Source organism: Coregonus clupeaformis, chromosome 34 (assembly GCF_020615455.1).
Source record: "Coregonus clupeaformis isolate EN_2021a chromosome 34, ASM2061545v1, whole genome shotgun sequence".
Taxonomy (NCBI): Eukaryota; Metazoa; Chordata; class Actinopteri; order Salmoniformes; family Salmonidae; genus Coregonus; species Coregonus clupeaformis.
In genome coordinates this window covers 22,930,929-23,075,107 of record NC_059225.1, presented here as the reverse complement: position 1 = coordinate 23,075,107, position 144,179 = coordinate 22,930,929, and the positions used below count along the sequence as shown (strand labels likewise).

At 42.2% G+C, this 144,179-nt stretch overlaps 3 protein-coding genes across 6 annotated transcripts; 2 read left to right on the top strand and 1 right to left on the bottom strand.

Moving 5' to 3' along the window:
* Positions 1-32,583: 32,583 nt before the first annotated feature.
* On the top strand, positions 32,584-72,752 carry LOC121549545 (serine/threonine-protein kinase H1-like). The gene is made up of 5 exons (XM_045210325.1): positions 32,584-32,867; positions 33,104-33,203; positions 33,408-34,100; positions 71,003-71,468; positions 72,736-72,752. The coding sequence occupies exons 1-5, from the start codon at positions 32,584-32,586 to the stop codon at positions 72,750-72,752; spliced, it is 1,560 nt and encodes a 519-aa protein (XP_045066260.1).
* An 82-nt stretch (positions 72,753-72,834) lies between these two features.
* LOC121549546 (integrin beta-1-like) lies at positions 72,835-98,756 on the bottom strand. Its single transcript, XM_041861345.2, has 11 exons — positions 98,691-98,756; positions 97,271-97,325; positions 80,975-81,069; positions 80,611-80,739; positions 80,013-80,166; positions 79,233-79,330; positions 78,963-79,052; positions 78,617-78,766; positions 78,322-78,530; positions 76,241-76,363; positions 72,835-72,850 (listed from the first exon to the last, which is right to left on the bottom strand). Exons 1-11 carry the CDS (start codon positions 98,754-98,756, stop codon positions 72,835-72,837), a joined length of 1,185 nt encoding a protein of 394 aa, XP_041717279.2.
* Positions 89,061-142,720, top strand: LOC121549973 (enhancer of polycomb homolog 1). 4 transcript variants are annotated; one of them, XM_041862009.2, is made up of 17 exons: positions 89,061-89,380; positions 91,440-91,526; positions 95,245-95,336; positions 95,572-95,728; positions 116,318-116,477; positions 117,269-117,414; positions 117,676-117,882; positions 118,101-118,249; positions 121,141-121,297; positions 121,750-121,908; positions 122,231-122,320; positions 122,626-122,774; positions 124,236-124,666; positions 138,350-138,507; positions 139,671-139,812; positions 140,068-140,500; positions 140,784-142,720. In XM_041862009.2, exons 5-17 carry the CDS (start codon positions 116,378-116,380, stop codon positions 140,854-140,856), a joined length of 2,394 nt encoding a protein of 797 aa, XP_041717943.2. In that variant the 5' UTR covers positions 89,061-89,380; positions 91,440-91,526; positions 95,245-95,336; positions 95,572-95,728; positions 116,318-116,377; the 3' UTR covers positions 140,857-142,720. The 4 variants fall into 4 exon arrangements, with proteins under 4 accessions (XP_041717943.2, XP_041717941.2, XP_041717944.2 ...); XM_041862007.2 differs by lacking the exon at positions 91,440-91,526; XM_041862010.2 differs by lacking the exons at positions 91,440-91,526; positions 95,245-95,336; positions 95,572-95,728.
* Positions 142,721-144,179: the final 1,459 nt, after the last annotated feature.

Genomic DNA, 144,179 nt, shown 5'->3' with positions numbered 1-144,179 from the left:
CACGGGAGGATCTTGTCAATGATCTCAAGGCAGCTGGGACCATAGTCACCAAGAAAACAATTGGTAACACACTACGCCGTGAAGGACTGAAATCCTGCAGCGCCCGCAAGGTCCCCCCTGCTCAAGAAAGCACATATACAGGCCCGTCTGAAGTTTGCCAATGAACATCTGAATGATTCAGAGGAGAACTGGGTGAAAGTGTTGTGGTCAGATGAGACCAAATTCGAGCTCTTTGGCATCAACTCAACTCGCCGTGTTTGGAGGAGGAGGAATGCTGCCTATGACCCCAAGAACACCATCCCCACCGTCAAACATGGAGGTGGAAACATTATGCTTTGTGGGTGTTTTTCTGCTAAGGGGACAGGACAACTTCACCGCATCAAAGGGACGATGGACGGGACCATGTACCGTCAAATCTTGGGTGAGAACCTCCTTCCCTCAGCCAGGGCATTAAAAATGGGTCATGGGTGGGTATTCCAGCATGACAATGACCCAAAACACACGGCCAAGGCAACAAAGGAGTGGCTCAAGAAGAAGCACATTAAGGTCCTGGAGTGGCCAAGCCAGTCTCCAGACCTTAATCCCATAGAAAATCTGTGGAGGGAGCTGAAGGTTCGAGTTGCCAAACGTCAGCCTCGAAACCTTAATGACTTGGAGAAGATCTGCAAAGAGGAGTGGAACAAAATCCCTCCTGAGATGTGTGCAAACCTGGTGGCCAACTACAAGAAACGTCTGACCTCTGTGATTGCCAACAAGGGTTTTGCCACCAAGTACTAAGTCATGTTTTGCAGCGGGGTCAAATACTTATTTCCCTCATTAAAATGCAAATCAATTTATAATGTTTTTGACATGCATTTTTTATTTTTTTATTCTGTCTCTCACTGTTCAAATAAACCTACCATTAAAATTATAGACTGATCATGTCTTTGTCAGTGGGCAAACGTACAAAATCAGCAGGGGATCAAATACTTTTTTCCCTCACTGTACATAGTAGTGCACTACTTTTGACCAGAACCCTATGTGCCGTAGTCAAAGGTAGTGCACTACAGATGTAGGATTTTAATTTGATCCCCCTGTTGCAGTAGAACTTTCCTGCAATGCAGGAAATGTAAAACATGTAGTGTATTTGAGGTTTAAACAGGTTTCTGAAGTTTGTAATTTCCTCGAAAAATCTATCAACCCCTAATTCACATAATAATTCACATTTCCTGTTGTGAAAGATTATTTTCCTGCTGTATCAAACTGGCTCAAATTAAGATCCTGCATATATATGTAGGGAATAGGGTGTCATTTTCGAAAAATACTTTCCAGTTTGTTGCGAAGGATGAGAACCGCTTTGTTGCTAATGACAATAAAACATATACTTCTAACTGCAGCAAAATACAAAGAGACATGCTTCATTCCATCTCGAAAAATCCCAACCTTATCTTCAAGAGTTGTGATAAAGGAGGTGGATTGGCATGCATGAATAGATCTGATTATGATGGAGAAATCATTAGAGAATTGTCTGACACTGACTCTTACTGCAAACTCAAAGGTGACCTACCTGTGTGTATAAAACCAAAATGTATTATTTTCTCAGCAGAGCTCATGAGGCAGGCTATCTGACTGACAAGGAGCGGGGCTACCTCATCAACAAGCAGCCTACCACGGCCATTATGTACATTTTACCAAAAACACACAAGGATTACCAGGAGTTTCCCCCCTGGATGTCCAATTGTGGCAAGGAATGACTCTCTAACCGAGCCTTTGTCTAATTTCATTGATTTCCACATCAGACCTCTTGTTACTAAGCTACCTTCCTACCTAAGAGACACAGGCGATTTCATCAATCAGTTATCTGAACTTAAGCTGAACAAGGATGATAGGCCTACTTTTCTTGTAAATATGGACTTGTATACCAACATTCCCCTAGCTTGTATACCAACATTCCCCTAGCTTGTATACCAACATTCCCCTAGCTTGTATACCAACATTCCCCACAACATTGGACTGGAGGCTTTATGTTACTTTTTAGACTCCAGAGCTGACCCTACTCCTCCCACACAGTTTCTGGTTGAAATGGCTGAGCTGGTATTGACTAAGTTTTGTTTGGAGAGGATTTTTATCTTCAATTTCGAGGTACTTCAATGGGCGCTACCTCCGCCCCTGATTATGCCAACCTTTTTATGGGTCTCATTGAGGATAAATATATCCATTCTAATAATCATTTTTCAGATAATATTGTGTTCTACAAATGCTATATTGATGATGTTTCTATCTTATGGAAAGGCACCAAAACGGAACTGGACTCATTCCATCAGTATGCCAATGGCTTAGTGTCACGGTTTCGGCCGAGGCTGCTCCTCCTCCTGGTTCGGGCAGGCTTCGGCGGTCGTCGTCCCCGGAGTACTAGCTGCCACCGATCTATGTTTCATGTTCGTTTGGTTTTGTCTTGATGTTGTACACCTGTGTCTTGTTAGTCCTCGTTAGTGTCCTATTTAGTTCTCGTTGTGTGTGTTTGTCTTTGTGTGTGATTGCTCTTCTGTTTTGTGTTGGAGCTACGTACTTCCCTCCAGTGTTTTGGGGAGGTTTTTCGCACATGTTAGTGCGCCGTTTGTTTGACGCCTGTGTGCGCCGTTATTTCGCCTTCGGGCTTATTGTGCTTATTTTCTACGTGAATATTGCACTAAAGTCTTTTGGACTGAGCTTCTGCGTCCTGCGCTTGATTATAATAATAATAATAATTGGTCATTTAGCAGACGCTCTTATCCAGAGCGACTTACAGGAGCAATTAGGGTTAAGTGCCTTGCTCAAGGGCACATCGACAGATTTTTCACCTAGTCGGCTCTGGGATTAGAACCAGCGACCTTTCGGTTACTGGCACAACACTCCTTACAGCTCCGACATTAAGAGCATTATTAGACAACACTCCTTACAGTTCTGACATTAAGAACATTATTAGACAACACTCCTTACAGCTCTGACATTAAGAACATTATTAGACAACACTCCTTACAGCTTTGACATTAAGAACATTATTAGACAACACTCCTTACAGCTCTGACATTAAGAACATTATTAGACAACACTCATTACAGCTCTGACATTAAGAACATTATTAGACAACACTCCTTACAGCTTTGACATTAAGAACATTATTAGACAACACTCCTTACAGCTCTGACATTAAGAACATTATTAGACAACACTGGCATGTATTGCAAACTGTGGGCTCTGATGTGGTTCATGATCTCTCCCTGTTCACTCATTCTAGGTCCCGCAGCCTAAGGGACAAGCTGGTGCGCGCAGACACTTATGATGCATCAAAATCTCCTAAGTAACGTCAATAGATTCATTACCTGTGGATCTAACAATGCAGTGTATCTACTGTCTTGTCCATGCGGCTTGCAATACACTGGCATTACGCGCAGACAACTACGGTTACACATCAACCAGCATCGCAGTGCCATCCAAAGAAATCACCTAAAATCACCAGTGGCCAGACATTTTCATTAAGCTAATCATGCTGTGACTGATTTTGTGCCATTGACCGTGTTTGCTCAAGCCGCAGATGCCGCAATACAGATGAGCGCCTTCTCCAGTGCGAAGCCCGATGGATCTTCTACTTCAAAACTTTACACCCCTAAGGGCTTAATGAGGAATTGGACCTTGTAAGTTTCATGTAGTGTTGTGTACACGCACCACGCACTGGCCGCCTTTCGTTCTAGCCTGAACGCAAACCCTCATACTGGCTTTCTACATTAATTACAATCCACATAATAATTCACATTTCCTGTTGCTGCATGATTATTTTCCTGCTCTAGCAAACTGGCTCAAATTAAGACCCTACATCTGTATGTAGGGAATAGGGTGTCATTTGCGACACAGACTTTTTAATTTGTTGCAGAGGATGAGGACCGCTCCCGGCAGAATAACCTGATTATTGGCCGGCAGCTGTCACAAGGAGACAGTGGTGGGGGGTGGAGATCTCATTAAAGGATAATTGAGTAATTTAGAAGGCTAATGTTTACCATGACAACAACTGAAGACCTTCCTGCCTCCAGCGGTGTGTTTAAGCAGCTCAGAAAATTAATATTTTCTCGCCACCTGAGGTGACTGACAGTCAATGGATGAGAGAAAATCACAAACAATAAAAGGCAGGCACTTAGTTCTCTCTCTCTCTCTCTCTCTCTCTCTCTCTCTCTCTCTCTCTCTCTCTCTCTCTCTCTCTCTCTCTCTCTCTCTCTCTCTCTCTCTCTCTATCTCTCTGTGTGTGTAGACAAGAGGCTGCCTGTGGTGTGTAGGGCTGTTTAGGGCTGTAGTGTAGTGACAGTTGGGGACGCAGCCTTGGTCTCTGGTTTGAAACCTATTGTCAGGACACACCGGGCACTTCATCAAGTTGATGGACAGCCCAAAGGTGATAATGCACATTATTTATTGTTGAGAATAAATCTCATTTGCATAAGTAATCCATTGATAGCAGAAAGCCTGTCCTTGTAGAGAGAAATTGATAATATACTGTCCTACATTTCCTGCCCGTCCAAAACATTTTACTGAATGTATCCATTCAATTTCCTCACCCTGTTGAATCAATTTATTTTGTCTGCTGGGTGCTCTGGCACAATGATTTAACCAGCTGCACCAACTGAACGGCAATAATGATATAAATGACCACAGAAATTAATCTAGATTTCTCCACTGTATGTCAACAAAGGTAACCTTATACTAAAGCAGTTTTCTTTTCTTTTTTATCTGGTCTCGTGTCATGGCAGATTTTCAGCCTGTGACGCATTGAGCGCCCCACAGGAATGGGTTGTGAAATACTTGGTTACGCTGTTTATTGATTCAAAAGAAAGGTATTCCTAGCCCTGTGCTTCCTCCTGTGAAGATTAACCTTTCAGAGGAAGCTCTGGCTGTGTCCCAAATGGAACCCTATTCCTCTATTTTGTGCAATACTTTTGACCAGGGCCCATTGGGGAGCACACCATTGTAGATCACTACATGTACAGTATACAGGGAATAGTGTGCCATTTGGGACACAGATTCTGTCTGTATTGCCGGTCAGTACCGATAAGACATCAGATATCCATCGACCAAAAAAGGTGGACACACACACGCACACACACCTCAGCACTCCACCAACACACCATACAGGATTGCATGTCATACTGATATGTTCACTTCAATGTAGACATGCAACCAGACATCCATGTGCAAAGTTCTACAGATAGACCCATAACCTCAGGAAGTAGGGGTGCTGAATGTGCTGCAGCACCCCCTGATAAATTGAAATAATATTTCCAAAATGATATAATTACTTCCGTCTGAACACTGACTGAATTTGGGCAGCACACATGCCAAATATCGAACAGCTTGTTGCGTTGTAGCCATAGAAATATAATCCATAGAACCCAGCTAGCACATAACGTTCTGAAAACGATATGTTTCTTAGAGCTTGGGGAGAGCATGGTTGTCCTATGGTTATTTTGCATACAACCTTCCCATAACGTTTCCTACAGGTTTTCTCATGGTTCTATTTAAACTAATGTTCTCAAATTGTTCAGAGAATGTCAAGAAACAACGTTCTTCTGTGGGAATTTCAGTACTTCAGCATAATGTTTTGTACATGTTTCCTCATGGTTCTATTTAAAGTAATGTTCTCAAAACGTTAAGGAACAACGTTCTTCTGTTGGAATTTCAGCAGTGGCGGCTCCTGAAAAAATTCTCAGGAGGGGCAATTTTTCTGATGATTTAGGTGACCTACACACATTTAAAAAAAGATATGTCCAGCAACAACATGAAGACAGGGGCAGCATATAAGTCAATACCAGAAGCATTTATTGACTGATCTCAAAAGTGTTGGCTTACCAGGGTTGGTGGAGCCCTCAGTTTCATCTTTGCCTCGCAAAGCTAACTCAAACACTCCGCAAAACTTCACACACTGGATTAGCCGGCTGAGGATGTGGCGGTTCTTGCTAATGTCGTAGTAAATATATTTGTTATAGTGAATATGGAATATGATATGTTGAGTAAAATGTTGTGCTAAGATCTATTTAGGTCAGGAGCTGGTTATAAGTTCTGTTCCTATCCAATAACAATGGACAAAAGGGTCCTATCTTGTCAGCCTTGTCAGCAGGTGGCCAAGGACAACACCCACGCCATAGGCCTCTCAGTTCTTCCAACTCACGAGTTCTTGCTCTGAGGACACACACACACACAAACACACACACACACACATCATCACTGTTAAACACACACACACACACACACAAAAATCCCCTCTCTTAGGCTGAACATTTGAAGACAGAGAACCCGACTCAGAGCCAATGCAACAGTGACAGTAGCCTGAGGGGACCTCGCCCAACTCATCAGGACCAATCAGAAGATCAGAACTACTAGATTGAACCTACTTCATTTATTGCATAAAATGTCTGCACACAATGTTTCGGGGCTCTCTTCAGATAATAATAATAATAATAATATGCCATTTAGCAGACGCTTTTATCCAAAGCGACTTACAGTCATGCGTGCATACATTTTTGTGTATGGGTGGTCCCGGGGATCGAACCCACTACCTTGGCGTTACAAGCACCATGCTCTACCAGCTGAGCTACAGAAAGTGGATACTCATGGATGCGCATTGCAATTGTAAAATGTCAACACAATTGGAGACACCACGTCATTTTTGGAGACATGTTATTGACAGTAAACTATTGTAGATGCGACTGCTAACTAAATAAAACATTTTAGCTGGCTAGCTAATCATCTTAGCTAAATGTGGGGCAAACAATTCAGTTATTTACCGTTAATTTGAGGGATTGGGGTGAAAGAAATCGAGTTACATAGTGATACTTTACGATATACTGTATTGACAATATCGCAATATTTTAGCGCTAGTTGGCTGTACCTGCACCAAAACACCATTATTGTTCCTTCATAGCTTGTTCTCAATCTTTTCACATTGGGAGCCAATTTGTTTTCAGCACTTTTATTTCCATGACTGATCAAAACTCGTTCTCATGGCTTTCTGATCCCTCTGCAACAGACATATGGTGCGCAATAAAATCACAGTATCGAATCGCAATACGTATAGAATCATGAGACTCGCAATGCTGATGCATATATCTTATCGTGAGGTTCCTGGCAATTCCCAGCCCAAGTTCATTTGCCACAACAAATCTCTTCGCTAGCAAACGCGATGTCTTCTCCAAAACGGCAATGTGTCTCCAGCAATGTTTACTTTTTTGACGTTCTATGGCATCTCCACTTTCCAAGCATATATGACCACATGTAATATTTTGGTAAGTGATGCAAATAGTGAACTATGTAGGGCCAGGATGTAAAATATATGTAGCTGCAGCAATTTCTCTTATCTGATATGGTAAGTAATGGGGCTTGATTTATAGCTCCCTAAGAGTTTGACGAACGGGTCCGTGAACGCGATTGCAGATATCTTTACCTCTGAATAAACTGCCTTATATTATACAATTATCCACCTTGTCCAAAAGTCTCTACTTTTTCTCCGTTCTCCAGTAAACTTGTTTTATCAACAATAGTAAGGTTCAATGACACAGAAAGCAGTTCAATGTCGGGTACAGAGTCGCTCTCTTACCAGGATCGCGGTCCGCTCTGACCAGGGTGAAGGTGACCGGCTCCACCTCTCTGTCCGGGACTCTGTCATCCAGTCAAGTCTCCCAGCTGTATTGGGATTACAGCTGCCTGCAGCGTTTTCATTATTTAGTCCGTTCGTAGCGGGTATGTACACGATCAACAAGATCAGTCCAAAACCGAAGATCAGTCCAAAGCAGAATGTTTGCAGAATGTTTGTAAACTAAGTCTACAAATTAAAAACATAAAATAACGCCACACTGCAGGTCGCAACATAGACGCTGATAGCCGCCATTGTCTTAGTTACGTTCAACGTTACGTCACGTATGACGAAAGCGCGTAAGTGCATGCACACAGACACCCATAGAGAATGTATTGAAAGCTTTGAAATGTGAAAAAAATAGATTTTACATGACAGGCTATGAGAGACTTCTGGGCGATTTTCAACCTGACTGAAATCGCCCAAAAAACGGGCGGGGCCATTTGAAGCACGACTTTAGCCTGATTTGACATTTAGTGGCTGGCAGATCAGACGTGAACACTGATAACTGCTGTTGCCGTGATATAATTTTTTATAAATTTATAAAAAAAAATATATATTTTTTATTTTTTATTTTTTTTATAATTGATTAGAAAAAAAATCCCTTCCTTTTCCCGTTTGGCAGTGCGTCGCCCATATCGCCCTATTGAACAAGCCGTCCCTGAATTTCAGTACTCGGGTACAGGTACAGGTGGATCCATGAAGACCTCTAATTCACACCCCTTTACTTTTTCCACCTTTTGTTGTGTTACGAAGTGGGATTAAAATGGATTTCATTGTAATTCTTTGTCAACGATCTACACAAAATACTCTGTAATGTCAAAGTGGAAGAAAAATTCTAACATTTGTCAAAAAATAAATAAATCATAAAACACTTAATATATCTTGATTATTGTGATGAGTGTGATAGAAGGAGTCAGGCGCAGGAGGGTAATCACCGAATGCAGAGTTTATTCCATCGTACACAAATAGCGCTGGATAGCGACAAACCAAACAGGCACAGGGGAAAATCTATCCTGGCAATACAAGGTAACAGTAGCTCCAACAATAACAGGCACAGGGGAAATATCTACCCTGGCAATAACAAGGTATGAGTAACTCCACCGAGCTACATTACTCTCACAATTAAACAATCACCCACAAGGACAAGGCGGGCAGAGGAAACACTTATACACGGACTAATGAGGGGATAAGAACCAGGTGTGTGTGATTGACAAGACGAGACAAATGGAATGATGATATATGGAGCGGCAGTGGCTAGTAAGCCGGTGACGACGAATACCGAAGCCTTCCCGAACAAGGAGGGGAGGCAGCCTCGGCGGAAGTCGTGACAATTATATCTTGATTAGAATCACCTTTGGCAGCGATTACAGCTGTGAGTCTTTCTGGGTAAGTCTCTAAGAGCTTTGCACACATGGATTGTACAATATTTTCACATAATTCTTTTAAAAATTATTCAAGCTCTGTCAAGTTGGTTGGTGATCATTGTTAGATAGCCATTTTCAAGTCTTGCCATAGATTTTCATGTTGATTTACAGTACCAGTCAAAAGTTTGGACACACCTACTCATTCAAGGGTTTTTCTTTATTTTTACTATTTTCTACATTGTAGAATATTAGTGAAGACATCAAACCTATGAAATAACACATATGGAATCATGTAGTAACCAAAAAAGTGTTAAACAAATCAAAATATATTTTATATTTGAGATTCTTCAAATAGTCACCCTTTGCCTTGATGACAGCTTTGCACACTCTTGGCATTCTCTCAACCAACTTTTGACTGGTAGTGTAAGTCAAAACTGTAATTAGGCCACTCAGGAACATTCAATGTCGTCTTGGTAAGCAACTCCAGTGTATATTTGGCCTTGTGTTTTAGGTTATTGACCTGCTGAAAGGTGAATTTGTCTCCCAGAGTCTGTTGGAAAGCAGACTGAACCAGGTTTTCCTCTAGGATTTTGCCTGTACTTACTGTAGCTCTATTCCGTTTATTTTTATCTTTAAAAACTCCCTAGTCCTTGCCTTTGACAAGCATACCTATAACATGATGCAGCCACCACAATGCTTGAAAATATGAAGAGTGGTACTCAGTCATGTGTTGTGTTGGATTTGCCCAAAACATAACACTTTGTATTCAGGACATAAAGTTAATTTCTTTCCCACATTTTTGTATTTTTTATTTTATTTCTTTACCCCTTTTTCTCCCCAATTTCGTGATATCCAATTGGTAGTTACAGTCTTGTCCCATTGCTGCAACTCTCGTACAGACTCGGGAGAGGTGAAGGTCGAGAGCCATGCGTCCTCCGAAATCGACCCCTGCTTCTTGACACACTGATTGCTTAAACCGGAAGCCAGCCGCACCAATGTGTCAGAGGAAACACCGTACAGCTGGCGACAGAAGTCAGTGTGCATGCGCCCGGCCGCCACAAGGAGTCGCTAGAGTGCGATGGGACAAGGACATCCCAGCCGGCAAAAACCCTCCCCTAACCTGGACGACGCTGGGCCAGTTGTGCGCTGCCTCATGGGTCTCCCGGTCGAGGCCGGCTGCGACACAGCCCGGGATCGAACCCGTATCTGTAGTGACGCCTCTAGCACTGCGATGCATCTTTGCCACATTTTTTGCAGTTTTATTTTAGTGCCTTATTGCAAACAAGATGCATGTTTTGGAATATTTTCATTCTGTACAGACTTCCTTCTTTTCACTCTTTCATATAGGTTAGTATTTTGGCGTAACTACAATGTTTTCTCCTAACACAACCATTAAACTCTGTAACTGTTTTAAAGTCACCATTGGCCTCATGGTGAAATCCCTAAGCGGTTTCCTTCCTCTATGGCAACTGAGTTAGGAAGGACACCTATATCTTTGTAGTGACTGGGTGTATTGATACACCACCCAAAGGGTAATTAATAACTTAACCATGCTCAAAGGGATATTCAATTTCTGCATTTTATTTTATTTTTACCCATCTACCAATAGGTGCCCTTCTTTGCGAGTCATTGGAAAACCTCCCTTGTCTTTGTGGTTGAATCTGTGGTTGTAATTCACTGCTCCACTGAGGGACCTTACCTTACAGATAATTGTATGTGTGGGGTACAGAGATGAGGTAGTCATTCAAAAAAATCATGTTAACCTCTAAAAGTCTAATTTGGCCTTTACTACTATAGCCCATAGAAACGCATTGAATAATAATACTTTTTATTTATTTATTTTATTAATGGCAAAAAAAGACAGTAGAAAAATTTATCATAAGGAATAAGGTTTTGAAGTGTCTGTCCTATATCTAGGAGATATATGGAATTGTTTTAAGATGGTCATACCATGGATCATTTTGAATTGTAGGACCTCTTTAGGTATAATTTGTATTTTATTTACAAATTATTTGATAAAATATTGAATATGGCCATTACTACTATATCCCATAGAAACTCATTGAATAACACATTCATTAATGGCAAAAAAATAAATTGGAAAAATGTATCATAAGGAATAAGGTTTTGAAGTGTCTGTCCTATATCTATGAGAAATAAGAAAGCTCAGGAAATACTGTATATATACAGTACTAGTCAAAAGTTTGGACACACCTACTCATTCAGGGTTTTTCTTTATTTTTACTATTTTCTACATTGTAGAATAATAGTGAAGATATCAAAACTATGGCATAACACATATGGAATCATGTAGCAACCAAACAAGTGTTAAACAAATCAAAATATATTTTAGATTTGAGATTCTTCAAACAGCCACCCTTTGCCTTGATGACAGCTTTGCACACTCTTGGCATTCTCTCAACCAGCTTTATGAGGTAGTCACCTAGAATGCATTTCAATTAACAGGTGTGCCTTCTTAAAAGTTATTTGGTGGAATTTCTTTCCTTCTTAATGCGTTTGAGCCAATCAGTTGTGTTATGTCAAGGTAGTGGGGGTACACAGAAGATAGCCCTATTTGGTAAAAGACCAAGTCCACATTATGGCAAGAAAAGCTCAAATAAGAAAAGAGAAACGACAGTCCATCATTACTTTAAGACATGAAGGTCAGTCAATACGGAAAATGTCAAAAACTTTGAACGTTTCTTCTTCGCTTGACGTAAAAACCATCAAGTGCTATGATGAAACTGGCTCTCATGAGGACCGCCACAGGAATGGAAGACCCAGAGTTACCACTGCTGCAGAGGATAAGTTAATTAGAGTTACCAGCCTCAGAAATTGCAACCCAAATAAATGCTTCACAGAGTTCAAGTAACAGACACATCTCAACATCAACTGTTCAGAGGAGACTGTGTGAATCAGGCCTTCATGGTCGAATTGCTGCAAAGAAACCACTACTAAAGGACACCAATAATAAGAAGAGACTTGCTTGGGCCAAGAAACATGAGCAATGGACATTAGACCGGTGGAAATTTGTCCTTTGGGCTGGAGTCCAAATTGGAGATTTTTGGTTCCAACCGCCGTGGCTTTGTGAGATGCGGTGTGGGTGAACGGATGATCTCCGCATGTGTATTTCCCACCGTGAAGCATGGAGGAGGAGGTGTTATGGTGTGGGGTTGCTTTGCTGGTGACACTGTCTGTGATTTATTTAGAATTCAAGGCACACTTAACCAGCATGGCTACCACAGCATTCTGCAGCAATACGCCATCCCATCTGGTTTGGGCTTAGTGGGACTATCATTTGTTTTTCAACAGGACAATGACCCAACACACCTCCAGGCTGTGTAAGGGCTATTTTACCAAGACAGAGAGTGATGGAGTGCTGCATCAGATGACCTGGCCTCCACAATCCCCCGACCTCAACCCAATTGAGATGGTTTGGGATGAGTCGGACCGCAGAGTGAAGGAAAAGCAGCCAACAAGTGCTCAGCATATGTGGGAACTCCTTCAAGACTGTTGGAAAAGCATTCCTGGTGAAGCTGGTTGAGAGAATGACAAGAGTGTGCAAAGCTGTCATCAAGGCAAAGGGTGGCTATTTGAAGAATCTCAACACTTTTTTGGTTACTACATGATTCCATATGTGTCATTTCATAGTTTTGATGTCTTCACTATAATAATAATAATATGCCATTTAGCAGACGCTTTTATCCAAAGCGACTTACAGTCATGCGTGCATACATTTATTTGTGTATGGTACAATGTAGAAAATAGTAAAAATAAAGAAAAACCCTTGAATGAGTAGGTGTGTCCAAACTTTTGACTGATACTGTATATATAATTTTACACATATGTAACCCCTTATTTTTGGGGGCGCAAAACTACCTCCATACTTCGATTTGTTTGTATGGGTTACCTTCAGACGAGACCCGTGGTCATAATAGTTTGTAGGCCAAACATTCGGATGCTACTGACGTTTTCATGAAAAGACAGATTTTCGGGATGTCTTATGGTTTGACAAACACCGCTGTAGCTCGGCCACCTTCCACCGCCGATGCGGAAGGCCGCCACAGTCAGATGCGGTGGATTGAGATGCTGATACTGTATCTCTAACTTAAATTGACGGATTTTGATGGGGATTTTTTTATTATGTTACTTAGATTGACGCACCAGTGCGTCAATGGACTCTTAAGGAATAAACACTTTTACTGCAAATAGAGTGAGTCCATGCAACTTATTATGTGACTTGTTAAGCATATTTTTACTCCTGAACTTATTTAGGCTTGCCATAACAAAGGGGTTAAATACTTATTGACTCAAGACATTTCAGCTTTTCATTTTTATGTAATTTATAAAAAATATTTTTTCTAAACATAATTCCACTTTGACATGATGGGGTATTGTGTGTAGGCCAGTGACACAAAATCAACACTTAATCCATTTTAAATTCAGGCTGTAACACAATAAAATGTAGAAAAAGTCAAGGGGTGTGAATACTTTCTGAAGGCACTGTAGCTCATTGTCTCATATCCTTATAAAGACATGTACAGACATTAATAGACACCACAGAGATCCTATAAATCCCTAGTTCTCTATTTAATTCTATGAGACACACGTTCAATCACCAACTGTAAGAATATACTCACATGCATCAAAATGTCACCATTATTTCCCATGAAAACATGAACAGTAATGTCAAACTAAAGGGTAAACACTTTCTATGGATCATAATGAATGGTTGAATAGCAGATCATACATTAGGAGCATAAATACCTGCAACGTTTGTCAACGATTATTTTCTATAATTATTTGAGGTGCAGATGACAGTGGGAGGACTGTGCAGCCATGAATTATTGATCGATTAATGCTGTTGGATCAAACTAAACCAAGAAGTAGACACTGTATGTGTCTCAAATAACACCCTATTCCCTATATAGTGCACTGGGTCCTGGTCAAAAATAGTGCACTATATAGAGAATAGGGTGCCATTTGGGACACAGAAAATCTCAGTGGTGTAATAAGATAAACTTACTCCTCCCACTTAGCCAAGGTCAGAGAAATGTCTATTCAGTTCCCTGGGATAAAAATGTCATTTTTTTTAGCTGTCCAGGGCATTGCCTGAGTAGATGTAAGACCCCTTCTATGCAAATCCAAGGCTCCAGTTGTCTTATCTCCCCATGTAAACCATTAATTAATTGATGGTAATCAGTATGGAGAATTAGTGTGTGCCTCCCTTTTGACATAATTAATTACCTAAGCTCAGGCACTTGGGGAGGTACCTTAATTAAATATGTACACTCTTAGTTTTAAATATGTGTCTTAACCCAAGTGTGAGTGAGTGTGTGTGTGTGTGTGTGTGTGTGTGTGTGTGTGTGTGTGTGTGTGTGTGTGTGTGTGTGTGTGTGTGTGTGTGTGTGTGTGTGTGTGTGTGTGTGTGTGTAGGGGGAGAGGGAGAGGGCGAGGGAGAGGGAGAGGGAGAGGACGAGGGAGAGGGAGAGGGAGAGGACGAGGGAGAGGGAGAGGACGAGGGAGAGGGAGAGGGGATAATAGAGGTGCTGTAGGGAAGCAAAAGACTGCAGGTGCATTGGGTCCTCTATCGGGTAGTCTGTAAATTAGTTTTTCTCTCCAGCAAGGTTGATTCTATTGGCCTTTAGTGTCAACAATCACCCACTGGTTTTATCTATTTGAACTGTGTAGGCTCCTGACCTATAGGTAGATCATGCTCATTGCTCAGCTGACCCAAAGCCCAGCTGCCTTTTTAATTGATGTATGTGTATAGGAAACAGTTTGAGGATGCGACATGGCATTTCCATGTAGGCTAGTTTGCAGTCTGTTCCTGCGGTGCCTAGCTCTGTCTAACTCCTCCTATGTAGACTAGAGCCCCCAGCCACATTCTCTCTCTCTTTCTCTCTTCTCCCTCTCTCCCCCCTCTCTCTCCTCCATATCTCTCCCTGCTATCTGTCACAGCGCTGAAGCTCTCTTCTCTTCCACTTCTATTAGTGTAATCACACTCTATTGAGCCGCACTTGTCATACTGATACCAAACTAATCAAGACTAATGCATTCATTTAACAGATGATAATAATGTTATTAAAATGCAAATAGTTAATTTCTGTTAATTGCTCTACATCAAATGTAATCAATCACAACAACTTGTATCATGGCATCAAATCTTCTACACTCCTATTTATATCAAAGATTCCTGTTTTTCCCCTTTCTTATGAAATTAATGTTATGGTCCGGTTAAGATGATCTGTAGTTGAGTCACTCACATCCCTTCTTCTTAATCTTGTTTTTCATCCGTGCACCACTGGTTGTGAAAGAATTGGGAACAGTATCTTAATTGGAAATAGTACAATTGATCGGTTGAATGAGGAATATGTGGGTGTTTGCTAGCTACAGTATCCATATCCAATGTTACTAGATATCTAGATAACTAAATAATCTTCAATTGAAGACATTAGACACACCGGATTGCAATTCCCATAGCAGGTATTGTACATAATACATAGTGCAAGGTATCACAACAACAACAAAAATACTTTGTCCAATATTGCACCCTATTCACTATATATAGGGAGCCATTTGAGACAGTCTTTGAGTAGATTGTCTGGCGGCGCTGAGGGCATTAGGAGCGTGAGACAATGCACAACGAGAGAACTGTCTCGAAAGGGCTTAACACAAATCAATAAAGACCTTGCACAAAATGTGAACACTACACCATTTCTCACTGGCGTCTGCATTTTCAAAAAATGTTACTTAAACATGAGCAGCAGTAGTATCATTCTCATCTGAGACTACTAAATCCTAATACTGAAAAATGAAATTACATTTAACATTGTCCAGAGCGACTTATAGTCCTCAATTAAGTAGCTATCTGCAAAGGCAGCGCTAGTAAGAGGGAAAAGAGTCAAGTGTGTGTGTGTGTGAGGGGGGGGTGATTATACTGTATACAGGGAGGGAAAACAGTATTTGATCCCCTGCTGATTTTGTACGTTTGCCCACTGACAAAGACATGATCAGTCTATAATTTTAATGGTAGGTTTATTTGAACAGTGAGAGACAGAATAACAACAACAAAATCCAGAAAAACGCATGTAAAAAATGTTTATACATTGATTTGCATTTTAATGAGGGAAATAAGTATTTGACCCCTCTGCAAAACATGACTTAGTACTTGGTGGCAAAACCCTTGTTGGCAATCACAGAGGTCAGACGTTTCTTGTAGTTGGCCACCAGGTTTGCACACATCTCAGGAGGGATTTTGTCCCACTCCTCTTTGCAGATCTTCTCCAAGTCATTAAGTTTTCGAGGCTGACATTTGGCAACTCGAACCTTCAGCTCCCTCCACAGATTTTCTATGGGATTAAGGTCTGGAGACTGGCTAGGCCACTCCAGGAACTTAATGTGCTTCTTCTTGAGCCACTCCTTTGTTGCGTTGGCCGTGTGTTTTGGGTCATTGTCATGCTGGAATACCCATCCATGACACATTTTCAATGCCCTGGCTGAGGGAAGGAGGTTCTCACCCAATATTTGACAGTACATGGCGCCGTCCATCGTCCCTTTGATGCGGTGAAGTTGTCCTGTCCCCTTAGCAGAAAAACACCCCCAAAGCATAATATTTCCACCTCCATGTTTGACGGTGAGGATGGTGTTCTTGGGGTCATAGGCAGCAATCCTCCTCCTCCAAACATGGCGAGTTGAGTTGATGGCAAAGAGCTCGATTTTGGTCTCATCTGACCACAACACTTTCACCCAGTTCTCCTCTGAATCATTCAGATGTTCATTGGCAAACTTCAGACGGGCCTGTATATGTGCTTTCTTGAGCAGGGGGACCTTGCGGGCGCTGCAGGATTTCAGTCCTTCACGGCGTAGTGTGTTACCAATTGTTTTCTTGGTGACTATGGTCCCAGCTGCCTTGAGATCATTGACAAGATCCTCCCGTGTAGTTCTGGGCTGATTCCTCACCATTCTCATGATCATTGCAACTCCACGAGGTGAGATCTTGCATGGAGCCCCAGGCCGAGGGAGATTGACAGTTATTTTGTGTTTCTTCCATTTGCGAATAATCGCACCAACTGTTGTCACTTTCTCACCAAGCTGCTTGGCGATGGTCTTGTAGCCCATTCCAGCCTTGTGTAGGTCTACAATCTTGTCCCTGACATCCTTGGAGAGCTCTTTGGTCTTGGCCATGGTGGAGAGTTTGGAATCTGATTGATTGATTGCTTCTGTGGACAGGTGTCTTTTATACAGGTAACAAGCTGAGATTAGGAGCACTCCCTTTAAGAGTGTGCTCCTAATCTCAGCTCGTTACCTGTATAAAAGACACCTGGGAGCCAGAAATCTTTCTGATTGAGAGGGGGTCAAATACTTATTTCCCTCATTAAAATGCAAATCAATTTATAACATTTTTGACATGCGTTTTTCTGGATTTTGTTGTTGTTATTCTGTCTCTCACTGTTCAAATAAACCTACCATTAAAATTATAGACTGATCATTTCTTTGTCAGTGGGCAAACGTACAAAATCAGCAGGGGATCAAATACTTTTTTCCCTCACTGTATATACTCTTTGAAGAAGTAGGGTTTCAGATGTTTTCGGAAGATGGGCAGGGACTCTGCTGTCCTAGATTCAGGGGGAAGCTGGTTCCACCATTGGGGTGCCAGTACAGAGAAGAGCTTGGACTGGGCTGAGCAGGAGCTGCCCTCCCGTATGTGGGGGGAGGCCCAAGAGACCAGAGGTGGCAGAACAGAGTACTCGGGTTGGGGTGTAGGGTTTGAGCAGAGCCTGAATGTAGGGGGGGGGGCAGTTCCTCTTGCTGCTCCGTAGGCAAGTACTATGGTCTTGTAGTGGATGCGAGCTTCGAATGGAAGCCAGTGTGCAGATGAGCGGGGTGACATGGGAGAATTTGGGAAGGTTGAACACCAGGCAGGCTGCAGCATTCTGGATAAGTTGCAGAGGTTTGATGGCACAAGTGGGGAGCCCATCCAACAGCGAGTTGCAGTAGTCCAGACGGGAGATGACAAGTGCCTAACCATCCCACTAAGCACGGACCGACGGCAACGTATTTTGGAGTTCTTTTTTTTTCGTATTTTTTTGGTGCGGTCCGGACTGGCCTTGATTTCAACATCCACGGAAATAGATTTTTGGTCCGATCCGGACCGGCCTTGATTTGGGCCAAATATAGATGTCTATGTTTGGTTCAGATTTGGTCCAGTATGGATTGGCCTTGATTTGGCCCAAACATAGACATCTATGTTTCACAAGTTTGGACAGCACGGTACAGTATAGTAGAGCACAGCAGAGTACATTACAGTACAGAACAGTAAAGAAAAGTACAGTATAGCACAGCACAGTAGAGTATAGTACAGTATAATGTACTGTATTGTACCCTACTTTACTATTATCTACTCTACTCTACGGAACTAAACTGTACTGTACTCTACTGAATTAAACTACTGTACTGTTCTATACTCTACTAAATTAAACTGTACTGTACTGTACTCTACTGAATAAAACTCGAGTGTCCTGTACCATACCGTACATTTTACATTTTAGTCATTTAGCAGATGCTCTTATCCAGAGTGACTTACAGTTAGTGAGTGCATACATTATTTTAAAAAATTCATACTGGCTCCCCGTGGGAATCGAACCCACAACCCTGGCGTTGCAAGCGCCATGCTCTACCAACTGAGCTACACGGGGCCCCCCCTGTACTGTCCTGTACTGTATTTTACTCTACTGTACTCTATTGTGCTCTACAGTACTGAACTGTTCCGTACTGTGCAGTTCAAACTTGTGAAACATAGCCTAGACGTCTATGATTTGTTCAGATTTGGTCTGGTCCGGACCGACCAAACATGTACTTGTTTGGTGGCGAAGCTCATTCAAATAATACCCAGCATGCTTTGCAAGTGTTTGTTTTTATATTTACATTTTGGTCAATCAGCAGACACATCCTGAGCTGGCGGTCACAAGTCATGGAGGCAGTCAAATTCCATGTGACCATTTAGTCACGGTAATTAGGTTTCTCTAAGCTCTGATGCTGCTGACGGTCATTAGTAGCCTACCAAACTTACTAACTTCCTGGTACTCAGCACTCTATGGTCCCTCTAATTACTCTGACATTAATGCAAATGTAACCGAAAATCTAATCAAACACTTCATGAGAGCCCATGAGCTCATGTTGCACAACATTTCTATAGGCCATGCAATTGCGTGAGAAAACAGAGTGATGGCCTCTATTAAAAAGAGGAGGATCCCATCAGCTTTCTATAGGCTAGACCTACTATATTTATTTCTCAACTTTCCTAATATTAAGCACATTGCTTCTCTTTACAACAGGAGTATAGCCTACCTGGCTGGCATGAAAATGAACCACAGGAAAAGCATCCTCCATTCGCTATTTAAGTGCATAGATTACATGTATTTTTTACCCCTTCTCCTGTTTCGAGACAGGTGCATGACAATGGTCCATTCTAAATCAAAACAAACTTCACACATATTATTTAGTATATGTAAAGACAAGATGAAATCAAGAATAATCTGATGGCTGACAATATTAGCCTATCACTTATATATTATCACTTGTGAATGATGCCGAGCGTAAGGCAAGAAACAATGCGTAGCTTTTTTTTGCGGCTTTTTCAAATCATAGTCCCACACTTCATATAGCCTAGCCCATAGGCATATATGTTTTGATAAGGTTTGTATCACAACTAAAGTGGCCAAATAACGTCTTAACATTAAGCACATTCATCCGCTTTACGGATTAAAATGGGTGTAGAGCCTAACTGGCATACATACGCAGCTCGTGAGTTTCAAGTTTGGGGAAGATAATTTTCACCATAAAAATGCACCTTTATAATAAAAGCATTACATGCATAATCACATGTAAGTGAGAGGTGCTTCGGAGCATACAGCATGCAGGGAGAAGGGATTTATAATTATTATATTCAGCCCAAGGGCACAACGGCCACTGGCTGCAAAAGGCATGGATTCTTTAGGGGGCATTACGGCCACACAAAGGGGATGCTATCAAGTGCTTGTCAAATTATGAATGAGAGACTGATGAAGTGTGTACAGCCTGCACAAAAAAACTAAGCAGAGCTCATTCCTTTCATGCAACTTTTTTCAAATCATAACACAGTGCCACCGACGCGGCCCGCTACCAAGGACTGTGGGCTCTCTTTCTCCGTGGCCGACGTGAGTAAGACATTTAAGCGTGTTAACCCTTGCAAAGGCTGCCAGCCCAGACAGCATTCCTAGCTGCATCCTCAGAGCATGCGCAGACCAGCTGGCTGGAGTGTTTACGGACATATTCAATCTCTCCCTATCCCAGTCTGCTGTCCCCACTTGCTTCATGATGTCCACCATTGTTCCTGTACCCAAGAAAGCAAAGGTAACTGAATTAAATGCCTATCGCCCCGTAGCACTCACTTCTGTCATCATGAAGTGCTTTGAGAGGCTAGTTAAGATCATATCACCTCTACCTTACCTGACACCCTAGACCCACTTCAATTTGCTTACCGCCCCAATAGATCCACAGACGATGCAATCGCCATCACACTGCACACTACTCTATCCCATCTGGACAAGAGGAATACCTATGTAATAATGCTGTTCATTGACTATAGATCAACATTCAACACCATAGTACCCTCCAAGCTCATCATTAAGCTTGGGGCCCTGGGTCTGAACCCCGCCCTGTGCAACTGGGTCCTGGACTTCCTGACGTGCTGCCCCCAGGTGGTGAAGGTAGGAAACAACACCTCCACTTTGCTGATCCTCAACACAGGGGTGGGTACTCAGCCCCATCCTGTACTCTCTGTTCAACCATGACTGCGTGGCCTCCAACTCAATCATCAAGTTTGCAGACGACACAACAGTAGTAGGCCTGATTACCAACAATGACGAGACAGCCTACAGGGAGGAGGTGAGGGCCCTGGGAGTGTGGTGCCAGGAAAATAACCTCTCACTCAACATCAACAAAACAAAGGAGCTGATCGTGGACTGCAGGAAACAGCAGAGCGAGCACGCCCCTATCCACATCGACGGGACCGCAGCGGAGAAGGTGGAAAGCTTCAAGTTTCTCGGCGTACACATCACTGACGATCTGAAATGGTCCACCCACACAGACAGTGTGGTGAAGAAGGCGCAACAGCGCCTCTTCAACCTCAGGAGGCTGAAAAAATTTGGCCTGTCACCTAAAACCCTCACAAACTTTTACAGATGCACAATTGAGAGCATCCTGTCGGGCTGTATCATCGCCTGGTATGGCAACTGCACCGCCCGCAACCGCAGGGCTCTCCAGAGGGTGGTGCGATCTGCCCAACGGATCACCGGGGGCAAACTACCTGCCCTCCAGGACACCTACAGCACCCGATGTCACAGGAAGGCCAAAAAGATAATCAAGGACATCAACCACCCGAGCCACTGCCTGTTCACCCCGCTATCATCCAGAAGACGAGGTCAGTACAGGTGCATCAAAGCTGGGACCGACAGACTGAAAAACAGCTTCTATCTCAAGACCATCAGACTGTTAAATAGTTACTAGCCGGCTACCACCCGGTTACGTAACCCTGCACCTTAGAGGCTGATGCCCTATATACATAGACTTGGAATCACTGGCCACTTTAATAATGGAACACTAGTCACTTTAATAATGTTTACATACTGCTTTACTCATCTCATATGTATATACTGTATTCTATTCTACTGTATTTTTGTATTTTAGTCAATGCCACTCCGACATTGCTCGATCTAATATTTATATATTTATTTTACTTTTACTTTTAGATTTGTGTGTATTGTTGTGAATTGTTAGATACTACTGCACTGTTGGAGCTAGGAGCACAAGCATTTTGCTACACCCGCAATAACACCTCCAAAAATATGTGTATTTGACCAATACAATTTGATTTTATTTGATCATGCAGCCTTAGAATGTATAAAAAATCTAAACATATAGCCCAACGTTTGTATCACAAATAAAGTTACATAAATATCTCCAAATTAAGCATATAGGAGTACCTGTTTCTTTGTTAACACAGAATAGCCGCATGTGTGCACTCCCTCAAATCGTTTGGAGAAAATATCCTTTCTATTTTATTCAGCTTTGTTCAATTGTATTCTTCATACTATAAAATACTATAAAATAATGCCACGGAATTCTAAGCAAATCTTGTCTGCTAAATTAACTAGTGTAGTCCACACCCATATGGCATAGCCATATCAGGACCAAACATAATGACAACTCAGAGTATGCTATTCTGTTCTTCTGAAATACACTACATTTTCTTCATATCATGTTTCTTTAGACCTGTCTAAAATTTATTGTTGTGAAGGTGTAGACTAATATTACATGGATTTATTAGACTTTTTAAAATGTAGATGTTCTAAAGGTCTGCATATTGTGCACATACAATAAAATTCTGTCTTCATATGGTCCCTGTTGATAGTAGTAACCCTTGATAGTTCAGCACTGCAGCATCCATCCATTTATTCAAAACCACAGGGTAGATTGATGTTGACCCAAAAAGATAAATTCCCACAATATTCTCTGTTGCAGCCTGTAGGGATGAGTTGGCTAGCCCTGTTGGGCATGCCCCAAATGGCTCCCTATTCCCTATATAGCGCACTACTTTTGACCAGGGCCCATAGGCCTCTGTGTGCCATAGGGCGCAATATGGGACACAGCCATTGTCTCTGGCTCTAACCCGAGGCCACGTCAAGAGATTATCCTCTATCTATGTCATGATTCCCCCTATGGTCCTGTCATTGTGAAAGGTTAGCATTCACACTTTGACACATGGAACCACAGATCAAATGAATTTTGCTGTGGCTTTAGAAAGGTCTCGGCCTCTGTTGGTGCAGTGCAAAGGGGATATTATTGTGTGAGAGGGGGCGAGGGGAGTTGTGTGTGTGGGAAGGGTGTGTGTGTGTGTGTGTGTGTGTGTGTGTGTGTGTGTGTGTGTGTGTGTGTGTGTGTGTGTGTGTGTGTGTGTGTGTGTGTGTGTGTGTGTGTGTGTGTGTGTGTGTGTGTGTGTGTGTGTGTGTGTGTGTGTGTGTGTGTGTGTGTGTGTGTGTGTGTGTGTGTGTGTGTGTGTGTGTGTGTGTGTGTGTGTGTGTGTGTGTGTGTGTGTGTGTGTGTTTCTATAGACTCAGAATTTTTTTAAATCTGTCTGTCATGTCAATCTCCTGTCGTCTACCCTGAATATCAATGTCAGCTGTGATGTCAGAAAAAAGACTATAGTAATCACTCCATTAACTTGACAAACTCAATCATGGATTGATTAAACAAGTGCCAATTAATTATCTATAAATTAGTCAAGTATTGAATGGAAGTGTCTAACAAGATGTGGGGCTGGCTTTCTGTTTGACAGTGTGGATACATGCACAGTAAACCTCAGTAACGGTATCTTAGTCAGACTGAATAACACATGAATAGAAGAGAGTAGCTGAGCAACCCCAGGCTACAGGGTGATGTATTATAATGATCCCATGAACACTAACACTAACAGAGACAGAGAGGGAGCCATCCACCACCCCAGTCTCCATAGTCATGTCTCAGTGCCACCGTATCATCATATTCCCCCTGGACTGATTATCCTTGACGCTAACTGCATCCCAAATGGTACCTTATTCCCTATATAATGCACTACTTTTGATCAGGGCCCATAGGGCTTTGGTCAAAAGTAGTGCACTATGTAAGGAACCGGGTGCCATTTGGAACTGAGACAGTATATGCATTAAGAACTCACACACCTCACCCATTGAGTCAATAGGAATGGGTTCCAATTGAAAATGAAACTCAATGGCAGCAGTAGACAAGTATATTTCTTGGAAGACGTACTGTAGGTATATTTCTTATGGAAGAGATGTTCTGTGATGATACGACCTGCAACAGTGAAATATCCTCCCTCTATGTGGTGTTTGTAGTTATTTGTTCGTGTAATATATTATTTGTGCCTCCCGATGTGTGCATCCCGCATTTGTGTGTGCGGGGTCCTAATCCCTTCCTGGAAGCATGACTCTCCAAGATTGTATTGCATTTAGCATCACGAGAAACTGACGATCTTGCTATGGTCATTTCCATGTAAAAGAACCCATGATCACCAACATGTGAAGATCATAGGAACATGTCAAATTGGGTGTCAAATGAAAGCTAAGAGTCTATTTATTAATTTTTTATTGAGGCATATATACATTTTCTAATACCATTTTCCATCCTAAAAATGTGGAATAAGCAAAGGCTTTGATTTCTTGTCAAACAGGTGGAAAAGGGGTCTTAGAAAACATCTACCAGAAAAAGTCTTAAAAGGTATTAGAAATACATCAAAACCGCCTCCCGAGTGGCGCAGCAGTCTAAGGCACTGCATCGCTACAGACCCGGGTTCGATCCCAGGCTGTGTCACAACCGGCCGTGACCAGGAGTCCCATAGGGTGGCGCACAATTGGCCCAGCGTCGTCCGGGTCTGTTACCAAATCGGTAACAGAATTTCTGAAAAATCTGTAATGGAATTTCTGCAATGGAATTGGCTACAACAGGAAATCCTAGTAGTCACAAACCACAGCTGGGACACCTGCTACAGTCCTCCTTTCCACTGGCATACTGTTATGTTCAGCTGATGGTCAAAGCAAGAGTGTGAACAGTCTGGACAACCCTTCCCTCTCCCTCTCTCTTTCCAATTAATGTCACTTCTCCCAGCTCTTACTGACACCTACCCATGAGCCCCCTCTCTTTCCATTTACTGTAACAAGCACCCTCACCCACTGAGCACTGACCGACACCAGACGTCCATAGACGTTGAAAAGTAGTTGACATTTGATCAGTCCGCCCTGGCCTTGATTTCAACTTCCACAGACATCATGTTTTGGTTCGGTCCGGACCAGCCTTGATTTCAACGTCCACAGACATCTGGACCGGCCTTCATTTGGCCCAAACATAGATATCCATGATTGGTTCGGACCAAATCTGAACCAGTCATAGACGTCTATGTTTCACAAATTTGAACAGCACAGTGCAGTACAGTACATTACAATACAGTAGAGCACAGTACAGTACAGTAGAAAATAATAGAGTTCAGTACAGTGCACAGTAGAGTACACTATAATGTACTGTACTGAACTATACTCTGCTTTACTGTACTGTACTGAACTATACTCTACCTTACTATAATGTACTGTACTGAACTCTGCTGTACTCTACTGAGCTCCAATGTGCTGTACTTTGATGTCCAAACTTGAAACATAGACGTTCATCACGGGTCCCTGATATGTTCTACACAGAAATGCACAATTATGGATATGAATGTCATTCTCTTCATGGGGATGTATCCTAAATAGGTACACAAAGGTAGAAATATGCAATATCCTGCTTTGTATATTTGGGTATTATTCTACACACTGGCTATTATTTTAATGAGCTCCTCCACTAAACAAGACCAAATTTGGTTGGTCAGGACCGAACTCATATCCATAATGATGTATTTCTGTGTTGTACAGATCAGATACCCATGGTGAAATTCCGTTACCGCAATTTTATTACCAGGTGTAAATCTACTTCACTTACTGTGGTTCAATAACCAAAATATATGTTTTTAAACTCAAGGCTGACACCCCATTCTTTCTGTAGACATCTTGAATCTTAATTCGGAGCAGATATTTAATATAATTTTTGGGAAATAATGTTACTAAACTTTGCATCTGCACAGTTCTTCCAGTAAATGTGTTTTTGTAAAATGTTCAGTGTACATTGTTAAAAGTAGTCCTTGTGCATTGAGTTGTATGGCTTGTTAAAATTTGAAATCAAATGGTTTTTGTTTGGAAACATTTTAGTCTCAGCGCAATTCTGCTACCATGGAATTGACCCTATCTTGTTTCCATGGTTGGTATAGTAACCCTACTACCACTCTCTGTATGTAATAACCAACATCATAATATAAAAAATATATGCCAGTATATTTCAAAAGGCACCGGTAAAAGGTGTTCATTTGTTATGATTAAATCAAACCTGTCCATTCTGCTAAGTGCTCAATTAAAAAAAAAAAAGAACCAACAAGCCATGTTGACACTAGCTAGAGACATCAAGTCCTCTTTTCACAACATGTCCCATAAATATGGCCACCATTATCATTTTATCTGTCATTTAGAGATGATTCATGGCACAGCAACTTAATGAGTAGTTCAACAGACCCCATTTTCCAATTAAACATGGTCTTTTTAAGAAGTGAAATGTCCTGATCTTTCAGAAGAAAACCCCACACTTTAAATAAGTTTGTCCCTGGCTTGATGGATGTGTGATACAGACATTAGATTAGCAGGAGTTCAATCACCAGGCGCGCTATCACTTACTGTATTCAAATTGAATATTCTCAGCAGACTATTTTGTGCCATAGAATTGGAAGACAGAGTTCGAGCAATGTCAGCCTCCTTCCTTGATTTACTTTGCAACGTCTTGATAATGTTTCGATTATTTGGAGCATGGCTCTACAGTACATGTTGTTGGGCTATGGGAATGAATGTGGACAATTTCAAAAGTTGTTTCACTTGTCTTTTTTAAACAATTAGACATCTTGTGTTTTCAGTGTGAGCACTGTAATTGTGCAGGTAACATATAAGAAGATAACTTATCATTTGCAGAGAAAATAGCAGGGAAATGTGACCAACGTTTTTTTTTAGCAGCTGTGCATGTTTTGCACTGTTGTAATGGTAGAGTTTTGTCTGATATTTCCATCTGAGCCCACACATTAAAGGTAATGTTATAAACAGAGCAGTTTAATGGCAGAACAATGAGGGAACATCAAATTATTCACATGGATGGCTCTTTTGAGGGGGAAATGTTTTCAGGGGTGATTAATTTTGGGAGGCCTTTCAGAGTCAGGTATTATCCTAGCTCTGGTCCGGAGTTTACGTGTGGTTTACTGATGCTGAGCCTTCTTCAACAGCAAGCTGCACCTAACGCCCTGGACCAGAGCTAGTGTTATCCCTGACCAGAAGTACATTATAAACAACTCACACTTGTCTTGCGACTCCAGTCCAACATTGTTTTACCAGGAATAGAGTAATGATGTCTTCACATACAGTTCAAATACAAAATCGGAGTAATTATAAACTCTGATTAATGACCTTACTCCATCACTTGCTTTTTAACTCTAGCCTCATGTAAAAGCAATTAAGAAACCATGTTCATTATGTGAGTCTATAGACCATTAGTAACACACCATGGCGAACCAACAACAGAATCCGTCACCAGCATCCAATTTTGCCAACTTGCACAGTGTTTTGCCAACTTGTTCAATCAAGTCGTCACGGCCAATTTGTTTGCTGTCCTTTCTACTGCTCTTTGGCTGGGACAGTAGTAGCAGCGGGCGGTATGTGTACGCATGCATGTGTGTGTGTGTGTGTGTGTGTGTGTGCGTGTGCGTGTGGCAGCACTAGTCTAAAGAAAATTGGAGTATCCGTCAGCCGTCCCTTAGGATCCTGCCTTTAGAAGACACAAAATGTGTCCCAAATGGCACCCTATTCCCTATATAGTGCACTACTTTTGACCAGGACGCATTGTGTACTATATAGGGAATAGGGTGCCATTTGGGATCCTTCTCCGCTCTCTGCCTCTGACAAACCCAGCGCTCGCCTCACTAGTCAATGTAATTAGTTTTGTTTCTCTGCTATTGTTTGCATCCCAATGGCACCATATTCCCTATATAGTGCAATACTTTTGACCTGAGCCCTATTGGCTTTGGTGAAAAGTAGTGCACTATAAAGGGAATAGGGTGTCATTTGGGACACTTCCATTGTGTTTCTCCACAGCACCTTTTTTATTGCTCCCTGCATAGCTTCTGGATGAAGATGGAAGAAGTATAACGTTACCATTACACCATTCCCAAGGATTGTATTAAAGGCTTTGGGTCAAGTTTCACTAATGTGAAAAATAAGTGTTATCCAAAACATTGATCTCTACCTCTCTTCCTTCACTGCTCTGAACGGCTCATAATAAGCAAACATGCACCGTGTATACTTCCATGCTCTCTCGCCGCTAATTTCTTTGCTGCAAAACAACAATTACAGAGTGGTGTTCCAGTGATTAATCAAGGACAGGTTTAATTAATCAGCGAGATAATACAACTAAACTGTAAATCGTTAGTTATTGATGAAGGGGGTTATGAGGGACTTGACACGCCATGGATGGTAGAACAAATCTAAGAGATTGATAAATACAATTTATTTGATCTGCCCAAGTGTGGCCCTCTCGGAAAATACCTCTTATCTAATGTGAACAGGAGGCTACTGTGTTTAGGGAGTAGAAAAAGACTGAAAAAGAGTGTGTGTGTGTGTGTGTGTGGTGTCACAAGGGCACAACAGCGGGCTCTGAATGCGGGTTCTGCAGTCGCAGGGAGTGCAATGTGGACACTGTACATACTGATATGAAATACCATTAACTTCTTATCACAAACCAGGGCATCTTTTGACTTTATTCTATACTTTTTGTTTTCTTTGTGAAATTCACACTCTGGAAGTTTGTATGATTTATTTTGGTCAGTTGAAAGTGGTATCTACTCTAACAGCCTCAACAATTTGGAGAACACATTTCTAAACGAAAATATTGCCATGTATCTCAATAGCTTGGATTGCCTCAAGCTTCAATCAATGTACTGTAGCATCCTGTCCAGGGCGTGTAGTTATACATCAAGCTTACTTACTTTTCAATCAATGTCAAACTGAACGTATTTCATTTTCAAAGCAAAAATCACATCCGTCATGATTTTGAATACATTCACAAAAGGGTCCTGTGGGCACTTCAATTCCCTATTGTCACAAAATAAACTCTGTGCTCTTTCCAGAAGGTGTGTTGTGTCTATTACTGTGCATTCTGAGAGTGATTGCTACTGAGAGCTGAGCAAAAAACGAATTTCCTTTACAAGATGGACAAACAAATTGCTATTCAATTCTACATCATCCAACCATAATAAGAGCAATTAAGTGACTGACTGAACTGAAGGCAGAACAAAAGTGCTCTGACCACTACTCCTCTCCACTAATGATTCCCATCCCACCAGTCCATAATATGTGCATGTGTATGTGTGTGTACGTGGGTGTGTGTGTTTCCCATCCCATCTACTCTATAATGACGTTACTTTCCCAAGGACTCAACGGCATACGGCAGGCAGCGAACAGCATTACCAACACACACATACAGCCAACTGCATTAACAACACCACACACACACATTGTGGTTAATCTGTAACAGGGGACAGCCTTTTAGTAATCAGATAGTGGTTCGATAAGACTGAACTGCTGACTCCCTGAGGAGGCCTTCTGAAGGACGATTTACCGCCTCGCTGCTGATCTGATGTATATCCTCTGTTGGGTTGAGACTATAATCTGTGTGTGTGTGTGTGTATGCGAGCGTGTGACACAGAAGAAACACTGAAACAAACCTCCATTGTTGTCACCTCCTCTAAGGTTCCAATGCCATGTACAGCAGCAGTCATAGTAGATTTGCAGATGTTGCCATATCTGTCTTCAGGTTGTGACAATTTTTATCTGAAAAAGAGAGTGAAGAGAATGGCATAAATGGGGTTGATCATCAGCTGTGCATCTGAAGGCAGTTGAATTGGTATACTATACTAGCTAAAGAACCTGTCATAAATCTTGACACGAGTGACCCTAGAATGAGGGAATACATTAATTCCAACTCAATAATCACTACTACTCAATTAATTACTCAGTTGTTATTATTATTCAGAACTTAGACTGACTGAATGGGTCTGAAACAGCAGGTTGGAGGACGGAACGATCACACAAGGAATAACATCACACCCTGGTGTCTGAATGTGGAAACAGAAATGGTGACGACGTTGCAGTCATATCTGTCTATGTAAGGGTTCCCCAACTGGGGGCCCGCGGCCCAAATTTGCCCACTGTGATTTTATTCGTTACATTTTTATGATCAAAAACATTCGAATTGTTGGACATAAGACTGCAAAAACACCAGCAAATCAGCTCCAAGTGATTTTAATTTTGGAAATCTGTTCCAAAGTATTACCATGCATAATAAAGCGATATATGTAGGCCCCGTGTAGCTCAGTTGGTAGAGCATGGCGCTTGCAACGCCAGGGTTGTGGGATCGATTCTCACGGGGGGCCAGTATGAAGAAAAAAAAAGAAGAAATGTATGCACTCACTAACTGTAAGTTGCTCTGGATAAGAGCGTCTGCTAAATGACTAATATGTGATTGTATACAAAGTTTGAAGTGATAATGTTTTATTCATCTGTTTGGGCTTCTTGTGGTTTATTTGCAGTCTATAAAGTATTTGTAATTCTGTTCCGGCCCCCTGACCATCCGCTCAAGAAAAAAATTGTCCCGCAGCTGAATCTAGTTGATTATCCCTTGTCTATGTGCTATGGACGTGCTAGACAGACAGACAGCGGCGTGTATTCATGGATGAAAAATTGACCAAGAAAATAGAAAAAAACATATAAAATAATGTATATTTTTTCCATCACTTTGCAAGAGGCTGAATGTGCTGTATCTCACCGAAACAGCGCCCTCTGTCTCTGTATGTGTAGGCCATCTATCTGATGCTGTCTGGTCATAAAGAGTATGACATTGTTGCTGCCTGTAGCATTGAATGCAAGGGATGCCAGCGAGCATTTGGCCTACCTTGATAAAAAAAGTATTAAATAATAGCCAATCAGCGTTCAGCTAAACTGAGTGAGCCCAACTGTGAATGGTGCTGGTGCACCAAAACAAAGTGTCAAGGGAAGTCAGTTTGGATTTTGCTTCACTCCTATCACAGAGAAATATGATATTGACAGAAACAACTTGAATTGTTGCATCTCATTGTGTTGTTGCCCTGTGGTGGCTAGCTAGGTAGCTAAAATTGGCCCTTTCCTAAATTAGCCATGGATGGAGATAGGGGTTTGGACTTGTGGTTTTACTTAATTCTCCTTACTGGCCAATGATTATAATGGCGATACTGATCCAACCATAAAATACATTGTGCCCCTGGAATGAGAGGACGGAAGTTCAATATGTAGCTAGATGTAGAAGGTTAACTAGCTAACATTGCCCATGATAGGAAGTTAGGCTAGCTAGCAAGCATTTTAGCCAGGTAGCCTAGGACAATAAAAAATAAAAGCATGTACTGTATGACAGAGTCATATACAATTTGTCAACATGAAAGAGAGGAGGATGACGTTGGCATTTCTAGGGTGAATCAGCATGTTTTTTCTACTTGCATGAACGCACACACGCACGCACACACACACACATCATAACCATGGACAGCCACATCATATTTTGCTTACATTGATTGGACTAAATGACTCCCGAGTGGCGCAGTGGTCTAAGAGATCCTGGTTCGAGTCCAGGCTCTGTCGCAGCCGGCCACGACCGGGAGACCCATGGGCGGCGCACAATTGGTCCAAGATAGGGGAGGGTTTGGCCGGCAGGTATGTGTGTTCGTTTCCCACGGAGGGCCAGTATAAAAAAATACATGTATGCATCCACTAACTGTAAGTTGCTCTGGATAAGAGCGTCTGCTAAATGACTAAATTGTTTTCGGTATCTTTTAGTTGTCACTGTATTAGACTTAGCATAGGTGATTTGATGATGTTGAAATGTTGAAGTTGTAATGGTGCTGGAATAGTGGAGGCAGCTCCTGTTTTCTTTGCGACTTGCAGTTACTCTCTGTGGTTCTAAATCAATAGTTGTTTAGTAGTCCGAAAATGTCAGAAACATTAACTTGCTAGACCATGCTGTAGGTCATGTAACCGTTACATGCAATAAGGCCTATGCTTTATGGACTTCACCAGACAGAGGTTGCTCTCCGGTTTTGTGATGAAACAAAGGTGTGGTAGAATAGTGCTCTGTTCTTTATTCTGCCACTGTGCCTTCTTATTGTCTCGGCCTTAGGTATATATCAGGGTCGCAAGGCATATGAACTAACAGGTTATAGAGCAAACAACGCAATTATCACAACACATACAGTAGGTTGTAATATGGCATTTTTTCTGGTTTGGCTTCCCCAGTGATTTTACCCACGCACCGCTACTGCAGACAGACACCACACACTGAAAACTATTGAAGATGAAAGCTATTATAGGCCTACGCTAGGTTACTCTGTCATCAACAAGCATCATGCGCCAGGGTGGGTGGCAATACTACCAGAAATAGCCTAGTTCTAGCTGATTTCACTCTTTCGACAAACGGAGATGATTATTATTTAACGAGCTCAGTGAAAGAATGTCAAAAGCTTCAAAACAACTCATACTGACGTGTTATCTTTGGCACCTGACTGATGTAGAAGAGCATCCTCACCTTATGCACCTGCGTGACAGAAAGGCGAGAAAATCCCTTTCAGTGAATCCATCCATTCACACATTCTAAGCATCAGTCACCCGTCTGTCTTGCCTTCACCAATGTAGCCATTTATGTGTACTATAGTATAGGCTAAAGTTGACGTTGCTGCTGACCGAGTCTGGTAAGGTTGTGAACGTTTTTGTTAGCGCACGCAATTACGCAAGCAACAACTGTCACTTTTCTCTTGAAAGCGGCAGCGATTCCTTCTTTAGTTGCGCTTTAGTAATGGGCTGCGGAAGCAGCAAGGTGCTGCCAGAGCCCTCGGTTAAAAACGGTTATGTGAGCTTCGTGAAGTCGGTAGTTTGCTACAGTCACAAAAGAAAAGAGTTAGATAATGAGCTACAGAAGTGTAAAGGGAAGCAGAAAGACCTTTGGAGTGTTGTTCAGAGCAGTGGAGGTACGGGTACACAGGCGCCGTCAAGCATTCAACTGCCGACAGGCCAGGATGGGCAGGGGCACAACAAAGTGGCCAAGTACAAGGCAAAGTTTGATCCCAGAGTCACAGCAAGGTAACTGTATAAAAATCGTTAACATTTGAAGATCAGTAGTAGCTATATAAATCAGTGCCAATTCATTGTGGGTACTTAGACTAATTAATTTGCTGATGTTGTTGTTGATGATGATGATAGTGATGATGAGGACTCCATATTCTATCACATTTCATGTTTATCTACCATAGAAGACCTCACCTCACTAGATTAGAATACAGTAGAACAGAACACTATTCTCTTCCCTCTCTGTCCAGGTATGATATCAAAGCCCTGATCGGTAGGGGGAGTTTCAGCCGGGTGGTACGTGTCGAGCACCGAGCCACCCGCCAACCCTTCGCCATCAAGATGATGGAGGTCTGTAACCTATCACTTCCAGTAGACCTAGGGAAGAGGTATGGGGGCAGGGAATGTTCATGAGGGGAGAAACAGAAGGAGAAGGAAGTGTGCAACATTAGTAAGGGCATTTACACCAACAAATTAAAAGTGCAGTAATATCAGTTGTCAAACTATTCAGGATTGTGTGTCATTATATAAAATGAAATTCAACACCTGTTGCAGGTGGAGGCCAGGGAGGGGCGAGAGGTGTGTGACTCTGAGCTGGGGGTGCTACGCAGGGTCAGCCACCTCAACGTGGTGCAGCTGGTGGAGGTGTTCCAGTCACCCCAGAGGGTCTACATGGTTCTGGAATTGGCCACGGGCGGGGAGCTGTTCGACCGTGTCATCGCTAAGGGCCACTTCACCGAACGCGATGCCACCAGAGCCCTGCAGATGACGTTAGCCGGGGTGGGGTATCTTCACTCTCTGGGCATCACACACAGGGACCTGAAACCTGAGAATCTGTTGTACTACCACCCTGGAGCCGACTCACGCCTGCTGGTGACTGACTTTGGGCTGGCCAGCTTTGGGAATAGGGATCCTGGAGGGGGTGAGGGTGGAGGTGGAGATGGAGTGGGCGGTGGAAATGGAGATGGTGGAAGTGGAGATGGCGGCGGTGGAGTTGGAGATAGTGGAGTTGGAAGGGATGGAGGAGGTGGCGGTAGAAGAGACTGGTCCATGAGGACCACATGTGGGACGCCAGAGTACATGGCCCCAGAGGTGGTCTTGAGGAGGCCCTACTCCTGCCAGGTGGACATGTGGGCCCTGGGGGTCATAGCCTACATCCTACTCAGCGGCTCCATGCCCTTCGAGGACGACAGCCGGCCCAGACTCTACAGAGATATCCTCAGGGGAAGGTACAGCTTCCACGGAGAGGTGAGTTGTTGTTGAGTTCCATCATGCATTTCTTAAAGGGGCAATCTGGGATTCAAACAACAACAAAGCTGTCAACTAACCATCGCTTTTTTGGTAAACAGCAGAGGGATGGGACTGGAGCAATGTAACCACTCTCAATTCATAGACTGAGCTATCTGTGCAAGGACTGACCATCCGTGAGATCAAAATCCTAGATTGCCTTCTTTAAATGTTGTTTACTTTGAATGCTTCACCTGTCTTTTTGGTTGTTTGTTTGGTTGGCTATGTAGTCCTACTGCGCACATCAGGCCAATGATCTGAGTGAAGTCCTTCCACATCCATCCACTGCCTGCCACGCATACACTCACTTTCACACACTGTCTTTCACTCATGCAGAAGACACACACACACACTGTCACACAATTTCTCTCAACAACAAAACACAAACACACACACACACAGTTACACACATCATATCCTCGTCATTATTTCACCAGATCAGTTGTAATAGTCAATCACTGAACTGAATGTCTCACTGAACATCTCAGAACCATCATGTGAAGTGTTTCTCCATTGATCCCCTTCAGCAGATCAGCATGGTAACACACTTGAATGGATACGTATGTTTGTTGTGGTGTCTCCATTTGATTTAGCTCTTTGAAAACGCTTAGAGGGTAAATAGGGCCTTGTTGTTCATGTCCTCTCTGCTCCTTTCTGCTCCGTGCTGTAACTGAACTGAGTGCTCTCTCTCTCTCTCTCTCTCTCTCTCTCTCTCTCTCTCTCTCTCTCTCTCTCTCTCTCTCTCTCTCTCTCTCTCTCTCTCTCTCTCTCTCTCTCTCTCTCTCTCTCACACACACACACACACACACACACACACACACACACACACACACACAAACACAAGCTCAGTCTCTGTGGTGGTGTGTTTGTGGGGAGGTTTGGGTCTGTTCTTTCACGCTGATTACACCCCAGTCTGGGATTATTCAGTGGGCTTTAAAGCATGGCCCCATTCTGTTGTATGCAGCGGCTTGACATTTCAGTCCGCTCTATTATTCCAATGTTTACTGCTGCTACACTGACCAGACAGACCACCAAAGGAATAATGGATATGGCTGAAACCCTGGGTGGGATTTACAAAAAACGTATTTCACATATTTATGGATTTATATAAATATTTATTCTATAACATGGAGAAAATCTATTTGTGTTGCAGCTGTATAATAACCTTGTCTGCAACTGCTACGAAACGAATAACTAGCCTACTGATTTTGCTGCACTCGTTATGTCTAGGGGTCTTAGGCCTAGCTACATGGTATGTAACCTGATTTGATGTGTGCATAAATGTAAGAAGTAAGCGTGTGCGACTAGGTGTTGAATATACACGTAACTGCCAAAGTAAAGGAAACACTTGAGTAAATGAGGGAAACAAAGTATATTGAAAGCAGGTGCTTCCACACAAGTGTGGTTCCTGAGTTAATTAAGCAATTAACATCCCGTGCTTAGGGTCATGTATAAAAATGCTGGGCAGGCCATTATTTTGGCTACCATGGCTATGCCGCCATAGGATGACAGTGCCCCCATCTACAGGGCACAGAGTATGTGAGCAGAGTTGAGAGGTCGGAAATACCGCTCATCGCTTATGGAGTGGTGCTTGCGCACTGCTCCGGCGCTCCACGTCCTTTCCAACCACTCCGCTAAAAACCGCTTCTTTGCTTAAAGGCAAAAAAACTGCTGCTCCAAATTCGCTCCATTCATTAAAATCACAATTTAACCAACACCCATCTATTTTTGTGACTATCTGGACCTACCATTTGGTTTTGAAGCATTGAAACCAACCCATATGATTTGAATGAAAAGTATTTTAATAAACAACAGGAGAAGATGACTGTAAGAAGCACTCATCATTTTAAATAGGCTACATGTTGTATTAAACATCATATAAACACTCTGAATAGGTCAGGAGCAAGACAGGTAGGTAATTATTTAGGCTATATTATTTCAATTATGTCAAGGCTTAGCCTACAAATAACACAATTATGAAGCATTTGCGAATGCGATACACTAGGCTGGCAGGGACATTAACCACTCAGCATTTAAACAACATTTTGTTGTATTAAATCATTATAGTCAATAAATTGCACATACAGGCTGTGACTTATTAAGCTCCATCTACAGTGCCTTTGAATTCATTTTTAGAAACATGAGTTTGGCCAGAGTCTGTGGCTTCAGGCTCATGTGATGGTGCCTGGAGAGCAGGCCAGCAAAGGAGAATACCCTCTCAGCGCTTGCATAGCCACTGGGGATGCTAAACACCCTTCGGGCCACTCTTGCCAGGCTGGGCAGGGATGTGTATTTTTTTGTATTTCTTTTGTAGGTAGGCCTAAAGGATTTTAGGTAAAATAACCCTATCAAAACAGGAAGCTCCTTGAAAGAGGTAATATGCCAGGCCTATTGGGCCAAAATCAATGATGGCCTATTGTATAGATAATAGAACGAAAATGAACAAAACTTTGAAGAGATCTGATTTTTAGTTTACCCACCTCGTTCCTTTCTTTTAGCATGTGCACGTAGTAAGTACACCATCATGCTTTCGGGATACCTGTCTTTTCAGATTCTTTAGTTGTGGACACTACATCACCGCACTCCCTCTCTTGCTCTTGGTCCTCCTCATCTTTGTAAGTTACCTTGATTTTTCACCCGTCTGTTTTTATCAATTTAGCAAACTAGATGACAGTAGCTAAAGCAAGGGGCTATAGCAGCACACAAGTAGACTACAAATGCATGCTGGGCCGGGCATGTCCTGAGCTCGTGAAGTGAGCGCTACTGGAACAAAATTGGAGTGGGCGAGAAGACCGACACTCCAGCCTTTGGGAAACTCGCTCCACGCTCCGGTCAAATTGGGCGCGCTCCACTCCTCGCTCCGCTCCAGCTCCACTCCGCTCACATACTCTGACAGGGCACGAGTGGTCGCTGAATGGTTTGATGAGCATGAAAACGATGTAAACCATATGCCACGGCCGACTCAGTCACCAGATCTCAACCCAATTGAACACTTAAGGGAGATTCTAGAGTGGCGCCTGAGACAGCATTTTCCACCACCATCAACAAAACACCAAATGATGGAATTTCTTGTGGAATAATGGTATTGCATTGCTCCAATAGAGTTCCAGGAACTTGTAGAATCTATGCCAAGGTGCATTGAAGCTGTTCTGGCTCGTGGTGGCCCAACGCCCTATTAAGACACTTTATGTGGGTGTTTCCTTTATTGTGGCAGTTACATGTATGTACGCAGGATACAGCTACCTTAATTTAGGTTCAGGGCCAGTTCCTTGACCTCTTGATCGGCCAGTCCAAGCAGATTATTATTTGTTCAGATGGTGAAAAAACATAAATTTGATCTAAATAGAAAAAGGCATACCCAAACTAAAGACAAAAACAAAACCAGCAGCCCTCACGGTTCTGCCAGCTGGGACACTGACTGACGAATCACCTTAATTGGTAGCACCTGTCTGCAAATAAAAGCTTGGCATCTATACCCGGTTGCTGCTGTTACCTGGGGATTGAGTGTGGAAGTGTATCATGGTAGTGTGTTTGTCTATGTCCTAACATTAACCTTCCTCCCATATCATAATCCAAGTTTTATTTCACATATTTATGAAATTAGGGAAAATATATACTGTATATGTTGCATTAAACAGCTGTAGAAGCCCAACATCACATGTTGACAGGCGTGTGGTTTACACCCGTTCACTGTAGTGTGCAACTTGACTGTCTGTCGCTCATACCATCCACACACACATACGTCCATGAACGCGCCCACACTAGTGATGTGTCGGTCAGCTGTTTGTTCACCCACACCTGCCTGCAATTGCTAATAACACATCTGTGATAAAGTGAAAATTTGAGCTCCGCACACGACCCTAACTCGCAAATAGACCGATAGCAAATGTGCTATACAGTCAGAGACAGCGGAACTATTTTTTGACAGGGGGTGCAGGATTTCTTTTTAAAGCATAATTTAGATATGTTTCTGCTTATAATTTCCGACATTTTGGTAGGCTGTTTGTTAGTAAACTTCTTTATAATGCAGCTTCTCTTCTGCCATTACTGCCCTAGAAGACTGAATAAACCCTTGCTCACCAGAATATTGTCATAAATCGATGAACGCTACAATCTACACTGAACAAAAATATAAATGCAACATGTGTTGGTCCCATGTTTCGTGAGCTGAAATAAAAGATCCCAGAAATGTTCCATACGCACAAAAAGCTTATTTCTCTCAAATGGTGTGCACAAATTTGTTTACATCCCTGTTATTGAGCATTTCTCCTTTGCCAAGATAATCCATCCACCTGACAGGTGTGGAATATCAAGAAGCTGATTAAACAGCATGATCATATACTTCTCCCATGGGCAAAGAAACTCAAAAGGGGTGATGATATTAATTAACAGTAATTTCGATCCGAATGTGCAAATTGTCCAAACAGATACGCAAGGTAGATGGATTATTTTAAATATGTTATTGGACCATAAAAAGATATGGCTCATTAACCTTTACGGACCAAATAATGATGATCCACACTTCTTTGACAATATATATAATAAATTATCAACCCTGCAAGCAATACAAGACTCTATTACTATGGTGGGAGATTATAATACCGTTTTAAATAGCTCAATGGACCGTAAAGGAAATCACACTACAAACAATCACCCTCTTAAGGAAATCATGAATGTCATGGATACATTAGAACTAGTAGATATATGGAGGCTTAAATATCCTGATCTAGTGAGATCTACATGGCGGAGACTCAATCAAGCTAGTCGTCTTAACTTCTTATGTCATTCTCGTTGGCACCAAAAGTTGAAAAAGTGTTGATAGGGGACAGAATGCAGTCGGACCATCATATAATTGGCATATACATTACTCATACTGAATTTCCACGTGGGCGAGGATATTGGAAATTTAATCAAAGCCTATTGGATGATAACTTGTTTTTAACTAGGACAGAGGAATTTATAACTGATATTTTCCGACATAATATAGGTACAGCAAATCCCCTTATTGTACCATACTAGCAAAGGAAATAGAAGGTCTAACAGAACAGATAGATAGCAATAAAAACTGTAACATAGAGGCTCAGAATAAATTAGAGGAAAAACAAAAAGAAATTGAGAAACTTATTCAAGAAAGATAAAGTATAATATATTATAAAAAATAAAGCAAACTGGATGGAATATGGGGAAAAATGCACCAAATTATTTTTGAATCTTCAACATAGAAATGCTACCAAAAATAATGTACTGAAACTGGTTACAAATGACAGAGTCACCCATGATTCACCAAATAATATTTTGAAGGAGGAAACAAAGTACTTTAAGCATATGTTTTCGTTTCAGTCGCCTCCAACTCCTCTAACTGAAGCTTATGGATGCAATTAAAGATTTTAAGTCCGGGAAAACTCCAGGGTTGGATGGCACACCAGTCGAGGTATACCAAACCTTTTTTTGATATACTCATAGGACCGTTATTAGCATGTTTTAACCACTCCTATGTAAATGGTAGATTATCAGACACTCAAGAAGAAGGTCTGATTTCATATTACTGAAACAGCATACAAGCGGAAAATATAAAGATCCAGTCCATTAAAAAAATTGGAGGCCCCTTACACTTAAGTGTTGTGATGCAAAAATTCTAGCAAAATTTATATCGCATAGAATTAAAAAGGTATTGTCGGACATTATTCATTCTAATCAGACAGGTTTTTTACATGGACGATACATTGGAGATAATATAAGGCAAGTACTGGAAACAATAGAACACTATGAAGTATCTGGGAAACCAGGCCTGCTATTCATAGCAGACTTTGAAAAGGCATTTGATAAAGTACGACTGGGGTTTATATATAAATGCCTGGAGCATTTCAATTTTGGAGAATCTCTTATAAAAATGGGTTAAAATCATGTATAGTAACCCTAGGTGTAAAATAGTCAATAATGGCTATTTCTCAGAAAGTTTAAACTGTCCAGAGGAGTGAAACAAGGTTGTCCACTATCGGCATATCTATTTATTATGGCCATCGAAATGTTAGATGTTAAAATCAGATCCAACAATAATATCAAGGGATTAGAAATCCAGGGCTTAAAAACAAAGGTGTCATAGTACGCTGATTATTCATGTTTTCTTTTAAATCCACAACATGAATCCCTCCACAGCCTCATAGAGGATCTAGATACATTTTCTGGATTACAACCAAATTATGATAAATGTACTATATTACGTATTGGATCACTAAAAATTACAATTTTTACATTACCATGTAGTTTACCAATAAAATGGTCTGATGGTGATGTGGATATACTCGGAATACATATCCCAAATGAAATAAATGATCTCACTCCAATAAATTGTAATAGAAAGTTAGCAAAAACATATTACCTCAACTACCTCAACTAGCCGGTGCCCCTGCACATTGACTCTGCAACGGTACCCCCCTGTATATATAGCCTCCCTACTGTCACTTTATTTTACTTCTGCTCTTTTTTTTTCTCAACACTTTTTTTTGTTGTTGTTTTATTTTTACTTTTTTGTTTAAAATAAATGCACTGTTGGTTAAGGGCTGTAAGTAAGCATTTCACTGTAATGTCTGCACCTGTTGTATTCGGCGCATGTGACCAATAAAATTTGATTTGATTTGATTTGATTTGAAGATCTTGCTACCATGGAAAGGTAAATACCTGTCAATTTGTGGAAAAATCACCCTGATTAACTCTTTAGTATTATCCCAGTTTACCTATTTGCTTATGGTCTTGCCTACGCCTAGCAAACAGTTTTTGAAATTATATGAGAAAACAATTTTCCATTTTATTTGGAACGGCAAGCCAGACAAAATTAAATGGGCCTATTTATATAATTAATATGAATTCGGAGGACATAAATTATTAAATATTAAAGCATAATTTTTTTTTTTTTTCACCTTTTATTTAACCAGGTAGGCCAGTTGAGAACAAGTTCTCATTTACAACTCCGACCTGGCCAAGATAAAGTAAAGCAGTGCGATAAAAACAACAACAACACAGAATTACACATGGGATAAACAAAACATACAGTCAATAACACAATAGAAAATCTATATACAGTGTGTGCAAATGTAGTAAGTTATGGAGGTAAGGCAATAAATAGGCCATAGTGCAAAATAATTACAATTTAGTATTAACACTGGAGTGATAGATGTGCAGAAGATGATGTGCAAATAGTGATACTGGGGTGCAAATGAGCAAAATAAATAACAATATGGGGATGAGGTAGTTGGGTAGGCTAATTACAGATGGGCTGTGTACAGGTTCAGTGATCGGTAAGCTGCTCTGACAACTGATGCTTAAAGTTAGTGAGGGAGATAAGAGCTTCAGAGATTTTTGCAGTTCGTTCCAGTCATTAGCAGCAGAGAACTGGAAGGAATGGCGGCCAAAGGAGGTGTTGGCATTGGGGATGACCAGTGAGATATACCTGCTGGAACGCATACTACGGGTGGGTGTTGCTATGGTGACCAATGAGCTAAGATAAGGCGGGGATTTGCCTAGCAGAGATTTATAGATGACCTGGAGCCAGTGGGATTGGAGACAAATATGTAGTGAGGGCCAGCCAACGAGAGCGTACAGGTCACAATGGTGGGTAGTATATGGGGCTTTGGTGACAAAACGGATGGCACTGTGATAGACTACATCCAATTTGCTGAGTATAGTGTTGGAGGCTATTTTGTAAATGACATCGCCGAAATCAAGGATCGGTAGGATAGTCAGTTTTACGAGGGCATGTTTGGCAGCAGGAGTGAAGGAGGCTTTGTTGCGAAATAGGAAGCAGATTCTAGATTTAACTTTGGATTGGAGATGCTTAATGTGAGTCTGGAACGAGAGTTTACGGTCTAACCAGACACCTAGGAATTTGTAGTTGTCCACATATTCTAAGTCAGACCTGCCGAGAGTAGTGATTCTAGTCGGGTGGGCGGGTGCAAGCATCGTTCGATTGAAGAGCATGCATTTAGTTTTACTAGCGTTTAAGAGCAGTTGGAGGCTACAGAAGGAGTGTTGTAGGGCATTGACGCTCGTTTGGAGGTTTGTTAACACAGTGTCCAATGAAGGGCCAGATGTATACAAAATGGTGTCGTCTGCGTAGAGGTGGTTCTGAGAGTCACCAGCAGCAAGAGCGACATCATTGATATACACAGAGAATAGAGTCGGCCCGAGAATTGAACCCTGTGGCACCCCCATAGAGACTGCCAGAGGTCCAGACAACAGGCTGTCCGATTTGACACATTGAACTCTATCTGAAGTAGTTGGTGAACCAGGCGAGGCAGTCATTTGAGAAACCAAGTCTATTTAGTCTGCCAATAAGAATGCGGTGATTGACAGAGTTGAAAGCCTTGGCCAGGTCAATGAAGAAGGGTGCACAGTACTGTCTTTTATCGATCACGGTTATAATATCGTTTAGGACCTTGAGCGTGGCTGAGGTGCACCCATGACCAGCTCGGAAAAAAGATTGCATAGCGGAGAAGGTACGGTGGGATTCGAAATGGTCGGTGATCTGTTTGTTAACTTAGCTTTCAAATACTTTTGAAAGGCATGGCAGGATGGATATAGGTCTGTAACAGTTTGGATCTAGAGTGTCACCCACTTTGAAGAGGGGGATGACCGCGACAGCTTTCCAATCTCTGGGGATCTCAGATGATACGAAAGAGAGGTTGAACAGGCTAGTAACAGGGGTTGCTACAATTTCGGCTGCTAATTTTAAAAATAAAGGGTCCAGATTGTCTAGCCCAGCTGATTTGTAGGGGTCCAGAATTTGTAGCTCTTTCAGAACATCAGCTATCTGAATTTGGGTGAAGGAGAAGCAGGAGGGGGGGCATGGGCAAGTTGCAGCGGAGGGTGCAGAGCTGGTGGCCGGGGTAGGGTTAGCCAGGTGGAAAGCATGGCCAGCCGTAGCAAAATGGTTATTGAAATTCTCGATTATCGTAGATTTATCGGTGGTGACAGTGTTTCCTAGCCTCAGTACAGTGGGCAGCTGGAAGGAGGTGCTCTTATTCTCCATGGACTTTACAGTGTCCCAAAACGTTTTGTAGTTAGTGCTACAGGATGCAAATTTCTGTTTGTAAAAGCTAGCCTTTGCTAAATCCGATATGTTCTGGGTTGATACTGCGCTGTGCAGACTGGCCGATAATTGTCCAGGCTAGAGCTGGCTGGTAGGTAGTGCAGGCCACGGACAATGGTGAAAACCGCTAACGGTGGCTAATAGCGAGTAGCTAGCAAGTAGCTAGTTAGCTGGCTAGCTGGCTAGTTTCAGCCGGTTCTAGATAAAAAGGTATAAGAAATAATAGAATCCGTTCCACATTGGGTGAGGCGGGTTGCAGGAAAGTATATTTAGTTGAAGGATGAAAAGTGAGATTGAGAAATATATATGAAAAAGACAGGCTATTGTGATGAGTGTGATAGAAGGAGTCAGGCGCAGGAGGGTAAATCACCAAATACAGAGTTTATTCCGTCGTACACAATTGTGCTGGATAGCGACACACGAAAACAGGCACAGGGGAAACTATCTACCCTGGCAATACACGGTACAGGATACTCCAACAATATACAGGCACATGGGGAAATATCTACCCCGGCAATACAAAGTGCTAGTAGCTCCACCGAGCTACACTACTCTCACAAATAACAATCACCCACAAGGACAAGGGGGGCAGAGGGAACACTTATACACAGACTAATGAGGGGATAAGAACCAGGTGTGTGTAATTAATAAGACAAGACAAATGGAATTATGATATATGGAGCGGCAGTGGCTAGTTAGCCGGTGACGACGAATGCCGAAGCCTGCCCAAACAAGGAGGGGAGGCAGCCTCGGCGGAAGTCGTGACAGCTATTTACACGCGCACACTACAGAATACACGACCGCACTGCTACGCCATCTTGGATATGCCTATCACTAAAAGCTTCAGTCATACAAAAGTTATACTTAAATCCGAACTGGTTCTCTAGCAAATTAGTAAGATTGTCTCACCCAATGTTCAAGAATGGCCTTTTTCCCTTTATTCAGATTACAACCTCTCACTTTCAGTTGTTTGAAAAGGATATAATCTCCCAAATATCACTATTTCTAAAACAAGCCATAGAAAGTTGGTTGCAATTTCAATGTAATCCTCCAGAAATGACAGAACAAATAATGCAACAAATATTGTGGTTAAACTCAAATATACTAATTGATTTTTAAAAAATTTAAAAAAATTGGAGAAAGAAAATTAAAAAGGTATAATCTTCGTAAATGATATCATAGGTAGGACTGGTGGAGTTATGTCGCACATGCCGCTAACAAAAACATATGGAAATGTCTGCTCTACCCAAAATTACAACCAAATAATTGAAGCATTACCGCAAAAATGGAAGAGGAAAGTGGAAGGGGGAAAAAGTAAGGAACTTGTCTGTCGGCCCTGCATTAAAGAACACAATTGGTTAAAGAAAAAAATTGTGATAAAGACAAAAGTATACCAGTTTCATTTAAGGACCAAACGATTGACAGCCATCCCATATAGATTGCAAAATAGTTGGGAAGAGATTTTTGACGTACAGATTCCATGGCATAGTGTTTATGAACTGATGCGCAAAACAACGCCGGATTCAGAACTTAGATTTTTTAATTTTAATTATTATATAAAATTCTTGCTACCAATAGAATGTTATTTATATCCCCCATATACAGTGCCCTCCACTATTATTGGCACCCCTGTTTAAGATGTGGTCGAGGACTTCCAAAAATTCTCTTTTTTTTAAACAACATAGAACCCAAATGCAAAAAAATAAAAAAATCCAACCTTTTATTTAAGTACATTACTTTGGTGGTAAAAAAAAAAATCACACATTTAGAAAAACAACAACTTGAAATCATGTGTCCCACAACTATTGGCACCCCTAACAATTCCGCTGAAAATTTTAATTGATTTTTTTAAAAATATATTTTTCTGTAGTTGCTAAAGTTGGTCAGGGTATCTAGGAACTTTTAATTAGTAATTCATGACTTCCTGTTTCCCTGGGGTATAAATATGACGTGACACAGAGGCCTAATTCTCTTACCCATTTGTCAACGTATGGCAAAGACAAGAGAACACACCATTCAAGTAAGGCAGATTTGTGTCGACCTTCATAAGTCAGGCAATGACTACAAGAAAATAGCCACTCGCCTTAACTTGCCCGTATCTACAGTCAGAGGAATCATTAAGAAGTTTAAAACAACTGGAACAGTGACAAACAAGGCTGGAAGAGGTCCCAAGTTTATCTTGTCACAACGCACAGTGAGGAGGATGGTAAGAGAAGTAAAAAAAAGTCCTAAGCTCACTGTCACAGAATTGCATCAAAGAGTGGCAAGTCTCCAAAACAACCATCAGACGCTCTCTACATGCCAACAAGCTGTTTGGGAGGCATGCAAGGAAAAAGCCTTTTCTCACTAACACTCAAAAACATAAACGTCTGGAGTTTGCTAAGCGGCACTGGGACTTCAACTGGGATTGTGTGCTTTGGTCAGATGAGACTAAGATTGAGCTTTTTGGCAACAAACACTCTAAGTGGGTCTGGCGTAAAACAAAAGATTAGTATGCCGAAAAGCACCTCATGCCCACCGTGAAGTATGGTGGAGGATCTGTGATGCTGTGGGCCTGTTTCTCTTCCAAAGGCCCTGGGAACCTTGTTAGGGTGCATGGCATTATGAACGCTTTGAACTACCAGGACATTTTAAATAAAAACCTGATGGCCTCTGCCAGAAAGCTGAAGATGGGTCGTCATTGGGTCTTTCAGCAGGATAATGATCCAAAACATGTGGCAAAATCTACACAAAAATGGTTCATTAGTCACAAACTCAAGGTCCTCCCATGGCCATCTCAGTCCCCAGACCTCAACCCAATCGAAAACCTGTGGCGCGAGCTAAAGAGGAGAGTGCATAAGAGAGGACCCAGGACACTGGATGATCTAGAAAGATTGTGCAAAGAAGAATGGTCAAAGATCCCTCTCTCTGTGTTCTCCAATCTTGTGAAATGTTATAGGAGGAGATTAAGTGCTGTCTTGTTGGCAAAAGGGGGTTGTACAAAGTATTAACATCAGGGGTGCCAATAATTGTGGGACACATGATTTCAATTTTTTTTTTTTCTAAATGTGTGATTTTTTTTTTTTTACACCAAAGTAATGCACTTAAATAAAAGGTTGGATTTTTCTCTTTTTTTGCATTTGGGATCTATGTTGTTTAAAAAAAAAGGAGAATTTTTGGAAGTCCTCGACCACATCTTAAACAGGGGTGCCAATAATTGTTGAGGGCACTGTACAATCTTCCCAGCTCTGCAGATTTTACTGCCAAGAGACAGAATCATTAGATCATTTGTTTTGGTACTGTCCATTTGTAGCTTGTTTTTGGACACAGGTCCAGGAATGGCTAAAGGATTGCAATATTTACCTGGAGCGAACCCTGCAGATAGCACTACTGGGTGATCAGAAAAGTCATAGTCAATCGATCAATAATATAATAATACTTTTAGCAAAAATGTTTATTTTCAATTTACAATCTGTAGAAACAATGAGAATAGAAGGGTTCAGAACTTTTCTAAAACATCACAGTACAGTTAAAAAATATATGGCAAATAGAAATCCAATATGGATGGTGTTAAGAGATAGATGGGTGGTGTTGAATGGAGTTGAAGGATGGGACTAATAACAACTAACAACAACTAATAACAACAAGATAACTAATGTAAAGCATACTGTGTCCATAATAAGTATATAGGTTATAAGTTGAGAGCTTTTGTGAAAGAGCACAGTTAGAAAAATATGGCATATAGAAGCAAACCGGATGGACATCATGAAAATGATCGGAGATGTTAAGGGAAGAGGAAGTTCATGAGTAAAAACAAACAAAATAGAATTATTGTCAAATTGACTGTGTCCATACAATGTATATAGTATTTATAAGATGGAAGTAGAGGCCTAAGCATTGTTCTTCACTAGTTTACTCCAATTAGGGAAGGGGTGGTGGGGTTGGAAAGTAATAAAGGGAAAAATATATTTTTTAAAGGATATGTATATATACAGTGGGGAGAACTAGTATTTGATACACAGCCGATTTTGCAGGTTTTCCTACTTACAAAGCATGTAGAGGTCTGTAATTTTTTATCATAGGTACACTTCAACTGTGAGAGATCGAATCTAAAACAAAAATCCAGAAAATCACATTGTATGATTTTTAAGTAATTAATTTGCATTTTATTGCATGACATAAGTATTTGATCACCTACCAACCAGTAAGAATTCCGGCTCTCACAGACCTGTTAGTTTTTCTTTAAGAAGCCCTCCTGTTCTCCACTCATTACCTGTATTAACTGCACCTGTTTGAACTCGTTACCTCTATAAAAGACACCTGTCCACACACTCAATCAAACAGACTCCAACCTCTCCACAATGGCCAAGACCAGAGAGCTGTGTAAGGACATCAGGGGATAAAATTGTAGACCTGCACAAGGCTGGGATGGGCTACAGGACATTAGGCAAGCAGCTTGGTGAGAAGGCAACAACTGTTGGCGCAATTATTAGAAAATGGAAGAAGTTCAAGATGACGGTCAATCACCCTCGGTCTGGGGCTCCATGCAAGATCTCACCTCGTGGGGCATCAATGATCATGAGGAAGGTGAGGATCAGCCCAGAACTACACGGCAGGACCTGGTCAATGACCCGAAGAGAGCTGGGACCACAGTCTCAAAGAAAACCATTAGTAACACACTACGCCGTCATGGATTAAAATCCTGCAGCGCACGCAAGGTCCCCCTGCTCAAGCCAGCGCATGTCCAGGCCCGTCTGAAGTTTGCCAATGACCATCTGGATGATCCAGAGGAGGAATGGGAGAATATCATGTGGTCTGATGAGACAAAAATAGAGCTTTTTGGTCTAAACTCCACTCGCGTGTTTGGAGGAAGAAGAAGGATGAGTACAACCCCAAGAACACCATCCCAACCGTGAAGCATGAAGGTGGAAACATCATTCTTTGGGGATGCTTTTCTGCAAAGAGGACAGGACGACTGCACCGTATTGAGGGGAGGATGGATGGGGCCATGTATCGCGAGATCTTGGCCAACAACCTCCTTCCCTCAGTAAGAGCATTGAAGATGGGTCGTGGCTGGGTCGTCCAGCATGACAACGACCCGAAACACACAGCCAGGGCAACTAAGGAGTGGCTCCGTGAGAAGCATCTCAAGGTCCTGGAGTGGCCTAGCCAGTCTCCAGACCTGAACCCAATAGAAAATTGTCATGAGAATTTCTATCTCTAATTCAACCTAAGCTTGAATCATTACCAGGGGTTGTAAGGCTCTGGTTTTAATCATAAATGATTCAAGGTCCACAACCAGCAAGAATGATCTGTATTTTTAATCATGGAGAGCTCTGGCGCCAAAAAATACATACACAGCCTTTATACCCCCTGACACACAAAGGCACTTTGCTCCGCCCACCTTTACACAGCTTCTCAGTCCCCTTCACCCTGGAATGCTTTCTCAGCAGTTTCTAACTCCTCCCCCTCTGTTAGTGGGTTCACACTACATTATAACTCTAACACCGTTCACACATTTATACTGTATTTGGGGTGAAATCCTTTAGTCATTATTCTTAAAATACAAATTAATCTATCAAAAATCTTTGGAGGGAGCTGAAAGTCCGTATTGCCCAGCGACAGCCCCGAAACCTGAAGGTTCTGGAGAAGGTCTGTATGGAGGAGTGGGCCAAATTCCCTGCTGCAGTGTGTGCAAACCTGGTCAAGACCTACAGGAAACGTATGATCTCTGTAATTGCAAACAAAGGTTTCTGTACCAAATATTAAGTTCTGCTTTTCTGATGTATCAAATACTTATGTCATGCAATAAAATGAAAATTAATTACTTAAAAATCATACAATGTGATTTTCTGGATTTTTGTTTTAGATTCCGTCTCTCACAGTTGAAGTGTACCTATGATAAAAATTGCAGACCTCTACATGCTTTGTAAGTAGGAAAACCTGCAAAATCGGCAGTGTATCAAATACTTGTTCTCCCCACTGTGTATATATATATATATTTGTGAGGGGGAAAAAACATATTGGGGATTGGAAGTGATGCAGACTATTACATTGATGGAAGTTCCAATCTATCTGCAATATTAAAGCTGATCTACACCCTAAAAAATACAAAATAAATACAAAATAAAATGAATGAAAAAAATTACAATTAAAGTAGAATCTTTGAAATTGTTGCATATTGCGTTTATATTTTTGTTCAGTATAGTTGACATCAGTAAAGTTCTCTTTCATCTCTGCTTCTCTCGCTCAGCAGACGTTTAGGGACCGGGGAGAAAATGCAATAACAAAAAAGAACTGGTTTTAAGGAAATTAAAAGCAGTGGAAACTACCCAACATGTTTCTGATAAGATTTCAGTTAGGCTTGGATGTATATTTTATATGGTTGAAATACTATTAGCCTTTATGATGCTGATAGAGATAGAACCTTTACAGATGGTCCCTAACCACGCATTCATTCTCTCAAGATGCTGAAAGAAAGAAATTATATTTCTCCACTCCTGTTCCCAAGTCAAAATGTACATTTGGTGTATCATTTTACTGCAAGAAATACTTAATTCTGCAGGAGTTCGTATTATATTGGTTATGTGAGAGGTTATAGGCTTACACTCAGTGTCCAGATTTCAGTTAGGCTACTATTCCATTTAACCCTTCTGAACAGTAGGCTACAGTTCCCTTGACTTGCCATATTTGAAGTCCCCGTCTTGTGACTCTCGAATGTGTATAATCACACTGCTATCATCCTCTTTTACCACTTCACAAAATCGTTCCAAAACATTACTTTTTTGGCCCTCCCTTCTCTTTATTTTCAACTCTCCATTTGACAGCTTTTCTCTTATTGAATTCAACTTCGACATTGTCCTTTTTGCCACAGTAGATCGGCGTTAACTTTTTCTGGCCAAGTTCCCAAAAGCATTTGGTGATTGGCGGGTATTTGGCACATACAGTTAGGCCCTAAATATTAGGCTTACACACTCCACTCAAAGCATTTAAGGAGCCCTACAGTACAGTAAATTGTGAGGAGACAGCCAGAGATGGAGAGAGAGAGAGGGAGAGAGAAGGGAAGATAGAGAGCGAGACAGTGAAAGAGAGAAAGAAATGGAGGCAGAGCGAGAAAGAGAATGGGAGAGAGACAGAGCGAGAGAAAAAGAGAGAAAGAAAGAGAGAGAAGGAGGGTGACAGAGAGGAGAGCGAAAGAGCGGGGGAGGAAATGGCAGAGGAATGATAGCCCAGGTGTCATCCAACAGTGAGTGAGAGGTGAGACCTGCTGGGTCTGTGTAAACAGCCTACAGGCACCTGGCTAACCCTAAAAATCTGAGGCGGCACAAAGTATGTTAGAATGGCAGGGGGGATGGTCCGGAGTGTGGCTAGCCCCCCCCCATCCAGAAGTTGGAGAATGTAGCATTTTTCAAACACCTGAAAAAGCTTTTTCCTGCAATCTAGAGCAGTGGCGTAGGCAGAATTTTGTTGATGACAGGGCTAGCAAAAATTTAGGTGGGCCAGAATTGAGGCACTCAAATCATCATTAAATTATCATAAAAGCATAGACCACCCTATACCCAACTGTAATCGATCACACACAACAAACCATCTAACATGTGACTTCACAATACAGACCAAATAGTCTTGTAGGCCTACGTAAATCCATGACTCTTGCATTTAACATGAGACTCACATAGACCTAAACATAATAAACCATAGGAGACTAGAACAGAATGCCCTGTTATGACAGTAATAATCACAATGGGCTTGGCAACCTCTCAGATCACTGGCTTAGCTACCAGGAGATAGTAGGCTAGGCTAGGCGACCACAAGGAGAGCCGAGAGCTTCATATTAACTCAACCAATTTACTTTTAGAATTACATTTTTTAAAGTCATAACCATCAAATCATATGTAAGCTTAATGATTATATCGAAATCACCTTTAGAATTGTCTCTGAATGTACTGAAATTGATTAGATCGATGCAATGATTGACATAGAGGGGGACTGGAGGCCCTTCATGGCGAAATCACTGATATCAAATAACTTGGCAAATGCTCCAACATCCTCTTCTACAGTGGCTTCACCCCCCTTGGCATTTTTCCTATTTTGTTGCCTTACAACCTGGAATTAAAATGATTTTGGGGGGTTTGTATCATTTGATTTACACAACATGCCTACCACTTTGAAGATGCAAAATATTTTTTATTGTGGTACAAACAAGAAATAAGACAAAAAAAAACAGAAAACATGAGCGTGCATAACTATTCACCCCCCCAAAGTCAATACTTTGTAGAGCCACCTTTTGCAGCAATTACAGCTGCAAGTCTCTTGGGGTATGTCTCTATAAGCTTGGCACATCTAGCCACTGGGATTTTTGCCCTTTCTTCAAGGCAAAACTGCTCCAGCTCCTTCAAGTTGGATGGCTTCCGCTAGTGTACAGCAATCTTTAAGTCATACCACAGATTCTCAATTGGATTGAGGTCTGGGCTTTGACTAGGCCATTCCAAGACATTTAAATGTTTCCCCTTAAACCACTTGAGTGTTGCTTTAGCAGTATACTTAGGGTCAATGTCCTGCTGGAAGGTAAACCTCCGTCCCAGTCTCAAATCTCTGGAAGACTGAAAAAGGTTTCCCTCAATAATTTCCCTGTATTTAGCGCCATCCATCATTCCTTCAATTCTGACCAGTTTCCCAGTCCCTGCCGATGAAAAACATCCCCACAGCATGATGCTGCCACCACCATGCTTGGGGATGGTGTTCTCGGGGTGATGAGAGGTGTTGGGTTTGCGCCAGACAGTGTTTTCCTTTATGGCCAAAAAGCTCAATTTTAGTCTCATCTGACCAGAGTACCTGCTTTCATATGTTTGGGGAGTCTCCCAATGCCAAACCAAACGTGTTTGCTTATTTTTTTCTTTAAGCAATGGATTTTTTCTGGCCACTCTTCCATAAAGCCCAGCTCTGTGGATTGTACGGCTTAAAGTGATCCTATGGACAGATACTCCAATCTCCGCTGTGGAGCTTTGCAGCTCCTTCAGGGTTATATTTGGTCTCTTTGTTGCCTCTCTGATTAATGCCCTCCTTGCCTGGTCTGTGAGTTTTGGTGGGCGTTCCTCTCTTGGCAGGTTTGTTGTGGTGCCATATTCTTTCCATTTTTTAATAATAGATTTAATGGTGCTCCGTGGGATGTTCAAAGTTTCTGATATTTTTTTTATAACCCAACCCTGATCTGTACTTCTCCACAACTTTGTCCCTGACCTGTTTGGAGAGCTCCTTGGTCTTCATGGTGCTGCTTGCTTGGTGGTGCCCCTTGCTCAGTGGTGTTGCAGACTCTGGGGCCTTTCATAACAGGTGTATATATACTGAGATCATGTGACAGATCATGTGACACTTAGATTGCACACAGGTGGACACAGGAGCGTGAAAAACCCAGCAGCATTGCAGTTCTTGACACATTCAAACCAGTGCGCCTGGCACCTACTACCATACCCCGTTCAAAGGCACTTCAATATTTTTTCTTGTCCATTCACCCTCTGAATTGCACACATACACAATCCACGTCTCAATTGTCTCAAGGCTTAAAAATCCTTCTTTAACCTGTCTCCTCCCCTTCATCTACACGGATTAAAGTGGATTTAACAAGTGACATCAATATGGGATTATAGCTTTCATCTGGATTCACCTGGTCAGTCTATGTCATGGAAAGAGCATGTTTTGTACACTCAGTGTATATCCCTTTCCCACCCCCTCCCTACTGCTTGCTATGAATTCTATCTGATGGTGTATGCAAGTTTAGGCCAGTGCTTTACTTGGACTGAAATATGTGCCGGTACTCATTTTGGGTGCTGGTACCTTTCATATTTAGTTGCAAGGATTTCTCAATACTTTGGAGCTAGTTTTCTATGGGAGGTTCAAGAACTCAAGCAGAAGAAAATTTGAGGTGCCGGTACTCAGTTCTGGTCAAGTACTGTGTTTAGGTAAAAATACAAATAGGGTCCTGTTTGGAACATTGACAAATAGAGAATTTTTGCTCAATCTGATTGGGTGGGCCTACACCCCTGATCTAGAGCCATACTCATTATGCTTAATTCTATGTCAAAATATGTTTATTTTTCTGCATATCTAATCATACCTCTTGAGCTGTCTGTATCCTCCTGACTGGTGGTTATTTTGTTAAACTAACTAAATATGCTTCTCTGCATCTCTGCTAAATCTGGGTAAAGGATTTAAAGGAATGTGAGTCTTGTTCAGTACATTTAGTAATTGTTTGCTTTTCTAAAGTCTACCAACCTTGCCAGCAGGCATGCCAGCTAAGATAATTAGACAAGCTAGCTACTCTAGCTTGATTGATAGCCTGAAATGGCTTCTTGGTAGCTAGTTATGAGGTTTGGAGATTGAGAATCTATCTGGGCTAGCTAAAGCCAACTTTATAAAATTGCTAGGTGGATAGTAGTATTACAGAGAAACAACAACAAAAAATTTTACAAAAATGTTTTAACAGGACAAATCTGAGGGGCATGTGCCCCTGTGCCCCCTATGGGCATGATGCACACACACACACACACACACACACACACAACCTCTCCTTCCCCCACTGCAGTACAGCTCTACAGGTGTCACAACCCTGGCCTTAGGCTGTGTTGTAGAAACTCATGTGCTTTTTACCCTACTGAACTGTAGAGGGGGATGGGGGTTAGGGATAGCGGGATGGGGAGGAAGTTGCCACTGGGCTTTTTTGCGCCTTATCGCTCAACCTGTTCACCGCCCGCATGAGTTCATTGTGAACTTGCAGTTGCCTTAGCATGGTGATTTTTCTGCATTTGAACAACGCATTACAAAAGCCACACAAAAATGACCTAAGCATCTGCATGGTAGATTTACAGCAAGAGCTATGCACGATTCTAATAGCTAGCCCAGTCCGCCACCTAGTGAGGGGACTGTGAATTAACTCAGCAGTCCATATAGAAAAACTATCTCCCATGACATTTAAATTTGTTTGCCACCTGGATTTGATATTTCGATTTTTAATGGTCATTTATGTTTGGTATTACAGTATACATGCAGGCCAGTTATTTGGTTGATTTAAAACACCAGGCTACATTCTTCCATTGGCCTTAATAGCTGTGCTATTAAGCTGGTATATACTGTATGTACTAATGTTATATAAGGTTGTCTTTGTTGCTATAGAAAATCCTTGCTTGGGTTCCACTTCCCATAACAGGAGCTAATAAATCTTTAGCAGTGACTGTCTGAGAGGCTTGCGTGCAGTTTTACATTATTCAGAGTGCATTATCCACACGATCACATTAGAGCTGTAATCCTAGCCTCTAGCGTTTCCTTTATTTGTTGTAATTATATGTTTGTCAGGTGAGGATGGATCCTGGCGCTAACAGAGCCGGAGCGAAGTGAGCCACTGACGCCTCACATCTTCCTCGCTCTCTAACAGCTAACAAGATGTTGCTCAATAAACCAGGCCCTGTAGTGTTTTCTCTTCTAAGGTTGCGTCCCAAATGGCACTCTATTCCCTATATAGTGCACTACTTCTGACCAGGGCCCTATAAGTAGTGCACTATGTAGGTAGGGAATAGGGTGCCATTTGGGACGTAGTGTTATTCTCCATCTTCCTCTGCCCAATACCTTTCCCTTTCTCTCCTAATCTGACTTTCTCCTCAGCAATGATATATGGTTCAGGCTCTTGTCCCTTTCCACCAAACCTAATAAAGCCACAGTTGTTTTGACGTGAAAAATGTACAAAATAAAACAAGAAAATATACTTGTACTTCAGGTGGCGGTGAACTACCAAAGACAACAGAGTTGCCACAACTCTTCTCTCTTCTCCAGTGTATTGATATAGAAGGAGAATACTTGGGGAAAGTATAAAGATCCATCATATTATTGTATATAGACCAGTGGAGGCTGCTGGGGGGAGGACGGTTCATAATAATGGCCGGAATAGGTTGAATGGAATGGTATCAAACACATTTTTTTTGTTTTCATGTGTTTGATACCATTCCATTCTCTCCATTCCAGTCATTACACTCCATTCCAACAATTATTATTAGCCGTCCTCCTCTCAGCAGCCTCCACTGATATAGACGCTCTCTCATATTCAGTTGGTTCATGTTGTTTTAGCTTTAAACCCATGCGTGAGTTACTGAGGTTGTAGGCGCTGATATATGTAGCTATAACACCTCCATTTTAGGTTATAACTCCTAGGTAAGTCTTGACCAAGATATATTCGATTTATTTAAAATACATACAGTGCCTTCAGGAAGTATTCACACCCCTTGACTTTTTCCACATTTTGTTGTGTTACAGCCTGAATTTAAAATTGCTTTTTTTTATGTCACTGGCCTACACACAATAACCCATAATGTCAAAGTGGAATTATGTTTTTAGACATTTTTACAAATTAATAAAAAATAGAAAGCTGAAATGTCTTGAGTGAAGAAGTATTCAACCCCTATGTTATGCCAAGCCTAAATAAGTTCAAGAGTAAACATTTGCTTAACAAGTAACATAATAATTTGCATGGACTCACTCTGTGTGCAATAATAGTGCTTAACATGATTTTTGAATGACTACCTCATCTCTGTACCCCACACATACAATTATCTGTAAGGTCCCTCAGTAGAGCAGTGAATGTCAAACACAGATTCAACAATAAAGACCAGGGAGGTTTTCCAATGCCTCGGAAAGAAGGTCAACTATTGGTAGATGGTTAGAAAAATAAGCAGATATTGAATATCCCTTTGAGCATGGCAAAGTTATTAATTACGCTTTGGATGGTGTATCAATACACCCAGTCACTACAAAGATGCAGGCATCCTTCCTAAATCAGTTGCCGGAGTGGAAGGAAACAGCTCAGGGATTTCACCATGAGGCCAATGGTGACTTTAAAACAGTTACAGAGTTTAATGGCTGTGATAGGAGAAAACTGAGGATGGATCAACAACATTGTAGTTACTCCACAATACTAACCTAATTGACAGAATGAAAATAAGGAAGCTTGTACAGAATAACAAATATTCCAAAACATGGATCCTTTTTGCAACAATGCACTAAAGCTATACTGCAAAAAATGTGGCAAAGCAGTTAACTCTTTGACCTGAATACAAAGTGTTATGTTTGGGGCAAATCCAATAAAACACATTACTGAGTACCACTCTCCATATTTTCAAGCATAGTGGTGGCTGCATCATGTTATGGGTATGCTTGTAATCGTTAAGGACTGGGGAGTTTTTCAGTATAAAAAATAAACAGAATGGAGTTAAACACAGGCAAAATCTTAGAGGAAAACCTAGTTCAGTCTGCTTTCCACCAGACACTGGGAGATGAATTCACCTTTCAGCAGGACAATAACCTAATACACAAGGCCAAATAAACACTGGAGTTGCTTACCAAGAAGTCAGTGAATGAGTGGCCGAGTTAAAGTTTTGACTTAAATCTACCTGAAAAGGGTTGTCTAGCAATGATCAACAACCAATATGACAGAGCTTGAAGTATTTTGAAAATAATAAATGGGCAAATGTTGTACAATCCAGGTGTGCAAAGCTCTTAGAGACTTACTCAGAAAGACTCACAGCTGTAATCGCAGCCAAAGGTGCTTCTACAAGTATTGACTCAGGGGTGTGAATACTTATGTAAATGAGATAATTCTGTGTTTCATTTTCAATAAATGTGCAAAAACTTGTGTGTAAATGGGTGAGAGAGAAAAAAAGCAATTTAAGCTATTTAGAATTCAGGCTGTAACACAACAAAATGTGTAATAAGTCAAGTGGTATGAATACTTTCTGAAAGCACTGTAAGCAATAATCAGTCAGAACATTATGAATGGGAAGGACAGACAAACACTGGTATGTAGTTGTGGAGCTCAATCAAATACTGCTTCTCCCTCCAGAGAAAGTGAGTATGACTGACTCCTTTGCTCTGTTTCTCAGGTGTGAAATAACACAATGAAGGGAGTCTGTGAGGAGCATGTTTATGGTGCTTTGTGTGCAATACTCTCTGCTCAGCTACAGACAGACAGTTGACTTCTCCCTCGCTCTTCATCTCTTTCAGCTCTCTCTAGTGTAGTACACTGTGTCTGTGAGTGAGACCAGCTTCTCTTTAAATTCATCTCCCTGGCAACAGTTTTGCAATTGTCAATTTCATGGTTGATTAATTGTCATTACTGGATGAGAGACAAAAAAAGGAGAAATGCATTTCTGGATTAAAATGGAAAGGAGTGAGACCTTCCCCGAAGAGTGAGGTTTAGCTGCTTTTGCGAGGTTGAATTAAGAATAAGAGAGAAACATTCATTCATCCACTGTTTTCCTTGGGTTGTTGTTGTAGCCCTTATTGTACAGAGGAACATTTTAAAGTGAGATGGTTGATATATTTTGATTAAAGGTATCATTCTCTACTTAGCAGTAAAGTGAGAGAAGCTTATCATGCATTGCATACATTGACAGTAATAAAACAGGTAAATGGCACTTAGCCTGAACGAACTAATAATTACACTATTACAAATAATCAAAGCCTCAAAAGTGTATATATAGAGAGAGCTTAGTACTCAAGCTTTGAATAATTCCCAGAGGTTGTAAGACTCTAGTTAATTAGGAATTAAATAAATTCTCCAGTCTGCAATGGATCAGCAATTTTATTCAGAGAGCGCTCTGGCGCTAAAAACACACAAAGCCTTTTTATATGCCTTCACACAAAGGAACTTTGCTCCGCCCACCTTTAGGCGGCCTGTGACTTTCCACAGTATGGAATGTTTTAGTTCAGCAGTTCCTAGGTCCCCTTACTATGGAATGCTTCGTCTACAAGTGGTTCTATTTTCTTATAACTCTAACACAGTTTACACATTTATACAGTATTGGGGTGAAATCCTTTAGTCATTACCTTAAAAATACAAATTCATCTATCAAGCCACCCTTTGACTACATTTTTTCACCCTCAGGATAAATGTATTTACAAGCATGATTAACCTCAGAGATTAGTTCTATTAACTACTTTCCAATCATAGGTCTTCTTTTTGAGATTTTCCCTATGACTTTCACACAAAGTTTTATCTAATTGCAGGTTATCAGGGTCAAATTCCTCATTATCCACCAAGCCTGGAGGATCGTTTTTCACATTCCACTGGTCAGAGTCCGGAGTCCGTCCATATCGCACCATCTATTGAGACACTGCATTCTCCACCGCCTTACTCACCAACCCTCGGACACAGGGAATAAGACAACCACCACATAATACAAGCATACCTATACACGTGATGGCAGGCCCCAAGATGGTGGCTGCTATGGTTTTCCATTTACCAAACATTTCATCAAACCTGTAAGATCTTGCAGTCAATCCTGCAAGAGCTCTGGTGACCGTCCCATCCGGTGCGGTGTTGTTAGGGATAAATGTGCAAAAATGCCTACAGTCTGCCCTTCTCTGACTCTTATTTTGTAGGTCACTCGTCCTTGACTGTTGGTATGTCGGGTCGTTTCTCTCTTCCTTCTTAACAATGGTGGGGGCATAGTATAATTGGTACCGGGAGTTGGTGGATCTTGATGTATCAGGAAGATTGTTAGGACTATGATGCAGCTCAGGGTCCCCCATATTTCCCAAGAACCACCACCCCTCTCCTGCCCTTAGTCTTTCTGCTTGGTATCACCCCATACTCACACCCCTAAGAACACACTAAAGTGATGATAGGTCGGGGTAGGAGATCTTCGTTATCAGAGGTGATCCCCGGACCCTATTGGTCCAGTTCTTCTCTCTAACTCTGCGTCTGTTCAGTGGTGCTTGTATGTGTTCTTACCTTTTTGCAGTGGGTAACGTAGACCCAGGTTGCTCTTTCTGCTATTCTAATGGCAAAGGCGGTGACCAATATACAGTGGGGGAAAAAAGTATTTAGTCAGCCACCAATTGTGCAAGTTCTCCCACTTAAGAAGATGAGAGAGGCCTGTAATTTTCATCATAGGTACACGTCAACTATGACAGACAAAATTATATTTTTTTTCCCAGAAAATCACATTGTAGGATTTTTAATGAATTTATTTGCAAATTATGGTGGAAAATAAGTATTTGGTCAATAACAAAAGTTTCTCAATACTTTGTTATATAACCTTTGTTGGCAATGACACAGGTCAAACGTTTTCTGTAAGTCTTCACAAGGTTTTCACACACTGTTGCTGGTATTTTGGCCCATTCCTCCATGCAGATCTCCTCTAGAGCAGTGATGTTTTGGGGCTGTCGCTGGGCAACACAGACTTTCAACCCTCCCAAAGATTTTCTATGGGGTTGAGATCTGGAGACTGGCTAAGCCACTCCAGGACCTTGAAATGCTTCTTACAAAGCCACTCCTTCGTTGCCCAGGCAGTGTGTTTGGGATCATTGTCATGCTGAAAGACCCAGCCACGTTTCATCTTCAATGCCCTTGCTGATGGAAGGAGGTTTTCCTCAAAATCTCACGATACATGGCCCCATTCATTCTTTCCTTTACACGGATCAGTCGTCCTGGTCCCTTTGCAGAAAAAACAGCCCCAAAGCATGATGTTTCCACCCCCATGCTTCACAGTAGGTATGGTGTTCTTTGGATGCAACTCAGCATTCTTTGTCCTCCAAACACGACAGTTGAGTTTTTACCAAAAAGTTATATTTTGGTTTCATCTGACCATAATGACATTCTCCCAATCCTCTTCTGGATCATCCAAATGCACTCTAGCAAACTTCAGACGGGCCTGGACATGTACTGGCTTAAGCAGGGGACACGTCTGGCACTGCAGGATTTGAGTCCCTGGCGGCGTAGTGTGTTACTGATGGTAGGCTTTGTTACTTTGGTCCCAGCTCTCTGCAGGTCATTCACTAGGTCCCCCCGTGTGGTTCTTGGATTTTTGCTCACCGTTCTTGTGATCATTTTGACCCCACGGGGTGAGATCTTGCGTGGAGCCCCAGATCGAGGGAGATTATCAGTAGTCTTGTATGTCTTCCATTTCCTAATAATTGCTCCCACAGTTGATTTCTTCAAACCAAGCTGCTTACCTATTGCAGATTCAGTCTTCCCAGCCTGGTGCAGGTCTACAATTGTGTTTCAGGTGTCCTTTGACAGCTCTTTGGTCTTGGCCATAGTGGAGTTTGGAGTGTGACTGTTTGAGGTTGTGGACAGGTGTCTTTTATACTGATAACAAGTTCAAACAGGTGCCATTAATACAGGTAACGAGTGGAGGACAGAGGAGCCTCTTAAAGAAGAAGTTACAGGTCTGTGAGAGCCAGAAATCTTGCTTGTTTGTAGGTGACCAAATACTTATTTTCCACCATAATTTGAAAATAAATTCATTAAAAATCCTACAATGTGATTTTCTGGATTTTTTTTCTCATTTTGTCTGTCATAGTTGACGTGTACCTATGATGAAAATTACAGGCCTCTCTCATCTTTTTAAGTGGGAGAACTTGCACAATTGGTGGCTGACTAAATACTTTTTTCCCCCACTGTAACCTGATAGGGCCCTTCCCAACAGGGCTGCTTCCAGTCTTTCTTCTTTAGGGACTGGATCCACACCAGTCACCTAGTTGGATAGAGTGGGTCACCTTCTCCTTTAGTTCACCTGTGGGGCACAAAACCTTTGACATACGGGTGTGGTTAATAAACAACCTTCTCATGTGTTCGACTAGGATGTTCTCAGTTTCTATCTCCGCCTGCTCTGGTCCTCCTAACTCGGGCATTCTGTATGGTCTACCAAATACTTTCTCAAATGGCAATAACCCTTCTTTATCTGGAGTTATCCTGATCGTCATTAATACTATCGGTAGACATTGTACCCAATTTCTTCCTGCTCCTGTGTGTTTTCCTTAACCCCTCTCTAATTGGGCCATGGCGAGGAAAACAGGTACTCCAGCTGATTGGCTGTTTTTTAGGCAATTGAGAAATAAATGTACTGCAGCTGTCAAAAAGGCAAAATCAAATTACTTCCTTAATGCTATGACAGATTCTGCAGGAGATCCTGCAAAATTCTGGAAAACCGTTAATTCACTGAAACGGGGGAATTCTGCTGTTTCTCTTCCTAAGTAAATTATCTCAGACTCCTGTATTCTAAGTGAAAAAAATGATATTTGTGATGCTTTTAATAAGCATTTCATCTCTGCTGGTTTTTTATTTGAAAAGAAAAGTGGCCATTGTGGTACTGGCCAGTTAGTTGATTTTTCGTCTTGCTTTTCAACCGTTACTCTGAAAAATGGTAACTCTGTTTTTAGTTTCCAGAAAATAACTGAAGCAGAGGTTCTAGCTGCCCTGTGTGCCATTGATACTAAGAAATCCTTAGGCGCTGACAATTTAGACCCGTACTTACTTAAGTGTGCTGCACCTATCATTGCTGGTTCAGGTGACACACATTTTTTAATCTAACATTAAGCACAGGAAATATCCCTAAGGTGTGGAAAGCAGCTTTTGTTCTGCCATTACATAAGGGAGGTGACGGTAGTGATTTGGATAACTATCGACCCATCTCTAGGCTCCCTTGTCTGGCAAAGATCCTAGAATCTATAGTCAACAAACAGTTACAATCTTTTCTTACTGTTAACAGTATTTTTAGCCCCAATCAATCTGGTTTTAGATCTAAACACAGTACCACATCGGCCACTATGCTTGTTGTAAATTATATTGCAAATGCCTTAGATGATAGAAAGCACTGTGCTGCGTTGTTTGTAGATTTGTCAAAAGCTTTTGACACTGTAGACCATGCTATCCTTTTGAGTAAGCTGTCATCTATAGGACTGGGCACTGATGCCTGTCGATGGTTTTATGACTATCTTAAAGATAGAACTCAGGCCGTCATGGTCGACGGGGTCAAGTCTGACCCCTTACAGTTACCTAAAGGGGTCCCTCAGGGTTCAGTAATTGGCCCACTATTGTTATCACTTTATATAAACAACATTGGTGATGATGTCAGATATTGTAAATTCCATTTATATGCAGATGACAGAGTGATGTACTCTATTGCTCCAACAGCGGACCAAGCTTTAATGCAGTTGGAGTCTGATTTTAGGATACTACAGGGGTCTCTTTTACAGCTTAAACTTGTTTTAAACGCTAAGAAAACAAATGTCATGTTTTTTTCTAGGTCTAAACTCTCAATTAGAAACACTTTTGTAATCACTAGCTTGGATGGTACTCAAATTAAACAGGTCTCTGCATAAAAATAATTAGGGTTATGGTTAGATGATAGGCTTTCTTTTAAAAAACATGTTACTGAATTGGGAAAAAAGCTCAAATTCAAGATAGGGTTCCTTTACAGAAACAGGGCTTGTCTGTCCTCCGTAAATAGAGAACAAATTGTGCAGGCTACTTTTATGTCCGTTTTAGATTATGGTGATATTATCTATATGCATGCATCGGCAAACACATTAAAACCACTGGATGCTATTTACCATTGTGCACTCAGGTTTATCACGGGTGATAGTTACAAAACTCATCACTGTATCCTATATCAACATGTGGGTTGGGCCTCTCTATCTGTGAGGCGAGAGCAACATGCTCTCTTGTTTATTTATAAAGCACTTATTTTAAAACTACCTCCATATATATCATCATTAATTCCCACTAGATATACTAATTTTAAAACCAGATCACAGATGTGGATTACATTAGAGACTTCTGTGGTCTCCACAGAGTTGGGTAGGACTGCCTTCAGTTCCTTTGCACCTTATTTATGGAACAAACTGCAGATCCAACTTAAGTTAGACACTCTGGTGTCCCTTGCCCATTTAAAAAATGTTATGGAGGATCAATATGATGTTGTCTGTGATTGTTTCTGTTGAATTGTGTTTTTGTTTTGTATGTTTGAAATGTTCTTGTCTGTATGTCTAAAACTGTACATGTCAACATGTTTACACAGGGCACAGCCGTAAAAGAGATCCAGGTCTCAGTCTGTTTTTCCCTGTTAAAATAAAGATAAAAAAAATAAAAATCATACCGTTCATATTAGCATTTTCTTTCTAGACTGTATCCAAATACATTTTTATTTATTTAAATATTTAGTCCTCTCCTCCGTCTAGTTATCTTTAATCCTACCATCTACCATCATCCCCCCTGTTGACACATGGCTCTGCCCATGTGTCAATATTGCCACATCTCTAAACAATCACTTAGGTAATATTGTTAAATTATTCTTATGCCATATCCTTTCTTTAGAGACTGCCCCTTGCTTCTTTATCGCTCCGCCTACTTCTTTTGTCCATTATGGCGGCTAAATTTGACTTTCATTCAGTTCAGAATCATCTGGATGAGTTTAACGTTTGCCCCTCCTGAGTTATGGTATGTCCTACGTAAATTACCTCGCTCTGCCAGAGAAGTTTCCTTTTGCTAACTTTGTGTCCCTGTTCTGCCATAAAGGTTAACAATTGGAGTGTATTTTTCTTACATCCCTCTTGAGTGGGATTAGCCAATAGAATATGATCTACATAAATTAAAATGTGGCTTCCTTCCTGATGTTCAAACTTTCCCAAATTCCTGGTTATAGCCTGGCTCTCCCTCCCCGCTCACTACCATGTTATCCCGTACCACATATGCCTTCATACCCCTCTCAGTCTGTGTTTCAGCTACGTTCAACTGAGTCATAGCATCTCTTCCTAGTAGATTAACTGGACATAGGCTTGATATCAGTACGGATATGCATACTTCTCCTCTTGAATTTTCATGTTGTAAAGTCACAGGAGCTGATAATCACTCTATAAATTGATGGCCTGAGGCAGAGCGTACTAGGAATTTTTCCCCCCTTTAAATGTAATATTTCATTCATTAGCCAATATAATCCCTTACTCCGCATAAGTAAGCCTTGCTATTTTATCCCATGCATCTATTAAAAACATTTGTTTGAAACTTTGTCTCCTACTCTCCCCTTAACATAATACTATAGGAGACTTCCATCAATCTGGAGAAAAAAAAATCCCACTCAGAAGACACTAGATAATACCATGTTTCATTAAGTTCACTACACCTTCTACTATAAACCTATAACCCCTTTCTAGTACTTTAATCATCACAACCTGTTGCATTGATGTTTTAAAATATAAACCTATTGTTTAATAACTTCATAACATACAAAAAATGTTTACTTCTTCATAAGCCTAATAGTAACAACTATCTCCCATTGTTCAACATTTCATAAACAGATTATCGTTTTTAGAACTAATGAACTGTCTGCATAACTCACTGTTGTTTAAACAAACGATATACTGTAATAATAATAATTACGAATTATCAAATAACGTTCCATATTCAACTATCTAGACATGTTCTTCATATCATCCCAATGCTTCCTACATATGTCAATATAGCCCACTTATCACTACTTCCTTTCACCCTCTTACGTAATCATGTCATTAGTACATTGTCTCCACAAAGCACTACTACCTAATAATATATTTTCATTCCCCTAAATATAAATAATTGTTTTAATACCAGTCTTATTAAACAATCCAATTCAACATTAATTCAACATGTCTCATCACCCACTTAACTTACTTACTTTGTAACACAGAAAAACCCTCTACAATATCTATTATTCTCTATTGCTAACTTTCCATATAACGGTACTTTAACAGATGACAAATTATTTTAAAATTATAGTCAAAATAAACAAAACATCTATTCACATCAATGCAACTTTAATTACTATGTTCTACCATCCGCTATGTGTTGGAAAGAAAATCTCTCCCGTATCATGTTATCAATTTACCTAGTGATCTAGGTCAATAGCATCAATGTAAAAGTTTTGCTTTCTGTCCCTACCTGTGTTTGATCCAGGAACCCTCTACACACATCCACAACATTCACCATCGAAACACCGTTACCCGTTGCTCCACAAAATCTGCGATCCTTGCAAAGCAAGGTAAACAACTACTTCCATGTCGCATAGCAAGTTACGTCACCACTCTAAACGTCACTAGTTCGCAACACTAACTAGCTAGCCCTTTCATACCAAACATTCAACCCCCTATGACTTCCTTCTCCACAACAACCATTGATCCTCGTACACCTAACGTAACCCATAATAGCCCTCTCCACTATTAAATGTATGTAACTGTCCCTTCTGATTAGGCTCTAATTAATAAATAAATACTTGCTATAGTTGACAAGCATACATTTAATTAATATCAATTTTTCAATTCAATAGTCCACATTATAACTGTATTCTCAGTAGTTTTTAAACTATCAACTCATTCGGCAACACAAAAATAATTATTTTACTCCCCCCACTATTCTTGTTGAATAAGTGAGTTGTTACTAAAATTCCCTTACTATATTACCTCTGCTCCGAAATGATAGATAGAAATAGGATTAAGAATTATAAAAACTATCACATGATTTATGTGCTGTCTCCCACCCCCCCTCCGTACGTCTACGTGGTTGGGCGCGCAAGCCAGCACTTATCACTTTACTACCTAGACCCCTCCCCTCAGTCATAGAATCTCCCAGAATCCTATAGACTGGTCACTATTCACTGTTCTTACACTATTCTATGCCAGGCAGTGTTGTACACCCCCCAATATATCATTATCTCAACAGCTTATTCTCCAAACTTTCGATAACCTTATTCTCATTTTCACACGACTCTCATATCACATTCACACACCGCTATTTCCCAACACACAATCAATATTCGTATAACCTACAGGAATATTTTCTTCTATAAAAGTGGCCAGATTTGGAATGTTCACCCTAGCACGTTTGATATCTCACTATGGTCAATTTTACCATAATCCTATATTACTTCTACATTTCCCAAATGTAATAACCCCTAAGAGCTTGTCCAAAATACAATGTGTTGACGTCATATGATTAACCCCGTACACGTGACCTGTTCCTCCAACAGGATTTCTCATACCCCTCCTGATAACAACTCCATTAGTAAATGAATGTCCACATACTATTAATTCTCCTTCTCCTAATGCAAGATTGGGCTTGCCCTTTCTCCATTTGGATACTCCATATACCTCTCATCCCCAGTTAATTCCAGGACCTCCTTTGAGGATTTAATTCCCATGGTAGCTAAACTCCTCTGCTATTCTCTACTGAGTATTTTGTACAATTATTTTATGCCTATTAACAAATTACTAGGTCTCACACGTATTCGAATTAGATAACTTATATTTAGAATCTTGAATAATTATTTTATCACTTTTAATTACTTATTAGGTGTCAAATGATTTTATGACTTTTAATGAATTATTAGGTCTCAAATTAGTTGATGACTGTTATGTGTTATACATTTTATCGTATATTCCTTCCTTGAAACAATTAATTATCGCGATTTTCGATGGATCATTAGGTCTCACACGTATACAACCTAATGATTATTAGTTAACACTATCGGTAACCCGGAGTTTGTAAGGCTCCAGTTTCATGAAACGGATAGAGTTACGGCAAATAATCCTTGACTTGTTTAATGTATCTCACACGATGATAATTATCTCCCTTCCTGTTTAATAAAAATTACTGACCTTATCCTTGCAGATGGGATATCCATTTTTGTGATCTCGTCACCATTTCTGTCATCTAACAGTTTTGCCACCGGCCTGTAAAGAACCCCCAATATCAGAGGCCAGGTCTTTGTCTATACGGATGTATCATCCGTCCGTGCATGGTTTTCGGTGTCCCCCGGAACGACAGAAAACGGGTATTGAGATCCGGCTCGAAGGACCAATTGTCACGAGAATTTCTATCTCTAATACTCAAGCTTTGAATAATTCCCAGAGGTTGTAAGACTCTAGTTAATTAGGAATTAAACAAATTCTCCAGTCTGCAATGGATCAGCAATTTTATTCAGAGAGCGCTCTGGCGCTAAAAACACACACATCCTTTTTATATGCCTTCACACAAAGGAACTTTATTCCGCCCACCTTTAGGCGGCCTGTGACTTTCCACAGTATGGAATGTTTTAGTTCAGCAGTTCCTAGGTCCCCTTTTAATTTTTTTAAAAAATATTTCACCTTTATTTAACCAGGTAAGCCAGTTGAGAACAAGTTCTCATTTACAACTGCGACCTGGCCAAGATAAAGCAAAGCAGTGCGATAAAAACAACAACACAGAGTTACATATGGGGTAAACAAAACATAAAGTCAAAAATACAACAGAAAATATATATACAGTGTGTGCGAATGTAGTAAGTTATGGAGGTAAGGTAATAAATAGGCCATAGTGCAAAATAGTTACAATTTTGTATAATACTGGAATGATAGATGTGCAAAAAATGATGTGCAAATAGAGATACTGGGGTGCAAATTAGCAAAATAAATAACAATATGGGGATGAGGTAGTTGGGTGGGCTAATTTCAGAAAGGCTGTGTACAGGTGCAGTGATCGGTAAGCTGCTCTGACAACTGACGCTTAAAGTTAGTGATGGAGATAAGAGTCTCCAGCTTCAGAGATTTTTGCAGTTTGTTCCAGTCATTGGCAGCAGAGAACTGGAAGGAATGGCGGCCAAAGGAGGTGTTGGCTTTGGGGATGACCAGTGAGATATACCTGCTGGAGCGCAGACTACGGGTGGGTGTTGCTATGGTGACCAATGAGCTAAGATAAGACTGGGATTTGCCTAGCAGTGATTTATAGATGGCCTGGAGCCAGTGGGTTTGACAACGAACATGTAATGAGGACCAGCCAACAAGAGCGTACAGGTCACAGTGGTGGGTAGTGTATGGGGCTTTGGAGACAAAACGGATGGCACTGTGATAGACTACATCCAATTTGTTGAGTAGAGTGTTGGAGGCTATTTTGTAAATGACATCGCCGAAGTCAAGGATCGGTAGGATAGTCTTACTATGGAATGCTCATCTCCAACAGTTTCTAACATCTTCCCTGTTAGTGGTTCTATTTTCTTATAACTCTAACACAGTTTACACATTTATACAGTATTGGGGTGAAATCCTTTAGTCATTACCTTAAAAATACAAATTCATCTATCAGAAGTAAATTAGTTCTTATTTTTTGGTTTATGACATTATTTTCTTTGTTGAATGACATTGATATGAGTTTGTCTGTCTTGCTTGTTAAGGCAACAGGTAGATCTTGTACTTGAGGGAAAAAAGTATTTGATCCCCTGCTGATTTTGTACGTTTGCCCACTGACAAAGAAATGATCAGTGTATAATTTTATTTGAACAGTGAGAGACAGAATAACAACAAAAAAATCAAGAAAAACGCATGTCAAAAATGTTATACATTGATTTGCATTTTAATGAGGGAAATAAGTATTTGACCCCTCTGCAAAACATGACTTAGTACTTGGTGGCAAAACCCTTGTTGGCAATCACAGAGGTCAGACGTTTCTTGTAGTTGGCCACCAGGTTTGCATACATCTCAGGAGGGATTTTGTCCCACTCCTCTTTGCAGATCTTCTCCAAGTCATTAAGGTTTCGAGGCTGACGTTTGGCAACTCGAACCTTCAGCTCCCTCCACAGATTTTCTATGGGATTAAGGTCTGGAGACTGGCTAGGCCACTCCAGGACCTTAATGTGCTTCTTCTTGAGCCACTCCTTTGTTGCCTTGGCCGTGTGTTTTGGGTCGTTGTCATGCTGGAATACCCATCCACGACCCATTTTCAATGCCCTGGCTGAGGGAAGGAGATTCTCACCCAAGATTTGACGGTACATGGCCCCGTCCATCGTCCCTTTGATGCGGTGAAGTTGTCCTGTCCCCTTAGCAGAAAAACACCCCCAAAGCATAATGTTTCCACCTCCATGTTTGACGGTGGGGATGGTGTTCTTGGAGTCATAGGCAGCATTCCTCCTCCTCCAAACACGGCGAGTTGAGTTGATGCCAAAGAGCTACATTTTGGTCTCATCTGACCACAACACTTTCACCCAGTTCTCCTCTGAATCATTCAGATGTTCATTGGCAAACTTCAGACGGGCATGTATATGTGTTTTCTTGAGCAGGGGGACCTTGCGGGCACTGCAGGATTTCAGTCCTTCACGGCGTAGTGTGTTACCAATTGTTTTCTTGGTGACTATGGTCCCAGCTGCCTTGAGATCATTGACAAGATCCTCCCGTGTAGTTCTGGGCTGATTCCTCACCGTTCTCATGATCATTGCAACTCCACGAGGTGAGATCTTGCATGGAGCCCCAGGCTGAAGGAGATTGACAGTTATTTTGTGTTTCTTCCATTTGCAAATAATCGCACCAACTGTTGTCAACTTCTCACCAAGCTGCTTGGCGATGGTCTTGTAGCCCATTCCAGCCTTGTGTAGGTCTACACTCTTGGCCCTGACATCCTTGGAGAGCTCTTTGGTCTTGGCCATGGTGGAGAGTTTGGAATCTGATTGATTGATTGCTTCTGTGGACAGGTGTCTTTTATACAGGTAACAAGCTGAGATTAGGACCACTCCCTTTAAGAGTGTGCTCCTAATCTCAGCTCGTTACCTGAATAAAAGACACCTGGGAGCCAGAAATCTTTCTGATTGAGAGGGGGTCAAATACTTATTTCCCTCATTAAAATGCAAATCAATTTATAAAAAATGTTACATGCGTTTTTCTGGATCTTGTTGTTGTTATTCTGTCTCTCACTGTTCAAATAAACCTACCATTAACATTATACACTGATCATTTCTTTGTAAGTGGGCAAATGTACAAAATCAGCAGGGGATCAAATACTTTTTTCCCTCACTGTATGTATTATTAATATTGATTTAACCTGTCACTGTTGTCAAGCCGATGCTAAGCATACTATATGGTCTAATACCAAAACAATTGCATTAGTGCCAGCTGCACCTGTGAATGTGGAGAAGTGACACAAAGGTCACAAAGTCACAGTACACATCAAGCTTTTTTAGCACAATTTGGGTTACTGTTAAGAACAACTTGATTACGAGGATCATTGTCTTTATGACAGAATAATAAAAGGATTATGATTTATTAAAGGGATTATACATTCTTTATTGAAAGACACTGCATGTTGATGACAGTCTATTCATGAGTGTCATTTTATTCAATACAAAGGGGAATAATTCGATATTTGAATTAACAATGAACTGAAAGACCCCATAGATGTGGTGTGAAGCAGGGTTGTTTTGTGAAGCTAATGTACATTAAAAAAATGTCCTAGGACCCATTCCCACATAGACCTAAATCCAGTTCTGTCATATTCAGGTTTCAAAGTCATTCAGCGAAGACCGGTCCATTTAGCCAGTGACATTTAGCTGTGCTTTCTATTTCTTCCTGGGTATTGGGCAGCAGAGGTCAGGGAACACAGTCTTAGAGGCCTATTTAATTAAATATTGGTCTGTGTGTCCCATATGTAGTGCACTATAAAGGGAATAAGGGTAGTTTAGGATATATACCTGGAAGTTGGGGTCAATTTTGATTGAACAGGACTTTGAATATATTCTGTCGTCTTCCAATCTAGTATTTAGATACTAGATTCACCGATTCAAGGGGCTGTTAGACTTTAAGGGAATCTAGGGGATAGTGAGAATGGACTCTGCTATTTTAGAAATGCAGTACAATATACCATCTGGTATTTTAAAGGGGATTCCCATTAGCTGTTGCGAAAGCAGCAGCTACTCTTCCTCAGGTCCACACAAAACAGGAAGCATTACATAATATAGAACATTAATTGACAAGAACAGCTCAAGGACAGAACTACATCAATTTATGTGAGCAGTGGAGTTTATAGTAAATTAGTTGAGGTAAGTCCTACTTACAGTAATAAGAGCATTCAGACAGATAGCTAACTATTATGATAGCTAACTATTCGTTTCTAGCCTGTATAACAGGTCTAAGCCTGTACTGCAAGTCATATTACTGTATACATAGTGTGAATGATTACCTCTCTCTCCTCTTCCCATCAAAGCCCTGGCCCTCTGTGTCCAACCTGGCTAAGGACTTCATCGAGCGCCTCCTAGGGGTGGACCCTTCATCTCGCCTCACCGCCATCCAGGCCCTCCACCACCCCTGGGTGGTCACTATGTCGGCAAGCTCCTCCTCCATGACCAACCTGCACCGCTCCATCTCCCAGAACCTCCGGCGACGGGTGTCTCGGGCCTCCGTACCCTCCTCCTCGTCATCCTCCCGATGCCCCAGCAGCACAGGCTCCGGGGCCAGCCACAGTCGATCTACGCACCAGTGGGAGAAAGAGCTGCTGGAGAGGAAGCAGACCCAGAGACCCTCCACCCAGAACCAGAGACGACAGCCAGGGAACCAGGACACGACCCAGTCTCTGAGGCCCACCAAGCCCCAGAAGCCCCCTGAGCAGGTTCAGCCAGCGGGCTCCACCACCACCACCCAGCCAGGGTCGCCCTGCCAAAAACCCAGTCACAGTCAGGCTAACATCAGCAGCACAACAGCTGTTCAGGCTAAGCCTGCTGTCTTACGGCTGCAGACATCAGAGCGTCTCCCAAATGACACCCTATTCCCTATTTAGTGCACTACTTTTGACCAGTGGTGACTGTGGGTCAGGCTGAGACTTTAACCTGTTCTGTTGCTGCCACTATGTCTTAGTTACAGACCCATGCTCAGCTATAACGCTCTGATCCCTCTCAGGCTCCCTCAACACTTGGTTACTCACAAACACACCACACAGACTGATATGAGGGTCAGAGTCTACCATCTCCAACCCCAACAGAGATGATCAGTCTTTGCCTTAAAGAATAGGCAAAACATCAGATCGTTTTTAAGGTGTAGTATAAGTGAAACTCTAGTACAGGCCCTATTTTCTTTCAGGAACGAAAAGGGTTAAGTAAATAAGTATGAGTGAAACTCTGGGGGATGAGGCTTGACAGGCAGTGGTACACTATCTCTTGAAACACCCTGCCATGTAACAGTGTAATAAACCATCATCAATATTTACATTGAGTACCTGAAAACTTTATTTCAAATCAAAAACGTTCTAGGAGTAGCCTATGCGGAGAGGAAAACAAAAATCTAATCAAAGTTTGAAAGTGCATTAAAATGCAAATAGGATGGGAAGAATAATTGCTCCATTTCATCTGGCATCATCACAAATTATATGAATGATTTTTTGTGTTTTGTATTAATCTTGGTGATTCATGTTCTCAGTTGAAGATGACTTGACTGCGTGCAAAATGGCACTCTATTCCCTAAATTGTGCACTACTTTTGACCAGACCCCTATAGGCCCTGGTCAAAAGCAGTGCACTATAAAGGGAATAGGGTGCCATTAGGGACTCAACTTACTTGGCTAGTTTCCACTTTGGAGAGGAGAGGTGATAGTAAAACCTATAGAGGACAATGGGTCCTTATCACTGATGCGGGTCCAAGGATGGAGTCAGATGTAACATATAGCCTATTTGTGTGGAAAGGCCTCACTACATCACCACTTTACACCAGTGAATGGTTGTAAATATGAAAACTAATCTGCCTGACACCTGGATGTTTGTTTTCGTAGTTTCTACATCCTTTCTCGCCCCCCACCTCCTCCCTCTCCCCTTCCTCCAATTCTGACCTAAGGTGAAATACACTGTATGTTAATCCAACAAGTTAATGCAACAAAAGTGTTTAATCAAATGAACATTTTTCATCACCATGTTTTGATGATATATAATGTTCTGTATTATTTGTCCACAAGGTGAGCACCCTGGGTGAATGAATGCATCCTTAATAGAAATGATGAGAGGAACTAATGTGTATCCTTCTATTGTCCCTTGGTGTTGAATTATCTTTCCCATCACAGGCTCAAGGGTCTGAGAGTGAGTAGACTTGAGTTGGTTTAAACACATCTATCATTGGGTTGACAATAGATGTGATGGCACTCTTGTAGATTGGTTCACACACTGTAATGGAACAGAGGAACACTATCAGTACATATGATCCCCAATGATTTCTCCCACCACAATCCTAATTCACAGACAGTGAAGAGACAATACAGCTAATGTACTGTATATTCGTGTGAGTCTGGTGAAACACTTGCCCTGATATGTCTGTACTGTAGCTTCCAACCCTCCATGGTGTCTACAGCCACCTCAGGGCAAGCCAGACACTGAGAATAGGGCTACGTCCCAAATGGCACTCTATTCTCTATATAGTGCTAGGGGGCCTGGTCAAAAGTAGTGCACGCTATAGGGAATAGGGTGCCATTTGGGACGGAGCCTAGGCCTGAGGTCAGAGGGTATAGCAAGGCTGACAGGACTCGCCATGTCCCAGGTCATCCCTCCCAGTTCTTTCTGGAAGCGGGTGAACTCTCTCTGGTCGTGGATGGAGGTGAGTAGTTTCCAGAGCAGTACAAAGACCAAACCCAGGACCACCATGGAGCCAGACACCACGGCTCTATCTCTACAGTAGATTGCAACTCCACCCCCTTTGGCAGTTCTATCTAGATGGAAAATGTTATAGTTGGGGATGGAAATTTCAGAATTTTTGGTGACCTTCCTAAGCCAGGATTCAGACACTGCTAGAACATCAGGGTTGGCGGAGTGTGCTAACGCAGTGAATAACTCAAACTTAGGAAGGAGACTTCTGAAATTAACATGCAAGAAACCAAGGCTTTTACGGTTACAGAAGTCAACAAATGATAGCGCCTGGGGAGTAGGAGTGATACTGGGGGCTACAGGGCCTGGGTTAGCCTCTACATCACCAGAGGAACAGAGGAGGACTAGAATAAGGATACGGCTAAAGGCTTTAAGAACTGGTCTTCTAGTGCGTTGGGTACAGAGAATAAAGGGGGCAGATTTCCGGGCGTTGTAGAAAAGATTCAGGGCATTATGTACAGACAAGGATATGGAAGGATATGAGTAAAGTGGAGGTAAACCTAAGCGTTGGGTAACAATGTAAGAGATAGCATCACTGGAGGCCCCGATTGAGTCGGTCTCCGCGTGTATGGGGGGTGGGACAAAGGAGCTATCTAAGGCAGGTTTAGCTGGGCTGGGGGATCTACAGTGAAATAGTACAATAAGAAAAAACCGAAACAGCAATAAGCAAACCATATTGACATGGAAGAGAGGCATAAAGCAATCACAGGTGTAATTTGAGAGAGCTAAGACAACAGCTGGTAATGGCGACACAGTTTGGGCTGAGGCTAAACATAAACAGGATGTGGTACCGTAAAAAGGAATAGTCCAGCAGGCATCAGCTGTATAGCTGAGTTATCATAAGGTCCGGTGAACAGCAATAGGATAGTTCGGAGGTAGTTCGGGGGCTGCTAAAGCACTAGCGAGCAAGAGGGCACGGCTAGCGTGTGCTAGCGGGCCGGGGCTAGCAGATGGAATCTTCGTGGTCGACGTCGTAACGGGAAGCCTGTTGTAACCACATCAGACGATTTCGTCGGCAGACCAGTCGTGTTGGATCGGCGGGGCTCCGTGTCAACACTAGGTGGTCCCGTCCGGTTGACAGAGAGGTAGATAGCCGGGAGATGGGTCTGGCTCATCTCATGGGCCTGCCTCAAAGCTAGCTCAGGCTGATTAGCCAAACCACAACGGCAATTTTGTTGCAGCTAGCTGGTAGCGATGAATCCGGTGTTATAGGTCAAGTGAAAACCGATATGTTCTGGGTCGATAACGCGCTGTGCAGACAGTGCAGACTGGCCGAATAATAGTCCAGGCTAGAGCTGGCTGGTAGGTGGTGCAGGCCACGGACAATGGTGAAAAACCGCTAACGGTAGCTAATAGCAAGTAGCTAGTTAGCTGGCTACTCCCGTCCGGTAGACCGAGAGGTAGATAGCCGGGATATGGGCCTGGCTCTAGGCTAGCTCGAGGCTAACTGGTGCTTGCATCGGGGGCAGTGGTGATTAGCCAAACAGCAACATCCATTCGGTTGCGGCTAGCTAGTTGCGATCCAGTGATTAATGTCCAGTGATTAAATTATTCCGGCAGAAAAAATCCAATGTTCTGGGTGAAATACCGCTAACTGTGGCTAATAGCAAGTAGCTAGTTAGCTGGCTAGCTAGTTTCAACTGGAGATTCTAGATAAAAGGTAAGTCAATAATAGAATCCGTTCCACATTGAGTGAGGCGGGTTGCAGGAAAGTATATTTTGTAGAAGGATGAAAAGTCTGATAGGGAAATATGTACGAAAAATACAAAAAAACAGGGTATTTACAGGCTATTTACAGACACACGACAAAAACACGACTGCACTGCTACGCCATCTTGGATTTTTCTATGCTATGTGATTATCTGTATAATGTTTGATGTGTCTCTCTTTAATGAACACTTGTATGTATACATTTGACATTTTTGTAATTTAGCAGACGCTCTTATCCAGAGCGACTTACAGTTTGTGCATTCATCTTAAGATAGCTAGGTGAGACAACCAAATATCTCAGTCGGTAAAATGAATTATGCAAGAAATGTCTGTGTAATCGCTTTTATGCGCAAATATTGATATAATAACCATCATAACGAAGTAAACTTGGAGTCACGCAATTACATGTTGTGTGGTCCTCCCACTACGACTTGTCTGGAAAGCATGCAGTTTATTATGCTACAGATCAAGTAAATGATGATGAACTTCACAAGGTGGTGAAAGTGCGAGGTGATGAGCTTGATGCTCCTTTCCAATAAATTTCGAGGGTCTTATTCTGGTGACATGATCATCTATGCTTGGCTGCCGTTTGGCAAATAATGATCTCGTCATGTAGGCTATACCCACACTGTATCTGCAAGCTGTTGGCTTGCACATGCCAATACCAGAGTGGGCACACTCGCTATATGACGCAACATTTATTGTGAGAAAACCATCAGTAGAGTGGAAAATGTGATGGAACCCCATTTCACTTGTATTTTTTATTCAGTACATGGGAATATAACCGCAAAATGAATTTTTATGTGCACTATGTCATCACACACAGCCTTTTATCCGCAACAAGTCCATTTGATGGAAACACATCTCTTCTGGGAAAATGCCCATATTGTCTATATGCAGATTTTAGAATATTCACATGAAAATCTGTCGCCAATTGGATGGAAACCTAGCTATTGTAAGTAACATTTTCCTCAATAAAATAGCTATCAGCAATGTCAGTGCTAGTAGGAGAAAGTAAAGTGTGAGTGTAGAGCTCTCGTTGCAGTCAAATTCCAATGTATGTACTTGTTCTTGCAAATGTCAGTTATGAATGTTAACTTGGCTGCCACTCCGTACCTGTGCAAGGTGCATGCGCTAGTGCAGGTGGGGCAGAGGTCACATGTAGGGCCCTGGTAGCGTCCGTCCTGGCAAAGACAGGCACCACAGCTGCAGACGCCCCTCCCAGCACTGACCAGGCCGCTGTGGGACAAACATGTGTCCGTGCTGAGCGGGCACTCACACACACTGCCACTGAACCCTGGAAGACACTGGCACACACCACACACACACCTGCCCCACCGTGAATCACACAGAGACGAACGAACACGCACACACACACTGAGCATTACAAAGACAATGTTACACTTGACCTGCCTATGTAAAGCAGTAGAAAACAACTGTATGTCAGATGTGAGAGAGAGCACACGCCTACCTCTACATGGTAAGCCCCGGTACTGGTCACAGCGGAAGTCACTGCACTCACAGAACTGCCCATATAGTAAGCATGCAGGGTGGGATTTTTGTGCCTTTTATGGCACAAACACTTTCTGCAAACACACTCCCCATACCCATGGCACTCTTCTGAGGCATTGTCATGGCAACACAGGTGTCTCCCATGATCCCCCTTGCCCGGCTTTACTTTCTCACACTCACACAACGTTCCGACACGCCCCTCCCTACACCTGTAAGAGACATGATGACCTCGTCATTCATAATGAATGGGGTGGGATTTGCAACTAGCACTATATAGGGAATACAGTGAGGGAAAAAAGTATTTGATCCCCTGCTGATTTTGTATGTTTGCCCACTGACAAAGAAATGATCAGTCTATAATTGTAATGGTAGGTTTATTTGAACAGTGAGAGACAGAATAACAACAACAAAATCCAAGAAAACGCATGTCAAAAATGTTATGAATTGATTTGCATTTTAATGAGGGAAATAAGTATTTGAAGTAAACTTCGACAACCATCGCCAAGCAGCTTGGTGAGAAGGTGACAACAGTTGGTGCGATTATTCGCAAATGGAAGAAACACAAAAGAACTGTCAATCTCCCTCGGCCTGGGGCTCCATGCAAGATCTCACCTCGTGGAGTTGCAATGATCATGAGAACGGTGAGGAATCAGCCCAGAACTACACGGGAGGATCTTGTCAATGATCTCAAGGCAGCTGGGACCATAGTCACCAAGAAAACAATTGGTAACACACTACGCCGTGAAGGACTGAAATCCTGCAGCGCCCGCAAGGTCCCCCTGCTCAAGAAAGCACATATACAGGGCCGTCTGAAGTTTGCCAATGAACATCTGAATGATTCAGAGGAGAACTGGGTGAAAGTGTTGTGGTCAGATGAGACCAAAATCAAGCTCTTTGGCATCAACTCAACTCGCCGTGTTTGGAGGAGGAGGAATGCTGCCTATGACCCCAAGAACACCATCCCCACTGTCAATCATGGAGGTGGAAACATTATGCTTTGCGGGTGTTTTTCTGCTAAGGGGACAGGACAACTTCACCGCATCAAAGGGACGATGGACGGGGCCATGTACCGTCAAATCTTGGGTGAGAATCTCCTTCCCTCAGCCAGGGCATTGAAAGTGGGTCGTGGATGGGTATTCCAGCATGACAATGACCCAAAACACACGGCCAAGGCAACAAAGGAGTGGCTCAAGAAGAAGCACATTAAGGTCCTGGAGTGGCCTAGCCAGTCTCCAGACCTTAATCCCATAGAAAATCTGTGGAGGGAGCTGAAGGTTCGAGTTGCCAAACGTCAGCCTCGAAACCTTAATGACTTGGAGAAGATCTGCAAAGAGGAGTGGAACAAAATGCCTCCTGAGATGTGTGCAAACCTGGTGGCCAACTACAAGAAACGTCTGACCTCTGTGATTGCCAACAAGGGTTTTGCCACCAAGTACTAAGTCATGTTTTGCAGAGGGGTCAAATACTTATTTCCCTCATTAAAATGCAAATCAATTAATAACATTTTTGACATGCGTTTTTCTGGATTTTTTTGTTATTATTCTGTCTCTCACTGTTCAAATAAACCTACCATTAAAATTATAGACTGATCATGTCTTTGTCAGTGGGCAAATGTACAAAATCAGCAGGGGATCAAATACTTTTTTCCCTCACTGTATGATGCCATTTGGGACGCAGAACCTTACCTGCACACTCCACACTCAAGGGTCCCGTTGCTGTGGCTACAGCCTGGGCTGTGTGGGACCCTGTCCCTCTGACATGGACAGTCATGTATCGGCTTCAGTAGAACCTCCAGCTCCTCACCGTACTCCTGGGGCTTGATGACCACACGGGACTGTCCCATACTGGTACCAGACAGACATGGAGGGACAGAGATGGTCCCATTAAACTTCAACTAGACGGGAGATGTGAAAAGAGCCTGAATATAGTTATATAGCCCTGATATATTTATCTCACTCTCATACACATACACACACACACCTCATCACCAATGGAGATATTGGAGCACCTCCTTCCCTGGTCCTCTCTCTCCAGCAGCTCTTCATCATTGTTCTTACAGTGGGAGATATATGATATCTGGAAGTCTGCAGGCAGCTCACTCTTCTCCATAACAACATCAGAGGTCAGGGCCTGCGGTCATTAACAGAGTTAACTTTTTAGCTGAGGAGGAGTGTTTGTGTGTGTGTGTGTGTGTGTGTGTGTGTGTGTGTGTGCGTGTGTGTGATAGTTAACCTCTGTAGCTAAGGAGGTTACAGCAGTCTGTCAGCAGTCTCATACACACAGAACTAATTACCTGTGTAGGAAGGGAGTATTCTGCTGCACTTACGTTATATGCCTCCACTATTATACGCAGGATGTTTTGGAAGTTGTTGGAGAGCGTTCCGACTGCACTTTTAGGGAAGGTGCTCTTCAGGCCCTGCCAGAATAATAAAAATAACACCACATCCATCTTGATAAAATACAGAGGAGATGCTGTTAAACTATATATACTGTATTGTGCTGACAAAGAGATTTTGTGTAATGTTGTGGTTGGAGGGAGGGAGGAATGGATGAGGAAGAGGAGGAGGACGAGGAGGAGACAAAGATGGGTTTCTACCTCGTACAGGTACGTGACGTCTTCGGTCACAGCAAAGATGATCTGGATGTTTTTCTCTCTCAGCTTCTCAGCAAGGTGAGTCACAGAGGGATAGTCCTAACAGGAAGACAGACAGACAGACATTACACTCTCTCTATTTCTATCTCTACCCCCACTCACTCAGACAAACATTCAATTTCCTTCTCTGAAGAGGGATAAATAAATCAAATTTAGATGGAGTGAGGGTGTCCACATTTCACACGTCCATTCCCCACCCTGGGTGGGCACTTATCCAAACAGAAATAGTCTGTAACACACTCAGTAGCACAGTGTGGATGGAGGCTCAATAAAACACACGCATGTCACACACACACACACACACACACAGAGACATAAACACACAGACTTAGCTTAAGAGATAAAAGGCTCTGTCAGGATTATTCCATGGTAGCCCCAGCTGTTTCAAATCAGGAAGTGCCTGTCAGTATCCTCTTTATTGACCTTTAATTCACTGCCTTTGACTTCGGTCTGTCTGCTACTTCTGCAGTCTGTACTGTGTGGATTTACTGGCACTCCCTAATATCCTCTCACACCAGCTACTGTAAGAGTATAAAGGAAGATACTACTATTAAGTCTTTTGTTAGAGACATGCTTATGTGACCAATTGGATTCAAACCAGGGTTTCCTGCATGCACACTACAAGGCTGTGTTATCCCGCTGAGTTTAAGCCTAGGAACTCTGTTATACTTGCAAATCCTATTGTGTTTATTGAGGGGTTCTGGATAGAGCATAGATGTTCCTGGAGGTGACATCTGGCGTACACATTGTTTTCCAGGTGACATTTCCCATCGTTGGGCAGAACGATCCCTCTCAGTTTGCCATCTCCAGCGAAGTGGAAGCCTGCATCAGTGGAGAACATAAGCAGATGGGTGACGTTCCTCCAGTCAATATCCTCCTGGGAGAGAAGAGAGCGAGAGACAGATAGATAGAGAGAGAGAGAGAGAGAGAGAGAGAGAGAGAGAGAGCGAGAAGGACAAAGAGGGAGGCCCATTAATACGCACAGCCGATTGGTCTAAAAATTATCCCAAAAGGAGTTAAGGTAACACAATTCCTTTCATCTAATAGCTTTCATCTATTGTCTATGGGACTTCCACTTCCTACAGACACTAACCCAGACAAAACAACATAACAATCCAACACTGCAGCTCTACCCCCTACTGGGTGTGTATCCAACCTCACTTTACCTCACACAGGCCCCCCTCTGGTGAGTCAAGGTTTCTGGGGAGATCCGCTGCCTACCAGGGCACAGGTGCAGCAGGACTCTCTGGGGCTATAGCTGGGTAATGTGGTGGGGGTCCAGCCTGGGCTGGTGTTTCTGATCCTGGGGTCTGGAGGTGACCTTTTGGTTCTCCAGGAGGACTGTGGAACCTCTGGGATTCTCGAGGTGCTCCACCAGGCAGCCTCTCTCCAGCAGAGCCCTGGCAGTGTCACAATGCTCCCACGTGTGCTGACCTGGTTCTATGAAACTCTACACATCATGGAAGAACAGTAGAACAAAGTATCATGCTATTTGGACATCATATGAAAAAAGTAATATTTTCTAAGACTAACATACTGCAATAATTTAAGTAGCAAAGGTCATTCAAGTAGTAAACTGGAAGCTTGTGTTAGTCCGCTGACCTAAAGCATAGGCATTAGATTAGCACAAATCTTCAGGTCACAGGCCAGATGACTGAACCTTCTGTTACAAGAGCTTACAGTACCTCCTCCTTACACCAGGCACAGTGTGGTCCAGAGGCCAGACACTCTCCACAGCTCTTGACTCCCTGACCATAGCACTCCTCCTGTCTCCTCTGGCCTAGGGCGAGGACAACATGTAGAACAACCTTTCACTGCCACCCACTGCAATGTGCTTTATCATTCTCTAGACTCTCAATAGAACTATCCTCCTGTATTTAATGTAATAGGAAATTGTGAAAGGGGAGAGAATTATGTTTATTTTTTTATTTAGACCTCTATTATGAGAAAGGTATTGATTTACCTTGATTTCCCTTAGTGTAGTCCTGGCAGCAAAATAATAGCACAGCAGCATCTGACCATAAACACAAAAACTGTTTGCTGACTAGAATTTGATATCCTTTCCTTTGTTGAGGAGAGAGTGGAGAATGATTGAGCAATTCTTTAAAGTAAGCTTCCTAATTACCTGAAAGGGCAGAAATCAGAGAGGAGGGGGTGTGAGCAGACATTGGTTTTAAAATTAGAACTGATTTAAACCATGATCACATGGAAGCAGTTTGACTGAATATATTATTACCTAAGAGCAAACCAATCTTTGTAGGGGCTCTGTATAGACCTCCAGACCAGAGTGACTTTTAAGAGATTGTCACGCCCTGGCCTATAGAACTCTAGCTAGTTTGGTCAGGGTGTGAATATTCTAGGTTTGTATTTCTATGTTTGGCCGGGTGTGGTTCCCAATCAGAGGCAGCTGTCGCTCGTTGTCTCTGATTGGGGATCATACTTAGGCAGCCAGTTTTCCTGCCTGTGTTGTGGGATCTTGTTGTGTTCCTGTTTAGGCTTGTGTGTGTTAGCCCTTTGGACCGTCACGGTTAAGTTTGTTATTTTGGTTACTGTGTCGTGTTTATTAGTTAAATAAACATGTACGCCTTTCACGCTGCACCTTGGTCCGACCCGTCTCTTAACATACGTGACAGAGATCCTTTAAAATGTGTGTTCTGCCAACTGTGACTTTCTAAACTCTGAAGTGATTCTACTGGGTGATGTAAATACTGATGTACTGAACATGAACTGCCCCCTGTATAAGGCCTTGTCTAACTTTTGCTAAACTTTCTGTTTGACTCAGTTGATAAATGAGCCTACAAGAATCACTGACACCAGTCAGACTGCCATTGATCTCAATATGGTATCAGATAATCACAAGATATCCCAAAGTAGTGTAATTGCATATGGAATTAGTGACCATTTCTTAATACATTGCACTAGGAAAGTGAAAAGAACCTGGTAAATTGGCACAATACCATCAGGACCAGATCCCTCAAAAATTATGACAAAGAACAATTTAATGAACTGCTAGGACAGGTAGACTGGTCTAATGTTATGGAAAGTGAGGTGGTTGATAGAGCATAGGAACTGTTCAAAGGTAGATTTCTCAGTACTGTGGACAAGTTGGCACCCCTAAAAGGGATGAGGCTCAAACAAAGGACAGAACCCTGGATCAGTAGAGAAATCCTTCATTCCATCACCATGAGAAACAATGCTCTAAAATACTTTAAGAGGTCAAAATTGCCAGAGTCCTTCACTCAATACAAACACCTAAGGAATACAGTTCAATAAAAACGACCCCAGGGAGCTCTGGAAGACTTTCAAGGACCTAGGCACTAGCACAAAACAAAGACAAAAACAAAGTCAAACAGCATTGGACTGAACATTAATGGTACTGTAACCTTTGGCAGAGCACAGGTGGCTGATAATTTTAATGAGTTTTTCACCACTATTGCCAGCAACCTTGTTGACCAACTCCCAGAATGCTCTGGCACCTTTGGAAACCATCATATTCAAACCTATTATTCAGCCAAGGGCATCTCCGAAGGGCAGTTTGCATTTTCCCAGGTTTCAACTTCAGATGCTACAAAGATGCTTAAAGATCTAGACAAACAGAAAGCCACAGGACTGGATAACATCCCAGCTAGAATCCTGAGTGATGCTGCTGATCGTATTGGACCTTCTGTAACACACATCATCAATCTTTCCATTCAACATGGAAAGGTACCACAAGAGCTGAAACATGCAAGAGTTGTTCCTTTATACAAGAAAGGAAGCAAAGTTGAACAAGGGAACTACAGACCAGTGTCAATCTAGAGTGTGTTGTCAAAAGTTTTAGAAGGAGCACTCCATGCACAGATCACAAAGTACATTGATGACCATAACATTTTATATGACCTTCAGTCCAGTTTTAGACAATCCTATTCTACTGACACTTGTTAACTATAATTGACAGATTTTATCAAGCAAGAAATTGACAAGGGAAACTTCTGTGGTAAGGTCATGCTTGACCTACAAAAAGCATTTGATACTGTGAACCATAATATTTTGTTGTACAAACTGAAAGCAATTGGTTTTGCACCAACTCCTTATTATGGGTGGTCATACCTTACTGATAGGGTCCAAAGGGTGGATGTGGGCTGGACACTGTCTGATACTAAGGAGATAAACGGTGGTGTCCCCCAGGGGAGCATTTTGAGGCCTTTGCTTTTTTTGCTCTACAGTCGTGGTCAAAAGTTTTGAGAATGACACAAGTATTGGTCTTCACAAAGTTCACTGCTTCAGTGTTATGAGATATTTTTGTCAGATGTTACTATGGTATGCTGAAGTATAATTACAAGCATTCCATAAGTGTCAAAGGCTTTTATTGACAATTACATTAAGTTTATGCAAAGAGTCAATATTTGCAGTGTTGACCCTTCTTTGTCAAGACCTCTGCAATCCGCCCTGGCATGCTGTCAATTAACTTCTGGGCCACATCCTGACTGATGGCAGCCCATTCTTGCATAATCAATGCTTGGAGTTTGTCAGAATTTGTGGGTTTTTGTTGGTCCACCCGCCTCTTGAGGATCGACCACAAGTTCTCAATGGGATTAAGGTCTGGGGAGTTTCCTGGCCATGGACCCAAAATGTCGATGTTTTGTTCCCGGAGCCACTTAGTTATCACTTTTGCCTTATGGCAAGGTGCTCCATCATCCTGCAAAAGGCATTGGTCGTCACCAAACTGTTCTTGGATGGTTGGGAGAAGTTGCTATCGGAGGATGTGTTGGTACCATTCTTTATTCATGGCTGTGTTCTTAGGCAAAATTGTGAGTGAGCCCACTCCCTTGGCTGAGAAGCAACCCCACACATGAATGGTCTCAGGATGCTTTACTGTTGGCATGACACAGGACTGATGGTAGCGCTCACCTTGTCTTCTCTGGACAAGGTGTTTTCCGGATGCCCCAAACAATCAGAAAGGGGATTCATCAGAGAAAATGACTTTACCCCAGTCCTCAGCAGTCCAATCCCTGTACCTTTTGCAGAATATCAGTCGGTCCCCTGATGTTTTTCCTGGAGAGAAGTGGCTTCTTTGCTGCCCTTCTTGACACCAGGCCATCCTCCAAAAGTCTTCGCCTCACTGTGCGTGCAGATGCACTCACACCTGCCTGCTGCCATTCCTGAGCAAGCTCTGCACTGGTGGTGCCCCAATTCCGCAGCTGAATCAACTTTAGGAGACGGTCTGGTGCTTGCTGGACTTTCCTGGGCGCCCTGACGCCTTCTTCACAACAATTGAACCTCTCTCCTTGAAGTTCATGATGATCCGATAAATGGTTGATTTAGGTGCAATCTTACTAGCAGCAATATCCTTGCCTGTGAAGGCCTTTTTGTGCAAAGCAATGATGATGGCACGTGTTTCCTTGCAGGTAACCATGGTTAACAGAGGAAGAACAATGATTTCAAGCACCACCCTCCTTTTAAAGCTTACAGTCTGTTATTCTAACTCAATCAGCATGACAGCGTGATCTCCAGCCTTGTCCTCGTCAACACTCTCACCTGTGTTAACGAGAGAATCACTGACATGATGGCCGCTGGTCCTTTTGTGGCAGGGCTGAAATGCAGTGGAAATGTTTTTGGGGGATGAAGTTCATTTTCATGGCAAAGAGGGACTTTGCAATTAATTGCAATTCATCTGATCACTCTTCATAACATTCTGGAGTATATGCAAATTGCCATCATCAGAACTGAGGCAGCAGACTTTGTGAAAATTAGTATTTGTGTCATTCTCAAAACTTTTGACCACGACTGTACATAAATGATATGGACTCTGCCTGTTCATGCCCTCTGTTCCTTTATTTGGATGATTCTGCCCTCTTGGTTTCACATAAGAAAAAGGATATCGTTGAAAAGACCCTATGCAGCAAACTGACTAAAGTCAGTAAGTTGTTATCCAACAGCAAACTGTCTCTGCATTTAGGCAAGACAGAATGTATCCTGTTTGGTTCCAAACACAAAGTGAGAAACTCCTCCAACTTCTCGGTCAAGTGTAATGGTGTAGAGGTGAAGGAAAAATGCTCTGTTACATACTTTGGATGTGAACTGGACCAACACATGAACGGTGAACTCATGGCTCTGAAGGTCATTGGGAAAGTTCACTCCAGGACAAAGTTCCTGGCAAGGGTAGCCAAGTTCCTGGATATAGAGACTATGAGGACCCTGTCAACATCTCTGATACAGGCCACTATGGCCATGCTTGTATCTAATGGTTCAGTGGCATAACAAAAAATCTTAAGTACAAACTTTAAACGGCCCTAAACAAACAAATGAGAATTTATACTCAAGCTCAGCCCTAGGACGGCCAATGGTCCTAATCATTTCAAGGAACTGAACTGGCTTCCAGTTGATCTCCGGGTGGTGCAGATCAAACTGTTGATGTTTTTAAAAAAGTTATACATGACCTTGGCCCCAGTTACCTGTCTGGTTATTTTAATTTCATTTGAGACTCTCATAGCCATCACACCAGAGCCAGTGTTGCCACTATCAAATCAAATCAAATCAAATTTTATTGGTCACATGCGCCGAATACAACAGGTGCAGACATTACAGTGAAATGCTTACTTACAGCCCTTAACCAACAGTGCATTTATTTTAAACAAAAAAAGTAAGAATAAAACAACAACAAAAAAAGTGTTGAGAAAAAAAGAGCAGAAGTAAAATAAAGTGACAGTAGGGAGGCTATATATACAAGGGGGTACCGTTGCAGAGTCAATGTGCGGGGGCACCGGCTAGTTGAGGTAGTTGAGGTAATATGTACATGTGGGTAGAGTTAAAGTGACTATGCATAAATACTTAACAGAGTAGCAGCAGCGTAAAAAGGATGGGGTGGGGGGGCAGTGCAAATAGTCCGGGTAGCCATGATTAGCTGTTCAGGAGTCTTATGGCTTGTGGGTAGAAGCTGTTGAGAAGTCTTTTGGACCTAGACTTGGCACTCCGGTACCGCTTGCCGTGCGGTAGCAGAGAGAACAGTCTATGACTAGGGTGGCTGGAGTCTTTGACAATTTTGAGGGCCTTCCTCTGACACCGCCTGGTATAGAGGTCCTGGATGGCAGGAAGCTTTGCCCCAGTGATGTACTAGGCCGTACGCACTACCCTCTGTAGTGCCTTGCGGTCGGAGGCCAAGCAGTTGCCATACCAGGCGGTGATGCAACCAGTCAGGATGCTCTCGATGGTGCAGCTGTAGAATTTTTTGAGGATCTGAGGACCCATGCCAAATCTTTTTAGTCTCCTGAGGGGAATAGGCTTTGTCGTGCCCTCTTCACGACTGTCTTGGTGTGTTTGGACCATGATAGTTCGTTGGTGATGTGGACACCAAGGAACTTGAAGCTCTCAACCTGTTCCACTACAGCCCCGTCGATGAGAATGGGGGCGTGCTCAGTCCTCTTTTTTTTCCTGTAGTCCACAATCATCTCCTTTGTCTTGGTCACGTTGAGGGAGAGGTTGTTGTCCTGGCACCACACGGCCAGATCTCTGACCTCCTCCCTATAGGCTGTCTCATCGTTGTCGGTGATCAGGCCTACCACTGTTGTGTCATCGGCAAACTTAATGATGGTGTTGGAGTCGTGCCTGGCCATGCAGTCATGGGTGAACAGAGAGTACAGGAGGGGACTGAGCACGCACCCCTGAGGGGGCCCCCGTGTTGAGGATCAGTGTGGCAGATGTGTTGTTACCTACCCTTACCACCTGGGGGCGGCCCGTCAGGAAGTCCAGGATCCAGTTGCAGAGGGAGGTGTTTAGTCCCAGGATCCTTAGCTTAGTGATGAGCTTAGAGGGCACTATGGTGTTGAATGCTGAGCTGTAGTCAATGAATAGCATTCTCACGTAGGTGTTCCTCTTGTCCAGGTGGGAAAGGGCAGTGTGGAGTGCGATAGAGATTGCATCATCTGTGGATCTGTTGGGGCGGTATGCAAATTGGAGTGGGTCTAGGGTTTCTGGGATTATGCTGTTGATGTGAGCCATGACCAGTCTTTCAAAGCACTTCATGGCTACAGACGTCAGTGCTATGGGTCGGTAGTCATTTAGGCAGGTTATCTTAGAGTTCTTGGGCACGGGGACTATGGTGGTCTGCTTGAAACATGTTGGTATTACAGACTCAGTCAGGGACATGTTGAAAATGTCAGTGAAGACACTTGCCAGTTGGTCAGCACATGCTCGGAGTACACGTCCTGGTAATCCGTCTGGCCCTGCGGCCTTGTGAATGTTGACCTGCTTAAAAGTCTTACTCACATCGGCTACGGAGAGCGTGATCACATAGTCATCCGGAACAGCTGGTGCTCTCATGCATGCTTCAGTGTTGCTTGCCTCGAGGCGAGCATAGAAGTGGTTTAGCTCGTCTGGTAGGCTTGTGTCACTGGGCAGCTCGCGGCTGTGCTTCCCTTTGTAGTCTGTAATAGTTTTCAAGCCCTGCCACATCCGACGAGCGTCAGAGCCAGTGTAGTATGATTCAATCTTAGACCTGTATTGACTCTTTGCCTGTTTGATGGTTCGTCGGAGGTCATAGCGGGATTTCTTATAAGCGTCCGGGTTAGAGTCCCGTTCCTTGAAAGCGGCAGCTCTACCCTTTAGCTCAGTGCGGATGTTTCCTGTAATCCATGGCTTCTGGTTGGGGTATGTACGTACGGTCACTGTGGGGACGACATCATCGATGCACTTATTGATGAAGCCAGTGACTGATGTGGTGTACTCCTCAATGCTGTCTGAAGAATCCCGGAACATGTTCCAGTCTGTGCTAGCAAAACAGTCCTGTAGCTTATCAGACCGCTGCGCTATAGGAGCATGGCTGGAAAAAGTGGTGCAGAGGAATGGAATGGTGTACTAAACCATATAAAATCCATCCCCACGCTAGGGAGTTTTAAGATAAACCTCAAGAAATGGTTTATGGGCAAAATGCTTTAAAACTGCACAGGCTTAAAGAAAGTATAATTGTTTCAATGAACGTTACTTGGTAATCTATTTTATTTGTTTTATGGTTTCCTCCCTATTGACGAGATGTATTTTGTTTTCATGTTATAATCTTGTGTATATTTTCTCTTCATGTATTTACATGAGGACCACAATGGAAATATGTATTTTTTTATTGTTTGTGTCATCATCGATTATTTTAATGGCATTGTGCTATATCCACATGTGTAGTTGTATTGTTTTAAAATGGTCAAATAAATATAATCAAAACTCTCTCATCTGTGTCTGATGGGCATTAGCCCATCCAAAGCGTGGCAGGCAGAAGCAGCTTAAAGCAGGACAGATCTCTTCATGCATGTGAAGGGAGAGGCAAACCAGCTCTCCTCCCCCTCCTTTCCCTTGCATCACACTGCAACAATGTATTTCAGAAGGAATGTTGTCACTGTGTATGTCTGGTACATGATCAATGTGTCTACACTACACTACTTCTCCAATAATACTCTTCCACACTAAATTCATATTATCGGGTCAGATTTAATGGTCAGATGATCCATGTGCATAGTCTAGCACCATTGAAGGGAATTTACATCAGATGAGCCATAAATGTTTAAAATGTAAATGTATTACAATTCATTCGGTAATTTCACAGTCTTACTATTGACTTTAATTTGAATATGAAATTAATCTAATATCCGTCCCTTTTTACTAGTTATATATATATATATATATATATATATATATAATTATTTTTACTAGGTCCTCTGAAGTAAAGTAACCAGTGAGCTCATCGTCCCCTAGCTCTCTACAGGTGATTGGTGCCACTCGCTGTCCAATCACAAACCGTCTGTTTGCCAATGCAAAGTTATGGCTTGGTCAACTGTAAGTAACCTTTTGGATGAACTGATTTTTCGCAACAGCTAGCTATCCCTTCCGAGTACTCGTCGTTGACAGCAAACTATTGAAACAACACACATAAAATGTAGCTACATTCTAAGTACTGCGTAGTGTTTGTGGATTGCTTGCTAGCCAGCAAGATAGCTGTACCAACCACTGAGGTATGGCTACCAACCCAGCAAGAACTATGCGCGGTTTGTAATGGATAACGTTCGCTAGCTAAGTATGCTATTGCTAGCTGGAATATTCGTCATGTCGACTAGTTATCATCCTCCCTGGTAAGTTTCCTTGTTGTGTCCTTCTTAGACCTTGTAACTATTCTAGCTACATTGAATAACATATTTAATAATTTACACGTTTTTGAATGTAGTTGGCCAATAAAATTAGACGTTGGCTATGTTGTTTTAAATCACAACCCTTGTTTTAAATAAAACAATGTTGGTATAAAATAATCAAATGTCCTTCCCCATAATCTAGCCAGCTACGTAAATGTATCATTTAACGTTAGCTAGTTAACGTTATCTATATACGTTAAAATTGTAGCTATAACGTTACATACTTAACGATAGCTACCTGCTAGCAACCGCTCTCGTTCTTGAGGAAAACTATTTGATAATAATTTCAATAACTAACATTAACGTTGCCCCAACATCTGCCTGGACTGTGTGACCATATTCGCTGAGGTCAAGTATTGAAAAACAGTTCGTAAATGCAGATTTTATTTTATCGTGGGCGGAACTCGAAAATAAGTTGGCTGGCTACTGTTAACTAGTCAACTCATGCTATCTACTTTTTGATGACCGCTAGTTACAAATTAGCCAACCTTTCGTAACCAAGTCAAGCGACCAAATCTCACTAGCTAACTTTAGCTAGCTAGTGTATGTTGTAGCTACCATTTTGTGTCCGTATCTAACTAACGTTAGCTGAAACGTTTGGTACATTTGATTCCCATTTGTGTCTGGAATCTGGTTGCAGCCAGCTCATTTCCTCAAATGGTCTTCTCTCTGTCCGCAGTTTTATTATCGACAGCAAAGTAACATTCGTTTAGTTTACATTTTCTTGGCCATCATTGAGGTTTCGTGGACTATTTGTGGTGGCGCTGTTGCCTAAGATTTTTTTTTAACTAACCCAAGGTAGACCACAGCCTGTCGTTACCAATTCAAATGGGAGGAAATTATTCATAGTGGGCAAAACAAGCAAGGAGGTGGGCAGAGCCGATCTAGCAAGATCCTATTGGCGCGTTCTAGCATGTATTTGCATATTTCCGTTAGAAAACGGCTACTCTGAAATGCGCATTTGCAATAACTCCATTCGGCCTTGCGCTCCTAAACGCAATTTACTTAGGCAAAGGGTAAAGTCTACAAAACGTAGTCCACTCTGTTCATAACAGAATTATATAGAGATCAAATGTTTCACAGATGAGAACATTTGCAGAATGTCGGCCAAAATCCATCTTGCCCAATCTTCTCCCACTGCCGGCCACCTGGGCTTCTTCTCATCACCATATTTGGATGCTTCAGATTTATACATAGTGAAACATCTGGGTCATTGTTCTATATGTGCTGTTGCTGTCTCATTGACTGGCTAGTGGAGACTCATGCACTGATGCTCATGGCCTGGCTACATGAAATCTATCCCATTGAAGTTGAAGTTTTAAAAGGTTATGTTAGGGTTTAGGGTAGGGACGTCCCAAGGATTCCGGATAGTACGGACCGTGACTGTAGTGACTACTACAGGACTACTCCGAACATGGGTATGTTCCTGGGACATCTCTTAACATTTACATTTACGTCATTTAGCAGACGCTCTTATCCAGAGCGACTTACAGTTAGTGCATACATTATTCTTTTTTTATTTTCATACTGGCCCCCGTGGGAATCGAACCCACAACCCTGGCATTGCAAACGCCATGCTCTACCAACTGAGCTACCTCCTTGCCGGCCATTCCCTCCCCTACCCTGGACGACGCTGGGCCAATTGTGCGCCGCCCCATTGGTCTCCCGGTTGCGGCCGGCTACAGCAGAGCCTGGATTCGAACCAGGATCTCTAGTGGCACAGCTAGCACTGCGATGCAGTGCCTTAGACCACTGCGCCACTCGGGAGGTGGCCTACGAGGTCAGAAATACTGCTGTTTGTCTGTTCTACCTAATTAATTACACCCACCTGGTGTCCCTGGTCTAAATCCGGCCCTGATTAGAGGGGAATACTGGGGGAAAAAGCAGTGGAACTTGCTTCGAGGTCCAGATTTGAGGGTATAGGTTTGAGGTCCTTGGGACAACATATACACAATGACATCAAAACAACTACTACACCTTATTTTCGGTCTCTGTTTCCCAGGCCACTATAGAGTTATTCCCATTCCCAAATGGATGATAAGCATCGGGTACGTTCTCAGCATGAGATCACACCCTCCCATCTGTACAGGTGAGATTTATCTGGAAACCCAACGTCGAATTGCATTGAATCCTACGTTGGGCAGAAATGAGCGTTTGAATCAGGAAAGTTCTCTCACAACCTCTAAGCCAGAATGTTGAATAAAATGATATTTTAACGTACTTTACCGGTAAGCCATGTAAACACGTGCACGAGCTCGGCAAGTATGAATGTGTCTCGTGCATGTATTTTTATCTTGTGCGCATGCTTCAGGTGATAGAAATCTGAACGCAGTATATATTGTCTCATTCCTACCGCCAAAAGGACCAACCGCACAGCCGGTAAAGTACGTTAAAATATAATTTTATTCAACATTCTGGCTTGTAGAGGACGTGAGAGGAAACTTTCCTGATTCAAACACTCATTTAGCCCTACGTTGAATTAAATGCAATTCAACGTAGGGCTAAATGAGTGTTTGAATCAGGAAAGTTTCCTCTCACGTCCTCTACAAGCCAGAATGTTGAATAAAATTATATATTTTTTATTTCCAGGCAAAGGTATGATATACAGTGCCTTCTGAAAGTATTCACACCCCTTTTTCCACATTTTATTGTTACAGCCTGAGTTTAAAATGGATCAAATTTGAGATTTTGTCACTGGCCTACACACAATATCCCATAATGTCAAAGTTTAATGGTGTTTATAGAGATTTAAAAAAAAAAAATGAAAAGCTGAAATGTCTTGAATCAATAAGTATTCAACCCGTTAATGGTAAGCCTAAATAAGTTCAAGTCACGTAATAATTTGCATGGACTGTGTGTGCAATAAGTGTTTAACATGATTTTTGAATGACTAACTCATTTCGGTTACACACACATACAATTATCTGTAAGATCCCTCAGTCGAGCAGTGAATTTCAAACTGATTCCACCACAAAGACCAATGCCTCGCAAAGAAGGGCACCTATTGGTAGATGGGTAAAAAAAAAAAAGCAGACATCCCTTTGAGCATGGTGAAGTTATTAATTATACTTTGGATGGTGTATCAATACACCCAGTCACTACAAAGATACAGGTGTCCTTCCTAACTCAGTTGCCGGAGAGGAGGGAAACCGCACAGGGATTTCACCATGAAGCCAATGGTGACTTTTAAACAGTTAGAGTTTAATGGCGGTGATAGGAGAGAATTGAGGATGGATCAACAATATTGTAGTTACTCCACAATACTAACCTAATTGACAGAGTGAAAAGAAGGAAGCCTGTACAGAATACAAATATTCCAAAACATGCATCCTGTTTGCAATAAGGCACTAAAGTAAAACTGCCAAAAAATGTGGCAAATTAATTAACTTCATGTCCTGAATACAAAGCGTTATGTTTGGGGCAAATCCAACACATCACTGAGTACCACTATTCATATTTTCATGCACAGTGGTGGCTGCATCATGTTATGGGAATGCTTGTCATCGGCAAGGACTAGGGAGTTTTTTTGGGAGGGGGATAAAAATAAACAGAATAGAGCTACACACAGGCAAAATCCTAGATGAAAAACTGTCTGCTTTCCAACTTTTTTTATTTGTATTTGACAACTGGTCAAAATAACAAAAAAGATGCAGTGGTGTTGTCAGACCTCAAATAATGCAAAGAAAATAAGTTCACGTTCATTTTTAAACAACACAATACTAATGTTTTAACTAAGGAAGAGTTCAGAAATCAATATTTGGTGGAATAACCCTGATTTTCAATCACAGCTTTCATGCGTCTTGGCATGCTCTCCACCAGTCTTTCACATTGATGTTGGGTGACTTTATGCCACTCCTGGTGCAAAAATTCAAGCAGCTCAGCTTTGTTTGATGGCTTGTGACCATCCATCTTCCTCTTGATCACATTCCAGAAGTTTTCAATGGGGTTCTGGTCTGGAGATTGGGCTGGCCATGACAGGGTCTTGATCTGGTGGTCCTCCATCCGCACCTTGATTGACCTGGCTGTGTGGCATGGTGCATTGTAATGCTGGAAAATCCAATCCTCAGAGTTGGGGAACAATGTCAGAGCAAAAGGAAGCAGGTTTTCTTCCAGGACAACCTTGTACGTGGCTTGATTCATGCGTCCTTCACAAAGACAACTCTGCCCGATTCCAGCCTTGCTGAAGCACCCCCAGATTCTCACTGATCCTCCACCAAATTTCACAGTGCGTGCGAGACACTGTGGCTTGTAGGCCTCTCCAGGTCTCTGTCTAACCATTAGACAACCAGGTGTTGGGCAAAGCTGAAAATTGGACTCATGATGACCTTACTCCAGTCCTCTACGGTCCAATCCTTATGGTCTTTTGCAAACCTCAGCCTGGCTCTTATTTGCTTCTCATTGATGAAGGGCTTTTTTCTAGCTTTGCACAACTTCAGCCCTGCCCCTAGGAGCCTGTTTCGAACCGTCCTCGCCATGCACTTCACGCCAGCTGCCGTTTGCCATTCTTTTTGTAGGTCACTTGATGTCATCCTACGGTTGTTGAGTGACATTCGAATGAGTTGGCGGTCATCCCGGTCAGTAGAGAGTCGTTTTCGTCCTCTGCCGGTCTGTAGCTTTGTTGTCCCCAATGTCTGCTGCTTGAACTTGTTCTTATGAACCGCCGTCTTTGAAATGTTAAGGATGAAAGCAACCTGACGCTCATTGTAGCCCTCTGCCAGTAAAGCCAGAATTGAACCCTTCCTTTCCTCACTTTTGGAGGATGGCCTCACTATTCCGCCCCTCAAACTAGGCTCTATGCTGTGCGCGTGATTAAAAAAAATGCATGACGACTAACGAAAATACACACGCACCAATTTAATTCCACAAAATTATGCAAATTAACATATAGACCAATTTAAATGTATTTTCGGCTGCTAACTAATTAATGGTTAACCGTTAACATCCCTATTCAATATGTTTTGACCATGACTGTTTACAATCCAAAGTAACACCAAGTAATTTAGTCTCCTCAACAGCCACATTTATTATCAGATTCAGCTGAAGTCTAGAACTTACAGAATGATTGGCCACCCATTCTAAAACTGATGCAACTCTTTTTAGGGTTGCAGTGATTTCACTAGCTGTGGTTGCTGACGCGTATCGGGTTGAATCATCAGCATACATAGACACACAGGCTTTGTTTAATGCCAGTGGCAGGTCATTAGTAAAAATATAAAATAGTAGAGGGCCAAGAGAGCTGCCCTGCGGTACACCACACTTTACATTAGAGAAGCTATCATTAAAGAAAACCCTATGTTCTATTAGATTGCCATATGAATTCAGAGCTGAGGTTGAAAAGCCATAACACATGTTTTTTCAACAACACGTTATGGTCAATAATATGAAAGGCTGCACTGAAATCTAACAGGACAGCTCCCATGATGTTCTTATCAATTTCTTTCAACCAATCAGTCATTTGTGTCAATGCAGTACATGTTGAGTGCCGTTCTCTATAAGCATGCTGAAAAGTATATTGTTAATTTGTTTATAGAGCAATAGCATTGTATCTGGTCAAACACCATTTTTTCCTAAAGTTTGCTAAGCGTCGGCAGAAAGCTGATTGGTCGGCTGTTAGAACCAGTAAAGGGTGCTTTACCATTTACCACTCTTGTGTGGGTTGTTGTCTTACAGTTGATGTAGTTTGTGTCATTGGGTCTAATCATTATGATTTTGGGGGGGGTGTATTTGACTTTCCAGCTCCTTGTCTTTCCACTATCATCAAACTAATTAAATACATTTTCTATTCAATATCTACTGTGTCTGCACAGCTTACCAGGCAACCACAGCAGAAATGCAGCAATACAAAAACAGCTTTCCCAAGGCAAAGAAGGAGGATATGCTGTGAAGTCTGAAGACCGAAGTCAGTTATTCATTTCAAATCTGCATTAATTGATCATTTTCAGGCACACAAAAATACGAACATTGAAAAGTTTCACAAAAAAGTGCCCAAACAAATATTGCATATTTCAAATTGAGTACTTCAAAAACACATTGTAGAATGAGTAGAACACTACATTAACAAATTGATAGTATAAATCAGAAAAGGAAATTAAATTCACTACATATTTAACAAACGTTTATCTTTTCAAAAACAGGCTACGCAGACATGCTCCTGGATCTCCTCTTCAACAAGGTCACCCTTGATCCAAGAGGCCTGACGAGGAGGAGGCCATAGCTGGATTTGTCTCCCGCTTCAGTCTTGGGGGTGACTGAAGCCAAGTGGGTGACTGAAGCCTGCTTGATTGAAGCGGGGTACATTTTTATTTTATTTTTTATTTCACCTTTATTTAACCAGGTAAGCCAGTTGAGAACAAGTTCTCATTTACAACTGTGACCTGGCCAAGATAAAGCAAAGCAGTGCGATTAAAAACAACAACACAGAGTTACATATGGGGTAAAAAAAACAAAGTAAGAAAATATACAACAGAAAATATATATACAGTGTGTGCAAATGTAGCAAGTTATGGAGGTAAGGCAATAAATAGGCTATAGTGCAAAATAATTACAATTAGTATTAACACTGGAATGCTAGATGTGCAAGAGTTATGTGCAAATAGAGATACTGGGATGCAAAAGAGCAAAATAAATAACAATATAGGGATGAGTTAGTTGGGTGGGCTAATTTCAGGTGGGCTGTGTACAGGTGCAGTGATCGGTAAGGTGCTCTGACAACTGATGCTTAAAGTTAGTGAAGGTCCCCCTCCTCTCCCACTCCCCTCCCCATCAATCTCTGTAGTTGGTTATATTTCCAAAAGCCTTAGTAATTAATTTAAGCATTCGGACTGGAGATATGAGTTACAAATTGTTCGAATCAATGGGTCCTGCACACCATTATTTCTCACCGTTTTCTCATGAGTGTTCATGTTGATCAATATTTCGGCTATGCTGGCCTATTGTAAATGATCAAATAAATGTTTGATCAATACATACAATTCTGAATATAGTCATTTATAATGTTAATGGAGAGGCACCAATAAATTGTCCAGTAGACTTATTGTATGCTGTTTTCATGTACATTCTCTTATGTCTAAGCTTCTAAGGTGACTCTGGCTTTACAAATTATTGTGTGTATCAGTGAACTGTTCTGTAATTTAGTTACAAAACAATAGAAATGCAATTGTGTATTGCTGCTGTTTGTCTGATATCCAACAGTCAATGATCAACTCTGCTGACCATGAGAGCATTTTGTAGAGAAAAGGCATACATACCATTTAGGCTCGGAATGACATGTGGCCTATTATTTACCTTGTTACCTGGCAACGACCACAAGAGTGTTTCAAAGAGCTGTCAATCAAGGTGAGCTCATGAATATAAGCTCCCCACACACTCAGCCTGTTCTTTCAGGCTTCCTGATAGGTAGAGATGAGAGAAGATTCTTATTCTGAGGATTTTAATAGCGTACAAATATTATGGGTGATATTTTGGTCATAGGCTATTTTTACTTGGGAAATAGGATGACTGCAGGAGCTTTAACACTAACAATACTTTACTACTTTATTACATTAGCAAGAGCCATTTGCTGTTGGGAATGTTTGATGGTGCAATTTTAAAATAAATTGGAGCGTAGAAAAAAAACCTGTGAATCGTGCAGGAAAATGCCTACAGGAAAATCCCATAGCATTTTTGTAGCCACTTTCCTGTGGGACAACAAGGTAGTCTTTCAGAAGTTAAATCAGATAATTATTTAAGGAACAAATATCCGCACCTGATTTTTATATCAATTGTTATCAGGATTAGGTGAATTGGGTGTGTTACAGCAGGGTTGGCGCTAACCCATTCATAGATGCTAACTACCTTTAGCGCCTATTGATGAAGGTATCTTCTTCCCGTTAAGTGCCCCGACGTTGCTCTAAACCGGGGGCACATTCGTTCTTCAACAAGGTCCGGAGGGCCACATTGAAAATTGGTTACGTTTCCTCGCAGTCAACTATCAAAAAAATAGTCCTATCCATCATTTTTAACATTTTAAATTCTCCCTGACTGTCTAGCTTTCATTTGTGATTTATTAGCAAGCTGGACACAGTCAAGAAACTGTATAAATGTAGGTCCATTATCATTTCTACACAGTTTCCATTTGGTTTTAGTAATTTAAGTATATTGAGTTCATATTGATTTCATATATTTGTTTTTATTACTCAAACCACCTGCGGACGGATTGGTCCCCCTTGCGGGCTGGATCTGTCCCGCATGTTTTACACCCCTGCTCTAAACGTTACCATGCATCACTTGTGGTATGGTTTTGGAAACATAAGGAATGTATCTTTCAAATCAGCAAGATATCATTTTCAAAATAACGAAATGTTAAATTACTACACACCTTTTAGAAAATATTATTTCTCGCTGATATTAAAGATAAGGGACATATGTTTCAAAAACCGTTTCGCAAGCAATGATTGACGTTTCTAAACGTTAAAACGCAGGGTCGGAATTGTAGTTCACACTGAGCCAGCCATCGGCGAAGGTAACCGCTGAAAACCCTATGGAGAGAAGGGTTTGAGAGCTAGGTTGGAGCGTGTGCTTGCATGCCAAGTAGCTCTCTAGGAGGTTTGGGCCTACATCCTATCTTCTGATCGCCAAGTGAACTCTAACCTTAGCGGCATAGGTTTCTAAAGCTTGTGTTTAAGGTAGAGCATAATACTGCTAGCAATAATCAGGATATTTTAGATTAACCATTACTTGCCGATACTTTCTTTGTTCTCAATTCGGATGGCACCGGTGTCTTAACGTATGTGTCCAGTTGCAGATGGAACTCCGATAACGAGGAAATATTCCAAAAGATTAAATCCACTTTTTGTACTGAGTGAGAAATGGCATCTTGTGTGTGTAAATCTTTGTTTGTGTTTGGGTCACACTGTGACGCGCTGTCATACCTCTTCTACATGTGGCCGTGGGGCTTATAAGTGACTAGTTCCTGCAAAGATGTTGGGAAATGCGAGATCTCAGACAGCTAAAATGGCGAGGAACCTCCATGCAGTGCAAAAAGGGAATTTTAATATTTTTTGAAAATTATGTTTTTGGTAATACCACCAGCAACTGGACACACGTTTGACACAGGTGCCTTCCAAATCGAGAAAGAGGTATCAGCAAGTAAAGGTTGGTCGAAAATGTTCTGATTACAGCTCAACAGCAGCATGATGATAGTCGTTTGATTTGATATTGGCTACTCTTCTGAAAGAAGTGCCTTGAGGCTTCATAATGCATTGTGGTAAAGTACCTGTGTGCCACCGCCTTTCTCCAGCCGGTTGATCATCTCCTCAAACTGCAGAGAGCTGATCTCCATCTTTATGCTTATTCACAAACGCCTCATCCTCTGAATCCAGGTGGTAGTCTGGTTGATCTGTATCCAAACTGAAAGCTGTGATAGAGAACACAGGTTGAAGTAGGAAATAACCAACAGTGCAGTACTTTTAGGTTATGCCACAAGAGGGCGACATTGACTAACACATGGGTCCCATATAATTACAGTACACTCATCTTTGGGACACTGAATCGTGATCGTGAATCGTGATTTTCTTTTCATATTTAGTTTGCAAATTATTTTCACAACAGTCTTCTGCACTTGGTATACAACTATCTAACATACAACTTATTCAAGTATCCCATCTAGAGTTCGTGCATAGTTGCTTTAGTTTTTTTTACAGTTCAAATTAAGTTATTGTATTCCAGTTTTTTTTTTATTGTCTGCGTTTTGTGCAAACTATTAATCATCGCGCCAGGGCTGTCTGTCGCCCTGTGCTGTGGAATAAAAAAAAACATTACAGCAAGTGATTTCGTTCGCCGCTAGCGCGCACTGGTTTGCAGCTGATTCTCCTAGTATATGAATATTCATTCCAGGCAGTTTCTACCGAGGGAACGTGTGAGTACTCCGCTTCCCCCAGTTCCCCCTCCCCTCGGGGCTCCGCGAGCGCGCACGCGTGCAAAACCGTGTGGGAATGGCTGTTGTGTGACTGGGGGTTGGCCCGCTATGAGCGAACGGGGAGCTGCAAGAGTTTGTAATGTCCGCCATGTTGGCCATGGCGTATTGAACCAGGGAGAGCGGAGCCTCGGAAAAAAGAGACCGACAGAGAGCGATCAAAATCCGGGCCTTCCCGGCTCCGTTCGCATCTCCATATACCAGTCCTACTACCAATCGAACGGTTGACTTCTGGCGAACATCACAGATCCATCCATGAGAACTCAAAGCAGTATTGTTGTGAACCTTAGGATATCGGTTAGATTAATGCTGCATCTTACATTATAAAAAAAAACATGAGTAAATTGTCGTTTCGGGCACGGGCGCTGGACGCTACCAAGCCTCTACCCGTCTTCCGCTGCGAGGACTTGCCAGACCTGCACGAATATGCCTCTATCAATCGGGCAGTACCGCAAATGCCAACTGGGATGGAGAAAGAGGAAGAATCGGTATGTTTTTATCGCTGTCAGATTCATATTTGAGATGTTTTCCACATTTTCACAATATGGGGGGCGTCGCTATCTTGCCTGCGCAACTTTGCACAAAATGGCGGCCATGTCTATTTTCCGTGAACACGGTAGATAGCTACGAAATTGGCGTGTTACACCTACATTTTCCCGTTAATGTAATCCTAACCGTGTATTGTTTCGATTTTGGCTTCGTTAGCCGTGTTCTGTCCACTTATTTCAATTGGAATTGCATTGTAAAACACAAAGGGGTCACGTGATTAGTTTCGCATCCGCCATTTTGTTGACTTTCACTTTGCCAAAGACTGTTGGGGATGGGCTTTGAAGTGGTGCCCTTACGATGAACAAATACCAGGGGGAGACATTGAGTCGACATGTCTTTTCTCAGTATGTTTTGAATGGGCAACACATTTGGATAGATCGGTGAAATCGACCATGCACGCCTCTGCCTGTGCCACTACTGGTAGTGTTGTCACGACACCAGAATTGACTTCGATACCAGGTTTAGTATCATACTCTGTACCGAAAGGATACCACGGCAAAAAAAAGAGAGGGTATTAGCAGAAGTCACAGAATAACCACTGGGCTTTTATTTTTTTTACACATTGAACTATGTTTAACTGGTAAAACAACTAAAATAACACATCTTATATTCTATTTAATTTATTTCAAAAATAAAACTTCATTTTACCTTTACAAAAAATAGTGCAGTTTTGAAACTGCAGTAAAAGTGTAGTAACTGCAGTCAACTGGTGTGTTGATGCAGAATAACTGCATTTACACCGCAAAATTACTGCAGTAAAAAAAACTTATTTTGGACACAGTATTTGCCGCATTATGCAGGGAAATAACAGAAGAATATCTTACATTTTCCTTATGCAAAACCCTATCTGAGACTCGGAGAATACAAAATAATTTTACAATTTAAATCTAAACTGTTTTAAAATGTAATTTGATACATATCCGGGTTAATTTGCGAATCTATGGCCATATTGGGTCAAATGGTATTCATTAGACCTATGATTCATTATTCATTACAGCTAAATAATGTAATGTATTATATTAATAGTTTAGTTCCAAAATGACAAACACATTGAAGCTAATTTCTGAAGCTTTTATATTGCAGTAGTCTACACACCATATGATGGATTTTACACAGCATAATGATTCCCAGGGTGCAATGCTCCACCCAGGGCTGCTGGCTGGCTAGTGGCTACTGCTAGCAAGCAGAATTGGGGGGGGTCAAGTTCTAGAGTCAAGTAGGGGTCAGGTCAGGATCGACGGTCCACATGAACGGGCAGTGTAGGAATAGTTATACACTGATTTTTTTTTTGTGTGGAGCATTTCATAAAAAATATTTACAAAAAGCTGTGTATGTCTAATAGTTTACTTAAAGCTGCAATATGAAACTTTTTGGGCGACCTGACCAAATTCATATAAAAATATGAGTTATAGATCTGTCATTCTCATTGAAAGCAAGTCTAAGAAGCATTAGCTCTGCTCTATTTGTGCTATTTCAATGCTTCCCGTCTTAATTACAAGCCCTTATCCAACAATGCAGTTTTAAGAAAAACAAGTTATGTAAAAAATAGATATGTAAAAAAATTAAAACAAATAAAGAGTAGCAGTAAAATTACAGTAGTGAGCCTATATACAGGGGGTACCGGTACAGAGTCAATGTGCGGGGGCACAGGTTAATTGAGGTAATATGTACATGTAGGTAGAGTTAAAGTGACTATGCATAGATAAGTAGCAGCAGTGTAAAAGAGGAGGAGGAGGGGGGGGGGGGGGCAATGCAAATAGTCCGGTTAGCCATTTGATTAGCTGTTCAGGAGTCTTATGGCTTGGGGGTAGAAGCTGTTAAGTTACTGTTTTGCTTTTGTAAACCAGCTTCAACCAGCTGAAAATACAATGTTTTTGGTTATGGAAAAGGGTACAATGATTCTCTACACTATACTTGCTTGTTATGTCACACAAACTGAAATTAGGCGAACTAATTTAACAACCAGGAAATGGCAGGGCGATTTCTGCATAGTGCACCGTTTAATAAAAAATAAATGGTAATTTCCCCCCTTCCGTCGGCTCGCACCTCGGTCCTTGCTCCAGTTGTAGTCATTCACTACTTTACCTCAGACGCACATGGAAATGTACACAATTACACATGTCCAATATCCATGAGTTCATCCAACTCTTGAGTAAGTACAAGGGCTGCCTTCATTGCCAAAATCTTGTAATGTGGTTATCAGCAGTGTACAGGCAACTGTCTCGTGAGCGCTGAGCAGCCAAACGGAGCAGTTGCTATGACTACTAATGCTGTATTGCATTAGTGGAAACATTTACATTTTAGTCATTTAGCAGACGCTCTTATCCAGAGCGACTTTACAGTTAGTGAGTGCATACATATTTTTTTTCTCATACTGTCTCCCCGTGGGAAACGAACCCACAACCCTGTCGTTGCAAGCACCATGCTCTACCAACTGAGCTACACAGGGCCCGAGACTGTTCTCAGGGCATTTCTGCCGGTTTTGACTAGGTTAGGAGAATTAGGGTTAGCTAAAATGCTAAAATTGTCCCAGTCGCAACTCAAACATATCTAGCTACAACCAGGCTTGCCTTGAGAACAGTCTTGGTTTCCACTTATGCAATGCTGCAGAGGAGCAGCTAATGGAGGAAGCTATTTCTGCGTGTAAAAATGGGGACCAGAATTTTTATCGGGATAGGACAGGAAAGTTCCAGGGTTATAGAACTGTTGCAGGATCAGGACAGTATGGGATGTTTGTTTTTACAAGACAGGACAGGAATGAATTTTCACTCCTGTGTTAACCTCTAATGCAGATATCATGGGTTAAAATAGTTTGCCGTTTTGCAACTAAACCTTGCGCTGCACTGCTTTGTAACACCTTTTGCATAGTTGTTTCGGTGGACTGGTTCTCATCTGTTCTGTAAGCAAAGTTCCATAGTTTGCTTCTGGAGTCAGTTTTGTCAGCAAGCTGCGGGCGTGGAGGTATGATGTTTTCGTTAGAAGCCATGCTGTCAGCATTTTCTCTCTTGCTTCTCAAAAGTGGCTTGCGCTGTCAGCTGCTTGCGAAAGCACAAGTAGCTAGCTTACTACTGCCCCCTTGAGAAGATTCAGACAAATTTCTAGACTCTATCCTCTCAATCTGTTTGACGTGAGACACATTTGACAGAAGTACCCAAAGTAACACAAATTCTAGTACCAAACTGTTTCTCATGTTATAGTATTGAAAAAGTACCGACGTTTTGGTATACCATGCAACACAAACTACTAGTCAATCATTTTGATTGTGAACAGAAAAACAAGCATGTCTGTCTTTTCTGATACAGAGGCGTGCACATAAGCTTTTCTTAGCCATGTGTCTCAAAGTGACAGGAGTAAGGAGAGATGGGGTCTGTTGTTGGAAGTTTGACCATAGTCTAATTCTTAATTCACGCTAACTACCGCTGACAAAAAACAAGCATTTTAGAAGCCAGTGCCAGTATTCATAAAGCACCTCAGAGTAGGAGTGTTGCTACTTATTAGCTAGGTAGCTATGGAAGCAAGTAGCAACAATCTATGGGTAAAATGAAGCCAGACTCCGGAATGTACCGTAATTTAGCTAGATCTGAGTGTTCAGGCCAGGGGTTGGAACCGACATGATTTTCCAGCGTTTCGTTCTGAACAAAACCACTAACGTTTTATGTTCCGTTCCACAGTTCCGACCAGCAAAATACATTTCTGAACCAGTTCGAAACCCCCAAAAAGTACCAGTTTATATCGTTATTTTCTGTTCCTTTTTTAACTTGTGTAATCAATCAAGTTTTTTTTACATTTAGCTCATTTAAATTACTTCACCAATCAGTGCGGATAGAGCAGGCAAGCTAGTTCTTTACATGCGTGATGGACAGACAAGTGCCGCCTATGGTGCAAGATGCAACTGACATTTTGCGGGTGGGGGGAGAGTGAGAGCGGGTTGAGGAGGAGGCTTGAAGCGCGGTGCATCTTGTTAAGACATGCATTATCTGAATTAGGTCAACAGAATTATACCTAGGAGGAGCGGCTTCTATGGAGGAATTTTGAACCAGAATTAAAAACACATCTTTCCTTTTGGAGTTAATAAATCTAACGTGAAATGTGAACTATACCTAAAGTATCCTTAACTAGCATTGAACAAGTTAATCCATTCTTCTCTAGCTAATAAAAAAGTGCATTCTGAATCACGCTTGAAAAGTCAGTACAGTAGCCTATGCTACGGAGGGGGGAGGTGCAAGTTTAGCATGAACACACACTGGTAAATATTTTCAGCTTGCAGGCAGACACTGGAATACGTTTGAGTGACAGTGGTGGCTTTGCATATGCGCTTTGTTTAGCGTTTTGCCTGGAACGTTATTACCCGGTTTCCATGCTTTTAAAATAACAGTTCTGTAACGGAACTGTATGGATCACTTTTGTTCCCGGTTACATTTCTGTTCCTTGAAAAACATTGGTTCTGTTCCCTGAACCGGTTCCAACCCCTGGTTCAGGCTAATGCTGTGTGTGCACATTTTTAGACTGTCAGGGAGTGTGATGCAAAACAACTTTGACCCAGTTTTGGGTTATAATCCAAAACAAACCCATTGGCCAATTTTGAGCATTCTGTTATGGTCAGAGAGACAGTGGGTTATTGCCTCTTCATGACCTCACCAGAGCATCAGAGGGGGGCCAATGCCTCAGTGAATGCAAACAGAGGAAGGGACTGGGGGTGCAGTTAATTTAACTATCAGAAGAATCCCACCAGCCACCTCTCCCTCCTGTGCTCTCTGTTATGTAACTTCCTGGAGTGACAGAGACTTAGGAGATAGAGGCTGTTTTACTACAGGGGCTCAAGTGATATGCAGCTTGGCTGCTTTGCTGTATGTTTGACCCACATTTACACCAGTGGGAACTGGATGGGAAACCCTGGAGCTGCATCCTAAATGGCACCCTATTCCCATTTATAGTGCACTACTTGTGAACAGGGCACACAGTGTTAGTGGTCAAAAGTAATGCATTATGTAGGGAATATGGTGGTATTTGGGACACACTCTGGGAGCTGGTTGGCTGGGCCAGACTGGGTGGACTGCTAGCTAGCTTCCCCTGACCAGGCACTGGTCTGGTGGTTTTAAATCTGGAATGCAAAGCTCTCTGGCTGGCGGCCTATTGTGAAACCATACAGGCATCAACAGCATGCATATTTTATACACGTCAATGTTTTTATGTTTTATGCATTGTTTGTGGAATATTGAAATAGTTTCCCTCACTTTTCTCTATGAAATCGAAAAAGACTTTGGCTGAATCTAATGACTTTTCCTTTACTGACCTCTACCAAATTGATTGTCATTGTCTTGTGGTGGATTTATCTTTGTACAATTAGGCTACTTGGTTAGTAAATGGACTGGGTCAGTAACCGAAAGATCACTGGTTCGCTGGTTGAGCAAGGCAGTTAACCCCCATCAACTGCCCCCCTGTCGCAGATGACGTGGACATCGATTAAGGCAGCCCCCGCACCTCTCTGATTCAGAGGGGTTGGGTTAAATGCGGAAGACACATTTTGGTTGAATGCTTTGTTGCGCAACTGACTAGGTATCCCCTTTGAGCTCTAGGCTGTTATGTCCCATGTAGTGAACCATTTCCAACCCCTGCCTGCCTCGCACAGTTTGACTTTTGGAATCTGTCAAGTGGAACATGTGAGCCAGTGTTTCATAATCCTCCACATAGTTATTACACCTAGCTAGCTAACATCACAGTACACATAGCCTTACACATCCCTGCTTAAATGTTGAGATGCTGCATGATTGAAGTGCAGTGCCAGTGCACCTGCTACTTTACTAGAATTGACTATTAGGCTACTATAATCTGTACAGAGATCTACTCTAATACAAAACTATGCCTTGATCAGGACTGTGTGGACTGTTTCAATTGAATTTAATGTAAGAAATTAATTAAGGGCTGTCGTCGATTTTAAAAACAAAGAGAAAAAAATATTTCAAAGTATTTCTCCATATAGACACACCCTATGTGTTTTAATAAAATCAACTAGCCTGTATGTAGGCTACTGAGCTTGTCTGATGCTTTAAGCACACTGTGATTCAGTAGTTCAAACACAAATGACTCAAGAGGGAGCCAGAGATCAAGATAGCCTAACCAGAAGAAAACAACCTGTTCTCGAACACCATCTCCCGCTGCTGCTGGCCTTTGCAGATTCTGCCATTATGTTCCCGAAGTTGCCAGTAATACGCTACACCAGGGGTCGGCAACCTTTTCCATTTGGAGTGCCAATCTGAGTGACAGTTATGATTTTCATATGCACATTTTCGTGGAACAGTTTCATTTATTTTATAATAGTCTTCGTATCTCAAAATCATTCATGTGATTAATACAAATTCTATCTAAATGAAAATGATACAAATCTAAAAGTAACTTCCATTGTCAACTATGTAAAAAATAGCCTACATAAAGCCAACAAATAGAAACAAAGCAGCCTGCAGGTAGAAAATATACTAATCAAAATATATCACATTGGCTATGCATGACCCGTCTGCAAGGAACTTGAAACATTGTATCAACTATCAACTGTGTCCAGCCCAAAGCGCTAACAAACTTGCAACATTGTATAAAATATTCTGGACCCTCAGTTTCCAATGCCAGTGAGCTCCGGACAGACGGCTGTATTTGCGCAAGGATAAGAAGTAATCAGGTAGGCCTATTTTAAGATGTTTCCACCGGATCAGAGCATTTTATTTTTTATTTTCTTCACACAGTGGTTATTGAAAGGGAGAGAGCTGGAAATATTTTTCAAATAGCTTACATTGAGGAACTGTTGTCATTCTCAATGGATGTAAAAACAGAGTTCATTTACTTAATGTTTGAGGTGAATCATTTTTTTAGTTGTGAAGCTCCACAGCGCATTAGTGGTGGTGAGTTGAGACAATCAGAAATACTATCAGGGCACATTTATAAGCCTACATTTGCGCGCAGGCCAGGTAGCCTAGGCCTACTTCAATGCGTAATCAGGTGCGCGTCCTTACTCAACATTGACAGGAGCGCTCCAAACAAAACACAATTAATAAATTGACCACTCGTAAATGGAATGAAATAAACCAAGTGTAGCCTAGGTTGTGCGCTCTTGCAAACGTGTCCACTCTGACAATGAGAACTGTAAAAGACTGTAATAATAATATATTGAATGCATTAACAGAAATTACGGTAACCAAACAAACATTGTAGATTGGAAATTATGACGTGCCATAATTATATATATATATTTTTGCAACTGCTCGAATAAAGAATTCATCCAACAGCCTATCAACCAAACAATCGACCAGTCGACTAAATGGGGTCAGTCCTAATTTAATTGAATGTATGCCTACATCTACCTTTGATTACACCACTCTTAGCTCTGACTGAGAAGACTCTTTGAGTCATTGGTTGTGTCCCAAATGGCACCCTTATTCCCTATATAATCCACTAATTTGGACCAGGACCCATCTAATCAGCTTGAGTCTGAACACCTACTGGAGGCCACAGTTTGGTTGTCACAGCAACTTTTATTGGAGTCATCACCTGTGCATCCAGGTATCATTAAATCGATGGAATGAATCAGCTGTGAAAATAGGCTACATTGCATTCCGTTTTTTTTCTGTTTTAGCCTGTGTGGCCTAGCTGTGTCTCAGGTAGTCTAATGGCAGTAGGGTTGTATGGTGCTAGCCTTGTTCCAGATGTTTCTACTCTTGTCAATGCCATCTCTGTTCTGCATGACCCAAGATTCACAAGAAGTTGGCATGATGGCACAGACTGGCACTGAGGTAAGCATGCTGCTTCTTGTAGCAATGTTTCTGTATCATAGCTATCATGGACTTTCCTAACATCAGGGGCCTTTTCTCTTTCTTACCATCCACACTACAGATTGTACCTGCCTTAGCTAATACTGCTAGATCAGGGGGTCTTCAAGCTCTTCTTGCCCAGGGATCCTTGCCCAGGCAAATCAGCGACCCAGGGGCCCCACATTATAATTAGAAGAGAAAGTGTAAACTCTTATCAGCTGTTTACCTGGTTAAACAAAGGTTGGCAATACTCCGGTGAGTGTAATTAGCGCCAATGAGTAATTTGCTCAATTATAGGAGTGGCGTAATAAAGTTGGCATCATTAGAAATAAGATTATTCTCTTTTCGTCTGTAGGTATGTACTGTAATACAAATTTATTTTGTTGCTAGCAAAATTTTCTCACTTAAAAATATATATATTTTCACAGACCCCAGGTCGAATACCCCGTGCTGGAAAGAGGAGAGTGTTAGCTTTCTAATGAGACCAACATGATCTCTCTACTCCAAATATCAAGACCGTTACTTGCCATTACATGCAGTGTCACCAAATCATGTTTTTGAGAAAAACACAGTCAAAGTTTTGCAGTTACTTTTTACAAATGTATTCAAATATGCCTGTGTTCTTCTTTCTCTCTCACACACATAGGCTACATGTATAAATTATACATATATAAATTACATGGTGTCTGTCTGCATCGTTGTCGCGCACACGTGCATACATGTGCACGTGTATACGTTTGTACACATACAAACTACAGAATGTATTGGCTACATTCACTTATTTTCACACATGCCCAGTCATGTGAAATCCATAGATTAGGGCGTAATGAATGTATTTCAATTGACTGATTTCCTTCTATGAACTGTAAGTCAGTAAAATCTTTGAAAGTGTTGCATGTTGCCTTTATATTTTTGTTCAGTATAAATACCTCATGAACTTTATAATACTGTTGTAGCCCCAATAATAACAGAAAACATTAACTTGTATTACTCATGTAGGAACTTTAATATTTGTCTGCAGATTTGCTGGCTATCAAGGAAATAGGATGTCCTCCATTTATTTTTGTTTGCTCCTTTTCGAAATGACCGTTTCCTTGCAGAGGTTCATGGAACCAGCGATCTTACCAATGAGCACTAGATGTTTTTCATCAGAAAAATATTATATATTCTAGCCAATACATTTTCAAGTAATATCAACACAGTTTTAATAACACCAACTACACATGACCTGCATTCATTGAAATGCAAGCTTGAACACACACACACATTTATGTAACCTGTCTTTAGGGCAAATATGAGCACCTAACACACACACAGGTCCCATAAGTTACTTCAAATGTTTTATGGGCTACACATTCCCAACTTTGTGCGTGCTCTCTCTCTCTCTAATGTGCCCACACACAGGTCCCATAAATTACTAGCTACATAGCTAGCTAAGGTTGCATGGGCTACATATACCTGACTTCGCTCTCTCCTCACTCACACACACTTGGCTTTAATACGCTTGCTAGCTAGTCAGTCTACTAGTGCCTCATCTCACACACTGACAGACACAGAAACACGCAAAATGTACACATTACTCACAGCCCACTAAACTTGACTAATGGTACTTATCATTGGTGAGTTAATTTAACTGGTCAAGTCTCTTGACCATCTCCTCGGGGGTTCGTTGGACTTGCAAGTGCAACTGAACTCACAAGCTTAAAAATAAATAAATAGCCCAGCATCACTGACGTATATTCCCCCTCGAGAAGCACCGTAATTGACGGATCCACCATTAACGGATGGTCTTTCTCGGTTGCCTGCTCAAGGGGCTCGGCCTCTACTTCGGTGAGCTCGATTGAGTCTGTGGTGTCTGCGGAGTCACTGGAGACGCTCTCTGGCTCAGGTGTCAAAAAGTAGTCAACAATAAGTTGACACCACTGATCGTCTGAACCAGTTCTCAGCATAACATTAGTATTTAAAAATTGAGCATTTTTCTTTTATTTTAGTCTTTTTTTCTTCTTCTCTCCTCTCTCCCGGGAATCCATTGATGCAGTAGAAAGCTAGCTAGCTAAGGTGTAGGCAGTAGTGACAATGTGACTATGTATGATGGGTTTTTGACATCTGAAGAACGAGAGAGACAGTGTAGCCTGAGGTAAACTTGTTTTGTTTTCCTGCGGATGATACTCTACAGTAGTTTTGATTGGGCAAACCGGAAAATCATCTGATTGAATACCCTATTGCATCTAGATTCAGTGTAGATGAGGGGGAGGAGAGTGGTTAACCTCTAAAAGTCTAAGTGGGGTACTATGCTTAACATATGGAATTGTTTTAAGATGGTCATACCATGGATCAATTTTAGGACCCCTTTAAGTATAAAATAATAATTGAATTTGGCCTTTGTCTACTATAGCCCATAGAAACGCATTGAGTAACACATTCATAAATGGCACAAAAGACAGTCAAAAAATTAATCATAAGGAATAAGGTTTTGAAGTGTCTGTCCTATATCTGGAAGATTTGAGTTTTTCTGGAAACATATTTAACCCCTTATTTTTGTTGGCACTAAACTACCTCCATTAGTTTCTATGGGTTACCTTCAGATGAGTCCCGACAAGTGGAGGTCGTAGAGCAAAACAGAGAACACCATCGTGTTCGTTCATGAGTCTCTCCTTTCCATAGAGTGGTCATAATAGTTTGTAGGACAAACTGTTCGGACGCTACAGACAAACACCACTGTAGCTCGGCCACCACTGCAGATTCGGAAGGCCAACATAGGCGGATGCGGTGGATTGAGATGAAGCCCATGCAAAAGAAAAAACTGATCTCTAGCTTAAACTGGCAGATTTTGATGTTTTAATGCATGGGATTAAATAATGATTTTTAAGCCTTGAGACATGGATTGTGTGTGTGTGTGCCATTCAGATGGTGAATAGGCAAGACACAACATTTAAGTGCCTTTTGAAAGGGGTATGGTAGTAGGTGCCAGGGCACACCGTTTTGTGTCAAGAACTGCAATGCTGCTGGCTTTTTCACACTCAACAGTTTCCCGTGTGTATCAAGAATGGTCCACCACCTAAAGGACATCCAGCCAACTTGACACAACTGTGGGAAGCATTGGCGTCAACATGGGCCATAATCCCTGTTGAACGCTTTCGACACCTTGTGGAGTCCATGCCCCGACAAATTGAGGCTGTTCTAAGGGCAAAAGGTCGGGTGCAACTCAATATTAGGAAGGTTTTCCTAATATTTGGTATACTCTGTGTATATAGTGTAGCTCAGCTGGTAGAGCACGGCGCTTGTAACGCCAAGGTAGTGGGTTCGATCCCCGGGACCACCCATACACAAAAAAAATTTTATGCACGCATGACTGTAAGTCGCTTTGGATAAAAGCGTCTGCTAAATGGCTTATTATTATTATTATTATTATAGCTAGCTAGTTCGGAATTCATTCATGATTTGGGAGTAGGGGAAGGTTTTGATAGTGCCGCGAAAGCCTGATGCGATGTTGCACGCTAGCATCTACCAAACCAATGTGAAAGTCCTCCGTTGCTATGTTTCATCCTATGTTTATAAGATAAAAATATATATTTATATGCAGAATTTGGCAATAAGACATACAGATTATGAAAGCAAAGACACTGTTATAAAACCAGATGAAATCCCCCAGAAATTCCACAACACCATTTATATGTAAATTATCATAGTGACTTTTGACTAATTATGATGGAGCGCGTCACAAATGTTTTTGTCATTTCTGTTCGGCTTTAGACTAATTTTGTGCTTCAGTTGCACTTTTCCACTCTGAGAAATCATTGCACTAGTCGTCTGACTGATGTGTAGCTACTTTTCTCCGGTAAAATGCAATATTAGGCTAACTTCAAGCATAACAATAGGAAATGTAGCTGGCTACATTCTTTCTATGAATGATCTACTGTCCATCACCCTGCTATGGCTAGTTTGATCATTGCCTGTGCCATAAACAACAAAACCTAGTAGAGGGTCCCTGTACTACGCTGAGTCTAGAAGCTGTGAGTAATTATTTATTGTTTTCTTTTTAACCAATTTTTTTTTTAGGTTGTAGATCAGCTTTAATGTTGCAGATTGTATCTTCCATCAATGTAATTGTCTGCATCATTTCCAATCCCCCATATATTTTTGAGTGTATACATACATACATACATACATACATACATACATACATACATACATACATACATACATACATACATACATACATACATACATACAGTAGCTTGCGAAAGTATTCACCCCCCCTTGGCATTTTTCCTATTTTGATGCCTTACAACCTGGAATTAAAATTGATTTTTTGGGGGTGAGTATCATTTGATTTACACAACATGCTTTTACCACTTTGAAGATGCAACATATTTTTTAATTGTGAAACAAACAAGCATGCATAACTATCCCCCCCCAAAGTCAATACTTTGTAGAGCCACCTTTTGCAGCAATTATAGCTCCTAGTCTCTTGGGGTATGTCTCTATAAACTTGGCACATTAAGGCACTGGGATTTTTGCCCATTCTTCAAGGCACAACTGCGCCAGCTCCTTCAAGTTGGATGGGTTCCGCTGGTGTACAGCAATATTTAAGTCATACCACAGATTCTCAATTGGATTGAGGTCTGGGCTTTGACTAGGCCATTCCAAGACATTTAAATGTTTCCCCTTAAACCACTCGAGTGTTGCTTTAGCAGTATGCTTAGGGTCAAAGTCCTGCTGGAAGGTGAACCTCTGTCCCAGTCTCAAATCTCTGGAAGACTGAAACAGGTTTCCCTCAAGAATTTCCCTGTATTTAGTGCCATCCATCATTCCTTCAATTCTGACCAGTTTCCCAGTCCATGCCAATGGAAAAACATCCCCACAGCATGATGCTGCCACCACCACCATGCTTCACTGTGGGGATGGTGTTCTCGGGGTGATGAGAGGTGTTGGGTTTGCGCCAGTCATGTCGTTTTCCTTGATGGCCAAAAAGCTCAATTTTAGTTTCATCTGACCAGTGTACCTTCTTCCATATGTTTGGGGAGTCTCCCACATGCCTTTTGGCAAACACCAAACGTGTTTGCTTATTTTTTTTCTATAAGCAATGTTTTTTTTTCTGGCCACTCTTCCGTAAAGCCCAGCTCTGTGGAGTGTATGGCTTAAAGTGGTACTATGGACAGATACTCCAATCTCCGCTGTGGAGCTTTGAAATTCCTTCAGGGTTATCGTTGGTCTCTTTTGTTGCTGCTTTGATTAATGCCCTCCTTGCCTGGTCCGTGAGTTTTGGTGGGCGGCCCTCTCCTGGCAGTTATGTTGTGGTGCCATATTCTTAACATTTTTTAATAATGGATTTAATGGTGCTCCGTGGGATGTTCAAAGTTTCTGATATTTTTTTAATAACCCAACCCTGATCTGTACTTCTCCACAACTTTGTCCCTGACCTGCTTGGAGAGCTCCTTGGTCTTCATGGTGCCGCTTGCTTGGTGATGGCCCTTGCTTAGTGGTGTTGCAGACTCTGGGGCCTTTTATAACAGGTATATGTGTGTGTATGTATGTATATATATATATATATATATATAATGTATGTGTATATATACTGAGATCATGTGACAGATCATGTGACACTTAGATTGCACACAGGTGGACTTTATTTAACTAATTATGTCACTTCTGAAGGTAATTGGTTGCACCAGATCTTTAGGGGCTTCATAGCAAAGGTGGTGAATACATATGCACGCACCACTTTACCGTTATTTTTTTATTTTATTTTTCTAAACAAGTTATTTTTTTCCATTTCACTTCACCAATTTGGACTATTTTGTGTATGTCCATTACATGAAATCCAAACTTTTGCAAGGCACTGTATACTTGCAAATCCTATTGTTTATTGAGGGGTTCTGGATATATTTTTCTTTATTTTTTACGTTGTAGAATAATAGTGAAGACATCAAACCTATGAAATAACACATGGAATCATGTAGTAAACAAAAGTGTTAAACAAATCAAAGTATATTTTAGATTTTAGATTCTTCAAACAGCCACCCTTTGCCTTGATGACAGCTTTGCACACTCTTGGCATTCTCTCAACCAGCTTCATGAGGTAGTCACCTGGAATGCATTTCAATTAACAGGTGTCCGGGCTCTGGCTGGGCCACTCAATGACATTCAGAGACTTGTCCCGAAGGCACTCCTGCGTTGTCTTGGCTGTGTGCTTAGGGTCGTTGTCTTGTTGGAAGTTGAACCTTCGCCCCATTCTGAGGCCCTGAGTGCTCTGGATCAGGTTTTCATCAATGATCTCTCTTTACTTTACTCCGTTCATCACCCCCACAGCATGATGCTGCCACAATGCAGAGATGAAGATAAAGGAATAAATACACAGTGAATAACAATAATGAGGAAAAATAAAATTGCTATATATAGGGAGTACCAGTACAGTCGATGTGCAGGGGTACAAGGTAATTGAGGTAGCTATGTACATATAGGTAGGGGTAAAGTGTATCTGTGTGTGTGTGGTATCAGTGCGCATGTGTGCGCATGTGTGCACATGTTATGTGTGTACGAGTGTGTGGGTAGAGTCCAGTGTGTGTGCATAGTCAATGCAAGAGTTGGTTAAAAAAAGGGTAGTCTATGTAGCCATTTGATTAGCTATTTAGCAGCCTTGTTTAGCGGTCTTATGACTTGGGGGTAGAAGCTGTTCAGGGTCCTGAACTTGAAGCTCTCAACCTACTCCGGCCTTCCATTTCCTGTAGTCCACGATCAGCTCCTTTGTCTTGTTGAGGGAGAGGTTGTTCTGGCACCACACTGCCAGGTCTCTGTGATCAGGCCTACTACCGTCATGTTGGCAAACTTAATAATGGCTTTGGAGTCATGCGCGGCCACACAGTCATGGGTGAACAGGGAGTACAGGAGGGGACTAAGCACGCACCCCTGAGAGGCCCCCCCATGTTGAGGGTCAGTGAGGCGGATGTGTTGTTGCCTACCCTCACTGCCTGGGGGGCGGCCCGTCAGGAAGTCCAGGATCCAGTTGCAGAGGGAGTTGTTCAGTCCCAGGGTCCTGAGCTTGGTGTGGACTATAGTGTTGAATGCTGAGCTGTAGTCAATGAACAGCATTCTTATATATAGATATTCATTTGTCCATGTGGGTGAGGGCAGTGTGGAAGAGGGGTGGTGCTGTGGGATTATTTAACATACTCTTTGGCGAGGTAGGGTTTCAGATGTTTTCGTAAAATGGGCAGGAGGGACTCTGCTGTCCTAGCTTCAGGGGTAAGCTGGTTCCACCGTTGGGGTGCCAGGTCAGAAATGCTCAGACTATGCTGTTGCTCATCTCGAAGCAAGCATAGAAGGCATTTAGCTTGTCTGGTAGGCTCGCGTCGCTGGGTAGCGCACGGCTAGGTTTCCCTTTGTAATCCGTGATAGTCTGCAAGCCTTGCCACATCCATTGAGCGTCAGAGACAGCGTAGTAGGATTCGATCTTAGTCTTGTATTGATGCTTTCCCTGTGGTTCAGGTTAGAGTGGGTCGCCAGAGGAGTGTGCAAAGGGAAGCCTGGCCTTATTCTAATTGGTTCCTTATGCAAGATCTCACCCTGCCCAGTGTATTTATTCATTAGTGCACATTGTTTCTTGTAGGACAAATTCAAATAGGTCCCTCCCTGTTTGCGGCCAGTTTGCTTCCTAGTTAATACACCTCTAAGTATTGCTTGTCCCTGGCCTTGGGTTGGCCATTATCATCATAGAACATGATGTAAATTGTGTTTTTATTCTTGCATTGAAGAAAATTTTAGCTTGGTGTTGCATCATGATTTGCTTCAACTGAGAGACGGAAGACCCAAGACTGGTCTGTTCGTAAGTGATTCAGATACTAGCTTCTCTCATCTTGCTCCGATGTACATCATTTGTTCTAAAAGATTAACAACATTAACTGTTTTTGGCAGCAAGCAGAAGGCTGTTTGTTGCTGAATCATTGGTATATCACTTGGCTAGCCTAAATGATGTGCATTGATGGTGGTGCTACATTACCTGTTGAAGTTAATGTTGCTCTGTCCTGTTGGTTGGCACCTTGCCAATTCATGTATTGAAGAGATTTGTATAGGCTAACTGTTAGACACATCTTGTTGATTCTGCTTCCTCTGTCTAAACCGTGAAGGTAATTGGCCACACCATATGCTAAGCCATATGAACATTTGGGCTGGTGAGTGACATTAATCTAGCCAGGTTGCCAGATTATAATATTTGGGCAGGTAAAAACAATGGGCAAGTGCCCTTGAGCGCCTAATGTCAATCCATTCATGTGACCAATGAATGTTTTTACTTGCACAGCCAAGTCAAACGGTCGCAAACTGCGACTAAATGGTCAGTCTGGAGCCCTGCTACACAATGAAATTGCTTCATGGTTGAAACCTTTAACATAAAGGTGTCAGTCAGTGTGTTATATGGATGACATTTCATCTCAAAGCGATGTTACGTTAATGTAGCTGTCCTCCAGACTAACCTCTTGTTTAATATCTTCCTTGTATGTCATTGCAACTTACCAAAGCACTGTTGTTGATGATGTAGGCCTACTGACTCACTGACCTCTCCTTTGTTATATTCCTCCCCCACAGGAGCACCATCTCCAGCGGGCCATCTCGGCGCAGCAGGTGTACGGGGAGAAACGGGACAACATGGTCATCCCCGTCCCCGAAGCAGGGAGCAACATCGCCTACTACGAGTCCCTCTACCCCGGGGACTTCAAGATGCCAAAGCAGCTCATTCACATACAGCGTGAGAACTATTACTATTCATGTAGCCTGTCTGTGTCTCTTTCTCCTGTCTGTGTCTGTCTTTCTCCTGTCTGTGTCTCTTTCTCCTGTCTGTGTCTGTCGTGCCTGTCAGTCTTCCTCTGTGTCTGCCTGCTGTGTCTGTCTGTTAGCTCTATCTGTCTGCGGTCAGTCGGCAGAGGTTTCTGTTTTTCTTGTCTTGAGTGTGCGCACATACTGCAGTTTGTTTGTGTGTTCATGCTGCTGCTTGTGTGTGCTCTGTCTGAGGTATGTTTAAGTGATTGTGTCAGCCCCTGGGGTATCTCTAATAGCAGCAGTGTGATCCCAGACGTGTCCTGCTGTCTGAAAGCGTTTGAGCACACTCACTCACACAGGCTGCGGCTGGGGGAGAGTGGGGCACTCTGTCTGTCTGGATACTCAGTAAGCCCAGGGGACCCCCTCTCAGCCCCAGTTCACAAACACACCTGTCTGCGCCGTTTTTTTCTAAAGGGCTTTCATGTAGGATAGATGCAAAGGGAGGGTAGGCTTTTTGCAAGCTTAGCGTATTTCTGGAGTTGGCAGCATTGCGCTGCTGATTGTGGGCAAAAAATGTATGTTTTTATCAGAATTCCCATGGTCTTCTTTCTGTAACACCTATTCACTATAAAGTACACTACTTTTGACCAGGGCCCTTAGTGCTCTGGTCAAAGGTAGTGCACTATATAGGGAATAGGGTGCCATTTGGGAAGTACTCTAAAAGTACTGCAAAGTGTTGCTGGGGTTATTTCTTACTTCGACCCGTCTTCTCTATCACAGCTTTCAGTTTGGATACAGAGCAGCCGGACTACGACCTGGATTCAGAGGATGAGGCGTTTGTGAATAAGCTGAAGAAGAAGATGGAGATCACCTCTCTGCAGTTTGAGGAGATGATCGACCGGCTGGAGAAAGGCAGTGGCACACAGGTACTTTAACCACACCACACCACAATGCTCAAGGCATTTCTTAGGCCTGTGTTAGGACATAGGCCAGTGTTTCTCAAACCTCTTCTCATGTACCCCCAGCAATTCCTCCTATTTGATCAAAGAAGTGGAACGGCTAGGGGTACGTAAGGATAAGTTTGGGAAGCACTTGTGTAGGCTGTAGGTGTTCATTACTAGCCTAGGTGGGTTATTGAGTACTAGAAAGAACAGTGTGACTAAATGTGTGTTGCCTCCTCTCCTCAGCTGGTGAGCCTGCAGGAGGCCAAGCTGCTGCTGAAGGAGGATGACGAGCTGATAAAGGAGGTGTTTGACTACTGGACCAGGAAGCGAAAAAACTGTAAGAGTGGCTCGCTCATCCCCACGGTGAAGCAGGAGAAGAGAGATGGATCCAGCACCTCAGACCCCTACGTGGCCTTCCGCAGGAGGACCGAGAAAATGCAGACCAGAAAGGTGAGGCTTGAAGCCAGTTCCCACGGCAGTGTGTTTAAAGCCCCAGCCATCACCCAGACACCATTCTGGATTTACCTGTGTGTCCTTTTAGCTGTAACCTAGGGCTGCATTGGGCATGCATTTTAGTTCAGGAAATCTGGGTCCAGGAAACTGGCCTACGAAGTACAGTAAAGCGAGAATCTTGTTACTTACATGTACCTCCATAAATCTATCTTTAGAACCGTAAGAACGACGAGGCTGGGTATGAGAAGATGCTGAAGCTGCGGAGGGACCTGAGCCGAGCCGTCACCATCCTGGAGATGATCAAGAGGAGGGAGAAGAGCAAGCGGGAGCTGCTCCACCTCACCCTGGAGATAGTAGAGAAGAGGTGAGAAAGACCTTCAAAGCTTGATTTATCTCTGGTTTCTCACTGAGTTTTGGACCTTTAACAACTTGTTTTCTCAGTTACTCTCTAGGCTTTAGAATGCTATTTGCTGTGGGTATAAATTATTGGTCCACCAAATCAAAGAAAACCGTTGCTTTCTGTCTGCAGCTGTTAGATTTCAGGCTGATTACACATCGTCCATTTTGGGTCTGTGACTTGAGGAGTAGCCTGTCTGGTTGTTTAAATCTGCTGTTTGTTAACCCAAGGAGACGCCTTTAGGAGTCAGGGCAGGCTGTGTGTGCGTCCCAAATGGCACCCTATTCCCTACATAGTACGGTGGTGGTCAAAAGTTTTGAGAATGACAAGTATTGGTCTTCACAAAGTTCGCTGCTTCAGTGTTATGAGATATTTTTGTCAGATGTTACTATGGTATACTGAAGTATAATTACAAGCATTCCATAAGTGTCAAAGGCTTTTATTGACAATTACATTAAATTTATGCAAAGAGTCAATATTTTCAGTGTTGACCCTTCTTCAAGACCTCTGCAATCCGCCCTGGCATGCTGTCAATTAACTTCTGGGCCTCATCCTGACTGATGGCATCCCATTCTTGCATAATCAATGCTTGGAGTTTGTCAGAATTTGTGGGTTTTTGTTTGTCCACCCGCCTCTTGAGGATCGACCACAAGTTCTCAATGGGATTAAGGTCTGGGGAGTTTCCTGGCCATGGACCCAAAATGTCGATGTTTTGTTCCCGAGCCACTTAGTTATCACTTTTGCATATGGCAAGGTGCTCCATCATCCTGGAAAAGGCATTGGTCGTCACCAAACTGTTCTTGGATGGTTGGGAGAAGTTGCTCTCGGAGGATGTGTTGGTACCATTCTTTATTCATGGCTGTGTTCTTAGGCAAAATTGTGAGTGAGCCCACTCCCTTGGCTGAGAAGCAACCCCACACATGAATGGTCTCAGGATGCTTTACTGTTGGCATGACACAGGACTGATGGTAGCGCTCACCTTGTCTTCTCCAGACAAGGTGTTTTCCGGATGCCCCAAACAATCGGAAAGGGGATTCATCAGAGAAAATGACTTTACCCCAGTCCTCAGCAGTCCAATCCCTGTACCTTTTGCAGAATATCAGTCTGTCCCTGATGTTTTTCCTGGAGAGAAGTGGCTTCTTTGCTGCCCTTCTTGACACCAGGCCATCCTCCAAAAGTCTTCGCCTCACTGTGCGTGCAGATGCACTCACACCTGCCTGCTGCCATTCCTGAGCAAGCTCTGCACTGGTGGTGCCCCGATCCCGCAGCTGAATCAACTTTAGGAGACAGTCCTGGCGCTTGCTGGACGTTCTTGGGCACCCTGACGCTTTCTTCACAACAATTGAACCTCTCTGCTTGAAGTTCTTGATGATCCGATAAATGGTTGATTTAGGTGCAATCTTACTAGCAGCAATATCCTTGCCTGTGAAGCCCTTTTTGTGCAAAGCAATAATGACGGCACGTGTTTCCTTGCATGGTTAACAGAGGAATAACAATGATTTCAAGCACCACCCTCCTTTTTAAAGCTTCCAGTCTGTTATTCTAACTCAATCAGCATGACAGAGTAATTTCCAGCCTTGTCCTCATCAACACTCTCACCTGTGTTAACCAGAGAATCACTGACATGATGGCAGCTGGTCCTTTTGTGGCAGGGCTGAAATGCAGTGGAAATGTTTTTTTGGGGGGATTAAGTTCATTTTCATGGCAAAGGGACTTTGCAATTAATTGCAATTCATCTGATCACTCTTCATGACATTCTGGAGTATATGCAAATTGACATCATCAAAACTGAGGCAGCAGACTTTGTGGAAATTTGTATTTGTGTCATTCTGAAAATGTTTGACCATGACTGTACACTATGGGCCATGGTCAAAGGTTGTGCACTATATAGGGCAGTGATCAACTAAATTCAGCTGGGGGCTGATTTTCTTCTTGAGCGGATGGGCCAGAACATAATTCCAAAGTCATTTGGGACGAATCCTGTATGATGGGTATTAGCAGAGTAGTCCAAGGCTCTGCTGCTCATGTTAATTGGGGGCATCATTCAGTGCTCTGTTTTGCATCCATTATCAATTAGAATTCACCTTATTTGTGCAGTAAGGTCAAAGCAATGAGCGCATTCACTTTCACTCATTACACTTCCCATTAAAAAACAAACTGTTTTGTCGGTACAGAATGGAATAGAATAAGCTGGCCTTATTGTTGGTTAGTTGCATTTAGTTATATCTCTTAATTTGTTTTTTGGGGCTTGCTGTTCCCTTGTGGAGCACTCAATGATTGTGTCCCAAATATCACCCTATTCCCTGCAAAGTGCACTACTTTTGACCAGGGCCCTATGGACCTGATCAAAAGTAGTGCACAATGCAGGTTGCCATTTGGGACTCGGCCTTTCTAAACATGACATATCAGAATGGGATAGATTCCATCTGAAAGTAGCTGTCACTGCGAGTTTAGATTTTCCTTCTTTCCTTGAGTGCTTTTGATTTATAGTGACATTTCAATTTCCGCCTGTTATCAGCCTGCCCTGCACTGGTGTCTCTGCACCTGATGGTTTTATTTTTACTCACAGTTGGATTGGCGTATTGTTCTATGATGGAAGATGTTTTGCCCTCCTGTAGCAGAGACCCAGGTGGCCAACTTCCTTCACTACTTTTGAGTATTTTCTCTGATTTAGAAATGGTGTAGCCTGCTCACATACAGTAACTTGCCGGTACAAAAGGTACTCATGAGAGACACATGGTTAGGCCTACTTGCACACTGTTGAATGCTCCTGCAGTTTTATTGTGCAACGTTTTGACCTAAAAAGGTATTTCTCAAATTCCTAACCCTCACCCCCTCTTCCTCTGTGTCCTCCCTAGGAACGGCATGCCTGACTACGGCAGTGAAGTGATGGCAGAGACCCTGGCCCAGAGGGCTCTGGTGAAGCCCGTCTACACGATACCCATCATTCCCCTCTCCAACAGCAACCAGTACCGCCACCAAGACCACATGGACATGAAGGAGTACAAAACTAAAGTAAGGTTCGGTCTTCAGGGAGAGGCACAATCTTTCTGGGCAGAAGCATCTGGTGCATGCCGCCGTGCTTTGGCTCTCATCTGCACATCAATGACTCACTGTTCTGTTTCTGAATAGCACTCCCCCCATCACAACACCACCTCCAGATGAAATGCTACAGGGCTCGGAATACCTTTATAGCACAGCCTCTCTATCCTCCATAGGACATGCTATAGGGCTCGGAGTAACTTAAAAAAATGTTTGTTCATTTATTGAATAGGACAGAGGTAGAGAGGAAAGGATAGAGTGTGTTGAAATAGCAGTGGGATGGGTTCAAACCCACGCTGCAGCGGTATATGTGATCTGGAGGCAGCGGCTTCGACCACTAGACCAACCTAGGCCACGCACTGAATCCGTTTAATAATGTAGACTGCTGTGTAACGGTTTTCCTTTTATGGTTTTCCTCCTTCCAGCCGGAGAAGACTGAGGTGGTCAGAACGAAGAGGAAGTACGAGAAGAAGCCTAAGATCCCTCCTCTCTCTGCACCCCAACACTCTGGCCCCTCTGTGTTCAACCCCAAGGACCTCAACCAGTATGACTTCCCCAGCTCTGACGACGAACCCTTCTCACAGGTAAACTCATTAAAAAAAACACCTGTGGTGACGACTGCGTCCTAAAGGGCACCCTATTTCCTATTTAGTGCACCACTTTTCACCAGGGCCCATAGGGCTCTTGTCAGAAGTAGTGCAACTGTATAGGAAATAGGGTGCCACTTGGGGTGCAGATAATGATGGTGATAATGTTAAGTATCGGTCTGTATTTGTTGTTGTAGTAGTAGTAGTAGCAGCAGCAGGAGTTGTGATCGCAATCATGGCTGTTGTCTAAGTAGCCAGCGACATTGTTACTGTCTTTGGCTCTTATCGTAACTCACCCCTCCCCCCCGTGTTTGTTTAGATCCATTCAGGTTCCTCTGAGGCAGAAGAGGAGAATGACCCAGATGGCTGCTTTGCGTTCCGGAGGAAGGCCGGCTGTCAGTACTACGCTGTGAGTAGAGTAGCTGCCTGCCCTCCTGTGACTCCGCTGCTCTATTTATAGCCCATACGCTGCTCTTTCGGCCAGCCCCACACACACACACAGCCAGGGCTGCCACTTTTTTCTCTTCGACGCTCTGCTGACCACATCAACGCCTTACTGACGGAGCCTTCCCACTTTGTCTCTCTTCTCTCTCTCCTCCCTCTCTCTTCACCCTTTTTTTTATATTTTCTGCTCTCTATCGCTCTCTCTCTCCCCCATGACCAATCCCTGGTCATCTCCCTCGCGCTCTCTCTGTCTCTCTCTCCCTCCCTCAGTCTCGTCTGGACCAGAGTGGTAACTGGCCATGGGTCAGCCCCTCTGGGGGCGGTTTGGGCGACCCTCGCTTCCGCTACTGCCTCACGTCCCTGACGGTGCCCCGGCGCTGCGTAGGGTTGGCAAGGCGACGCACGGGCAGAGGGGGCAGGTGAGTTCAGACGCCCTTACTGCGCTCTAGGGATGTGTCCCAAATGGCACCCTATTCCCTATGTAGCACACTACCTTTGGGCTCTGGTCTATAGGGAATAGGGTGCCATTTGGGACACATCCCAAATCTCACCTTGAGGCTGTACTAGCCTGTTACAGTAGCTGTTCGTTTGACAGGGGATCCTTTTTCTGTGCTGGATGTCGTTGAGGAGATGTAAGTTGTTTAAGCAAGTGGCGACTGTTTCTGACACACACTGCAACACGCGCACGCAGATTGGAAACAGCTATCAGGACTTTGAGGAAGGCTAGAACTGTAAAACTCTCGTAATGTTACATGCCATTACAGCTGTGACATTTTATCATGCTTATACCCCCTGCCTGGGGCTCTGAATTCGAGGTCTTCACAGGTCTAAAAAGTTGGGCCGTTCCAAAATGGACCTGGGGCTTTCCCACCCGGACCCAATATGCGTAAATAATGTATTTAAATATAGAGACCCGTTCCGAACAGACACGAGAATAACTAGACCCGTTACGTATAGACCTGGGCAGATCCAGACCCGGTCCAATCCGAGTGAGGGAAGCAGCAGAAAAGTATATTTATTTATTTTAACCGAGCTGATAGAGCGCGAGGGAGAGGTACCGGGTGGGAAAGTACTTCTTGTCTCTCAAATACATTGTTACAATTGTTGGTTAGCTAGCTAGTGAATTTGAGCCATATTAGTATAGACATGACATCAGTCAAAACACCTCAAAACAAGGTATCAATAACAAAATTAAACGAGCTGAAGGGAGCCACCTACGATTCCCAACACGGCAGCTTCTTGTCATTGTTGCTAGCCACCTGACCGTTCAGAATAATAACGCATGCCTTCCGGCCACATAGATGCGTGCGCGTCATTTTTGTGACGACGTCAGCCAACCCGTCTATTGCAACTTTGACTTATGATTGGCCAACAAGCTACACGTGCCACGCGCCACTCTCATGAAAAGCAAGAGCAGCAGCATAAATGATACAATGTCTCTCTCTCTCTACTGCAGCAGTCGCGTTCGGATCTGTACGGGCCTTTCCGGATAAGTCAGTTAAAATTACACATACCCGTGACAATCAGATCCGACCCAGACCCGTGACATTATTTAGAATTCCCGGTCAGGGGATCGGTTCTCGGGTATTCGGGTACAGGTGGATCCGTGAAGACCTCTGCTCTGAATATATCCATTACTTACTATCTCATGTTGTGTAAACAGGAGTCTGTGGATGCGTCCCAAATGAAACCCTATTCTGTCTATATACTTTTAACCACAGCATGCGTTCCCTATATAATGCACTACTTTTGACCAGGGTTGCACTATTTTTAACCAGCGCCTTATGGGTCCTGGTCAAAAATAGTGCACTATATAGTGAATAGGGTGCCATGTGTTATCAATGCTGTGATTGTAACGAGTCTCTCTGGTTCTGTTTCAGGGTTTTGCTGGACAGAGCACACACAGATCTGGACAGCGTTTTCCACAGCCTGGACTCAGACCCCGAGACCGAACCACTTCAAGCCTCATCTCCTCCCACAAGCTCTCCACTCCGCAGCGCAGCGCCTGCCAGTACCTCAGACACCAATACCTCGGACCGAACCAATGCTCCCAACAACCACCACCCCTCTTCTTCCTCCTCTTTGTCGCCATCTGGGGACCTCAGTGAGATTCTGTTGAACATTAAGTCGTGCCGCTGGAGGCACTTTAGGCCGCGGACGCTATCCCATCACCCGCTGGGTGGAGGTGACATCTCACGCTACAGAGGATTTAGAGGATTTACCCAGAGTACGTCCTCGGGACAGAGCAGGCTCTTGGGGAGTGGAGCTAACGCCCTCCCCCGCAATGGCCCCGGAGCTACACCTGTCACCGGTGAGTTGTGTTGTGCTCCTCCTGCTTTGTTGTTTACGCTAGAATTCAGGTATTGGGTAACCTGCACAGTCCTGCTTGAGAGTACTGAAGGGTGTTTGATTCTGTCACTCACCACTTTGCTTTAGGGGCTTTTTGCAATGCAGGTATAGGCATAGTAGTATGTGCTGTTTCTGAGTACTGGTTTGTTGTAAGTTTGCTGTGCCTCAGAGTTGAGGAATTTCTGCTATTCTGTTTCCCACATAGCACCAGATTCCCTATATAATGCACTACTTAAGTTTTGACCTGGCCCATATACACAAATCATCTACGAGTAGGAGTGCTGATTTAGGATACGTTTTGACTTTTAACCTCTACGGAATCGGTGTCCTGTATACGGGACGGTTGAGCTAACGTGCGCTAATGTGATTAGCATGACTGCTGTAAGTAACAGCAAACTTTCCAGGACATAGACATGTCTTATATGGGCAGAAAGCTTAAATTCTTGTTAATCTAACTGCACTGTCAAATTTACAGTAGCTACTACAGTGGAAAAAACCTTGCTATTGTTTGAGGAGAGTGCACAACAACAAATGTATCATGTCAACTGGTTTGATACATTCACCTCTGAAAGTAAACAATGTACTTACATTCAGTAATCGTGCTCTGATTTGTCATCCTAAGGATCCCAGAGATAAAATGTAGCATCGTTTTTTTTTTATAAAATCCATTTTTATTTTCAAATGTAGGTACTGGGTTCTACAGTTTGAACCCCTGCTTTCTCTGGCTCCACACCCACCCCGCCCGGCCATCTACATGTATGACATTCCTGGGAGTGTGTAAACTTACATTTTGTATTACCATATCATTTTTGTATGTTCTCTATAGTTATGTACTTGAACATTTATCAATCGACCAATTTGGCAAATTTGGGCAGACTTGATACAAAATAGTCCAGTATTGCAATGCTTCACTGGATCAATCTGAAACTTTGCACACACACTGCTGCCATCAAGTGGCAAATCTAAATTGTGCCTAAACTGCAATATTATATTGTGGCCTTTCTCTTGCATTTCAAAGATGATGGAGAGCGAAAAAACGCAGGTTTATTTTTTACCAGATCTAATGTGTTATATTCTCCTACATTAATTTCACATTTCCACAAACTTGAAAGTGTTTCCTTTCAAATGGTATCAAGAATATGCATATCCTTGCTTCAGGTCCTGAGCTACAGGCAGTTCGATTTGGGTATGTCATTTTAGGCGAAAATTCCTGAAGAGGTTAAATAATAATTAATAGGGGAGATCTGATCCTAGATCAGCATTCCTACACTGAGATAAATAGATAAGGCGGTTGGTTTGTTTTGACCTCGTCACAGGAGCATTATCTTCTTGAAAATACAGTTTTTTCTGTTCTGGCAGAGCTATAAAGGTTTAGTGTGAATCAGAATGAGAGAATTGAGCAGGCTTTGAGTGAGTGTGTGTGGTATGTGGGGAGGGGTGTAATTGGAAAATGTCTCCATGCATGAAATTGTGAGCTACCATTGTTTCGCGTGCGCACGCCTGCGAGAGGGAGGGTGCAAAGGAGAGAGAAATTTGCATTTTTAAAGGCTCACTGTTTAGCTTTTCTGTATCTGATCCTGATTAGGTGTTTAATGGTGTATTTTTCTCCTTCAGAAAGCGACGCCTCTTCTGACTGTAAACCAAATTAACATTCTGCATTCATACACTGCTTCCTTATAAGAATACATTAATTCCTGTTCTCCCGGCTCGGGGAGTCAATTAGAAATGGTGTTGTATAATTACATTCGGAAGAGGACCGATGGCCGTAGAGGGGAGTCTGCTGCATGCTAAACACTGTCAGGCTTACCTAGATGGTGTATCAAGCTAGAGTCTTGGCTTGTTCAAGTTTAGCCTTGATAGTCCTACCCTTCATGCTATGGTGTCTGAAGGCTGGAATATAGAGAGCAATAGTAATGGTGTCTTTTTGTAGGCACTTGCGGAGGCTAACTCCAAAGCCTATGGGGAAAGTAATGGATTTTTTAATAGGGTTTTTGGATAAACGCTGAAAATAAGGTCTGTTAAACACAGGCTTAGGAGATCTTACATGCTCACTACACCGGCACATGTTGATTTTGTCTATCCCCACCAGATGTGATCATGACACAAAGACGATTAATCCCCAGATAAGGTAAACCTAGTTCGTTTTTAGTTATCTTTTATTATTCTCTCGTTTGTCTTTCAAGCATCAACATGGGTTTGTATCTTCCTGATATCCAATAAGGAAGGGACTTCCTTATTGGAGCATTTAAAATAGATCCAAGTTCTATTTTAGCGCTTGGATACGCAGACGCTTGTTCACGCACGAGAGCGGTGTGGGTGAAATGATAGATTTACACATGCATGTTAATCAATTTTGCAACGTCCGATGAGGTTCGCATGTTATGCGCTTTGTTCTAGGAGATCATCTCCATCAGATAATGTCATTTTCTGTGAATTAAAAAAAACTAAAACATTTATTTAATCAAAACAAGCCCATAAAGGCTTCATAATTCATAAAGGTCATGTTAACTGACTGATTATCTCATAGAACAAACGTGTAAGACGGGTAGGCAACTACTGAACAAAAATATAAACGCAACATGTAAAGAGTTGGTCCCATGTTTCATGAGCTGAAATAAAAGATCCCATAAAATGTTCATATGCACAAAAAGCTCAAGTTTTGTACACGTGTTTACATTCCAGTTAGTGAGCATTTTGTCCTTTGCCAAGATATGCCACACCTGTCAGGTGGACAACCTCTCCCTCAACGTGACCAAGACAAAGGAGATGATTGTGGACTACAGGGAAAAAGAGGACTGAGCACGCCCCCATTCTCATCGACGGGGCTGTAGTGGAACAGGTTGAGAGCTTCAAGTTCCTTGGTGTCCACATCACCAACAAACTATCATGGTCCAAACACACCAAGACAGTCGTGAAGAGGGCACGACAAACCCTATTCCCCCTTAGGAGACTGAAAAGATTTGGCATGGGTCCTCAGCTCCTCAAAAAATTATACAGCTGCACCATCGAGAGCATCCTGACTGGTTGCATCACCGCCTGGTATGGCAACTGCTTGGCCTCAGACCGCAAGGCACTACAGAGGGTAGTGCGTATGGCCCAGTACATCACTTGGGCCAAGCTTTCTACCATCCAGGACCTCTATACCAGGCGGTGTCAGAGGAAGGCCCTCAAAATTGTCAAAGACTCCAGCCACCTAGTCATAGAATGTTCTCTCTGCTACCGCACGGCAAGCGGTACCAGAGTGCCAAGTCTAGGTCCAAAGACTTCTCAACATTCAAGTCAACAGCTTCTACCCCCAGGCCATAAGACTCCTGAACAGCTAATCATGGCTACCCGAACTATTTTCACTGCCCCCCCACCCCATCTTTTTACACTGCTGCTACTCTGTTAATTATTGATGCATAGTCACTTGAACTCTACCCACATGTACATATTACTTCAACTACCTCAACTAGCCGGTGCCCCCACACATTGACTCTGCACCGGTACCCCCCTGTATACAGTGGGGAGAACAAGTATTTGATACACTGCTGATTTTGCAGGTTTTCCTACTTACAAAGCATGTAGAGGTCTGTAATTTTTATCATAGGTACACTTCAACTGTGAGAGACGGAATCTAAAACAAAAATCCAGAAAATCACATTGTATGATTTTTAAGTAATTAATTTGCATTTTATTGCATGACATAAGTATTTGATCACCTACCAACCAGTAAGAATTCCGGCTCTCACAGACCTATTAGTTTTTCTTTAAGAAGCCCTCCTGTTCTCTACTCATTACCTGTATTAACTGCACCTGTTTGAACTCGTTACCTGTATAAAAGACACCTGTCCACACACTCAATCAAACAGACTCCAACCTCTCCACAATGGCCAAGACCAGAGAGCTATGTAAGGACATCAGGGATAAAATTGTAGACCTACACAAGGCTGGGATGGGCTACAGGACAATAGGCAAGCAGTTTGGTGAGAAGGCAACAACTGTTGGCGCAATTATTAGAAAATGGAAGAAGTTCAAGATGACGGTCAATCACCCTCGGTCTGGGGCTCCATGCAAGATCTCACTTTATGGGGCATCAATTATCATGAGGAAGGTGAGGGATCAGCCCAGAACTACACGGCAGGACCTGGTCAATGACCTGAAGAGAGCTGGGACCACAGTCTCAAAGAAAACCATTAGTAACACACTACGCCATCATGGATTAAAATCCTGCAGCGCATGTCCAGGCCCATCTGAAGTTTGCCAATGACCATCTGGATGATCCAGAGGAGGAATGGGAGAAGGTCATGTGGTCTGATGAGACAAAAATAGAGCTTTTTGGTCTAAACTCCACTCGCCGTGTTTGGAGGAAGAAGAAGGATGAGTACAACCCCAAGAACACCATCCCAACCGTGAAGCATGGAGGTGGAAACATCATTCTTTGGGGATGCTTTTCTGCAAAGGGGACAAGACGACTGCACCGTATTGAGGGGAGGATGGATGGGGCCATGTATCGCGAGATCTTGGCCAACAACCTCCTTCCCTCAGTAAGAGCATTGAAGATGGGTCGTGGCTGGGTCTTCCAGCGTGACAACGACCCAAAACACAGCCAGGGCAACTAAGGAGTGGCTCCGTAAGAAGCATCTCAAGGTCCTGGAGTGGCCTAGCCAGTCTCCAGACCTGAACCCAATAGAACATATTTGGAGGGAGCTGAAAGTCCGTATTGCCCAGCGACAGCCCTGAAACCTGAAGGATCTGGAGAAGGTCTGTATGGAGGAGTGGGCCAAAATCCCTGCTGCAGTGTGTGCAAACCTGGTCAAGACCTACAGGAAACGTATGATCTCTGTAATTGCAAACAAAGGTTTCTGTACCAAATATTAAGTTCTGCTTTTCTGATGTATCAAATACTTATGTCATGCAATAAAATGCAAATGAATTACTTAAAAATCATACAATGTGATTTTCTGGATTTTTGTTTTAGATTCCGTCTCTCACAGTTGAAGTGTACCTATGATAAAAATTACAGACCTCTACATGCTTTGTAAGTAGGAAAACCTGCAAAATCGGCAGTGTATCAAATACTTGTTCTCCCCACTGTATACAGGGGGGTACCGGTGCAGAGTCAATGTGTGGGGGCACCGGCTCCTGAACAGCTAATCATGGCTACCCGAACTATTTTCACTAAGCTACCTGCCGCCCCAATAGTCCCACAAACTGCAGACTGTACCAAATATTAGGAACACCTTCCTAATTAAGTTGTACCCACCCATATGGACTCTACAAGGTGTCGAAAGCGTTCCACAGGGATGCTGGCCCATGTTGACTCCAATGATTCAGTTGTCAAGTTGGCTGGATGTCCTTTGGGTGGTGGATCATTATTGATACACACGGGAAACTGTTGAGCGTGAAACCCAGCAGCGTTGCAGTTCTTGACACAAACTGGTGCGCCTGGCACCTTCTACCATACCCCATTCAAAGGCACTTATATATTTTTTGTCTTGGCCATTCACCCTCTGAATGGAACACATACCAATCCATGTCTCAATTGTCTCAAGGCTTAAAAATCCTTCTTTAACCTGTCTACTCCCCTTCATCTACACTAATTTTGAAGTGGATTTAACAAGTGACATCAATAAGGAATCATGGCTTTCACCTGGATTCACCTGGTCAGTGTATGTCAAGGAAAGAGCATGTGTTATTGTTTTGTAGACTAAGTGTATACCTTTAACCCTAGACTCAGGGATTGATACTCATTTCATTCCCTTGTTTATTTGAGTTAGCTGGACTCATCCCTCATCTCTACACTTTTTTTTTTTTTTGGTACAATATCTTGACATATGTCATTATGTTGATGTCTTTCTTATGAACTTCATTTTCGGTACATGAAATGGTAAAAAAAAACAGTGGCATAGGTTTGCACCTTCAGACATTTCTTGTCAGGTCGTAAATCACCTGAGGCTTGACAGCTGCAGTTCACAAGCATGCGCATGGCAGACTACACAGATACAGACCAATATTGTCATTGGGGGTACTGGTAGTAACTCAAAGAAGTAAACTCAGCATGACCAGTGAACGTTTGATCTTTAAGACCTTTATTATGCCATGTGATCACATCCAATGCTCCAGTTAGCAGAACAGCGCATGATTGCAGTTCATATGAGAACGTGAGGACACCCGAAATAGATCACACACACAGATATTGCCCGCTTGCTTGTTTGCTATCATAAACACACTTCTGAAGCAGTAGGAAGGGCATGAACATTCTATTATGATCACATTATGCAGTGATGCTGACTAGCGAGTCATTGATCATGTTATGAAGCGTCCGTAACGGTCACATCCGTTACGCTTAGAACGAGTACTGACAGAGAGAAAGGAAACCAATTATACATCACCTAAGCCCTTGATGAAAGTTAGCTTTGCACAGAAAGTTTGCATACCATCATACTCGAAACGCATCCACAATAACCTTTCCTGAAAAACGTTACTGATGTGACACTGTCTGTCCAAATCAGCGTTCTATCTTCACTAGCTTGTAGAATTCTATACTAACACTCAATGGACAAACATTTGTTTGATATTGTTTCATTAACCTTCTGACTTGGTCAGAAACACAGGGACGGATGTGAGTACCAAAACAAGTTATGCGAGCCATTGCCGAAAGCTATGAAATCTGGTTGACTGAAAATACTTATTTTGAGACTTTGTTTCCTACTTTCTAGTAACAATAACATTACATTTGGCAAATAAATAGGCCAAATGTAGTCTTTACTTCAAAATACACACATTCAAGGTAAATATGAAAGTAGTTTAATTAGGAAATAAGCTATTTCGTTTTCTCATGCTCAGGTTGACCTTAATTGTTCTTTAGCACAAATGTCTGTCAACTTGCTTTGGCAGTGTCTCGTGCCAGACACGTGGTTAGTCTTCAATTTAGGCAAATGTGTACTATTTATAGGGAATAGGATGCCATTTGGGATGCAGTCTTGGTGTGTGAAATGAATTAGTTAGTTTGAGAGCAGCAGTGTATCCTGTTATACCAGTCACACAAGGCTGATCTACTGAGTTAACTGAAAAAAACATTATCACAGGAGTGAGTCTGACAGGTTTATATTCCTGGCTAATGTCAGAGGGTACGGTATTGTGATGCATTTTGTCAGCCACGCTAAGGGTCAAATTTAGGACTTAGATTGAGGATTATACTGGGTCTGATTATTTGATTACAACGGTAGGCCTATCACTGAACAAAATTATGACGTCATAGAAAGCTAGCTATTTTGATGTTATTCTATTCTGTCAGCCACGCTAATGACTCAAATGAAGAGTCACCAGCTTGGTGAAGATATTGAATGTTGATCTATCTAGATGACAAGCTACATGTGTACAAAGTCAGCCTTGGAGCTGATTACAGCCAAAACGTTGTGTATATGTGGGTGCAGGAAAGAATAAGGCATGGGAGCGGCATATAGCCTACCGTGTGCAGGCTTTTCTTTGCTTTATTATGACTGGTGGAGAAATATAGGATCTGCATATTACCTCAACTCTCAGGGTTCGTACGATCATTAAAATCCTGGAAAAGTCATGGAATTTTTAAATGGTGTTTTCCAGGCTTGGAAAAGTATGGAAATTAATGTAATAATTTCTGTCAACATATCAGCCAGGATATGAATTACACTTTAGCCCGTTTGTGTTTGCGCGCATCACCTGCATGTGTGTGAGACGAGTGGGCCGTTGCTCAAGGAGAGAGATGAGTCGGACATTGCATCAGCAGGTATGCCTAGCATATAAAATATGATAGGGAACAGACTAATAACTAGGTAGCCTATTCAAAACATACAGTATCTTGTACGCTCTAGTTAACGGTTTAGCTATTATTAGCATGTATTAATGTTGTCGTCATGTTCCAGAAAAATGTACACACACTCGCAAATAAGGACATACAAAGTTGATTTACTTTTTGTAACAATTCATATGATTCATTTAAATGACTCGTTGACAAAACGAACGATTCACTTCGCCATTGTATTAGTTGGGATTAGGTTCAATCGTGGTGAATCGAATCATGTGAATCTAAATTATTTGTGAATCGCAAACAGTAATTTTAGGAAAAAATATTTAGATGTAGCCTTTCTTTTGGATTGTGTGACTTGAAAACAGGTTTGATTTGGCCATCCAATGTATGGGACATTGCAACTCAGTAGATGCTAGTCAGCCTGCAAAGTAAACACTTCTATGGTAGCTAAAATAAATATGACAAAACTAGAAATTGTGAATTTCCAGAATAAAATGTGTGGGCTTGCTTCAGCTGAATAAAAAGACTGAGTCTAACATTAGGCTTGTGCGGTATACCGGGGTATTTGGAAATAGCCTAGGGATGGTTTTTCATACCGTTAATACCATTGAAACTATTACTTTGAAGTTATTCTATACATTTTAATATTTGTAGCTACTTTTTAAGTAAATACCTGCAGTCAACTTGTGCAATATGTTAGAAGACAACATATTGTGGTCCTCTGTAGCTCAATTGGTAGAGCATGGTGCTTGTAACGCCAGTGTAGTGGGTTCGATCCCCGGGACCACCCATATGTAAAAATGTATGCACAGATGACTGTAAGTCGCTTTGGATAAAAGCGTCTGCTAAATGGCTTATTATTATTGTTATTGTGTTCTTCATTTCACTTGTCACATTATTAGGCTGGACACATGCAATTTTTAACAACGCTTTTTTTCTGATGAAAACTAGTTTATTGCTTCCGCCATGGAGCCCAGTTTCATAATATTACCATATGTCCCAGCCGCTTGCCGTAGTTTTGAAGTAATCACGAAAAAACAGGCCTTTTATTTTAGGGCATTTTTCACCCTGCCAGCTCATATTAGTTCTATTGAGCACCGTGGCACCAACTCGCCATCCTAATGTTCTATTCCCAGCCCATTGTTCTACGTCACAATGCCTGCTTCGCTTTTGTTGGCAATGAGACCTGCCCAGGTCGAACCAATTGCTGGTAGTTAAAACGTCAACAACAAAAAATTACTAATTGAACTCTGGGGTCGTCCCATTGTTTCCTATAGGGGAAATATAGGTATGTCTGTCTATTTCGCCAAATATCTTGCGATGTGTATATTTTAATTTTCATAGCCATTATTTACTATTTTACACCTAGGGTTACTATACATGATTTTAATCCATTTTATAAGAGATTCTCCAAAATTGAAACGCTCCAGGCATTTATATATAAACCCCAGTCGTACTTTATCAAATGCCTTTTCGAAGTCTGCTATGAATAGCAGGCCTGGTTTCACAGATTTTTTATAGTGTTCTATTGTGTCCAGTATCTCCAATGTATCTTCCATGTAAAAAACCTGTCTGATTAGAATGAATAATGTCCGACAATACCTTTTTAATTCTATGAGCTATACATTTTGCTAGAATTTTTGCATCACAACACTGAAGTGTAAGGGGCCTCCAATTTTTTTAATGGACTGGATCTTTGTATTTTCCACTTGTATCCTGTTTCAGTAATAATGAGATCAGACCTTCTTCTTGAGTGTCAGATAATCTACCATTTACATAGGAGTGGTTAAAACATGCTAATAATGGTCCTCTGAGTATATCAAAAAAGGTTTGGTATACCTCGACTAACCCGGACTTAGTCTTTAATTGCATCCAGAAGTTCTTCCTCTAATTTCACCTTCACATGAGTCTTTCTGTATGGCTGTTAATTTTACATTATCAATAGAAAAAAATCTCTACAATTAGCTTCAGTTAGAGGAGATGGAGGCAACTGAAACGAAAACATATGCTTAAAGTACTTTGTTTCCTCCTTCAAAATATAATTTGGTGAATCATGGGTGACTCCGTCATTTGTAACCAGTTTCAGTAAATTATTTTTGGTAGCAGTCCTAGTTTTTATTGCTATCTATCTGTTCTGTTAGACCTATTTCTTTCGTTAGTATGGACTCTTTTGACCTAAATTGCTTTTGTTTTCGTGATGAGTACTGAATTGCATGGCCTCTAAAGGCACATTTTAAAGGTGTCCCATACAATAAGGGGATTTGCTGTACCTATGTTATAACTGATTTTTCCCGACATGAATTCCTCTGTCCTAGTTAAAAACAAGTTATCATCCAATAGGCTTTGATAACATTTCCAATATCCTCGCCCACGTGGAAATTCAGTAAGAGTAATGTATATGCCAATTATATGATGGTCCGACTGCATTCTGTCCCCTATCAACACTTTTTCAACTTTTGGTGCCAATGAGAATGACATAAGAAAGAAGTAGCTAGCTTGATTGAGTCTCCGCCATGTAGATCTCACTAGATCAGGATATTTAAGCCTCCATATATCTACTAGTTCTAATGTATCCATGACATTCATGATTTCCTTAAGAGGGTGATTGTTTGTAGTGTGATTTCCTTTACGGTCCATTGAGCTATTTAAAACGGTATTATAATCTCCCACCATAATAATAGAGTCTTGAATTGCTTACAGGGTTGATAATTTATTATATACAGTGGGGTGAACAAGTATTTTATACACTGCCGATTTTTCAGGTTTTCCTACTTACAAAGCATGTAGAAGTCTGTAATTTTTATCATAGGTACACTTCAACTGTGAGAGACAGAATCTAAAACAAAAATCCAGAAAATCACATTGTATGATTTTTAAGTAATTAATTTGCATATTATTGCATGACATAAGTATTTGATACATCAGAAAAGCAGAACTTAATATTTGGTACAGAAACCGTTGTTTGCAATTAGAGATCATACGTTTCCTGTAGGTCTTGACCAGGTTTGCACACACTGCAGCAGGGATTTTGGCCCACTCCTCCATACAGACCTTCTCCAGATCCTTCAGGTTTTGGGGCTGTCGCTGGGCAATACGGACATTCAGCTCCCTCCAAAGATTTTCTATTGGGTTCAGGTCTGGAGACTGGCTAGGCCACTCCAGGACCTTGAGATGCTTCTTACGGAGCCACTCCTTAGTTGCCCTGGCTGTGTGTTTCGGGTCGTTGTCATGCTGGAAGACCCAGCCACGACCCATCTTCAATGCTCTTACTGAGGGAAGGAGGTTGTTGGCCAAGATCTCGCGATACATGGCCCCATCCATCCTCCCCTCAATACGGTGCAGTCGTCCTGTCCCCTTTGCAGAAAAGCATCCCCAAAGAATGATGTTTCCACCTCCATGCTTCACGTTTGGGATGGTGTTCTTGGGGTTGTACTCATCCTTCTTCTTCCTCCAAACACGGCGAGTGGAGTTTAGACCAAAAAGCTCTATTTTTGTCTCATCAGACCACATGACCTTCTCCCATTCCTCCTCTGGATCATCCAGATGGTCATTGGCAAACTTCAGACGGGCCTGGACATGCGCTGGCTTGAGCAGGGGGACCTTGCGTGCGCTGCAGGATTTTAATCCATGACGGCGTAGTGTGTTACTAATGGTTTTCTTTGAGACTGTGGTCCCAGCTCTCTTCAGGTCATTGACCAGGTCCTGCCGTGTAGTTCTGGGCTGATCCCTCACCTTCCTCATGATCATTGATGCCCCACGAGGTGAGATCTTGCATGGAGCCCCAGACCGAGGGTGATTGACCGTCATCTTGAACTTCTTCCATTTTCTAATAATTGCGCCAACAGTTGTTGCCTTCTCACCAAGCTGCTTGCCTATTGTCATGTAGCCCATCCCAGCCTTGTGCAGGTCTACAATTTTATCCCTGATGTCTTTACACAGCTCTCTGGTCTTGGCCATTGTGGAGAGGTTGGAGTCTGTTTGAGTGTGTGGACAGTTGTCTTTTATACAGGTAACGAGTTCAAACAGGTGCAGTTAATACAGGTAATGAGTGGAGAACAGGAGGGCTTCTTAAAGAAAAACTAACAGGTCTGTGAGAGCTGGAATTCTTACTGGTTGGTAGGTGATCAAATACTTATGTCATGCAATAAAATGCAAATTAATTACTTAAAAATCATACAATGTGATTTTCTGGATTTTTGTTTTAAATTCCGTCTCTCTCAGTTGAAGTGTACCTGTGATAAAAATTACAGACCTCTACATGCTTTGTAAGTAGGAAAACCTGCAAAATCGGCAGTGTATCAAATACTTGTTCTCCCCACTGTACAACACTCCTTCCGTGGCCTCTAACTGCTCTTAAAAGCTAGTAAAACTAAATGCATACTCTTCAATCGAACGCTGCTTGCACCCACCTGCCCGACTAGAATCACTACTCTCGGCAGCTCTGACTTAGAATATGTGGACAACTACAAATACCTAGGTGTCTGGTTAGACTAAACTCTCCTTCCAGACTCACATTAAGCATCTCCAATCCAAAGTTAAATCTAGAATCGGCTTCCTATTTCGCAACAAAGCCTCCTTCACTCATGCTGCTAAACATGCCCTTGTAAAACTGACTATCCTACCGATCCTTGACTTCGGCGAAGTCATTTACAAAATAGCTTCCAACACTCTACTCAGCAAATTGGATGTAGTCTATCACAGTGCCATCCGTTTTGTCACCAAAGCAAGTCACCATAGCAACACCCACCCGTAGTATGCGCTCCAGCAGGTATATCTCACTGGTCATCCCCAAAGCCAACACCTCCTTTGGTCGCCATTCCTTCCAGTTCTCTGCTGCAAATGACTGGAATGAACTGCAAAAATCTCTGAAGCTGGAGACACTTATCTCCCTCACTAACTTTAAGCATCAGTTGTCAGAGCAGCTTACCGATCACTGCACCTGTACACAGCCCATCTGTAATTAGCCCACCCAACTACCTCATCCCCATATTGTTATTTACATTATTTATTTTGCTCATTTGCACCCCAGTATTTCTATTTGCACATCATCTTCTGCACATCTATCACTCCAGTGTTAATACTAAATTGTAATTATTTTGCACTATGGCCTATTTATTGCCTTACCTCCATAACTTACTACATTTGCACACACTGTATATAGATTTTCTATTGTGTTATTGACTGTACGTTTTGTTTATTCCATATGTAACTGTGTTGTTTTTTCCGCACTGCTTTGCTTTATCTTGGCCAGGTCGCAGTTGTAAATGAGAACTTGTTCTCAACTGGCTTACCTGGTTAAAAAAGTGCTTTGAGGGAGCGTGCAAATGGCATGCTGACTGCAAGAATGTCCACCAGAGCTGTTGCCAGATAATGTAATGTTAATTTCTCTACCATAAGCCGCCTCAACGTCATTTTAGAGTATTTGGCAGTACGTCCAACTGGCCTCACAACTGCAGACCTTGTATGGCGTCATGTGGGCAAGCAGTTTGCTGATGTCAACGTTGTGAACAGAGTGCCCCATGGTGACTGTGGGGTTATGGTATGGGCAGGCATAAGCTATGGACAACAAACACAATTGCATTTTATGCAGTTGCCTAACAGGTATTCTACTTTGATGTATTCTACTTTGTGGGGAGTTAACGACAGGAGATGGTACATGGGATCAGAGAGCAGACTCCCAGTGTCGATACCACATTGTGCTTGCTTTTTTAGAAGTACATAGACACCGCCAATTGTTGGTCATGGAAATTTGCTTATGTCATGGAAAAGGAATTTCATGACATCTGTCAGTTTTATGAACCCTGACTCTTCATTCATTCTCCTGTGACCAGTGTGTGTGTGTGTGTGTATAACATTGTTATCCTGTCTCTGTAGCGTTCACCGCAGAGCAGTACCAACAGCACCAGGAGCAGCTGTCCCTGATGCAGAAACAGCAGCTTGAGCAGATCCAACAGCAGCAACAGGCACAGCAGCAGGTCAACACAGACCCATCATCTACTACAACATCCACAGCACCACCACCCAACACACAGGTCAGTAGCACTCCTCTGCTATACACAAACCAGCCACTCACCTCTACTATACCCAAGTCACTATTTTCCAAAACAGCTTTGTGTATATTTGTTTCATTGTGTTTCCTCTACCATTATATAGGCTGGGCAGGCCCCCCTAAAAGAGTTTGACACAAATGGTGAAACCTATAGAAGCCAGTAGGGCTGACCCCATTTAGTAGACTGGTCGATAGGCTGTTGGTCGACCAAGATTTTCTTAGTCGAGCAGTCGCAAATAGATAAATTTTTTCATGGCACACGAGATGCCTGTCTAGTGGACTAATCCATTGAGGAAGCTGTGGGGATGCCACAGTCCAAGAAGGGGAGTGTGGCTAAGATGCACAAGGCACATCTCTCTCCAGAATGCGCTCTCCTGCCAATTTGTGCGCATTCATTGTTTCATAACTTCTTTGAGTGAATTGTTTGCCCTTTGAGTGTATCAATTCCTCATTACATACTGTATATGACCAGCAGTAGCCAAAATGTACTGTTAATTCCCATAATTTCAAAACTACAATGTTTACAGTAATTTCAGTCAATGCATTCAATATATTATTACAGTCCTTTACCGTTCTTGTTGTCGGAGTGGACACGTTGTTTACAGAGCTCCCAACCTATGCTATACTTGTGAGAAACACGTTTTGGTTTATTTCATTCCATGTACGAGTTTTGTCAATTTGTGCGGCAGGTAGCCTAGCGGTTAAGCGCGCTGGGCCAGGGTTCAATTCCACGAGCCGACTAGGTGAAAAATCTCTGTGCCCTTGAGCAAGGCACTTAACCCTAATTGCTCCTGTAAGTCGCTCTAGAAAAGAGTGCCTGCTAAATGACTAAAAAGTAAATGTAAAACGTGACAATAGTTCCTCAATGTATTTGAAAAATATTTCCAGGTCTCTCCCTTTTGATAACCACTCAGCATGAAAGGGAAACATGTAATGCTCTGATCCAGTGGACACGTCATAAAACACCTTATTTACTTCGTATCCCTTGCACAGCCCTAGAAGCCAGAGAGCCTTGGTGTTGCTTTGAGGGAGCTTTGCATCCTGCCTGAGAAATTATCTAGAGGAATGACTGGTTTCACTGACTCTTCCATGTTTAATATGCTCAGTGGTTTTACAATCTGATCACTCCGTCTGTCCTCCCTCCAGTGTATAATATCTAAGACGTTAGACTCTGCCAGCGCCCAGTTTGCTGCCTCTGCCCTGGTGACCACGGACCAGCTGATGGCCTTCAAGGGCAAGGAGGAGGGGGTTCTGGGAAGTGGAGTCAACGGGGTCTTTCCAGGCTCAGGTGAGCAGCAGCGCCAATGGGATCTGAGCCCTATGGGCCCTGGTCGAAAGTAGTGCACTATATAGAGAGAGAGTACCATTGTAGGACGCAGACCAGATTTGCAAATAAATATAATTGAATAGAGACACAGGACTGGAGAGCTGAGGAAATGCTTTAGTCTAATCAATGTATTTTCTTAATCTATCCCCTCACAGCATTTTACTGATGAATTACATGTATTGTATAGTCTAATGTGTAAATGTCTCCCTCCCTCAGGAGTGTACAAGGGCTTACACCTCGCCAGCACCACCCACACCCACCACCCCAACACCAACCAGACTCCCACTCCTCCTCCATCAGCCCCCACTTTCCTCAAGCCCTCCTCCAACCACTCCTCCACCACTACATCTCCCGTCACCGCCTCCTCCCTCACCTCCCCACCCAACGCCCACGGGAATCCCCTCCACCTGTGTAGCAACGCTGCCAACTCCACCCCCTCCCCCACCACCACTCAGGTCCTGATTGGGAACAACATCCGTATGAGTGTACCCTCCTCCCCTGCCCTCCCCAGTCTGGGTGGCACCACTACGCGCCACATACCCAGGGCCCTGGGAGCCTTGCCCTCCTCTGCCTTAAAGATGGCTGCCAACACCAACTGTCAGATGCCCAACAAGGTCACCGGGGCTTCTACCATGGACATAGGACCCAGGTGAGATGATTCAACATACTCAGACTAACAAACTCACATTGAATAACATACTGTTTAAGGCATGCCCTGACTATAACTGAAGGCTATTATGAAAACATACTCTTGACACAGACCTAGGCTATTCACAAATGATAGGGTTAGGGGTTGTGATGAATCTGTTATTTTTTTTAAATGAATTGGTTAAGCCATGCCTTGACTTTAACTCTGTATGTTGATAACATTAAGTTAATAGGGGTCTAGTGGAAGCAGTTTTTGACATGGTGTTTGTCTTGTATTTTTCCAGGGACAATCACGATCAAGACAAGCCAGCTCTGAACAGTATAGCGGACAACACAGTGGCCATGGAGGTGACGTAGCAGAGTTGTGGTGGTGCTGCTAGCTACCATGACAGACCAGCCAGGCCCAGCGCTACCCAACCCTCTGCTGGCCAACCAGTCCTCTGCTGAGAGTCTGCTGCTACTCTCTGAATCCACTCTTTAGGTGCTGTGCATCGTAGCATTGGGAATGCAAAAGGGACTGCAGGCGGGTGGTCGGCGGGACTCCACACACCACAACGGACTACATACTGAGTACGGAGACATGTTTCCATGGCAACTCTGGGGACTACATGGGTTGCAATTCTCATCTCATGCTTTTTAAATGTTTGTTTTGTTTTTGTATTCGTTACTGTTAATAAGAGTAAACATTGACATTGTGTAAATTATGAATATGGCAAATTGGTATATGTACAGTAACTAAATATTTGTAATACCCCCTTGTATATACGTTACTTGAATACAGAAACTTGTTTATTTGTGATGTTTTGCACTTGGGAATAAAAAGAAAAAGCGATAAACTTGTGAGCGTGAGATGTGAGAGTTGTATAGACAAAGAGAAATTTCATCACATGTGCATGGTGCAGAGCCTGCTGTTTTATCTATTTATTGTGCTGTGTTTACAGTTTCCTTTTTTATTTGTGCACTGTACCTTCATTGGTTCCTGTGCTGTAGTAAATGTTAGGTAGCTACGGACTCCTGGGTATTTTGTATATTGTGAACACAATGCAGGTTTTCCCCCATTTGGGTCCCTGCACTTCTCTTTGGATCATGTGGAATTCAATGGTAATATACAGATAGACTCTTTGGGGAGGGGAGCCAGAGGTGGAGGAGGTGGTGGCCGGCTTTGGTTCACTTCACTTCGCGGGGTTAAAGCTCTTCCTGGGATCTTCCATTTACATTGTTATCCCGATACAAGTAACAAAACTAGGGAAGTCTCTTCCTAGAAGCATCTATCTGATGCTTCTGATTCAAAGCACTATTGATTTTTGTTAGTTTTTCTTTTTTTTAAATCAATATTAATGCTGCTTTTGTATAATTTTGGTCCCTTGTTTTCATGCAATGGGACCACCCCTTAATTATTTTAACCCCACACACATTTTTGTAAAACAGATTTGTTATTTTTGTATTTTTCTCCTGTTCTTGTGGTTAAAAGATGATTGTAAGCTTCTTCGTATTGAAAGACTTCATTATTTTGTTACTTGTTGATGCATAGGTAATAAGGGAGGTGAATGGCAGTTAGAATTGCTGTATGTGTATCATTCCAATTTCTGACCAGAAGACAAAAAATGCTAATAGGGGGTAGCTATGGAGAAAGGCTGCTTTTCTCCTCTTATCTCACCGTTTCAAACTCCAGACGGCTGCAAGGCCAACAACCACAAGTATCGGGTGCCTTCCCTTGGGGAAAAACATGTGCTCTCTTCTGTGAAGAGTAAGGCACAAAGACAGTGCTACTACTAGTAGTACTTATTCTCTATGTTGTCAGAATCTGAATGCCCAGTCCAATGGCAGGATTTATCCTTGAGGTTTTCTTGTCCCACCTGGAAGCTGAAAAGAATAATACTTTTTTTTTTTAAGTGACCGAACTCTACGATAATATAAGACAATAAAGCCCAGGTCATTATGTGGATTATGTGGCTCTTTGTGTTCTGTTGGGTGAATGTCATGGTTGTGTGTGTAAGCTCAAAATGAAAATCTTTTAAGAACGAGTCGTTTTTGAATAATGTAACTCATCATGCCATACAGGGTTTGTGTAGGCTTATGGATGTTTCAATTGGGTGGCTGTGTGTGTAAGAGAGCGAGAGAGCAATGTTCGGGGGATTTTAAGATGGTTTATACTGCATTGTTGCATCATGTTTACATTATCACATTTTAAAGCTCTAATAAATGCACCAGTACCACTCTCTGAAAGCCATCCGGTTTCTCATTTAAAACGGATTATTCAAAGGGATATAACTTAGTGTGCGTGCCTGAGTCAGAGTGCATGCCTTGCAGGTGTGACATTACCTAAACTATTAGCACCCTGTTTGAAAGGAACAATGAGATACTGAAAGAAAATACCAAGCATTTTTTGTCCAAGTATAACCTCATTATTTTATTGTTATTGGGAACACAAATACTTAGCATTACATGCAATGGGAATTATCCCCCTTTCTTGCCCAAATTACTAAGTATGTGTCCCAAATGACACCCTATTCCTGACAAAGTGCACTACTTTGGGCCTGGTCCAAAATAGTGCACCATGTAGGGAATAGGGTGCCATTTGGGGCACAGCCTCCTATTCCTGACAAAGTGCACTACTTTGGGCCTGGTCCAAAATAGTGCACCATGTAGGGAATAGGGTGCCATTTGGGGCACAGCCTATTTCATTCCAGTGAGGTGATGTAGTCAGACTCGGGTCTGTTTTCAAGCTGGTTATGTCTTCACTTTGACATGTGAGCAGAATAAAGTGCATTGTGTGAAGCTGTGGTAAACAGACTGCGTCCCAAATGACACCCTATTTCCTTTAAAGAGCACTACTTTTGACTAGGGTCCATATGGCTCTGGTAAAAAGTAGTGCAATATATAGGGAAACGGGTGCCATTTTTGGTGTAGCCACAGAACCATTCAGGACCAAAACTACTTTCCCCTGCTGTCACTGTGGACACAGTTTTGGTGTGAGATCAATCTGTGCTGAGTTTTTCTATTTCACCGGGTGTCTACTCTTCAACGGACACACACAGACATACACAGACACACAGACACACACACACATTGCAACACTCAGTCACCTATGCTGGACTGAAACAAACTCCATCTGAGGAGCTTCAAGCCAGGTTAGATATAGCAGGTGTTGTTGAACTTGTTGTGCTTGTGCAGTCCTTGAGAGAAGATTGCACTCAATAGAGTGGCCATTCTCTTTAGATGGTACTATGAGTGTTCCTCTGTCTGTGCTTAAGTGGAGAACACACTTATGAAAACACTACTCTGGCAGCCTTTTGCAGAGCTCTCAGTAAGAGTGGGTTTTTAACAGGAACATTGGGGTTTTATTGGCTGATCTCAGTGTTGACTGTTGGATGTTCTGTTTGTATTTCAGCAAGAGAGCTCAACCAGTGATTTATGTGATGTATGTTTCTTTATGTATACTGCATTTTTTTTCCTAATCTAAGTATGTCTGTATGTTTGGAAGTTTGTGAGCTTCTGTTGAGTTTTTGCAGTGTCATGTCAACCTGATACAGATGGCCTGCAGTGACAGTGTGACACACTAGGGAATAAGTCACTAGTCTGGGCTGAGCTTGGGGACACCAAACAGAGTAAGCCCTTACAGAAAAACCACATGAATTTCACGTTTCCATTATCCAGAGCAACTTACAGGAGCAATTCGG

What these genes read in the sequence shown, in the direction of transcription:
- LOC121549545 (XM_045210325.1), top strand. Translation starts at nt 32,584, where the DNA reads ATGGGCTGCGGAAGCAGCAAGGTGCTGCCAGAGCCCTCGGTTAAAAAC. An exon ending in GATCCCAGAGTCACAGCAAG is followed by an intron (nt 32,868 to 33,103) that starts GTAACTGTATAA and finishes CTCTCTGTCCAG; the next exon opens with GTATGATATCAAAGCCCTGA. An exon ending in TCGCCATCAAGATGATGGAG is followed by an intron (nt 33,204 to 33,407) that starts GTCTGTAACCTA and finishes CACCTGTTGCAG; the next exon opens with GTGGAGGCCAGGGAGGGGCG.
- LOC121549546 (XM_041861345.2), bottom strand. Translation starts at nt 98,756, where the DNA reads ATGGAGATCAGCTCTCTGCAGTTTGAGGAGATGATCAACCGGCTGGAG. An exon ending in ACGTCACGTACCTGTACGAG is followed by an intron (nt 79,053 to 79,232) that starts GTAGAAACCCAT and finishes TTATTCTGGCAG; the next exon opens with GGCCTGAAGAGCACCTTCCC. An exon ending in ATATCTCCATTGGTGATGAG is followed by an intron (nt 78,531 to 78,616) that starts GTGTGTGTGTGT and finishes TCTCCCGTCTAG; the next exon opens with TTGAAGTTTAATGGGACCAT.
- LOC121549973 (XM_041862006.2), top strand. Translation starts at nt 99,725, where the DNA reads ATGAGTAAATTGTCGTTTCGGGCACGGGCGCTGGACGCTACCAAGCCT. An exon ending in CGCACGGGCAGAGGGGGCAG is followed by an intron (nt 122,775 to 124,235) that starts GTGAGTTCAGAC and finishes GTTCTGTTTCAG; the next exon opens with GGTTTTGCTGGACAGAGCAC. An exon ending in ACCATGGACATAGGACCCAG is followed by an intron (nt 140,501 to 140,783) that starts GTGAGATGATTC and finishes GTATTTTTCCAG; the next exon opens with GGACAATCACGATCAAGACA.